The sequence below is a fragment of the Diadema setosum genome, chromosome 7 (assembly GCF_964275005.1).
Source record: "Diadema setosum chromosome 7, eeDiaSeto1, whole genome shotgun sequence".
Taxonomy (NCBI): domain Eukaryota; kingdom Metazoa; phylum Echinodermata; class Echinoidea; order Diadematoida; family Diadematidae; genus Diadema; species Diadema setosum.
This window is the reverse complement of record NC_092691.1, coordinates 32,514,454-32,629,311: the sequence shown is the minus strand read 5'-3', so window position 1 is coordinate 32,629,311 and position 114,858 is coordinate 32,514,454. Positions and strand designations below refer to the sequence as shown.

Genomic DNA, 114,858 nt, shown 5'->3' with positions numbered 1-114,858 from the left:
TAGCTGCAGTAACATCCTACCAGTCCTCAGGAGCTGAGTAAAAAAGATGAACACTAAAGGAATCATTGCGTAATACCAGCGCACATATTTCATTCACTGCAGAGTCTGACTATTCAGAATTGCAAAATACAAATCCATCTACATACAAAGAATCAAGAGTGTGATGTTTTGCAATCAAAGTGAAGACATTGAGGTTAGCATAGTATTCAAAGTAACTGCCTGCAATCAGCCTTCCACGCACTACTACCAGTATTGTATACACTACTCATGACCAATTGCACACTGCAGCCTAAAATTGATAAAGAAAGAAAAGAAAAAAAAATAGAGAAACGAAGAAAGACAAAAGAATAACAGAAAGAGAAACAGATGAAAAGTGATGAAAACATTTTTTTTTTTTTCATGATGCAACTTTTTCTACTTACTAATCAAAGCACACAATGACCTGTACTAAAACAACATTGCTTTGATGTGACTTGCACTCAATCTCTTAATTTGTGTACCAGTCCTTTGCCACAAACAGCAAAGCAAAAGAATCTCTTATAAAAAAACTGGTTTCCTTTGGTTGTGTCTGTACTTTGCTAGAACAAGGAGTTAATCATACTCCTTGGTTAGAAGCAGCAACAAATAGGGAAGTACTGTGTGAGGTAAAGCCACAAATAAATCGGCACACAAGGGTCCTCTCCTTGAAGTGAAATTTCACAGGAGAGCATGATTATTTCAGAGTTACAAGCTCTTGGGGACTTTTACCCCCTAGTGCATACATATCACATCAAAATTACTACCTCGAAATATCACTCACAGGCTACAGGCATCAAAACGGATTCAATTTCTCTGTACAATTAGTAAAAGATAAACAACTATGTAAATTGTGAACCCTTCCGCTCGTGTATAAAACAGAACAGAAAGATTCACATACAAATCTGTTCAAGCCTAATCAAATCACTCCTCTCTCATATGAAATTCATACACTCTATACGGACTCTATTCAATATGTCATGATTTTTCAAAATATGTACTTTACTGTGTTTTTCAAAGTCAACACAGAGAGAAGATTTCTATTGGGGTATTCACGAATGCACATTGTTTGTTTTTTTTCTCTCATCCCCTCCACCCCATATTTGCTTACATACATAAAAACTCTCAACTCCGATTTTGTCATTGCAGAAATCTGGGCCAAGTAACATTATAACCCTTTACCATCTATACCGTACAATGCTATTCAAAACTGACTAATAAAAATGGATTACTGCAGCACTGTGGATTCCTTGATTGGTGACAAAACTGCTGATTGTCATGATAAAAGGAGGTGGAGATTATGTTTGAATTTGGAGATGTAAGTCATAGCGTCATCACATTATCAATAAGAAAATCAATTTGAATTCTTATGAATGCCTTCTTTTCAAATTTAAATGTTTTGACTATGAAAGAATCAACAAACACCATATTTCTCCTATGGCTGACAAACATAGATTTGATTGATGCTGAAGAAAATCTGAGAATTTGGTTCACTTCATAGATGCCTTCTTCTTGGTCATGAACTAAAAAAACATACTTTCTTCTCTCCTGCATATACACAAAGAGTGCAAATCAGCGCAGACACAGCACTGAAGTAAGCTACTACAAATGAAATGTCACCTTCACAAATAGATGGGGTCAAAGAAAAGCCAAAACAAATTGCTTGATGTAATAGATGCTAACTTTAGCCGAACTATATTACACAAAGTAGCCTACACACCTACATTGATGAAGCTACTCTCTGAGATGAAATTTGGAAGTCTCATACACATATCTGGTATGGACATGGGTCGGAATAACACCCTACACACAGGGAATACACCAACATAGTACTTCACACCTTATATGCTAAACGTGCGTACAATGATACGTTTGCAGAACACACAGAAACACACCAAAGCCTTCATGCAATTCATCAGATGTCATAAAGCACGCTCCTGTTGACATACATTTAATGGAATGATACTTGAAAGACACACATGAAACGATAAATATATTTAGATATCTTTTTTTTTTTCAAAAGGAGCTCATCTGTGCAGATTTGGCAAAAAAGAGAGAAAAATAATCACTGCAATAAAAGTACGATGCACAGACGATATAAAATCATGAAGTACTTTTGCAATGAAAATTGAACTATTTACAATGAAGTGTCTTTGACACCGCCATATACTCTTCACTCCACCTCATCAACAATCCTTCATACCTACATCATTGGTCATCATATTCATCTAAATTTCATCACTAATCTCACACTCTGCAGCTTCGAGACAGCATTCAATTCTTTGTGCTTCTTCCTCATCCAAGCGCTTGCTTCATCCTGTCAGACATATTATTCTATACATATTACTGTAAACGTGGATACTTTCACGCGTGTCATTTTTTTCGCTTCGCCGGATAAGAGTGGTTTTTAATTCCGCAAAGTCAAGACATGCACTACTGCAACAGCAAGCAAAAATATTTGTGTGCTTTTATTTTCGCACAAGTTTGTAGTTGCATGAAATGTGCAAAAATTTCAACATCGCAAAAATTTCCACTTTTACAGTATTCTTTTGCTGTTCATTCCCTCTCATCCTTGAAGGTCATGAATGTCAACTCAGGTTATAAAACATATTCTTATCTATCTACCTTTACCTGCTTTAGATAATTTAACCCGTTGAGGACGAGTCCCGAGTATACTCGGGCAAGCGTCTGGGAAATGCGTGTTGTAGCAAAATCAAACCGTCCTCAACGGGTTAATCATGAAATTCCCTCCATTTTATTCATTTTCTTTTAATGTGTGCTTCTGAGACTCTACTGTGATGTGAGCTATCAAAAAACAAACAAAAACAAACATGAAAGCCTTCCTTATCATAACAAACATTTTCATTAGACTTACTCTCATTATCAACATCATTATCATGATTATACTTGGGATTGTCATTACCATCAGTTATTTCTCTTTTACTGAAAAGGGCCTTTGTAATCATATATGGTCAAAAACTGATTGGTCAATGCTATGGCACTTGTAATTACACAAACTAACAACCAGCACTGGTCACTTGAAAAATAGGACCCTTGAGGATGGGCAACTACAGAGAAGCATGTGACCTGGTGTTAAAGAAAAAATAAGAACCTCTCGTTAATGGCAGATTAGCACAAATTTCTTTTTCCTTTTCTTTTGTCATTGGCAGGACTAGTTTAAAACTGGATGTTTTCACAGAGTAGAGGTAAGTGGCCAAAAACCCCAACCTTCAGGAATGTCACTTTTGAGAATAAGGGCCTTTATGTTAAGGGTCTCTTTCATGAATGCACACTGAACCATTTTTTTTTTTTTTTTATTGTGCTCATGCAAGGAAAGAATATTAAACTCTGAGTGATTGCTAGGAAGGGACAATCAAAATGTCCTGAAACTTCTCATGCGAATTCTTTTCATGATCATTTCAATATATAAATGCAGCTGGTGACTCTTCTCTTCAAAAAGTTGTTTGTTTGTTTTTTCGAAGGGTGGTCATGTACACACACTTGAATCGCATGCCTCAAGAATAACACAATGGAAATCACGCGAAAGAATGTAGGCCAACAAACCCTGTAAGAATACTAAATAAACCAAATAATACTTGCCCTCAATTTTATGCTTTTAAACTTAAGACTAAGATAATTGTATAGGGAAAATTGATGACTCCTGAAGATTGCAATTTTTTTTCTCAAAATCATGAGGTTGACACAAAACACATTTCTTCAGGCCTGATGGAAATTTGACCTATGAGACTTCCGTGGGTTCCTCTGTTTCAAGGTCACATACATCTGATGGGTCCTGAAGAAGACATGAGGCAAATTATTTGAGACCGCATCTTGGATGAGAAGCTTTCATCCGCGACAATTAAGGCCCCACCCTGGGGTTCCTCGCACGCAGGAATCCTGCCTTGATCATGCCGATTTGATTGGACCTCCTTTGGAAGGCAATTGAATACCTGCACGTCTGAAGTGTTGGTGTGTCTGTTAAGGCTCCGTGTGGTATGTTAGGCGGCCAAATAACTGTTCGCCACCAGAATTGTTCAATCACTCGTCATAATGCCAGGGATAATGGCATTTCGTCAGCTGCTCCACTAGGGGCTTGTCAAGGCACGCACGCCACGCACGCCCAGTCGTCACCAAAGAGACACCGCTGGCACGATTCTACGGCTTTTGTCGTCGGTAGAGCGAGATGATGCCTCTCTGATCGAGTAGGTCCCAAAGCTTGTTCTCCGCACCATTGTCATGATTTGCATAGTTTACATGCTTTGAGTATGTCTTGTCATAATAGTGTTCGCTGAACTCACTGTAGCTGCCGGCGAAGCCATAGATGTTTACCTGCATTGTAGATGGAAACAATGTGACAATCAAAACTTCAACATCATTTTAATCAAATTTGGAGAATAACAGCAAAATATCTGATTTGGGCCAGGAAATGCCACTTGCCACTCTTGCGACAAAAGTGTGTGTGAGTAGTCTAAAACGTATGCTTACTCAGTCAATTAGGATTCAGTAGTTAATGCATTAGCTGTGACCCTATCACTGGATACAGAAACCCTTGCAAGTCCACCACATTTCATCTGATGGTGGCATTGGTATATGTATTGATAATGTATTGATGAAAATAATAGACAGCGGTGATGATGTTATAATCGCTGAATTATAAAATGGTGATATGGATAATAATCAAATGATTGGTGGAGAGCATGCAATCATGTAAACAGTGTAGTCTTTCATTTTGCCTAACATGCCCAGTGGGCATAAGTGCTTTTCTAATGACCATTACTTATGACTGCTCACAGATATCACTGCTCAAATATGTGATTCTGTTCAAATCAGTTGTCTCGTAATCATACTCACTATTAAACATAACAATTGCATGTAGGCATACTTTAGCACCACACACTCGATCACTTACAAGCGTGTGCTCAATCATCTATATACTGTAAACAATTTCTCTAAAGTTTGTGTTCAGTGTGTTTAAAACACTTCTTTGGCCATCTTGGCCTTTGAGCACGTCCTACAATGTACATGTAGCTGACTGTACCATACAGGTAAATGACAAAAAGTTCATGTAGACCCATTTTATAAAACAAATAATGCACAGGTTTAAGTTCAAGACATTAGTAGAGTTACAGCTCATTATCAAGCATTCACAATGTCTTGCAACATACACTTGGCTGTGCTTTGTGCATGTTACACCATAGTAAATACTCTCTATTGTGCTGCATCTCCACTAACACACTTTCACCTGTGCATTATTAGTATACTATTTCTACAACAAACAGTGACATTAAGACTAATCATGATATAAAATCATCCTAATAACTAACTTTAAATAGTAGCATAATGCCATACTGTTGGCTGAGAACCAAATGGGCATTATCATTTTTTTATTTTTTTATTTATTTATTTATTTTTTTTTGGGGGGGGGACTAAATTATTGGTATCATGATTTATAGAGACTGATCTCATTTACATTACTGTATCAATTTTGAATTATTTTTATTTTCTGTAAAATTTCAAAAATCAAAACCACAAGGGTGCTATTTTACCCGATATTTCTTTCCCCATGTTATACTATTCAATATTTCATACTCAAGCCATCTTAAATTGACATCTAATGTACTCTTATACAAGACCACTAGAAATAAACAGAAGGTGTAAATCATCTCAAACAGTGTGAGACAACGCTGCAGTGAAGAGCAAGATTAGATAGCTAGTGTTGATGACTTGCAACATCTGTGCCCAGTAAAAGGAGGTCAGAGCTAATTGGCAATCAATTTAGCCCACAGCTGGCCAGACCACAACAGAGCTTTGAAACGTAATGGCCATTATCGGTCATCTGATACAGCAGAAAAACTCACAGGATAAACTGAGAAACACAGACAGGTAGACAGACAGAAAGACACACAGATTCACAGACAGACACAGAGGAAGAGACACACAAAGACACATACACAGACAGATACAGGCAGACATACACATATAGACACACAAACAGTACACACACATACAGACAGACAGGCAGACACACACAGATACAGATACACAAGTCGCATACACAGACTCACAGAAAAATACAGATTGACAGACGGACACAGATGCATGTACATAGATAAATGCACAGACATAGAGATACAGACATATGGACAGATTCACACAGGCACACATACACATGCATGCACATGCACAAACACAACTAGAACAGCCATAGCCTTACCTCATCACACGTATGGAGGGCAGCTAACAGCATAATTGCACCTGTTGTCGGCCTGTGGACATCTTTGTGCTGGGCTGACGAATTGACCCAACTGGAAGAGGTAATTGGCACAATGGGGAGATTATTTATCTGACCTAAATGAAAAGACAACATGCACACATACAGAAATGGAGAAAATAACCCCCCCCCCAAAAAAAAAAAAAAAAAAAAAAAATGTTACAGATGTGGCCTATGCACTAATGCTGTAGACAAATTAAGAGATATAAATTCATCAAAATGAATGCAGCTTGGATTCAACATGCATGCCTAAGGTAATCCAAAATATTTGTTTAACACATTGAGACAGGTGTTGTTTTACAAATTGTTTGCAAATTGTTAGAGCTATTTTATTACTCTGTCTTGCAAACACATTTCCAAAATCAAACTAAACCATTATCAACACCTGCAATAGCATGGCTTTCCAGGAATAGAAAGAAAATGGTGAAAAACCAAATAGATGGAGTCAACACATGCATGACTGGATGGTGTGCTGTTTAATCAAAGGTATGGCATGCTGTTTAAACAAGGGTAAAGCATGGCCAGTGACACGACAGTGCCTGAACACTGCCATAATTTTGATTTTATGCTCGTCCAGTTCCAAGAGATATACTTGGTAAGCAACACACACACACAAAAAAAATGACGTTCATATAACAGTAAATTAAGTTTCAGGTTTCAATACTTTACCGCTTCCTGCCTCAACCCCCCCCCCCCCTCTCTCTCTCTCTTTTGCCCTCTTTCACACACACCTAGGCTCATAATACTTACTTTCACAAAGTTCAAAATTTTCCCCAAAAAGAAGTTAGAGTTAATATTTTGATTGTATGAAATATAATATTCCAACAGGAAGAACAGAAACCGTGACTCCTGCCGGAGCTAGAGTGAAAAACAGACAAACAAACACACAATCAAGCAAACAAACAGACAAAATAAGAATTTTCAAATGCTATTCACGAGTGTATACTTGTGTTACTCAACAAGCCTTTCTATTTTGATTCTTCAAGAGTTCTTCTTCAATTACTATTTCGCTAATTTCTGTTTATTTTTGTTTGCTTGCTTTTAAACTACCATGAGGAATAAGTGATTGGTTTCAATTTGCTGTACAGTATGTCCCCCAAAAAAAATTACAATTGGATTTTCGCAATGATAACACCCAAAATGATTAAACTGTCTAAATGCTACTTCAGGGTCTTAAAATATAACATCTTAGCTCTATTTTGCAGAAAACCCCATTCAATTTGGTTGAGCAGTCACAGAGAAATGTGGATTGTTGTAAAGCATGTCATGAGTCTGAATCTGCCTAGTTTAGCACTTGGATGCTCTTGTGTGTAAACACAATAGACAGAACTTGGAGGAAAGAGATTCCTGACATGCTCTACAAAATTCCTCATTTCTCTTTGACCACTAAAGCTAATCGAATATGGGATTTTCTGGAAGACGTGGGCAATTAGTTATAGTTTTGTATCCTGAAATTGTATTTGGATTGATTCACTACTTCACTATCATTGCGGAGGTTCCTGTTGTAGTTTTTTTGGGGGACATACAGCATACGTGTGTGTGTGTGTGTGGGGGGGGGGGGGTAGGGAATAGGATAAGGGGGAGGGGAAAATTCCTAAAATCAAAGAGTCAGATTGGCTTCTCACCTCCATTTCAGGTAACGCTCAAAATCTGGATGCAGTACCTTTACATTCTCGGCTGTCAACTTCCTTGGAAAGTCAGGTGGTTTCCTGTTGTAAAGATAGAGAAAGAAAGAGATAGAGAGGAAAAAAGATAATCCCTGATCTCATTTGACACAGAATATAGTGATGGCCTAGGGGAAATCATTTGAGCAAACATGGTGGGAGTGGAGAAAACACTAAAAAGAAGTGAGAAGAAATCACTCCTTCGAGGATTAACAGTGCAATTTGACCCATTCCATGCTGAATTCTGAAATACCCATAAACTTTATACGCAGGCCATTGCACCAGGTTCCCATGGTATGTAACGGGTTAATTAGTATAGAGCTCAAGTTGCCAAACATTAATGCCAATGAACACCAATTATTCAGTTTTTTAGTAGGAGCCATGACATTAAAAAAAAAAATCAAAAAAATCATTGGCATATATTCTCAGGTTGGACCCGAACCAGCAACCTCCCAGTTGCTATCCACTAGACCACCGACCTTCTGCCTGATAACCAGTGGTGGTTCTTATTCCTTAAAGCAGCAGAGTACTGTGCATTCATTCAAATTAATTGAAAAACAACTGGATGCAAAAATCTTGAATTTGGATAGACCTCAAATTTGATCATTCTGAAGGTATCCTGGCACACACTGAACACAGAAATATGGTTTTGGATGATGCCAGTGCTTTGTTACACAATTTCCCCGAGCCACCTGTTCCACAGACATCACTGAAAGGTGTCACCAGCATTGGCACAGAGATTCTCTCCTACATAGATGGCACTGCCAGTGAGGATGTCAGGTTGACAAAGCAACCCTGGAACGTCTATGTAATTCATGCATGTAGAATGAGGAATGTTCTACCTGTCTCACTTGTCAACTTCTGTACACTTCATGAACTGCTGCCAAAACATCACTGTATGACTCCCGCAGAATGTAACATGTACATAATTGTAGGACAGCAGACATGTAAACTCTTCTGTGGGTTAATTGTCACGCTGTTATTACACCGTGCAAGACTTGATGTGTGGCAACATTCCCTTTCGCTGCTTTCACTTTCAAAATATTTCTCAGATACCAATTTCAAGCACTTATTAAGGAATTCAATGCTTGGCATTTGACCCTTGACTTCAGAAACATCAAATGAGGTTGCCAAGGAGTTACTCCGTTACAAAGTAACTGTAACAACTGACTGAATTTCTACCAAGTTATGTATCAATGATTGCAAAATTAGTAACATTTTCAAACTAAGACTAGAAATGTCGCTTTGGCGACTGGTATGCCTCCGCCATAATGCGTGATTTTCCCAATAGGTCTAGATAGTACATGTGGACAATGTGCGATTACATTTTCACAAAATTGGCAAAATATTGAAATGACAAGTTTGTCACAAATGTGTTGAATGTTCACCTTCCTTGACCTAGGTTTAATTGGATGAATAGGAGAGCATGTATCTAGGGATTTAAGGACTTTAACTTGACATTGAACCATTCATACATTTAGGCATTGAGTAATTTTCAAGGTACAGGTGTGGAGAAAAAGTGCAATTTCTGAATTGAATAGTAAATTGTTACCATTTTCAACTGGCCCTTGACCCTAAAATTCATAAGATAATCACTTTCAAGTAGAACATGCATAATATGTACTAAGTTTCAAGATATCTTGAGCCACTTCCGAGATATGGAGGAAAAAGTTAGTTCAGCACTTTCACTTGATCTTTGACCTTTTGACCTTTGAGGCAAAAAAAGAAGAAAAAAAAACTTTCCAGAGAATTTCTATTAGGTTACACATGTATGCATACACCAAGTGTAAAAAAAATAACCCTGCTGGCATTGCATGATAGGAGGGAAATAGTAAAATTTTGAAGTGTTGCACTTGACCTTTGACCCCTGACCTTTGACCCCATGAACCCTACATTCTCTAGATAATCACTTCCAGTCAGTATATGTATATACTATGTTCCATGAAGATACCTTGAACAATTTTCCAAGGTATGGAGAAAAAAAAAGAAGTTTTAATATTTTTACTTGACCTTTTGACCTTTGACCTTTGACCTCATGACCCAAACTTTCACCAGAGAATCTTAATTGGGTAATACATGTATACACTAAGTTTCAAGAAAATATCTTCAGGCATTCAATAGATATGGTGGAAATAGTGAAATTTTATGTATTTGACCCTGACCTTTTGACCTTTGACCTTTGACCTCATGACCCAAACTTTCACCAGAGATTCTTAATTGGGTAATACATGTATACACTAAGTTTCAAGAAAATATCTTCAGGCATTCAATAGATATGGTGGAAATAGTGAAATTTTATGTATTTGACCTTGACCTTTTGACCTTTGACCTTGAGCATGTGCACCCAAAAGTTGATAGGCACAACTTCACCCCCTAATACACATACATGCCAAGTTTCATTAGGATACCTCAACAGGTTTTGATAGTTACCTTGTCCACAAAATTCATTACGGACGGACGGAAGGACGGACGGACGGACGGACGGACGGAAGGACAGACGGACGGACGGACGGACAACCCGAAAACATAATGCCTCCGGCACCACTTCGTGGCAGAGGCATAAAAACTGAACTACATCCATTTGGTTGAAAAATGAAAACATAAGATATTTGTTTAAAAATTGAACACCTCAACAATGATATATCCCCTGCTTCCAGTCAAAATTACAAAGTCTAGGAATGTCTTGCCAGTCAAAACTTTTCAGTTCTATGCAGCATGTTTAGTATTGACCTTATGCATAAGACTGCCTATCTCCTCCAAACTTAACTACACACAAATATTTTCTTTTTATATTTTTCTTTTCCGATCATCCCTCTTTCTCTCTCTGTCATGCAAACACACACACGCATGCATCCACAAACACACTGATACTTCACATACAAACACACATACAGGGAGAGTATGAATAGTATGTGGGGAAGCCTAAGGCAACTATCCATACTCACAAAGAAGTGCATGTTTGAGTAGAAGCTGACGCCACTGAATATGATTGCCAGCACAATGCCACCCTGCTGTGTAGTCCCACAAACTACGTCTACATCCTACACAGCCCGGCAGTAAAATGTTTAGACTGCACAATTTGCACTATGTATTCAGAATTGGTTAAAATATTATCATGCTAGTATTCAAATGAAATTCCTGTAATTATCTAAATTTTGGTTTTATTAGTTTCAGATATTAAAGAGGGAAATGCAGGTGTTTTATTAGCTAAAACATTTCAGCAGAAAGCAGGTTGTGGTTCCGATTAAGCAGCGAAAATATCACTCAAAGACTTTGTTACCTACTACTTTTTTTTTGTGCTAAAGTGGTGTTCCTGCTCACACAGTTCCTGATTATTGTTTGAGCACCGAACAGTGGGATACACTTTACTATGTATGGTATATTGCTGGTAGTTTGAAGAATATGAAAATATCATGAGTAAAAGAATCAAACATTTGGAAACACTTTCAGGCTCTCACGGCAATGGTTCATCTCTCTATCTCTCTCTGCTACATACCTGTGGTATCTCCCAACACTCGTGGGTGGAGCTCTTCCAGCAAGTACCGCTGAGAGGTATGTGTACGTCCACTCGCTGTCGGCAAAGAACAGATATCGTAGTTTCTGTGGGAGAAAGAGTGGGCAAGGAGACCACGTTTGGATATCATTCAAATGATAAACTTGGAAAAGAAAAGAGAAAAACCCTGCAAATTACTGTCACATGCAATATACATGTAAGAACATTTAAATGTCATTTTCCTTGAATATATTACTGCAAAGTTTTTGTATCATAAAGCTTTGTTTTAATATATCATCAGTTGGAATGGTGGCATATACACATCGGCATGTCAATATGTCTTCTGTATTCCTATCACTATTATTATTTAAAGGGATGGTACAGTATTGGTGGAGATGAGAATTGGGCTTTTAACTTTTTGCGAGATACCAAGAAAACACTTATGATATAGTATAGAGCATACCATTTTAAGAGGAATTCATTCAAAGTTTATCTGATGAAAATCAGGTTTGGAATGACTGAAACATCCAAAAACAAAGTAAAACAAAGCGATCGTAATAAAGTGTGGGTCCTACACTTATTAGAATCGCTCTGTTTTGGATATCTCAGCCATTTCAAAACCAATTTTCATCAAATAAATGCTGAATTCCTCATGGAATTACATGCTCTTTCATATTTTATAAGAGGTTTCTCAGTATCTCACCCATAAATGTTAGAAACCTGAAATTAGGTCTCAACCAAAACTGTACGATCCCTTTAATGAAATCTTATCCAGTGATTTTTGTCTACATAGCATCATGTGACCAAATATAACATTGATATGATCCTGATGCTGTTGAAACAAAATGCAAATGGAGAAAAATGTGCTATACCATGATGGCATTCATGGTATAGTGGACTATACCATGAATGTCATCATAGATAGTTCCTTAATCATTGGTTTTTCATTGATTGTAGTGTATGTGTACAGTACTATTGGTATTAGCCTCATAGACCACTACATGTATGTAAATTGTGTCCACTGCGTAACACTGAGTAATAATATGTGACCAGGATGGAGTTAGGGTGAAAATAATGGTAAGTCAAACTATTTTTACATTCTTTTATCATAGATTTCAACATTCATATTATTGGATGGATAAAAAAAAACAAATATCTACACTGTTTTGAGCCATCCTTGAAATATGGATTCCACAGAAGTAGAAATAACACTACTTTGTAGGGGGCTGCGTCCCTCAGGAAAGTAGTGCTTTTCCTGCCAGTTACAAATCCATAAATTTAAACTATAGCTTCTCAGTATTCTTTTACTGAAGATCCCAGAGAATGGCAAGGTCAGGCTTTGTGCCATCTATGATGTGCTTCCAGTATGTACGCTGCCATGTGCACACATGGCCACAGCCGTGTAAGAACACAAAACAGCATACTTTAAATGGTGTGTACAGTTGAGGTGAGGATTTAGCTTTTAACGTTTTGCGAGATATTCAGAAACCACTCTATGAGATGTCAAAGAGCATGCAGTTCTATGGGGCATCAAAAGTTTATTCGATGAAAATCACTTTTGAAATGGCTGAGATATCCAAACACAAGGTGAAACATAGAGATCCTAATAAAGTTGTGGCATGTTGCCTTTTATTATTAGCACTTTTTTTTGATATCTCAGCCATTTGTAAACCAATTTTCATCAAATAAACGTTGAATCCTTCTTAAAATTACATGTTCTTTCATATTTCATAAGAGGCTTTTCATTATCTCACTTAGGAATGTTCAAAACATGAATCCCCATCTCAACCAGTACTGTACAGTCCCTTTAAGCAGCATACACACTTTTGTACCTATTGCTGACATTGCTTGACATCTCAATACCACTGCCCCTCGTCTATGCATTGGCAAAGGAGGTATCTCGCTGAGCAGCGAATGTTTGCAAACACAGCAAATACTAGTTCTTGTCAGGATTCATAAAAAGTTGCAATCAAGTTCATAAACAGTAAGGTTGCAATCAAAGTCACAAACAGTCTTCATTGTTGCAAAAAGTTTTCCCTGTCAAAACTTGTCACAAAGAAATTTTCAATATGTTCACATTTTCTTTGCAACAAGACAAACTGTTTGCAACAATGAAATCTGTTTGCAAACCTGATTGCAACTGTTCAGGAATTTGAATGCAACTATTCACAAACCCTGATGACACCTAAAACTGGCTAAAATTTGCTACAATTACAAACATTTGCTGTTCAGTGAGATGCCCCCTTAAGGGTGCAGCAGTCATTCAGGTCTGAACACAAAATCACAGCGTCAGAGTGACTGCACATGTACTGTGGGCAATGAGCTGGTTTTTGCACCATACAGGGTGTCAGAAGAGGCCTAGATTTTTGCATGATGTTGAATTAGCAAACCAGCAGAAACTTACTACATCCCTGAGAATATTGACTTTGTTGGTTGAACTACTAAGTACACGTATAGCACGTTGTGTGGCACAGCTCATCCAATGTTAGCGACGGCCTGGGACCACTGAAGATTAATGTTGGCCCACCAAACTTTCAAAACTTTTGGTGGCCTGATTGGGCAACTAAAATTCAAAACAGATTGCTACGCTTCCTTTTGTAGCACCAGGGCAATTCCGTATGGGAAGGGCAAAAACAGCAAAATTCAAAGTTAAGTAAATGCTCAAAAATTTAAGTTTCCCGTACAGACGGATTGTTGTATTTACGGAAACAAAAAACCCTTTTCCAATAACTTTCCTCGTTTTTGTTGTACACACTTTTAAAGTTGGAAGACTATTTATTGTATTTATCTAAAATTTTACAATATCAAATGAAAATTTAAAATGAAACAACTTAAATATCTCTGTACTTTATCCATACTTCCACATTTTTCTTCCTATGCTTCAACAATCACATTTAATGAAGCATTCAGTCACTCTCATTATGATATTTTTTTGAGAAATTTTCAAAATCTACTGACAAATTGACGTAATTCCGTTACCATGAAATTGAAAAAAGTTTTCTCCTGAACAAACTACTCATTGATTTTTTCTCCCCTTATAAATTTTTTCTCTACATGTGACTCCCTGAAAACTCACAAAACATTTTGTGAAATATCTCCTTTAGTTCTTCTGTAATTGTGGTAACGGAATTACATGGTAACGGAATTACACGCACATCTAATATGGAAGAGAATGACATAACCTACTTTCGTGCCAATATGTATGTGAACTGTTCATGAAATAGCTTCAGGGCATTATCCTTGAGCTTAACAGTGTTAGTGATTGGCAGTAAAGGAGTGAAATTTGAATTATATACATGGTATGATACACTGACATGACTCAGCATAGCTGGATGCCTCTGACAGCGAGTCCTGACATCAGGGTACACGCTTAACAAGACTTCTTGTGCTGAAAATCTCCCCCCTTCTTTCACCTTTTCTCATGTACAAGAACTACATGGAGACTGTGCTAACTGATAACTTTAAAGATACTCATTCTCAAATTATAAAAATCATACTGAATTCTGAGATATCAATGTATATTTTCGTGCTAAAAAGTCTCATGGTTTCATACAAAATCTAAGTATAGTGCTGAGGGACTATTGAATGGGTGTGATGCAGCATAAATTGAACAAAGGTTAGAAAGAAGAGGAAGGACGTAAAATTTCTTTAAAAGGAAAAGAGAGCACTGCTACTGTCAGAGAGAAATGAACAGGATCATTTTTGTGAGGAAAGATCAAGAATTTGAGAGAAGGATCATACACAATGTGATAGAAGTCATTATTTGACACGGGATGCCCACTGAATGTGACACCTTTGATCTTTCTGTATGCTAAAGCTTTATTGATATCACCAAGTCGATAGTCTGACCTTTTATTGAACATGTCCTGTTTTCATCCTCAAGTCCTTTATCTTTAATGGTACATTGTAAGGGTATGGCTATGACCTTCTTTCATCTGTTTCTTAGATCTTTCCTCCACAGAGACATGTATTTTCATTTTCATGCCCATTTGATACAGAGCATCTGCTACCCTTTGAAATTTGTTCTTTAATCCTTTCTTTTTAAAAGGAATAAAGACAAAAACACTATTTGTGACGAACATTTACCCAGTCTGTAATTGTGATACAGCTCTAAAATGTAACATTTAGGCCTACACTTTCCCGTCCTAAGAAGATTTTAAATATTAAAGTCAATGGGCTTCTGCTTCTACCTTTACTCTTCATGTTACCATTTGCTGTACAATCCAGTTTCCTTTAATACAAGTGGCATTACAGTGTATTTTATCATTTGCCTTCAGGCAGTCAAAATACCACTTACTGTAAAAGAGAAGATGCACACTTCTTGTGAGTAAATATATGGCAACACTCAGGATGAGAAAATGGACAAAGTCAAAGAAGACAGAGACAGGAAACTTCTAGGAAATTTATAGGCCAAGTCATGGTTACAGTCAATGATCAAATCACTGTATTTCTGAAGACGTCATTAAGAAATTTTGTGTGGTCAGAAGTACATACTAACATTATTCACAAGTTGAATAATCTGACTCCGACACAGTGAGCTGCAGATGGCTAAAAGAGGCCCTCTTACCTTTAAAGATGAATTAAAACAGAATTTGGTGGACTCACTCTATTGGTTCAAAAAGTTGTAGTTTGTTAAAGTTATTTTGCTGTATTCTATTTCATTTTAGTTTAGTTCATTTCATTTTGGTGGGCTTATGTAGGACTTACACTATACAGTAATTATCAAGCTATGCACTACATTATATACCAGGGGGCAACTTCAGCTATTATTAAGTTTTTAGTGATTAATATAATCCACAACATATAAATAATAATAATTGAGCACTGGTGCAGTAATGATCATATAAGAAAACTCTCTTTTCAATTTATGATTGAATTGTAAGTTGTCATTGACCCACAACTGCATCTTTTCACTTAACAAATTAAAAGTTTCAAGCATCCTTTGTGTTCATCCTTAATATAAAACATTGTGTTCAATGATGGGACTGCACACCGTGCTCTTGCACTGTAAATTGGCACTTTATGATTTAGATTTAAATTCAGTGTCAATCCGAACACTTTTTTTATTATTTTCTTGTGCATGTGCACATAATATTCATGTACAATACTTGTAAGTAATTCACACATATTATCAATAATTGGCATATTTAGGAAGAAGAAAACAAGAGAAATCTGTCTTGCATGATATCAACAAAAGAAATACAAGAAAATTTGAGTATTGTTGACTGGATTTATAGAATTGTACTTGTGTAGGGCTATTCTAACGTAATTCCGTTACCATGTGTCTTAGATGTCATTTACCTGCAGAGTGTGACATTCTTAACTTGAAAGCAGACAAATCTTGATGGATGTGGTACTTACAAGTTACCAGATCTTGATTGACATAGTTACAACTTCAAATCACAGTCGTTAGCATGAAAATTCTATGTTTTTTGACAATAGAAATTCATTTGGCACCTATTCACTTGTAGCAGTTCAAGGTCAAAGGCTAGAGAGTACTTTTTTAGTGATTATTTTATAGCTGAAGGCATAAACAATCTTTATCAAGACATTTCAGAATACATGAGTACCAAGAATGTGTATTTTTTCCAGTGTATTTCAGAAGGCGTAATTCCGTTACCATTTGTGTAATTCCGTTACCACTGACTTTACAGGGGAAAAGCCTGCTGCTGAGAAAATGTGATGAAATATTTGAAAAACAATCCAACTAAATTGAGGTTGACACAATCAAAGATGAAATCAGACGACAACCTATAGTGTATGTGTTATAGATTTCAGAGAAACAACTCCCAAAGTCAGAGTTGAAGTTGTGACTCAATTTTCTGGTAATTCCGTTACCATCGCACATAGACCTCCTTTGTAACCAACCAAGTGAGAACATTTAACAAATTTGTATTTGGGGTGATAGTGTGAGTACCTCTGCATCTTTTAAATGTATCAAGAGAATTCAAAGTAATCAATCCAGTGCACAGGGTGAAAGAATATGAGCCAAAATTCTCTGATTTGTAATTCCGTTACCGCGGAATTGCCCATCACTACACTTTATTTTTGGGCCACCAACATTTCAAATTCAATGACTTTAGTGGCCCAGGCGAGCCACTTGGATAAAATTGATATGGAGCCCTGTGTATAGGGCAGAGATTATTCTGCCTTATTACAACACCCTGTAAAAGATGCAAAAAAAAAAAAAAAAAATCCTTTTTTTTTTTCTATCCCCATTTTCTATTAATCAGACTTTCATACAAGAAATCATACGCATTGATCGTACTACACTATGGATTTTAGAAGGGAAAAAGCAGGTTTACCCTAGCTAAAGCAAACTTGACCCTGTCTAGTAAAAGTAAAAGGGCACACATAATATTCCATGCTCCAACCCCTCCTGAATACACACAGGTGGTGCTTTAACATTACAGAGGAAGGGACACAAAAGTAAACAATGATGTTGAAGCATCTGCTGTGTTAAGAGCATGCCAATATTCCTGATTGTAAGATGTCATTGATTTTCAAGACCATATGCTTCTTTCAAACAGAATATTTGCTGAAAAAAATTGGCAACCTATGAAAAAAAAAAATGACGAACACCTTGTACAAATACCCTTCAGCTGAAACAAAACAAAACAAAACAAAAATGCAGCAACTAATGTTAAGGTGTTTGGGCCAGGGCCTGAGAATACCTAGGGCTAGCCTGGGGCTAGTCTACAAAGACAAGACGACCTCTGAAATATCAAACTGCACTGACGTGGATGAATTCCATGGAAACTCGACAACGCTCGCTTCAATAAGGAGAACAATTTCTAGCTGCCTTCTATGGCTTTTTGGTGCACTCAATCACAAATTAAAGTCATGACAAAGGAACGCATCTGCTTCCTCTTTTTGGCATTTTTTGAGTGTTTGTTTTTTGTTTTGTTTTGTTTTTTGTTTTTTTTAATGTAGGAACATGGAGGGAGAGAGGAAGGGGGGACAGCCACGTGTCACTGTGCAAATTGGCAAAATGAACAAGCTCTTGATCACCTACTCAACAAGATCAAACATTCTGCCCCCCAAAAAACAACAACAACATCTATTCCAACATAACAGATCAGACCTAACAGAAGAAGAAGATAAACAAAAAATAAAATCATCAAAACTGAGATCCTCTACAAGTGTGTACATATTTGAGTATGGCACTCATGTGAGATGACGGTGTGTTTGCATACATTTTCACTGAGATTGTGCATGAAAGCTCTCAATGTTGGCTTGGCTAACTTGTCTAAAATCATAACTGACTGGGTGGAGTGCCACGCAGTGTAGATCGGATGGGGATTTATTTAAAAAAAAAAAAAAAAACACACGCACAAAGAAAAAAAAAAGCATCAGCAAAATATCTCCACTGACGGACATAAATCATATATTTGCTTCCTCTTGGCCAGACTACCGGATGTTGCGTGCAGCAAAAGAAGCTGCAGCAAAAAAGGCTGGACAACCCTTCAGGTGTTCTACTGAGGGTTGGATAGGAATAAAACACCTCAAACTACCACGATCCGGGGCCACTGAACTTAATGTCTGCCCACCAAACTTTCAAAAAGGTTATCGTTTGGTGGCCCAATCGGGCAACAAAGATTCTAAATGGATTGTTATGTTTCTTTTTATTTCGCGCCTCCAAACTTTCAAAAAGGTTATCTTTTGGTGGCCCAATCAGGCAACAAAGATTCTAAATGGATTGTTAGGTTTCCTCTCATTTCGGGCCACAATATTTATTTTTGGACGAGTAAAGTGTAAATTTTACAAATTTTGGTGGCCCAAATGGGCCATTGAAGAAAAAAGTTGATGTCAAGCCCTGTGTATAAATAACATACATATAGACACAGATATAGAAATATATAAATAAAGATAAAATAGATAGATAGATAGATAGGATCGAATATAAATTCATATATACATATGCACAATAATATCAACATTTACAGTAATGGATTACTTTTCAAAGAATCATCATTCGTGCAGACACAGACTATATTGACATCCCTCCAATCAGGCTGAAGCCATCATTAAACATTCAGTTGTCATGTGCACACTTAATCATGGCTGACATGATGACATTTAACATAATTTGCATGACTAACAAGCACACCCTAGAGCAACACATGCATGTTCTCCCACGATACAGTCGCTGTATGTGCCTACAGACCTTGGTGGGTGTTAGTGTGTGCACGGTTGATTCCAGTCTCGAGGTGTATTCCCCATCAGCCCAGTTTTATTCTTTATTTAGCTATTCAGATCTGGTATCTCACGCTATGAATAGTCAACCACTAAATGTTTAATTCAAGTCTCCAAAATGAATGTCTGTCTGTGGAAGACTAGCTCCTTGGCATTGCTTAAACTTATGGATGACACATTAACTCATTAATGGCAAAAGGGAATATATCCCTCTTGACTGACAAGCGGACAGACAAGGACTACTGTACATGCTACTTATTTCAAGAGCGAGTCCTAACTTATCAAAAATCGGGACTTCTGACAATTTTGTGAGTTGTTAAATTCGCAATTGTGGAGTAGAGCAATGGACAAAGATATGTCCTTGTGAAACTCGCATTTATGTCGGGATCACAGCTGCTATACTGACACGTTTTAAAATTTGAAAATGGCACCCAATTGCAAAATTTGCAAAAATAAAAACCCTACGAAATATATGGTGTACATAGTTGTATTGAAATCAAACACACTGTTTCTTGCTCTGATAGATGGCAAAGCTGTACAAGAAATGACAGAGACACATATGAGCAGTCACTCACAATTCTGTAAAAGTGGAAATTTTTGCTGCATTGAAATTTTTGCATATTTTGCGTAGCCAGAAACTAGTGTGAAAATAAAAACGCACAAATATTTTTGCTTGCCATGTTCCGGTAGTTGATGTCTTGATTCTATGGAATTAAAACGTGCAAAATTCATCATATCCAGCCAAGCATGAAAAATTAGTCATGCAAAAATATCCACTTTTACAGAAGCACTGCACTGATGTACTGCATGTGCAATCCTCATTCATACCTCGTCCCCTTTGGGTATGTGAAATCCTGTTCTCCGGCTCAGCGCCATCGTATTGCTCAGCGTCACCATGGTGAAGCAGTAGAATGACGTCTTCCTGCCGACATCCTGCTCGTAATTGTCCGTAATCGCTGCGTTGACTCTGTATCAACGTTACAGGAGTGTTGAAGAAAAATAAAAAGAACAGTAAAAATCCAGGCTACTGGAACACACAATACCACTGTCACGTCACACTACTGAACAGCTCTGCAGATACCGCATTGAGTTTGAGTCCCGTATAGAAAAAAGGTCAATTTTCCTGACCGAGAATCACATTTAATTTAGCTATTCTAAACAACACCATAGACTTTTAAAAAAATTAATTATTGGGTCACCTGTGATGCAGTGGGGGGGTGGGCTAGTATGGGAATCTACTTGAAGTCCCTTTATGGTAACTTTGTCTTTCCACTATCAGCTAACTGTAATATATGCAAGTTGAAGTGGATGATATAAAGCGCAAACATGAATTACTAGTAATCTTTATTGTACACATGAAATGGCTGTATTTCTATTTAGATTATTTCTTTCACCTATTGATCATTCCATACAGCCTCTGAAACAATCCTAGAAGTGTGACAATTCTAAGAACACTGTGTAATCAAGAGATGGTTGTACCTTGTAAATTTCAAGTTCATAAAATCAAAATTAAAACTAAAGTTTACAAAATCAAAGTTCAAAATCAAAGTTTATAACATCAATGTTCAAACTAAATTCATAAAATCTAAGTGCACAGAATATACAATATCTATGTGCATATTCAAGTCAATTCATTTTGTTGTTGTTTCTTTAGGGAATGATGAATGCTTGGTGACAAAGCTGAGGGGAAATATGTGTATGGATGATTTGAATAACAATAACGTTGCATTATGATTCTGGTGCATGAACAATCGAACTGAAAGAAAAATAATGCGTTTGCAATCAGCAAATGTGCAGTGTGTCCAGATTGCACACAACATTCACATATACTAAACCAGATTAAATGTGCTCTCATTCAACTATTCTTATATTTCACTTCCTGCAAGTATGCATTGTCATGCACAGTAAAGACCCCTCCCAACAAAACAAACAAACAAACAAACAAACAAACAAACAAACAAACATAATGAAGACAATCTAGCTAGTAGATGATTTAACCTGTCAAGTCCTGGGGTAATCATGCTGCAGAAATAATTATTTTAATAATGTCATTAAATTGGCAACCCTGAATTTTACTGCATATCATATTGAAGAAAGATTTACATGGGAATCAATGGCTAACTTCATTGTATCTATACAAAAAATAGTTACACATGTTTGCCACTTTGAGAGAGAAAAGAAAACTTCCACCTCCTAAACAGGTGTTGCCAATTTATGATCCAGTTATTAACATAGGGATGAAGAGACTTTTAAAATTCTGCAACCTAAGCAGAAGTTATGAAAAAAAAAAAAGGGATCAAATTTCTGAATTTCAGATTTGTGAACCTTATGAACCTTTACTGACAATGAAGAGTAAATCATATTAGGATGAAGATACAGCTTAAAATCACAGGATTTGGGGGACCTGTTGTATTAAAAGGGAAAAGGAAAAATGTACTCTCTGTGACAAAAGAGAGAAAAAAATTTTTTTCTGCTTTTTCAAAGCAAACTTTGAAGGACACCCCTTAAATCTGTGTATAGGCAGGTGTGTGTGTGACCAACAGACAGAGAGAGTATATTGTTTAAACAAGCACTTTGATGTACAAATTTGTGAAAGCGCTTCCCAAACAACCTCATCAATCAACTCAAGGGCCAGCTAAACTATTGCAGAAAAAAAAAAAACTTGAATGTGACTTTGTGGCAGGAAAATTAAATTAACATGACCTGCTATTCACCTTTGTTAACGAATATAAAATACCGGTACTGATGATACTAAAACACTATTTGGACTGCTTTCTTTTTATCTGATTTACATTACATGTATATATGATATTTTCAGTATTCTATAACCAAACTCCACTTTTTTTTTTTAGAGTCAACTTCATAGAGTAGAGTTTCCCTTTAAAGGGAAGTTCACTCCTACATATGTGAAATCTGTACAAAGAGTATGAATTTGTACAATTTTGCTAAAATCCATATTCAGTCACTGCTAAATAAGAAGTTTACAATAGTTTGTGATGTCACAGGAGTGGAGCAATACAAAGAAAATATTGAGAACATTTCACAAACTGTAGTTCTTCATCAAAGTGCTCATTCCCTTCACCTGTTCCTGACACATGTCAAGGATAAAATTATTATTTTTCCCCTGACTTCTATATGACCTATATCAACTGTTCATTTACTATGCTACAAAAATGAAAATATGTGGAATTTTCTATTTTCTTTGTAATGATCCACTTCTATGACATGAACTGTTGTAGACTCCTCATCAAGTGAAATGCAGATATAACCAAAACTTGTCGAATAAAAAGAAAAAAACCCTAAGAAGTGCACGGCATTAAAATAAAATAGAAATGTCGCTACAGCGACTGGTTATACCCCCGCCAAACAACATTTCATAAGCTTTGGTCAAAACAACATTTCATAAGCTTTGGTCAAGAAACTGAGGAAGTAGTTAAATCCGCAAGATCTTTCCTTGATCTTCTGCCATTAATATGCCGTTACCATGGCAACGTACTTTCGGGTACTGTCGAAAAATGCGTCTTGCACATCTACAACCAAAGGCACACATCTGTACCAAGTTTCATGGAAATTGGGCAAAAACTGAGGAAGTAGTTTGCAACACAAAATTTTCCATCATTTTGGCTCATAATATGTGAGCTGTTACCATGGCAACATACTTTTTGTCACTGTCAAGAAATGTGTCATGCTGACCTATATCCTAAGACAAACATTCAATATGAATTCCATGAGAATTGGAAGAACACTGATGAAGCAGTTTTGCCATGAAGCATTTTGCCCTATATTTTACCAATAACATGCCGTTACCATGGCAACGCACTTTTTGCCACTGCGGAAATATGTGTCTTGCACATTTACATATTCAGATGAACATCTGTACCTAATTTCATAAAAATTGATCAAAAACTGTGGGAGGAGTTCGCGGCGCAAGATTTGTACCCATTTTTGCCCATAATATGCCGTTACCATGGCAACGTACTTTTGGGTACTGTCAAAAAATACGTCTTGCACATCTACAACCCAAGGCACACATCTGTGCCAAGTTTTATGGGAATCGGTTGAAAACTGAGGAAGTAGTTCGCGACGCAAGATTTGCAACGGACCGACCGCCCGACCGACCGCCCGACCGTCCGCTGATTCCTATATACCCCCTTCAAACTTCGTTTGGGGGGGTAAAAAAAAAAAAAAAATAGAAATGTCACTATGGCGACTGGTATGCCTCCGCCATAATGCATGATTCTCCTAATAGGTCGAGATAGTACATGTGGACAATGTGTGATTACATTTTCACAAAATTGGCAAAATATCAAAATTACAAGTTTGTCACAAATGTGTTGAATGTTCACCTTCCTTGACCTAGGTTTAATTCGATGAATAGGAGAGCATGTATTTGGAATTTGAGGACTTTAACTTGACTTTGACCCATTCATACGTTTATGCATTGAGTAATTTTCAAGGTATGGAGAAAAAGTTTTGTCATCCATCTGAACATAATTAGACTGGTCAGGCAGCTCAGTTTTAGAATGTTTTAAATCGATCAAACACAATGTTAATCAGTGGCTTTAAACTGAAGTTTATGGGTCTAACATCTGTAATATAAAAATATTTAATTTTTGTTATATCATAAGGACCTTTGACCTTTGACCCCAAAATACCAGTGAATATTTGTCTTGTCATACTCTACCCTCACACCAAGTTAAACGTTCATGTCTCATAGTATTTAAAATACTGTACCAAAAGTTTTTTTTCACAAAATAACCTGTGACCTTTGACCTTTGACCCCATGACCCTAAAATCCAAACAAAGTATTATCCCCCCAGGATATACCCTCATACCAAGTTTGATGTAAAACCACCACACGGTTCTTGAGATATCGACAAAAACAAAACGGGACGTACGTACGGACGAACGGACGGACGACCCGAAAACATAATGCCTCCGGCCACTTCGTTGGCGGAGGTATTAAAAAAAATGGAAAAAAAAAATCAGGGAATAATTTTCCAACTCAGATTTGATTAGCAATTTCAGATGATGAACAATATTTCAAATGGTATCCTGTACACTTCTATGGAAGAAAACTTCTAAACATAAGTTAGCTTGTGTAGCAGTGGTGTAAGAATGGATAGCAAACTGCAATGCAATATCAGGGAAATTATTCCCTGAAAAAGATTACACAAGTTGAGTATAACATTATCTAATAATCACAATACTGTACGACTTTAGACTATAACCTATCCTGACTCCATTTAAACTCTTTGTAACCAAGACCTTATTCCTTTTTTTCTACAGCTGATGCCAGGGGTCCCAACTGGGTACCACATCGATACGTGATGATAACAGAAAAAGGAGTCAAGTATACATGTACGAAGACAGAGACACAAGGCCTACCTGAAGACGTAATCATGTGCATCGATTTCTGCTCCTTTGCGCGAGCCATTTAGGATACCCCCGTTGCCAATGACAGCGCATCTGATGCAATCGCTCTGCGGCGGCTCTCCGTTCTTCAGCCTGTCGTCAAACATGTAGCCATTGTTTGGCGAGTTCAGCTGAGTCAGCAGGTTGCGGATGTCTGAGGTGGAAACAGCCAAGACGGAAATACGTAACGAAAAAACATACAACCAGAAATATTTGTGGCATAAAATTTTCGTAAATTGGACCCAATGGCCTTTACGTGGCATAAAATTTTTACAAATTGCCACTGGCATTTAATGCATACTGTGCAGGCAAGAACTTTTGTTTGCATTGTAATTTCACAAATCTTGGCTCCTCTGGAAATTTGTGAACATTTCAAGCACAAAAAAAAATTCTGGTTTTACAGTACAAACAAACTTTGCACCTGAAGGGCATTCACTTGAAGACGAGTTCCCGACAACTTGGCATCAATTACTTTCTTTCTGGCTTCAGCTAATTAGAATAACGCACTTGGAGACTCGCTCTTGAAATTTTCCACAGCCATGAATGCAATTTGTTGTCAAGAACAGGGAGGACCCTTATCTGGGCTGTTTTAGAGGGGAAAGTAACCTTGGGAATGACTGTCAGATAGTAGCAGCAGGCTCTCTTCTTTACACACTCAAAATGATCCATCACACCCCTTATGCTCATAGGTGCTAGATCAACACCTAAGTCTGTATGCACAGTGATGAATGAGTTTTTCTTTCTTCTACTACATAAACATCAACCTGAGGAGACACCTTCCTTGCATTCAAACCTTGCATAAACAAAAGACACATTTTGGTCCTTATTTGTCTTTTTCAGCAAACCCCTACTGCTGAATCAAATTCTATCTCTAGACCCTGAACAATAGCCACAACGTTGCCCTTCACAACATGCTCAGAGCTCTTCCCATCTAAATGTCAGCAACCCTTTGCTTTAGAATGTAAGTTCTGTTTGTCAACTTTAGCCCACAACTTGTTTGTGTCTTGTTCACACTTTATCCATGCTGACACTTTCCAGCTGTGCTGTGCAGCGCCTTCCTAGAGCAGAGCACACTATTCAGTGCACATATGTAAACCTCCAGTACGCGCAGCTTGAACTCCCAAGCACATTGACCCTATATGCCAACAGATCAAAAATCCTTTAAAAATCCGTAACTAATTTGTGGATCACTAACAAAATTTAATCATCTGTTCCTCGTGTCATTGTCAACTTTTCCTGCAAGTTTTATTTAAACTGCAACAAACCAACATTGATAAAAACATAAGCTCTTTCCTTGGCGGAGGTAATAATCATGGACTTATTAACTAAGGTATACCTCCTTCTCCCTAGAGTTGTCCAATTATCGATCCTAGTTGCCAAGAACTCACTTTTACACCTGGCTTGAATGAAAAACATGGTAGATGAAACATACCCCTGGATTATCTCATGCGAGGATAACGAGACAAGAGCCTACTCTACAAGTCAATGGGTCAGGCAAGCAAAGCGAGACCGCAACACCATCAGAGAGAGGTGTCATTCACGCCCCCCCCGTGTGATCCCCCCCCCCCCACCCCCTCTCACCGGCCAGATGGCAAAGGCTGTGTCAGTGAGGTTCCACCCACCTGTGTGGTTTGTGCCTCTCCAACCGTTGATGCCCTTGAACTGGGTCAGCCGCTGGTATTCGCTGGCATTGAAGTGCTTGTCCCACATCAGGATGGGAATGTCTGGCACCAGCTTCTTCCCCACGACAGGGTCACTCAGAAGTTTCTTCCGCACTGTCGTTGGACACCTCTGCAAGTTGATCATGGAAATATTCCATAATTTCAGAGGCTACACATATTACTACACAAAAAATATCATCCGACATAAATGAACATTCATATGAACACATCATGTACTTATATACATACATACATACATATATGTGTAAACATACATGTACGTTTATAAATTTGCGTGCACACACACACACACACACACCCAAGCACATTCTGAATAAGAATGATTACTGATGGGAATACACATTCACCTGTACACTGAGTTTCTTTTCACTGAAAAAAAAAATTAAGAAGTTTATGTCAGTAAAATTCAAAATTGAAAATTCTCTTTTCAGCAGTGTTACAAGGACATTTCAAAATCTTCCTTCAATAATTTGTCAAACAGACCCTTCCTCATTCTTACGAGGAACAAAACAAAATGTTTCCTAAACAAAAAAATTAATAAACAAACAAACAAACAAACAAACAAGACAGTCAAAATTAAAAAGAAAGGGTCGTCACAATTTCCACAGACTGTTTTGTTTTCATGGCATTCATTGAAATGCTCACCATGTACTTTTCATGCTGATCATCGTGCCTGTACTTCTTCTCTTCAACCACCATTTTCTCCAGTGATAGCTCAGGGGCCACGAGAAAGTTCTCCTCCGTGATTTCTTCGAATGCTGCCCTCAACACCGACGCATTCAGAAGCCAGGCAGGATTGTTGGCGCCCCCAACATGTTTCTCAGTGTCTTCTCCTCTTGCTATAAAGCTTGATATTGGAATGGCATATCTGGAAGATATTTAAAAAAAAAAATCAATGTGAGGTTTGCCAATCTTGTCATCACAAAAGAAGGACTACATAACACTGTAAAGAAAGAAATTTTTGTGGCATGGCATAACCTCTGAAAGATGTGCTGTGTTCACCCCAGATGATGGGGACTCTTAAACGGTCACGGCACAAAGCACATAGCACGGGTCTGGGCTGAGTCTTGGGTAGGTCTGAGGTAAAGATCGTGCTAGCAGCGTTACGTGCTAGACAGCCTAGCGTGAGACTAGAATCCCTTCATCTGGCATGAGTCTAGCACAACTCTTGGAGGTTGTGCTAGACTCACGCTAGATGAAGGGATTCTGAGCGTTCTCCGGGGTGAACACAGTACACACACTTCCGGTGACCCGAACTCTTTGTGGCACAGTGCACATATGTGCGCATGAAAAACTGGTGTCTCTCTCAAGGAGAAACGTTCAACCACTGACTTGTTTTGCTCTCTAAACTTTATGCTATTCATACCTTTCCTATTTCTCTAATATTTTCCCCAAAAATTTAACTGATCTACTTCTCTGAGTACTCTCATCTCGTACAAAGCATATAAAGGCATAAAAATCTTTAAGAGGAAATCTAGTCCAAATATACGTTAGTCAGATAAAAAAGAGTAAAATCTGACAAGCTCAGCTGTAAAAATTTGACTGAAATCAGATGAAAAATAAGGAAGTTATGACATTTTGAAATTTTGCTAATTTCTGTAAAACAGTTCTTGTACAGTGGATATGAATATGCAAATGAGTGAGCTTACCATGTCATCCTCTCACAATTTTCCATTGATCGTGTACAAAAAAATGACAAAAATTCAGTGTTTCTGTCATTGAAGTCTGAAACATAACATTATTTCTGGTTGAATAACTTCAGAACAGTGATCAGTTTATATACCAGGATTTGATCCTCGGGCATAATTGTGTTTGAATGAAAAACTTGAAATTTCAAAATTTTATGTACAAACTATCTGGTAAGTTGTGAGGGAATGACATGCTCACTTTGCCATTTGCATATTCATATTGACTGTTCAAAACAGTTCCCCCCCCCAAAAAAAAAAAAAAAAAAGAAGAAGAAAAAAAAAAAAGAGAAACTTCTGTCATAACTTCCTTATTTTTCATCCGATTTCAATCAAATTTATACCGCTGGACTCGTAATATTTCTCTTTCTTATCAGACTAACTCGTATTTGGACTGGATCTCCCCTTTAATGGAACCTTTAATAGGCTGTAATGGTCACTATGGTTTATATCAAACTAGCACCTTACCTAGTAAAGTCTTTGGAGTGAATGGTTCTCTGGAGTAGGTCCCTTGTGCCGTCACTGATATTGAGGATGAGAAGAACACCAGTCAGACACAGGAGGAGGCAAAAGAGGTATATGTACTTCCCCTGCTGCATGCTGTAACATGTGAAAGGAAGAGGCACAGAAACATAGTACCAGTCACTGGTCAATGTAAACCATAATAAACGGTCAATGACTAACTTCTGGATGAAACTACAGTGAAAGTCTGCAAACCAGTGGCCCGTTTCATAAAATTTGTCATCGGTGACAAGTTGTCATAAATGTGACAAGCTACTGAAATCCTTGCATCTGATTGGCTGAGAGCAAATTTGTCATAGAAATGTGGCAGTTGTCACTGATACCAAGTTTTATGAAACAGGCCCCAGGCGCGGGTATCCTCATTAGCTTGGTGGATTTCGCTTAATCCATTACAAAAACGATGGGATAGATAGTCATTCACAACGTTCCCCACTGTCTGATTAGTATTATCTTTAATAATGACTATACTAGAAATTATTTTTTTTTTAATGTAGAACGAGCTACAGGAGTCATGATAGTAAAGACAGAACTGCTAAAAGCACAAAAAACGTAGCAGAAAAAATGACTTTTAAAATGTTGGCATAAGATAAATTTCATACTCCATACAATTAAGAGGCCCAAACCTGCAAATAACTACTAGTAGAAAAAGCATACAAAGAAATGCCATCACAGTGTATGAGGTAGTTATGAGTGAATAAGCATACATCACAATACTGTTTTTCTATACATCTCATGACTGGTGGTGTGGAGATCATTCACACTCCCCATTCTACAACACAGACCAACATCAGTATGGGTTTCAAGGTTAGAAGAGATCTTGCAGAATATCTGCATGCCATTTGTGCACTAAGAAAAATTGTATTAAGTGCATTACCAATGTAATGTAAATGTGATATAATGTTGGCTTTTATAATTTGGATTAAAAATATATATATCCTCTAGTGATTAATTGAAAGAGCTTCAAGTGATCATCATCATCTCGTGTCATCACACAACCATTTCCCAATGTCTAGCGCATGCAAGAGCCACGTCATTCGCCACTGCCAGGTCCCTCTCGGTGCAAGTGATGATAATTATTTTTAGCTCATCAGAATGTTGGCATGCTTGACACTCAATGGCGTACTATTTGCAAAATGACATCACTTTTATATTGACATTTTCCAAATGACATCACTTTTATAATGACATTTTCCAATTACTGCTTGTGAAATGATGTCACAAATCAATAGTGACGTCACAAAGCAATTCTGGCATCTTGCACTGCTTCCTTCCATCACTCTGCAATATGCAACAATTTCCAATAATGCAATTCTGACATCACAAAACAATTCTGACATCATCATGCGCTGCTTCGTATGGTCAGTGTAGGATCCCTCCATAACATAGTATCTACAACATGACTTCTCTCCTCACGTATTCCCCTTCTTTGTTTAAATTTTTGATCTAAAATATAAAACAAATATACACTGCATATCTTTGAGCTTCTGGTTGAAACTATAGACCTTGGTACCTCCAAAAGTACTATTCACTTATGGGGCTGTGCCCCTCAGTAAATTGTACTATTTTGGAGTCACCTCTGCCCATAGTTAACAAAAAACTCTCAAGGTAAAGTATACCATTTAGCTATCAAAACCAATTTTCCCTCCTTGCTCATGAGATAACTTGAATTTTGTAACCGAGTATGGATATTGTGTGTTAAAAAAAAAGTGGGCTTCTTCATTGGAGAGACTATTTGAGACGTTGAGAAATGCCATAAGCTTTAAACTGCTACATGGTACACAACTGTTTGTACAATGTACCAGGGAGGTGTTATATGTAGATGGAGTAGACAGTAATTGCTCTCTTTTCAAGTCATGCGTGACATCGCCAAGATGGACAAGTGGTACCCAGGTGCTTTGACAAAACAGGGCATCGGTAATCAAGGATTAGCACTCTCACAGCAGATTGAGGTAGAGCAGCGAATCAAATGCTGTTCAAACTAGTAACTGTAAAAAAGTAGGAAAGAATGCTTTTAAATAGCTGACAACTAATTTTTCATTTCATTTCAAGAAGAACAGAAATGTACCTTTGAGCTTTTCCTAAGCTGTTCTTTACAAATTCTAGTACAATTACAAGGGATTTCACTCAAAATTGTATGTTCAAACTCTGCTTCTAATTCATTGAGGCGTAAAACTTTTTCATGATCTCCAAATTTCATCTCGGTGATTGAGCTGCATCACACATGGCTTCAAAGTATAGAGGAGTGTTATCCCTCCCAATGTAATGCCTGATACCCCTTTCAGTAACTCATGCATTTTTGGTCAACTCCTGGCCCGCCCTAAAATAGCCTGGGCCAAGCAGTAGAAATTGCGTTCAGTATTACAGCAGAGCCGCGCTACTTTAACAATGACCCATTCATGAACTCAGTCATGTAAGGGATGAAACTGCCATGGTACAGTAACTGAACATACCAACACAGAGCGAAAGTGCTTGCATCTGTGTGTGCCCACAAAGTTCAGTGGTATCGGAACGCCTGCTCCAGTGGGAGAGGTATGGCAAGGGAAGTGTGACCTTAGACCTTGCAAGAAATTTTGGTCGGTTTTAGTAGGTCAGTAAATTTTCCAAACTTACCACCTTCACAGAGAGGCTCTCTATTTGACTGTTTGGTGAATAAGCATTATGCAACAAAAATAAAACAGGAATCTTGTCATTATATGAACACTGACACTATAAACTCTCATTACAAGTATGACCCCGTTTACAGTGCGGGGCCGGGCAGAGGGTCTGGAAGCCAGACTAAAATTGGCCGCGCATTTGGCCCAGTTTGCGTTTACACCAAGAAGAGGCCGGGCTCGGCCGCGGCCGAGCTGCGGCCGAGACCACCTCCAGAGCGAGGTCAAATGCGAGGCCAAAAATTTTTAATTTGGCCTTTTGCGCGTTTACACTGAAGCGGGGCTGGGCTCCGCGGCCGAGCCTCGCACTGTAAACGGGGTCTAAGACACAAACGTTTCTCTTGCCCAAGAATGCACACATCCTTTAGTATTTCACTGTATCATTTTTGTCATAACACAATTTTGATATCATACAACGACAACAATGCGAGTTCATTGGTCCCAAAGAGTTTGCTATGACAAGAGTCCACTGTCTTTGGCCTTCCACAACACGTGGTCAAGATAAAAACCAGCTAGGAGACAAACTAGCATGTATCTGAAGCACAAATTTGGCAAAAATCCCTCCCAAAATGGGTACCTGAATTTCAAACAGGAGAGGGATGAATCTGCCAACAGGACCAATCATGTCATACTGTACTTTATAAAGGCATGACATACCTCAATCGGTTCACAAAGTTGCGGTCGACTTCAAATCCACACATGATATGTACAATGTATGAGCAGGACAGGTCATTCAAACACAATACAATGGTACTTGAATATACATGTATAGCACTTGACAAAGAGAGTTGCCTACTATATTCCAAGAGCCAGTTGCTGTTCAGAGACAACTCAAAACTGTGAATTGAAGACAATAATGAGCACAGTCTAACTGTGATAATCCTCCCTTCACGACCAATCAATATCCTGGGTTAGTAGTCAATAAAAATTAGAATTTAACTATCTCCCATATGGGCTCAGCTGTGCAAACATATATAGTAAGTTTTGAAATGCCACTGATATGTCAATACAATGAACATCAGGCATATCCATATTTTACCCCCATGTCAGCAGATAGTTGACAATTACTACTTGACAAATCAACAACTTCTCAACAACTGTTCATTTCAGTTTTAGTTGATCTAATGTCGTTTCTCAAACAGTTATTCGAGGCAAAAAGCGTTACTGCACTTTTCTGAATTACGGAACGAACAGCCAAAACTGAACTTCCAATTCTGAACAGCTGAAAGCTTAATGTTCTTCACCACATGAACCAAAATGACCTTCATTTCAGTCTCTCCTGCTCTGTTGCAATCATCTCTGTTGAAAAATCCAAAATCCCCTCCCCCCTCAAAAAAAAAAAAAAAAAAAAAATTGTCCCAATCAAAATGTGTTTGTAGCTCAAGTGTTTGTCTGATGCACATAAGGAAAAAAAAAAAAAAAAACACACACACACACACACCCACTATTTTATTTCCCTAATACACAATGGCAAGTGAACTACAGGTGTAGGTGACATTTTGACCATGGAGCATGGGTCGATATACAAATGTTGTATATTCACTGAACTCTTGACAGTGATGGTTTGTACACATGTTGTACTCTTCGATAATCAACATCTGGAAAGCAAACATGTGCAAATACATTGTACAACACATTTGTACAAGACTATAACTGAGATGCGATAAATAATGTACTGTAGTTGATCAAAGTGCTGTACTTGCAAAGTGTAACAGGTGATATCCTTACTTACTATGTGCTACAATTGTGAACATCAAAGAAGGCCACAGAACATCCATATTCACCATTACATAGATATTATTAAAAATTAATCCACTTCCTTGTTCATTTTATTGGACAGAGTAAAATCAATCAAATAAAATAGCACAACCTTTGATAAAAATCACTTTTAAGCGACTAATCTTTTCTTCATCTACAAACTGTACAATGTAACTTCTGCTTCTCTGCACAAAGAAACTTTTTTGATCCATTATTCCCATTACACCAACTAACATACACGTACATTACAATGTATGTATGCCTTGTGGATGCTATCACCAGAAAGAGGGCATACCCCCCCCCACACACACACACAACACACAAAAAAAAAGAAAATGGTGACCCTTGACCTTGACCTATCATTTCAGGGAAATAATTATTGAGTTCTATTCTTCTTTAATACCAGATAATATTATGTACTGTACCAATGAACATTCAAAGCTGAAGTTACGCAAGTAACACGTTAAGTCTCACACATACGGTGTGAGTCTCAAGCCTCTACCCGTTGTTGTTGTTGTTGTTGTTGTTCATTTTCCATCTGTGAAGATGGCTGGATAGCCCATATTCAGCTACAATAAGCTGGTCTTCCATGGGGTCCAGTTGGATGTGGGGTGGGACCACTTCACCGGGTTAGACACCCTGCTCTTTGCGATGAATGAATGAAGCGGGTTCTTTTACTTGCATGAGCTGTGACTCTCTCATACACGGGACCTCCATTTTATGTCCTATCCGAGGGACAGAGTGTTCTACCTCTTGCTAGAGGGGACGGTATGTTTACACACAACATTGCTCAGTCCAGACTCGGGTTCGAACCCGGGCCGCGTGATCGTGAGGCAGATGCGCTACCGACTGAGCCAACACACACAAAAAATAATAAATACCATAAATGGAAAATATTGCAATGCATGACAAGCAATTGAGGGTATCACCAATACGTAGGTGCTGTGCGCGGAGCAGCGTTTTAGATGCATTATGGGATAGCTCATGGGACAAACTTGCCCCGGTTTTGGCTGCACATGCACTTACATCACGCTCTGTCTTTATAAAGAGGTATTTTTTGTTGAAGATTTCTTCGCTTTCCATCATGTGACCAGCACACTGAAGCCTTGCAGTAGTGAACCATGACTCTAGTGACCGTAAATCAGTAAAGCTTAGACAATTTCAACTCTTTTAAGCTGAATTATAGCCAAGAAAAAAAAGGGCTAACAACGGAAAAGCAGACAAAGAACTCCATTGAATCGTATGGGAACTGCGACTCGCATTAGACAACCGGAAGCGAACAAGGGACCGAGGAATCCCACAGTGCACCTGTGACAGAGCTCTTCAGCATGCGCAGGAGCTTTTTACGTCATTGGCGATAGCGAGAATTGGCCAGCTAGGGAGATACTAAAGTGAACCTTGATGATGACATTTTAAATACTGTGGTATTTAATGTGGTAACTCAAACTTTGCAAGAATTAGGCACCCGAGCTCGAGTGTGACTTGTGTCGCCAAATATCCCCACTGCACTGTGGTGTATTTCTCACGTGTCCTGACATACAATGCACAACGGTTTGTACTTCATATCTTCTCCCTGTAGGAGATATGCTGTACGCGCAGTGATTACCTCAGTGAGATGCACTTTCATGCCAGAAACATGTAACTCGGTATTTTGTGAATGACAATGGTCCCAACTGAAATACTGTTGTATAGATCTATCACTGTGGTGTATAGCAGAAGAGAACAGTGTCAACAAATTGCCATGGTACCATATTTAATACCGCAATAATTTTTAATGTGAATGCACCTACTGTATAGAGGATAAGTGCCTTGCCTGAGGGCAAAACTACAGCTGCCAAGTGATTTGAACCATGGAACTCGGGTACAAGAGTCTAGGGTCTAATCCACTGAGCCACCATGGCTCACTGTGGGTGTCCTATTTTATTCAGTTGTTATTTTCTAAACTTGACACCCTCACTGAACAGAAAAATAGTAGAGCACAAACTTCATATAATTTATGGCACCTTCCAAGGACAGCTTTATACAGGATGTACTTTCACAGACAAGGATATTTCACAATGCCAACGCCACGAGGTCAAAGCCTGTTAGTTTTCTTAAGGCTACCAAACACTATATAACTTTCGGTCGCACAACTGACAGACTTTGGATCTGAAATAAGCAAGCATGTTTATCCCGAGGCTGTTGTTATTTATTTCGAATCAAAAGTCGTCAGGCGTTCGACTGAAAGTCGTAGAGTGTGCAGTGGCCTTTAGTCTCAAATAATGATGGCGCTATATTTGATTTGAATTTTAAGTCTTATCAAAGACATCATTATCCAAACCTCTTTGATACCCAAGCACTATCATGCAGGCGAGGGGAACCCTTTGCCTTCAGGAATCTGCCTGGTCATGCACAACGTTGATGAGAATATCTTAACCTAGCAGGGAAGTGGTTAAACATCCTGCTGCAAAAATCAAAATACTTTAGTGAAAAGCAATGCTTTGCAGTATGACCTGGTTTTGTTTGTGATACCTTTCCCTCAAAGGTCTAAATATCACAGGAGTTGAACCCTCCCAAACTTGATTACTACAGAGATTAAAGCCCAAACAAAGTTCTGGTACGCCTGCAAAAGTTGTCAAATTTTGCTCCAAAATGTGAACGTATGCCTAGGAAATGTGCGGAATAACGCTGTAATAACAAGATATTTGATGGGTAACGACGAAAATGGGAAATATTAACCAAAAACGTTCAGTCTCAGAACTTACCCGAACGGGGTCAGGCTAGACTCGGACTCGGGGATAACTCGGCCTCGCTTTGCTTGACGGCGGGATGAGTTGTATTGATTGTCCCTCTGGATTGTACAGCGTTGTACTATGCATATGGTAGCGGCCTGTATAAACTACATTGTAGCGTTCTGGCTACTCGCAGTAATGGTCCGAGTTGTTACAACGCACGCATCAAAAACCTCTTTGGCGCGCATGCAAAATTAGTGTGCGCCTCTCAAGCACCTCTAAAAACAATCAAAGACACTTGATAAACAACAACAAAAACTTCAAAGACCGCGCGTCTCAGCAACTGAGGTGATGTGCGTATACTATATAGGCTTGAGGACCGCGCGCTGTCCATTTGTTTTGTACAGGATTAGCACACACTTTCCTGTCTGCTCATCAAGGCCTCGTTTGGTACCCGTAGTATAGAGTACTGATGAACATGGCGATCACGAACTGTGTGTAAATTGTCTGAAATAGGGTCGAGTTTTCCCTGAGACCGAGTTAGTCTGGAGCCTTCTGGAATAAAAGTCGGTCTACCGACTTTTATTATTTTTCTCAAAATACTCCAAAACAACTCCTCATTCCGGCAAACCGCGTCAGCCAGGTAAGTTTCTTTGTAGACTCTTTCGATATATTGCAAGCAAATATGAAATGGTGCCAGACGGGTTCTCAGGCCCTTACCAGAACTTTGTTTTCACTTTAATTAGGTCAAGTAAACACTCTAATCAATATATGAACCTGTCCCTCTTTCATGGTGCTGGAATTATTGGAGTACACTACTTTCCATTGTATTGTCTTCCACATCTGCTGAGGAGAACTATTCACTTTCGGTTTCCATGGAGACTTTAATGGATTTGCTGTTGTTTTTTGTACTGCATTCGAATTGATGAAGTAAGTCACCTTGTAAACTACCACAAAAGTAAATAGTCTCCTCCTGATTGCTGGTTCACTTTACCCGAGTACACAAAAATATGATTTACTGGTGAACTTACGGGCATGTTTTGCTAATGTTGTGATAAAGTCAAATATACAAAGGAGGAACGTGCATGAAAAGAATAGCCATCAAATGAATCTTCAGGCCTACAAATGGCCTTGCTAGCATACAAGTAGATATTACAAGGTACAATTTCACCACTCTGTATTGAGATTAAAAGGCTGACAATATTAGCACACTGAGGACAGTCACATTGTCTCAACCTGAAACTTTTGTTTAAAAAACAAACAAAACAAAACAGGGATAATCTGACAACAAAGCATATTTTATATCTGTTATTCTCAATGACCGCAAATTATAACAAATTTGACTTGACATCAGACCTATTGGAGAATGAGCCATATCTGCATCTCACCTCTTAATCTAAATCCCTCGGTTATTATCAGTCAGCGGTTTGATAACTTACCCTTTCTCCCACCATCCAATTAAAATGGCCTACTTGATAGCTGGCCTGATGATGACACATTGTGACAATGGGGAGGCTATCAGGGATGGGGGTATAAGATGAGAGGGATGGTTTTCTTGTCTGCACTAACATTGGACTGCACCTGCGTCTAGCTCCAGACAAAATTCAAACATTTTTAACCCGATTGAAAAGACGGCAGCGTGCTGTGACTTCACCAACGAGACCGCACTTTCGGGGGCCCGATCACACATTGGGAGGAAAGAGGCTGCCTGGCTAAATCATGCTGCCCCTTTCACACTGTCTAATGCGACTGTGGAACATATTGTGTAACATGCAGTGTCAAATAGGTACTGCTTAGCATTTCACACAGGGATACCATGACTGAAACACATACATTTGTAATTACAGTTGTCACTAAATGGTAGAGTATTAAAAAGCTATTCATCTACAATAAGCATACCTGCAATGCTACACTGTATATTAAACTGCAATTTGTATTCAGGTACGAGCTATTAAGGGAAGACTGTTTATTTATATATACAACTGCTGTAATATATATATATATATATTTTTTTTTTTTTTTTTTTTGCTTTAGAAATGACATGCAAGTAACATATCTACAACAATATCAAAATAATTGATGGCATTTACAGAAGGTATTGAGTACCATTATGTAAATTCCCTGCGTGACTTCATTTGTTTGTAGTCTGCTCAAACTTTGTCTTCGTATTATATCTTCAAGTAAGGCTAGTGACTTGTTTCACTCTAAAGGCAACAGTGCCCAAATATTGCAGTGTTGTGTCGGTGTTGTACTGCCGTTGTACTAGGATGCAGGATGATATGATGCATTGTACATATATCTTACAATGACTTGTGTTTCAGTTGTATCAGATCGCAAGCATATTTGCTAAACCCAGGCCACATGTAACAATATGTATACAGAACTAACATAATCTGCAAGTATTTCAGTTTGTTTTGTGGCAACTTTGATCATTTTATGAAACTAAACAGGCATAGCAGCAGAATGCTCTACTTTATTCCACAATTTAACTCTTGTGTATTGTTTATCAATAAAATCATGTAGAAGTAAAACACACAAACATTCCAACAATAATCCCAAGGCAGTTTATGGACTGAAAGTAGAATAGAGTATTTGTTGTACACAACAAATCCATCACAAGTGACTGCAGAACAAATGATTTACACAAGTCTCAAGGACTGATTTTTCTAACGCTTGGTTTGGCATGCCTTCTGCTATATACACCTCTCAAATTACAAAATTGGATGATTACTCAAGGATGATAAACACTCATTCATTTCAATGACGCTTGCTCTTTATTGTGCAGGAAGCAATTTTATCTGGGGACTTACATTGTTATAGAGCAAATCTGAAAAATGCCTTACTCAGTATAATCCAAACTAATGCTTACAAGGTATTACTCAGTATACAATAAGTACCATAGCTACAAATGTATGTGTATTGTGATTCTATACTTATTCCAAGGTGTTTTTATTGTGAAAATTTTGCAGGCCCACCCACCTGTATTAACAAGGCTGTATAAATTTCCACAATCAACAAACCCGCTAAAATACTGCCTCATGTGACAGAAATACACCATGTGACATCTCTAAGACATGATTTTTTTCTTTTTTTTCTTTTTTTTTTTGCTTAAAAAAAGAATAATACTTATTTCTCACTTACAGTAGTCCCTGTGCTTCTTGACTGCACACTCAATTACTCAAAACAATTATAAAAGTATCTAGTAGACTAAAGAAATAATGTATGATTATGTGCATGAAATAGCATATGGCATAAGTAGTGTCATTTGTAAGAAAATGACACACGAATGTTTACAGGGCCTATTGTATTAGTGTTAGAACAATCTTCCTCCAGTAATTCCTCAAGAATGGCTCAGGTCAAATCAAAACTTGCAATCCTAAACACTATGTTGCACCTGCATAGATTGTAGTTTGATTGTTCAAGCTTTTTATTGCAGACAATTTTGCATTCTCCTGGCATGCTGAGCTGCCAATCAAACCTTTGAAGCTAAACTGCATATTGAATGGCTCATTCAATGGCTCATTCAATGGATATCTGACACATTCTGAAGGCTACACGACATCACTCAACCAATTTGTAACATTTATAAATGTTACTTGTCAATTTGGTTTTTTTTTTGTTTTTGTTTTTACCACTGTCACCTTTGAAAACTCTGAACAATAAAACTTTAAACTTATGAGATCATTATCATGTTTCATGATTTTAGTCCTTTGTTTTTTGTGGGGTTTTTTTTCATAGAAAATTTTCTCTCACATCTGCATCATTATATTCACCTTGTGTTGAAGGATATTTCCTGCTCTCAGTACTTGGTATTCATCTCTATGCTTTTGATTCTACCGCTGTAGGCCTACATGCTTACCATGGTCTTTCACAAACAAAAGTTCCACTGTGTTTCTCTTGCTTTCACTTGCTTTGTTACCACATGTTATCCACATACTACAATTGTAAAGCATGGATGATTTATGTTTCTCTGTTTTTCATTCAGTCTAGACCATTGTTGCAAATGTTGGGGTTTTTTTTAAAGTATGAGAAACATTAAGTTAAAGTGAATGAACTGAATGAGTCTGTGACTTGCATTTATCTGTTAAATTTCAGGAACAATTAGTGGCTCTGAGTACAAAGAGTGACTTTATAGCCAGCGGAACAACAGCTACAACCTAAGTATATGTGTACATGTTTGTTAGTCATATAGAATCAATGGCTTTTCCATACTCGCCTTACAGGATAATGTGTCATTAGTGCTACTGGCTTACGCATGAAGTCATCTTGGCATAATTACGAGGGAGACAGCATGGGATTATGTATGATTCAGTTGAACACAGATCAAGAGTGATCATCAACTTTGGGTGAGATGAGTACCCGTACGTGGCACAATTGACTCTCCGACTGTTGGCACTATATCAGGCTATCAGACAGTTGTCTACCATGCAAAGTCCCTTGCCACTGCCTTTGACTGATTAAATTTGACAATCATGATTTGATTTCTGTTTTGGGTATTTGTGTGTTGTTGTTGTTGTTGTTGGTTTGTTTGGTTGTTTGTTTGTTTGTTTGTTTGTTTTTGACAAGCAATATGGGCGGACATGTACTGTATGTATACATAAAGGAGATCAAAAGACAAAAAGACTGTACTGGAAAGGTGGTCATGATTTTGTGTGGCTGCTATAGGCAGTTTCACTCAATTAAGATTGGTTTATATAAATCCTGAAGATATGAGAAAGATACTCATACGATAATTTTTATATCGATCCATATGGAATCTTTCCTTGGCCATATATGGAATGTGTAGGTCAGCTTTGTTTACTAGTGCAAATAGCCAAGCCAAGCCAAGCCAAGCATAGCCACCACAAGCCTCAATACAATGTAAATGCCGGCCATTTGGGTAAGGAGGATTTCGGGTCATGCACTGTCCTGCAGAGGTTGGTAAAATGCATGCACAATTTCGGTCCAAAGGTGATTTCACCCAAGCCGCCTTGATTATCAAGAGCAACTTAAACCCTACATTGAAGTACACAAAAAAGGGGGGGGGGGATTCACAGGGCAGTTTGGGATTTTTTGGATTTGGATTGCAATATGAGGTGATAAATTATCTCCACACATACAGGTATGATTGTGATACAAAAGTGTAGATAGCATTTGTTTCACAAAAGCATGCGCATCCTTAAGATTTTATGATTTCACTTATAGTTTAAAGTCAGCTCATAACAGAAACTGCTATCACTCTGTTTGCTTGATTTTACACCCTTTCTTCAAACTTGAACATAGAGTATTCCCTTTAACAACATAACCTTGCATTGAACCAGTAATTCATGTTTAATCCCTGCCTGTATACTTTTCGTCGTCCCCCCCCCCCCCCTCTTCTTGTTTCTGTTTTTTGTTGTTTTCGACTGATTTCCTGCAAAATTATCTGCCAACTGACACAGATCCTGTTTGGTATGGGAAGCAAAGGAAAAAACTACAAACGCATTCCCTACAGAGCAAGTATTTTCTGATTTCAGCATCCTGTTCCACAGTCCACTCGCACCACACACTCCCTATTAAGTTTCTACATGTACATGTGTACATTGTATGTGTTAGTCACAGGCATACCGTGTAATATGGGGGCCTACAGGCTTCGGTGTACACATCAATGGTGACTGCTTACTAAAAAGGAGTGTTGGGAGGCAATTTTCATGGTCTCTTGGACAAAAATCTTATGGTGTTTATGCTTTTAAATGAAGTGAACACTGTATTATCTGTAACTGTAAATTGTGAAAAAGATGTGATATATTGCACGGAATATTTTTTTTATAGTGGAAAACAGGAAGCAATAAAATATCAATATCAATATCAATATTAATATCAATATCAATATCTATATGACATGATAGGTGACTGATGTTACATTCTGTTGAGTCTGTACTCACTGAACTCAAGTGCACTGGATGATGGACCATTACATCTGTAAAGGTGCATACTCTTTATTTGTTAATTAAAGACACTCAAATTGTCACTTTTTTTCTCTCTCTCTCTCTTGGAGGTTGGGACAAGGAAAGACTAACCTGAATTTTGACAGGCCGTGTGATGCAGATTTTTCTGTGGAAGTTGGACATTAGTGGCATTCCTCAACTAGAAAAGCACTCGAAGAGCACAGACCTCCACCAAGTCAGCAACTCATTTCCATCCTTACATGCATGCAATTTCCCAAAATACATCGAGTGTCAGAAGCCTTTTGTTTTACGTCATTGTACGGCACCTTATTGCCAGAGCAGAGTGCGCGCTTTAGTGCGCATATGTAAACCTCCAGTACGCGCAGCTTGAACCCCAAGTTTGTTGACCTTACATATTATACCAAAAGATTTTTTTTTTTTAAATCCTTCCAAAATCCACAAAAAATCTTGGATCACTACCAAAATTGAATGAGGTGTTCCTTGTGTCAATATCAACTTTTTATGCAAGTTTTATCTTAATCCGTACACAAATTTTGAGTTATTTTGCAAACAGAAAAACCAATGCCGATGATCACTTAAACTCCTCGTTCCTTGGTTGAGGTAATGAAACAGAGAAAGTTGCTTCTCATGCAACGTTACAGCCATCTGACCCAAATAAAGCTGTAAGGCTGATAAACAGCTGACAGCAAAACATGCCAAATTGCTGCCACACTGAAATTTGTTTTCATATCCATGGATATTGAAGTCACACCATCCAATGATACAACCATGTACCTACAGAAATGTGATACATGTACTCATGATATTATGACTTGTTTCAAGACAACTCTGCATTAATCATCTCCACAGAAATGTGTTTTCTGGCTCAAATACATTTGCCATTACACTTTTTTTTTCCAGCTTTCGAGAAACAGGTTTCTAACCCCGTGATCAAAACAGTTTTACTTTTTGCATTTTCAACTGCCTAAATCTCAAAAAAAAAAAGTCGTTGTGAAACTTTAATTCTATGCCAGAAGTGAGTTGATAAATGGTGCATTCCTGGGCTCCTTAAATTAGATTACGATCTTTTCCTGTGTGACACTATGCATGTGGAATGATTAGTTATGTATGTACATGCCATGCACTGGCATTTGCTAGTATCCATCCATCCAAACAGTTTCTTCCGTTTCTATTTCTGGGAAAGTAAAGCACATTTGTACATTGTATCACGTTACAGCACATGTACCAGCATAAAAATATCATGGCAGAACTGCCCTTCTCATTTGTTTATGATGACGCCGACTCTCCATTCTGATTTTAAAGGCATTTACAGAGTTGAGCTCACTGGTATAATGTTCATTCACAATGCTGCAGTATCCACATATTAATAATCTTCATCACTATCACTGAGTAAATCTGTAAACCATGCAAATATTGTTGAGTGTCAAATGATGACCTTGATAATGACTATTTGCTGTCGTTAATGTTTGTAGTTTCTTTTTCTGGTTAAAAATGAATACAAAATAGTTGTTTTTGCTTGCAACACATAGTACAATCAGGTCAGAAATGGATCGGGGGGGGGGGGGGGGGGGGGAATGGGAGCAGATTAGCCATACAGTGACTGTTTCCACAAGCCACTCACAATGTGCATATAAAATATGGTCACTGTTTTTTCACCCTACAGTTTTGTAAGTTATTTCACTATTTAAAAAAAAAAAAAAAAAAAAAAAAATCTCTACTTTGATGTCACACAATACACAGTTTCTGGTAACAAACAGTTCTATGCATAAATAAGTAAAAATCTATGAATACTGATGGTATATGTTTGTACTCACTATTATGCTTTGTTTGGGTTTTTACATGAGCTGTCACCAACTACAAGACTATGTGTACCACACAACTGAAAGCTGCATAGCATTTTCTTGCAGTGCCAGCAAAGGTGCTACTTCAATCCAAAGGCCAACGCCCTGGACCCCAAACTGAAAGTAATGCTCTGCCTCTTCTAATTTCTCTAATGTCCTAATGTAGGCAAGAGTGATGATTACTGACGCTACATCTACCCTGCGAAGACATGCATGATTTATAACGCAGGACCCCAGACACGCTAAATGAGGACGTGGGCATCATTTGTGCGCAACTGTGCAGGTCATGTGGGCGTCGAGGTAGTCCCCTTCTTTCGTGCACTAATGACAATATGGCAAGTCTGAATGAATTGTGGAAAGGTGGACGATCTTGTGTATATACAGTCCGTTTCAGGCACAGCTCTTTTCATCTGGCCTAGCGGTGCGTGACAACATGGTTGAATTTCACTGATGCATTTTAATTGCCTGTGCATGCAAAGCTGACGCTGACCTGCTCAGACACACTTACCAGTTGGTGCAGAATGCCATGGTGTGCGGCTGGGGATGGTAAAGGAGGCTTTTTTCACAATTTTACCCCTCCTTTATGTAGGATGGAGATGACCGGAGGGTGGGATGTGGTGGGTGTTCCAACAAGACAAGAAGAGATGAGAGCCCGAGAAACGGAGGGATTTGCGCTGTCCCCCTTTTCCTAGAGGCGCTCCATACGATTCTCGTCTCCGTGGCGATGGGTTGAATGGCTCCCTGTCTTCGTACTCATGCAAGCACTTTACTCTCACTGCACGTGCGGATGGGGCCCGTTCACAGTGTGGATCCCACAGGGGTTGCTAACGTGTCGGCAGGCTAGCACCTCAAGTCATAATTTTATCCGTCCCCCCTCCACTCTGCTCAGTAGTGTTGTGACTCGATCTACCGTCTCTGCCTACATACAGGGCACTAGAGCTGCAGGAGAGAGAGAGAGGAGGGAGAAAAAAGAAGACATGCATGTTTGACCACAGAATGTGAGGATATTACCAAGCGGAGCAGTCAGGCTAAGGCACTACAAAATGTGGATTGATGAAGGAATATAAACAGACATGATCTCGACAGCTGTATTTGTATTGAAGGGTCTAGTGAAGAATATTTATTACAACGGATGAAGTGCCCTCCGTGTTCAGGTTGACATGTACATTTAGATAACACAGCAGCATTTTTTTTTTTTTTAAATAAAGATTGAACAGAAAATTAAGACACGTTTGGAATATTTATTTTTGCTTCTGTGATGATATTCCCCATCAAGTTGCGTCGAGTTGCATCAAGTAATAGTTCAGCACTGCAATTATTCAGCAATGATTTTTCTGAAGGGGGTAGGGGTAGGACTTTTCATTTCAAGATTAATGTCCGAAAATAAGCTTTATTTTCGTATTATAATATCTTTAATAGCAAACAAACTTTAAACATTATAATTTCTCTTTGACATTTGATACTTCTCACATAAATTTCCCTTACACCAACACCCAGAATTTTGCAGTTTTGATTTCTATGAAACTCCTACCATATTGCTTGAATTTAATTATTCCATTTATGGAAAAAGAGTGGCATTTCACTGTAAGATTACAGTGTACATACTAAATACCAGTGAAGAAGTGTGAGTGCTTGAAAAAGGAGTCATCATCTTTAAATCTAGACAGGAGCTATTCTCAGCAAAGCATCAGGCATAGCAATCTGGCTCATAAAAAAGAAAATGGGAGCTCTTTTTTTAAAAAATTGTACATGTACAGTACAAAGATAACAAAGAGACTACTACTACTTCTTCCTCATATGAAATCAGATGCAAGGAACACACACACCGCTTTCACAGAGTAGTATTTCTGCTTCCAAACTGACAAACAATGTTCATGTTTGATGTTTCTGAACGGCCATTTCTAAATATGTTCAGAGTTGGGAAGTGCGCAGGTGGAAAAGAATTTCCCTGCAGACCACAAATAGCACACTGCATTCCACACAACAGCTGTGTGCCGCAAAGTCAACAGGCTGTCGATCAAATGAGCAGCTCCCAATGAAAATTTATGCAAGATATGAGTGTGCACATGAAAGCATGCATACAGTAACTAACACACAAAAAAGCGTGTTCCAACAGCAGGAGCAAGATTTGGATAGCGATCTGAATCGCGATCCAAGTCGCGATCCAAATCTCACTTTTCCAATCACCTTTAAAATGAGGCAAAATTTCTACTGAATAATCATTTTTTTTTTGGCACGAATTTACACAATGACCCACAATGACCCTCATTAAACTCACTCTTGTGGAACAACTGTAACCTCAGCCTGACCCCCAGTCGATAAAGCTGCCAAGCATGTACCATGATTGCATGAGTCGCGCGAGTTCTTGCAATGCATGGATTCTTGTAAATTGTACTGCACTTAAGTGACACAAGATTCATCATTTACACTTTACAATTTGTGCATACATGTACGTATCTAAAAATTCTGCCATGACAAAATGTCCACATTGGGTTATAATTTCTGGCTTTGAAAACAGACAATTTACACGTAATCCACAAAAAGCAAACAAACAAAAAGTAAATTTGCACCTCGTTGGTTGATTACAAAAGTCCATGTTGCTTGAGTGTCCTCCAACATGGCTTCAACAAGGACTTCACCACTGCTATCATAGGCCTGTCACCATGGAGAAGCTTGCATGGGAACTTTGTTGTGTGAAAATCGAGACCAAAGTGATAACACAATGTTTCTTGAATATATTATGTATTCAGGTATTAACCTCCTCTGCTGTTCATCAGGATGCGCAAGTTAAGCACCACATCCTTGATTGAACTTCACATCTTCACTCCGATGAAAGCATCAGGCCTGATGAGATGGGAATGTGACATCAGCATCGGTGCGCTTGTGCAACATTTGAAATGAGCTCAGAGTACTGTGCCCAGGAAATTCTCAATTTCCAGGCACACAGTGTACACAATGTAATGTAGAAGGACTGCTGCATCCATAATTTGTTAGGAAAATTAGGCTTGGTTTGCTTTAATCTAGAGAAAACACACCATATTTGTCAGTCTGTTTTGAATTAGAGACTTTACAGAAGACAATGCCAAAAACAATACGGATTTAAAGGCATATCAAATATGATCAAACAATTTACACAGCTCATGACTATCAAATTTAATACATGTACTGTATATATTCAAAAGTCACACCAGAACAATGGAAAGAATATAAATTACTGCAGAGGATTGAAATTTGAGTGTGTCACAAATAGACTTGCTCAACATGCATAATTACAGATTTTTTTTTTAAACATTCGTACACATTAATAGCCAATTTGCTGATCCAGCGCTGCCTAGCTACTTCCCGTATTGTTAACTGGCATGCATCACAAATTATATAATGTAGAACTGAAAGGTAATGACAGATTCCTTCAGCATTACACGTGATACTGGTTGAGGTACAGGCATTCTGATCTCATTTCTGTACCAATTTATTTCTACAATAGAAAAAAAAAGGACAAGAAACCACACTGTCAGGTTCTTCTGGCTCAGTGACACTATGTACAATCAAACCGATTTAAACACAATTCTGCATCTTTTAAAGAGATATATTGATGTTTTGATAACATACAAGGATTTTGATACATTTCCATTTAGCGCAGGGCATGGGTCATCTCGACATCACATTTTACTCAGTATAACATTTACTTGGAGTTGCATCAAGCTCAAATTATCATGGGATTATTAAAGAGAGAGATCATGTATTAATGTTTATGCATGCAGTCTGTGTTTGGCCTTTGTTAGAAGATGGGACGTCTGACTGATATGATGGGATCACCAGTTGCAAGTAGGGCCTACTATCTGCGTACCACTGCTTGTCAAGTTGAAACACTTGTTGTACCATTGCAGACTAATTTGACCAGACTGCCCCCTACTAGCCCCTCTTTGATCACCTCCAAGTGCCCAAATTCACCGCAAAAGAGATGAAATATATTACAGAGGTAAGGATCAATTCATATTTTCAGCCCCCTGTTTAGCTGACTGAAAACTTCTTCTACTTGAGCAAACGGAAACTGGGTTGGTGATTATTAAGCAGGGGGCTTCATGTCTGGCTGAGGCACATTCTGTTCTTGTTATTGTCCTTCGAAATTCCCAGAAACAGGATTATTCTATTTATGGCATCACGCAACTTTCGGGTAAAGGGTAACTATATAGATGGGAGCAACTGCTGTACTGAACTGTTGAGGACAGGCTGATTTTGCTCCAACAGTGCATTTCCCATTAGACACCTGCCCGAGTATACTCGGGACTAGTCTTCAACGGGTTAAATCACTCTTCACCACTCTAAGAGGGAAATGAATAATATGGACCAATAAGATCAACTTTCCTCCCATGCTGCCACATGAATAACATCTGAAAATCTAGTCAGGCAGAGAAAAATATGATTTAAAAAAAAAAAATCTTTACGCAGCAACAGACGTAAATCATGAAGGACAGTAATTCTGACTTCCAACATTACCATTTACATGCTCAAAACAAATTACATTGTAAAACATGATGGTTTTACAGAAAACAAAGACACAATTTTCTTTTTGACAAATTTGTCCCCTGCAAAGTAAATGTTCCCAGTACGGTGTTTATCCATAATTACATACACGCACTCGTAATGAATTGATGAGAAGCAAACATGAACAATATTCAATCATAAAACTTTATACATGCACATTGAGAGCAATTACTGTACATTGCAGGAAACTTAAAGCCTGCTTCAAATCGAGTGTTGTATGAAAATTGTTCCATCAAAGTAAATAGTCTAAAATATTTTTTTTTTTGGGTGTTTTTGCAAATTTCATGAGTCAGCTGATATTCAGCATTCTCTTCATATCAATAACATGCCAAAGCACTCACCTTGTGTAACACAAAGCAACATGTGGTCTCCTTTATTCTCACATGGATACTATTTCTCATTCCTTTGCTGCAATTTCTCAAATCTTGAGAATGCATTTAACTCTTAAAATCTTGTGGGGAGGGGGGAAAGATGATGTGTTTTGGGGTTTATTTTTCGTCTCTTAGGTACAAATGTTGCTATCTTCAATTCACCAAGAAGGGAAGCACTTATTCTGATTTAAACCTTTGCCTTTTGAATCTCCAAACAAGTTATATTGTAAAACATGATGGATTCACAGAAAACAAAGACACAATTTTCTTTTTGACAGATTTGTCCCCTGCAAAGTAAATGTTCCCAGTATGGTGTTTATCCATGATTACATACACGCACTTGTAATGAATTGATGAGAAGCAAACATGAACAATATTCAATCATAAAACTGTATACATGCACATTGAGAGTGCCAATTACTGTACATTGCAGGAGACTTAAAGCCTGCTTCAAATCCAGTGTTGTATGAAAATTGTTCTATCAAAGTAAATAGTCTAAGATATTTCTTTTTAGGTGATCCGAGTATCCTCTCGGATCACCTTCTGTATCTGTACTGATTCTTTGTTCTTCTTTTTAATCTTCTTTATTTCTGGACAAAATTTGTGCAGAGGTTAGCTCAGAAAGTGCACTGCCTCTCAACGTCAAACTTATACCATATATGTATCATGTCGCAAAGACGACAGCGCAAGTAAAATAATAGTGATCAGTCGACCGTGACGTCACTATGACGTCATTATATGAAAACACATTTTCATTCATATCTCATTATTGGAATGGAATTTTTCAATGAAATTTACGTCACATATATTTCAAGTCAAGTGCATTCTACTCATATTATCAAAATTCACATTTATTATTAAAAAGTGCGCGTACGCGCGCGTTGAAATATTTGTATGCTCAAATCGAGCTCAAATTTTTTTTTGCACACGTTTCAGACCATTTGGAGCATTTTTTGAAAAATTGAAAAAATTGGACGGACGCGTACGCGCGCGCACATATACACACGCACAGCTCATATGCAATAGAAATTTCCCATTTTTTCACACGGATCGGATGTCTGAAATGTCAAGGAATGTTTCTACCAAGTTTCAAGTCAATCCGACTCAATATGACGTCATACGGGCCCGTCAAAGTTGAAATTCCGCGCGCGCGTCAATTGCGATATACAGTGCAACAATGCCAAAAAACCGCCAATTTTAAATCCGATTTTACTCGTCAGGATGGACGGTGACCCCTCATTTTCTTTACATATTTAGAAAGCTGATGAGTTGTACATATCATTTCATGGGTTGGCGATACTGAAAAAATGATTGAAAGATATCAAATTTCTTAATAAAGTAAAAAAAGTACATTTTCAAAATGACGTCATCAAATTTCAAGTTCACTCGAGCGTATCTCACTTATCCTTTGCCGATTTTCACACAAATTTCAGTATGTTATAGCTTATTAAATGCTTTTTCATTAATATAATAACAGCATTTTGATTGGATGACGGCATCACATCGTAAAAATGGATTCAAAGTAATCTTGTCAAATTTGACCAGTTTACGTGTTATCTCTATGGGAGTGCAGTTTTTCTGGAAATGAAAATTGACATGACTATCTTTATCGAGCACTATCTCACTTATGCTTCGGTGAATTTCTCCCAAATTTTAGTATGTTGTAGCTGAGACTTTGGGCTATTGTAACTGTGCCCTTCGTTTTTTCATACGACGTCGGCATCACGTCAAAAAATTTGGTTGAAATTAAAGCTTATCTTCGATGTATTGAGATATTTCTTCCTTTCTGCAACTTTCTTTGCAATAACTCAAGAAAGACAGCCCCTATCGCCCCCATATTTTGCACATGTTTAGTTCATGTTACGTACATTATTTGATAAAATAACAACTACTTGATCGGACACCATCTTGGGTATGTAAATTAGGGTCAAAGGTCATAAATATTCCATCCTGTATCTTAATAAATACATGTCCTTTCTTTCCCATATTTTGCACACGTGAAGACCATGTTACAAGGATCATTTCACAAAATAACCACTTTTTGCTCAGATGCCATCTTGTCTGTGCAAAGTGGGGTCAAAGGTCATATGTACTTTTTTCTGTATCTTCGTTATGACGTGTTATCTCTATGGGAGGGAATTTTTCTAGACGTGAAAGTTGACATGATTGTCTTTATCGAGCACTAGCTCACTTACCCTTCGGTGAATTTCTCCCAGATCTTAATATGTTGTAGCTGAGACTTTGCGCTATCAGAAATATGCCTTTTGTTTTTCATACGATGTCTGGATCATGCTAAAAAACTTGGTTGAAATTAAAGCTTATCTTCGATGTATTGAGATATTTCTTTCTTTCTGCAACTTTCTTTGCAATAACTCAAGAAAAACAGCCTTTATTACCCCCATATTTTGCACATGTTTAGTTCATATCATGTACATTATTTCATAAAATAACAACTACTTGATCGGACACCATCTTGGGTATGTAAATTAGGGTCAAAGGTCATAAATGTTTCATCCTGTATCTTGGTGAATACTTGTTCTATCTTTCCCATATTTTGCACACGCAAGGACCATTTTACAAGAATCATTTCACAAAATAACTACTTTTTGCTCAGATGCCATCTTTGGTGTGCAAAATGGGGTCAAAGGTCAAATATACTTCATTCTGTATCTTCGTTAGTGCATACGGAATTCGGTACCAAAGATGTCAGGTCTGACTCCCTTTTCTAAATGAGACTCCAAACATCACATGGCCAATGTCCTCTCAACACAGATGAAACCTGTATAGTCATGCCTATTGGGATCAGGACTCAAATCATTGATTTCCCAAGAGATCGGATCACCTAATTTGTCAGTGTTGACAAATTCCGAGTCTAGTCTTTGGTGTTTTTGCAAATTTCATGAGTCAGCTGATATTCAGCATTCTCTTCATATCAATAACATGTCAAAGCACTCACCTTGTGTAACACAAAGCAACATGTAATCTCCTTTATTCTCACATGGATACTATTTAGGTGATCCGAGTATCCTTCGGATCACCTTCTGTATCTGTACGGATTCTTTATTTCTGGACAAAAGTTGTGCAGAGGTTAGCTCAGAAAGTCCTCTGCCTATCAATTTCAAACTTACACCATATATGTATCGTGTCGCAAAGACGACAAATATTGTAAAATCATTGTGATCAGTCAACCGTGACGTCACTATGACGTCATTATATGAAAACACATTTTTGTTCATATCTCATTAATGGCATAGAATTTATCAATGAAAATTACGTCACATATAGTACAAAAAGGGTTGATTCTACTCATGTTCTCAAAATTCATCTAAGACTCTTAAAACGAGCGCGTACGCGCGCGTTGAAATATTTGTATGCTCCAATCGAGCTCAAATTTTTTTTGCACACGTTTCAGACCATTTGAAGCATTTTTTGAAAATTGAAAAAATTGGACGGACGCGTACGCGCGCGCACATATACGCACGCACAGCTCATGTGCAATAGAAATTTACCGTTTTTTTACACTTATCGGATGCCTGAAATGTCAAGGAATATTTCTACCAAGTTTCAAGTCAATCCGACTCAATATGACGTCATACGGGCCCTTCAAAGTTGAAATTCCGCGCGCGCGTCAATGGCGATATACAGTGCAACAATGCCAAAAAACCGCCAATTTTAAATCCGAATTTACTCGTCAGGATGGATGGTGACCCCCCATTTTCTTTACATATTCTGAAAGCTGATGAGTTGTACATGTCATTTCATGGGTTGGCGATGCTGAAAAAATGATTGAAAGATATCAAATTTCTTGATAAAGTAAAAAAAAATAAATTTTCAAAATGACGTTATCAAATTTCAAGTTCACTCAAGCGTATCTCACTTATTCTTTTGTTGATTTTCATCCAAATTTCAATATGTTGTAGCTTATAAAATGGTCTTTAAGTCTTATAATAACAACATTTTGATTGGATGACAGCATCACCTCATAAAAAGGGATTAAAAGTAACATTGTCAAATTTGACCAGTTTACGTGTTATCTCTATGGGAGTGCAGTTTTTCTGGAAATGAAAACTGACATGACTATCTTTATCGAGCACTAGCTCACTTATGCTTCGGTGAATTTCTCCCATATTTTAGTATGTTGTAGCTGAGACTTTGGGCTATCGTAAATGTGCCCTTCATTTTTTCATACGGAGTCGGCATCACGTCTAAAAACTTGGTTGAAATTAAAGCTTATCTTCGATGTATTGAAATATTTCTTTCTTTCTGCAACTTTCTTTGCAATAACTCAAGAAAAACATACCCTATCACCACCATATTTTGCACATGTTTAGTTTATGTCACGTACATCATTTCACAAAATAACAACTACTTGATCAGACACCATCTTGGGTATGTAAATTAGGGTCAAAGGTCATAAATGTTTCATCTTGTATCTTGGTGAATAAATGTCCTATCTTTCCCATATTTTGCACACGTAAAGACCATGTTACAAGGATCATTTCACAAAATAACCATTTTTGGCTCAGAGGCCATTTTGTCTGTGCAAAGTGGGGTCAAAGGTCATATGTACTTCTTCCTGTATCTTCGTTATGACGTGTTATCTCTATGGGAGGGAATTTTTTAAAATGTGAAAATTGACATGATTGTCTTTATCGAGCACTAGCTCACTTACCCTTCAGTGAATTTCTCCCAGATTTTAATATGTTGTAGCTAAGACTTTGCGCTATCGTGAGTGTGCCTTTCGTTTTTTTCCTACGATGACGGGATCACGTTAAAAAACTTGGTTTAAATTAAAGCTTATCTTCTATGTATTGAGATATTTCTTTCCTTCTGCAACTTTCTTTGCAATAACACAAGAAAAACACACGCTATCACCCCCATATTTTGCACATGTTTAGTTCATGTCACGTACATTATTTCATAAAATAACTACTTGATCGGACGACATCTTAGATATGTAAATTAGGGTCAAAGGTCATAAATGTTTCATCTTGTATCTTGGTGAATACCTGTCCTACCTATCTTTCCCATATTTTTCACACGTATAGACGATGTCGCAAGAATCATTTCACAAAATAACCACTATTTCATCAGATTCCATCTTGGGAGTGCAAAGGTGGGTCAAAGGTCATATGTACTTGTTGCTGTTTCTTCGTTAGTGTATACAGAATTTGGTACCAAACATGGCAGATATGACTCCCTTTGCTAAATGAGAATATAAACATCACACGGCCAATGTCTCTAAACACAGATGAAACTTGTATGGTCATGCCTATTGCGATCAGGAGTCGAATCATTGATTTAAAAAAATCGGATCACCTTAAATAAATTTGTCAGGGATGACAAATTACAATCTCTAGTTCTCATTCCTTTGCTGCAATTTCTCAAATCTTGAGAATGCATTTAACTCTTAAAATCTAGTGGGGAGGGGGGGAAAGATGATATGTTTTGGGGTTTATTTTTCGTCTCTTAGGTACAAATGTTGCTATCTTCAATTCACCAAGAAGGGAAGCACTTATTCTGATTTAAACCTTTGCCTTTTGAATCTCCAAACAAGTTATATTGTAAAACATGATGGATTCACAGAAAACAAAGACACAATTTTCTTTTTGACAGATTTGTCCCCTGCAAAGTAAATGTTCCCAGTATGGTGTTTATCCATGATTACATACACGCACTTGTAATGAATTGATGAGAAGCAAACATGAACAATATTCAATCATAAAACTGTATACATGCACATTGAGAGCAATTACTGTACATTGCAGGAGACTTAAAGCCTGCTTCAAATTGAGTGTTGTATGAAAATTGTTCCATCAAAGTAAATAGTCTAAAATATTTTTTTTCTTTGGTGTTTTTGCAAATTTCATGAGTCAGCTGATATTCAGCATTCTCTTCATATCAATAACATGTCAAAGCACTCACCTTGTGTAACACAAAGCAACATGTAGTCTCCTTTATTCTCACATGGATACTATTTCTCATTCCTTTGCTGCAATTTCTCACATCTTGAGAATGCATTTAACTCTTAAAATCTAGTGGGATGGGGGGAAAGATGACGTGTTTTGGGGTTTATTTTTCGTCTCTTAGGTACAAATGTTGCTATAGCTTCAATTCACCAAGAAGGGAAGCACTTATTCTGATTTAAACCTTTGCCTTTTGAATCTCCAAACAAGTTATATTGTAAAACATGATGGATTCACAGAAAACAAAGACACAATTTGTTTTCTGACAAATCTGTCCCTTGCAAAGCAAATGTACCCATTATGGTGTTAATCCACAATAGCATACACGTTGTACTTGTAATAAATTGATCACAGGCAAACATGAATGTATTCAATCATTAACAATATATCATGTACTGAGAGCCATGACACTGCAGGAAATTAGAATTAAAGCCTGCCACAAATTAAGTGTAATACAAATACTGATAATGTTAATACTGCCAAACGAATGTGGTGTTAATACTTTTGCAAATGTCATGAGTCATCATTTACTAGTATTCAGCATATTAACAGCACCACAAAATATTCACCTTGTGTAATACAAAGCAATGTACAATCTGTATGTACAGTGGTCTCCAAAAAGAAAAATTGCTTAGTTTGCTCTTGCTTGAATACTTTTCTTAATAATTTCTCATTCCTTCCCTGAGGTTTCTCCAGTCTTGCTTCGTGTAAGATTAAATGCAGAACACCGTAAAATCTAGCAGGGGAGGGGCAAAAATGATCTGTCTTTCTGTCTCTTACATACCCCATTCAGAGTCCCCCAAAAACATGGCCAACCTCTGAGAGACATTCAGTGTTCACCCTAGAGCATGGGGACTCTGAACGGTCAGGGCACAAGGCGTCAGGGTGAGTCTGGAGTGACTCTGGTGTAAAGATCGCGTAAGACAGCCTGGCACGAGTCTAGCACAATCTCCGAGAGTTGTGCTACATTCTTGCCGGATGGGTGAACTCTTAAAGGGGAAGGCTAGTAACTGATCAGTGGGAATCAGTGGAAATGCTGGGAGATGATTGTTCCAATCCTTATGGGATTCATTCAAGAGTTCATTGTATATCTATTGTTGTGTGAAAATGATTTGCTTCAGAACGGTCTCATATTCAAGTAATGTGCAGATTAATGCTCCGTCACTGACCAGGGACGCTAACCTGGAAGCATTAAACTGCACATTACTTGAATATGAGACCATTCTGAAGCAAATCATTTTCACACAACAATAGATATACAATGAACTCTTGAATGAATCCCATAAGGATTGGAACAATCATCTCCCAGCATTTCCACTTCATTCCCACTGATCAGTTACTAGCCTTCCCCTTTAATGGTCTCCGAGGTGAACACTGCACACACTTCCAGTGACCCACACTGTTTATGGCAGAGCGCACATTCACTGTGATCACGAGAAACTGCTGTCTCTCTCAAGGAGAAACTCCTGCCCACTGGTTTCCATAGAAATGTATGCCAATCTCACATTAGACTACATGTCCATCAGGGGACTCTAAACGAGGGTCTCTCTCCCGTTCACTGAGTTACTGTCAAACCAGAAATGTTTGGGTGCATTTTGATTTAAATGCATGTGAAAGTTTTAGGTCTACTCTGTGCATTGACTGCCAGTGGCAATTCACAACAATTTCATGAAAAAAAAAAAAAATATATATATATATATACTGTATAATGAAACACAAAGCAACATACACTGTACTGTACAGTATGCGATCTCCAAGGTTGAAATTGCTAACTTTGTTCTCTCATGAATACATGTAATTTTCTAATTTTTTTTCTCTGCGGTTTCTCCAATCTTGCTATGAATGCACAACTTCTTAAAATCTATTGGGGGTGGAAAGATGATTTGTTGTTTTTCTCGGTGTCCTTGGTAGCTATTGACAATATAAAGAAAGGAAACACTTATTCTAACTTCCACCTTTGCCATTTGAATCTCCAAACAAGAATGTCATAAAACATGATGGATTCACAAAAGGCATCTAGAAATGACTTGTTTTACAGAGTTGTCTCCCACAAAGCAAACATTCACACATATGATGTTTATCCAGTTATGGTACTCATCATGAATTGATCAGATGCAAACATGACTCATTACAATAAACAAGGAGATTCATATCACTACAGAAAACTTGAAGTAAAGCCAGCAACAAATCAATTGGATTACAAATACATTACTGCATATGTACTCCGTATGTTTTTAGGTGTTTTTTTTTTTTTTTTTTTTTTGGGGGGGGGGGGTACCATACCATGACAATTTTCGTCACACTGTTGCTGCCCTCTGGCAATTGGCATGGCAGTACAATTATGGTGATCTTATGCCATCCACAAAACCAAGTAATTTACTAAGCTGAGGTTCACTACATACAGTAAGCACTACTACATGTTTATGAAACATTCAGGTAAGGGCTGGTCTAGCCTAGACAGAAAAATCTGTCTGTCCGGAAGAGCCTATTTTAAAGCCATAATTTACCATTTGCAGATAAAACAAAAACCTAGCATTAGTGCTTCAAAAAAGTTCTAAAATGCGAGTTAGGGATAGAAATTACCAATTTATGTAAAAATTTGGACCTGTATAATGGATGTTAAGTATTGTGAACTTAAATATACAAAATGTGCACAATAGTTATAATAAAAATGCTTGCAGATTAAACTGTCTACAGTTATGGTTTAATGAGAAAAATTGTGATAGATCTTTATATTTTAGGCTTTATCGCAAAATTTTATATGGTAGGATGTTTTGTGATACAACTTAAGTGTATCTACACATAGGCATCAAAAGTTATATCTTGAACATTTTCTAAATCACTGCTCCCAAAGGTAAACTGGACCTTTAATCATCTTTTTATTTTATTTTTTTAAATCTTTGTGGCTCTCCTCGGTAGAAGAGGATTCCGTGAAGCCAGACGCAGTCTCTGTGGAATATATATCCTCGACGACAAGATACAGACCGATCTTTCAGTCAAGTCTAGCCCAGCCACATACAAGTACATGTAGATTTATTCTCTCCACATGTAGTATACTATAGTGAGGTACCCGCACCTCGTCAGGACTCAGGGGCCCGAATATCGTCACCCTTTGTAAAATTGCTGCAAGCCCACTGAACAAAAATTTACGCCCAGGACTGTGTTCAGAACGCTTGAAACTTTGCAGGGTTACCACAAACAAGCAAACTGAGGTGAAAACCAAACAGTTTTTCTTGAAAATCTTACATTTATGTAAGTAATACGTGTTATCAGTATCATCACGGTAACCCAAACAAGTCTTTTACGCTATTACTTAATTGCGTTGTCTAAGGGAGAGCAAGGTGGCGAGGTGCAGGCCCCTTCCTTTGTGCACATGAATTCCGCATCATTCGCATTTGACGACAATAACTGCAAATTGATATCGATCATTAACTTGTGGTTCTATATTGAATCTTCAGCATATCTCCTTTCTGTGAGTGGGATTTCATAGAATTTTAGTGACGTAGTTGTGATTGAAACATGCATAAACATCAACTATGACGAGGTGCACGTCACGTCATCCTATACCTGAGAAGTAGAACCAGACCGGAGGCAGAGGCAGACCCATGCATGCCCTTAATAATAAACCATGGTGTATAATACAGCCAGGCATAGATATACATTTTGTAGGGGCAAGCATGGTATTACCGGACGCATGGTATTACCGGACACGCACATTTTTGCGTACTAATGACATTCTGTACGCGCGAGACTTCGTAGATTAGCCTCACAGAACTTTGTGTGGACCGAAATCACAAAAAACGCCACATAAAAATGTAAAAACACGAAAAAATTCACATTTTACCTCAAATTTATAGTTGAGTGACCCGCACCTCGAGATACAAATGTAGCTAATGTTTATGCATGTTTGAATCACATTTCGCGACTGAAATTCTATGAAATCCCACTCACATACAGGAAAAATGCTGAAGATTCCAATAGAACCAAAAGTTCACTGATCGATATCGGAAATTTGTAGCTATCGTCCTCAAACGCGAACGATGCGGAATAGTTGTGCGCTAAGGGGTCCGCAACTCATCACCCGCGCGTGCAGCTCCCATAGACAAAGCATGTAAACTAGAAGTAGAGTCCAACCAGTTGTCGATTTTTTCACAAGGTTTTATTCTGTGAACTGTTCGAAATGTTCAAGACAGACATTTTACCGTAAAATACGAAATTTTAGCCTCATTTGCCAATTTTTTCTTTGTCATCCGCTCAATGATAATGTGTACGATGATTTGTGGGATAAATTGTGATTCTTGTGCAAGGATAAGGTGCCAAAGATGTCGATTATTTCATTGCGAAAATCGTGTCCGCTAATAAAATGCGATTTTGCACCGCGCAAAAAGACAACTTTTGTAGAGGGTTATGTTTGAAGCATATTTTCTAAAAACTGGAGTGAACAATTGACATCGGTTGGCTGAATTCGTAATTTCCAGGAGTCTGTGAATAAGTGATGTTATTTTTAGCCCAAATTTCATCCTCTGAGTACGGAATTCAAAGCCACGATTGCACGAAAGAAAGCGTCCGGTAATTGGATGTGCCACCCTACGTGTAAATTTACTTATAATAGTTCAACTTGTATTGAAGGACATGCATGTGATGTAGGCAGCCTACTCAGTATAGGCCGGCCTTTATGAATCAGCTGGCAATAAAATATTGTCTAGGTGCCTACGTTGTCGTTTTAATATTGTAAATTAAAGAAGAAAATCTTGGCCAACCCGTTCATATACGACTACGGAAGTCGGTCTATACTAAACGGAAGACGAAGATAAAATGATGGTTCTAAATTCTGTACACTGACTAGAAATCTACACAATCTAAATAGAGTCGGTCGTCCATCATCCACCTGCACCTCGCGGCCATCATCGAGCATCAAGGCGGAGCGATCAGGTCGGCGGATCCGCCGAGTTCGTCGCATCGCATCGTTGACTCCGTCGCATACTGTAGTCTGTACCACGTAGATTTCTAGACGTGGAACGCTGTGCGAACGTCACCAATGTACAGTGATATTCACAACAAAATTGAATGCGTTCTAATCACCTAATTTTCTACGTGAAGAAGTGTTTGATCACTTGAATATCAGCGGGATTTGGGAGGTAAGAATGCAGTAACTCACCATTGAGCACCATTGAGCTATCATCAGTCTTGTCAGCATGCATCACAGAATGGTAGGGCTTCGTGTGCTGAATCGTGTGTGTGTAATTTTTACAAAGTGGCGTTTGTGGTGGTGGTGTGTTAGGTTCGGTTATGCATGAAGAAACCACGTCCCATCAATTACAATGCATGCAGTGCGCAAAAGGCACGGTCAGTGACATTCATTGAACGTGTTTTTGCGATTGCATGAAGCCGTTTGTGTCCTTCCGTATGCGGTGTTCTGCGTTCGACAGCGCCCAAAGACGGCGGATCCTCCGCCAACAACATCCTTTACAGTATTTTCATCACCCTTGTTGGGCCGAATTAACTCGCCAAACCACTTGACTTCTAGCCGATTTCCAGAAGCATAGTTATCTTGGGGTAAACCATAGAGCTGTATTATACCATGGACCTAGGTCCATGATTATACGTAAATACAGCTCTATGGGGTAAACTCACTGATCGGATGATGAGCTTGGTGTGAATTTTGTTTTTTTGTTAATTCAGTGTAGTTTGTGTTTGATTAAATTCCTTTATTTTTTCCCTTTTTGTGTTAAGAATATGATCTCTTTCGCACATATAAATCAACACCATTATGTGGAGGAAATGCCCCCGGCTCATGAATAAAAAATAATTAAGTTAAAAGCGCAAAGTCGGGCCTATTATAGGGCCTACTTTGAGAATCCGACAAAGAAACATCCATGTGTCAAACTCAAGGAAGAAAAAAAAAATGAATGTCATGATTCAGACTTACTAACTAGGAGAGAAAAAAAAAATAAGGCGAAAGGGCGAAATTATCAGTAAAGCAAAACACACAGACACACGCAAAATGTACTACATCTTGCGTATTTAAGAGTACGATTTTTTTAGATTGTAGGCACCTACGATGTTTAGCATTGTGACTGTTTGGTTTGTTTGTTTTTTGACGGAGTATACTACATTGTAGTAGTGTAATTGGGTCAGTCTTTGGAATCTTGACACATACTACAGTGGAACACCCATTCACAACTAGGCCTAATACATGGCGTATCACTCCCCACGTAGTATAATTATGAGTCGAGTGTGTCTCGAGTTTCTGTACCTGCGGCTTTTTATTTAAAGAAGAAATCCACCTCAAAATAGATAAACTTCAAATGAAAGAGAAAAATATTCCTTACAGAACAATACAAAAATGACAAGAACCGGATAAGAAGTAAGGAAGATATGCCATTTTGAAATTTCAATTTAAAAAAAAAAAAAATCTTGATCAGTCCTAAATACGAATATTCAAATGAGCGAGTTGATGATGTCATACCCTCACAATTTTTCATGTACATGTTTCATATGGAGGGCTTCCCCCCCCCCCCCCACCCCCCCCCCCCACCCCGGTTCCGCCGACACTGATCACACGCATTTGAAATAACTTCTGTGTTTGTTTGTTTTGTTGGTTGCTTGGTTGTTTGTTTGTTTGTTTGTTTGTTTGCATTTTAGTCATATCCCCAATAAGATAATACAGTCTCGATTGTGGATTTTCTTTCTGGTTGTTGTTATTGTTTTTTCTTCAGCATATATTTTCGAATCTTGCTCATAAACGGAAAACCATATAGAGTACGTTATAGCATGCACTCATCGTCGGCACATTACATAATTATAATTTATTTCAGGAAAAAAATATCAATTTTACTGCAATTGCTGTACGCTATATAAACACATATTTTACGAACGAAAATGATTACTGAAACACTAAACTGTGATGAAAATGAAATAAAACCAAATGGAAAAAGAAAGTAGAAAATACCAGTTGTCCTGAATGTAGACTAACATGAACATGGCGCATCGTTAGCCTGCGTGTAGGAGAGTATTACGTGGTCGGATTTGGGTCAACGGATGATGATCACCCATGATTGATGCCTTTCAGTAACCCGATACGCCTCGTCTGGGAATAGGGATAGATTAATATTTGTATAGTCACATTAGGCCTACACGGTCCCTGCATGATGATCGTGCCGACACGAAGTGAGAGCGAATGTTAGCTGGAGGCACACGCTCTCTAACAATACGTGGTGACGCAATTTGCCCCCCCCCCCCAAAAAAAAAAATAATAATAATAATAATAACAATGATTATAATCGAACTATGCGGATGATTATGCTGAGATATTATTATGTCTACAATGACGTTGAAATTGTTGAAGAAACACCAAAGTATATACAAATATATTATAATTAGGTTTGAAAAATCATGTTGTCACTATCAAAATATCTATGAACAAAATATGGTCTGCTCTATGCTAACATTATACACAACCATTTTGAAAATGAACACGTTAATTCAGTCATCCACAAATTTAACTGCGTATTTATTGAAACATTCATCGATGATTTTCAACAGCAATATTTTTTTTTATAGCTTACCATATTCATTGCACAACAGCAGAGATAGATTGTTAACCTATAAACAACCAGAGAGCAGAGAGAGAGAGAGAGAGAGAAAGAAAGAAAGAAAGAAAGAAAACAATGCTTTACTTTGTAACCTGATTTACTTTGTAAATCAGTTTTTTAACTGAAAGGGCTACCCTGTGAAAATAAAACGGAATAAATAAATAAATAAATAAATGCTGTCACTATAGTGCACAGCAGTCTTCGTGCGTTTGGTATCTCTATGGCAACGCCATCAATATAACGATGGGCCACTTTCATAGTTTTCGATTCCATTCCACGTTTAATTGGTCTTTAAGCCATGAATATGTAGTGTAATAACACATGCATGGGAAGACTGCGAAATTTAATTGAAGTTTCATTTATTTACTTATCATAAATGAAATTTTGGCATACGAGGAATTGGTGTGCAAGTCTTCCCAGTGGAGTGATTATTTTGATAAGTCATTAACACAAAACATAACAAGCAATGATAACTGTGCCACATAACCTTCCAATTTTGTTTTTCTTGTATGCGAAATATATCATAAAATATTGTCTTCGTCACTAATTAGCGAATATTGTATCTCCCGGTACTTTACAAACTTATTGCTGATCTATGTACAACCCTCTAGAACGATGTTGATGGGAGGAAAGACTGAATTCTTTATATCAATTAACGGAAATTCAGTGAAGATATAATGTGAAAACAAAATGGGTGAGATGTTAGAGCGATAACATTATCTTATTTAATTTGCATATTGACAGCAACCAATATTACTGATATGCAAAACATGTGAAATCATTGAATTTTATATTTTCCCCTTTTATGTGCGAATTTGATGAAATTTTCACCGTCTTGAATGTTATTATTCAGATTCAAATCAAGTTGAATGTATAAAGTCGTTTAGACTTCTACTTTCTTGCAATCAAGTTGAACAGTTACATTTTAGTGATTACACCACGCAGCACACTGGTCTGTCACTCTGTCGGTATTTGCAATGCTATATATAAACGAAGGCAGCAACATGAACGCATCATTATTATTGTTTGTATATACTATACTTCACTATAGCAACACTGAATCCTCTATAAATGTCGTGATCTTTCTTTTTTTTTCCAATATCGTCTATTGTACGTTATGTTAGTCATACTATATAATCAAGTTCGCCCCTGTTTTATACACATCACTGTGAGACACTGAAACATGGTATTAAACTAAAAGGGAGATGTGGAATTGATGGAAGATGAGCCACTCTGTGTATCACCACTGTTTAACCATGCTATAACTCTATGTCTAAACAAGGGGTAACTTCGCTCTCTATAATGTGCGTGACATTGTATACCAGAGGGTTAAAAGTAACAGGTCACGGATTGAGCGTTGTCACCCTAACGTATTATAAAGCACTATATGCAATGCATATAATCAAACAGAATTATGTATATTGTATTACACGTGACGTCTGTGTATAAGGGCCTACTGCCTTAGAGGGAAAATATGCCTGTGATTTGATTTAGCTGTGAAGATGATAATATCAATGGTTACTAAATCTCCAAGAATTAAACTTCAGCGACATCAAATAGGCTTTAGGTTGAAGTATGGACGTTATCGTATCTCGCCATAGACCGCAAAAAGTATACAGGATCATAAATAAATTCAATCGCATACTTTCAGTTTCGTCATTCTCAAATCGATAGAAATATCTAACACTTTGAATTTTAGCTACCACACTGAACTGTTTACAAATAAGTATTCATGGAGAATCGGAGTTATGTGTAATCTCACTTCGCAACTTTCCCATTTTACGTAATAAAAAAAATGTCATAAATATGATATCATTTTGGTGGATAATCAAGTTATTGTATAATATATCAACGACAAACCCTTTCCCCTTAATAAAAGTCTTCATTTTCACGAATTTTTAAACTACACACAAAATATTACTCCATTTTGATTCCTGTCACGAAAAAAAAAAACCAATCAAATGGGAAATACTTGTGTGCCTAATCATGGGTAAAAGCAATTGGAGGACGTACATGACAGTATTAATAAAAAACACTTTAATTGGCTGGATTCCAACTCTATTCAAGTGTCGAATCCACTAAACGTTATCAATGTAAAACTCCTCTCCCACCGCAAGCCAAGTTGACTGTAAAAACGATGGGAAATATGTATATCAAACAAAATTGCAGTCATTGAAATTGCGACGCTACTGAATTAAATAAAAAAAGTTGAATCTTCCATCGTATCAATTCTATCGTATATTTATGTCCCCTTAATACTTACACAAACACAACACACACACACACACACACACACACACGCACACACACAGCACACAGCACACACACACAGAGTATGTATTCATTTTTAAAGAAATTCCCAAATTCGTTCACACCGAGAAGAAATGAACAGAAATGTGAAGAACATAATAAGAGTCATTTAAGCAAAGCAAAACAAAAGTATATGACAATGTCATGTGCATATAATTGTCATTATAAAAAAAATAGCAAAGTTTCACAATGTCTATGCAAACCAGTGTTATCATCACAAACACAAAGAGAAGAGAAATAGTGATGAGACTGTTTTACACGCATGAACGCATACTGTGATATAATAATAAAGGGAAAGTGAGTCGGCTATTCAGGCTCAATTTGGTGTGAAATTTACTGCAAAAACACACACACACACACATTACTTTTCCCCATCAGGGCAATATCACGCTCCGTCAGTGAAGGAATTTTACAACAACACAACTTTTAAACCCTGGCGCGATATTTTTGTGAGCTCTCTTATAAAAGCTGAAGAAGGATTATGAAGAACTCAGAACAGAGTATAATTCTGCAAGGACTACTAATCACAAATATGAGGCAAACAACATCTTCATTGGACAGAATGCGATCTGCTACTCTGTTATCATGTAAAAGAAGAAGCAAATCTCCCACTCGTAGTGGAATGTGATTAGTGCCATCTCTGAATTCACTCTACAAAGCATGAAATCATGCACCCATGCAGACATTTCACTCAAAAAGGAGTGGTCCCTTATCACATTCCCAAACAAGCGAAACTGTACAAGAGGTAAATTCATTCTACAAAGAGTAAAATCGCCCAGAAATTTCACTCAAAAAAGTTGTCCCTGATAACATGCTAGTACCCAAAGGAGAGAAACTTTAGTTCCTTTATGCATTCTGATAGCGCCTAACCAAGAGAGCGATGAAAAGTTGCTGAAGATATCATTACAAAATTCCAGAGTATTGTACAAAGTCACGACATTTTTCTTGCTGATATATCATAGGGTCGCCTGCTACACACACACACACAAAAAAAAGTGTACGTGTAATTTTATCTGACATGCGGCCAAATATTTGGAGTAGCATTTCCAAATGTCAGTTTAATGGCAAAAATGTAATGACTAAAGGATCCCCTTTGACATGTTTGAAGATTGATAGTAGTCGTACTGAATTATTTTATAAACGAACCAGACTATACAACAGAGACTGTTCACTCAATCCCGAGCTGCAGAGTGGTGCATGAGTCAAAACCACTAAGCGTGAAGTCAATGAGCTGTTGAAACAACCGATGTTCGATGCGTCATTTGGAAAGCTCACTTTGCGTTCAATTCAACTGTGATAAGAAGAATAAGCTTATAGCATTACCGAATAGTTGATGGCTTTATCCAAATCGGATGTAAAGAAACTTAAAAGGTAGCTTTTGTCAAAGTGTCATGTTTTTCTGACAGTACCGAAGGTGACAATGACATATCATGCAAATTAGACGAGGCTATTATGTCATCGTTTCTTGTGTGTGTGTGTGTGTACCGGTGGAAGAAAAAAAAAACACGTAAAACTTCAGAACTTTATTCTGCATATTGCGTTCGTTCCATTTTTCTTGTTAGTGAACTATTTCTTCGATTTCAATCTATTTTGAAGTAATCAGACGTGTTTCCCTTCGAGGTACAGGTTCTGTGAGAAAACGTTGCAAGTTCGTTCTCAACTGGCCTATTCCATTTTCATGGCTGCCCATGGAGAGAAGGTAGACAGCGTAATCACTGCCAGACTGCAGAGAAAATACGAACTGTAAATGTTCAAAACAGGAAGGAGTAAAACGCAAGAAGGCAGACATTATTTTCCACCAGACGTAAACACTTCAATCAACTCGCTCATTGCTTGAACAATGGAAAATCGATTTTCTACATGAATGCGAGCATATTTTGATCGATTAGTGGTTAATCGAGAGGTTACCTCGGCATTCACACTTACCGACTTCGCTTAATTTGAAACAATTTTGTAATTATTCAACTCGGTACGTGTGAAAAGGCCCATCGATTAAAGTCGAGATTGATTGAAGTTGTTTTTCCCGAAGATCTGATTTTCTATCTTTAACGCATTCCCCATTCCAACTACAAAAAGGGGGTTCTCATTTTAGACTCCATTACCAACTTACTATTCATTGAATAATATCCTTGTCATGTTGATCCCATTGCCTTTTTATAAGACTTAAAAATTTATCACATTCGTTTCTATTCATGTCATTTAGCTTGAAATTATCTGCTGTGGTTGACTGGCTCAGGCGGTCTGTTTAAACAAAAACAAAACGAAACAAAACGAAAACAAAAATAAACTTTCCATTCTTTGCCGATGCAATACAAATAGCTTCGGACAAACGACTCGGATTTAAGTGCAATGTCACGCCATGTTTGAGCTGACTCTATAAAGATGTTCAGATTAACGTACCATATGCTCTTTTCAGATTAACGAACATCTAGGCATACGGAGTTTGTGTGTTTCGGAATAACAAACCTTCCACCACGAACCTTATTTCATTTTCGGACGTTACTGTTTTCATAAAAAAAAAAAAAACACCCGCGAAACTTGCAAATTATATCATATCTTTTTTTATCTCCATCTTAATGAAACATTATTATTTAGAGTATACTCTACATTTCAGACAACTTGAACACGGAGTTTATCGCTTTCCCAGAGACTATGTTTGGGGGTTGGTTTTATTTTTTGTGATGTCTCTTGGTGTCTTTACTATTTGTCGTTCACTGTTTCCTCTTAAAAATTAGAGTAACGTATTCACTTTAATTTGAGAATCTTTGTTGTTTATATTGTATGTTTCGGTTGCATAGTTTTCAAAAAGTTCTCGATCGCTAAATTGTTGACTGCTTCTGGAAGTGGTAACATATTCAGGAAGACGAAATTTTTGTTTCTCTCTCATTTTCTCTTTATTCTTGTAAATTTCTCTTTGTAATTCACAACAGATAAAGTGCAAATAACAAGTTGCATCTATATACGTAGGATTATATGTACTATCAGATATGCAACAAAACTCATAGATGACATTTTAATTAAAAGATTATTATTTCTGAAGCAAAATTCCCAAGGCCTGTAGAAAGGCCCATCTCACCCTTACAGCACTGTGACAGTATATTGCTTCACATCCTTTCGCACTACACGTATTGAATAATTTTAATTGATAGGTTTAATGCAATTACAAGTCATGCCGCTCTCATAAGCACAAAAAGACTGGACACATTCATGGCGCTATGGGGGAAATCAAATCAGCACATTCGACAACTTTTGGCGCAGTTTAACCTCATGTAGACTGGTTTCCTAGCACAGAATCCTCGTTCGCTGAGATCAGGGCACAGTCTATGGTAGTCTCGACAACCTGATTCAATTAAACAATAAAAGACAAGAATAGAGAACACAAGAAATGGTTGCAAAGAGATTTAAACAATATATTTGCGTTAATCATAAGTTATTGGCAACTGATGATGTGGTCAGTCCATGGATATGCATGTATGCCAGTTTAGTTACCTATTCAATACCGTTTTTGTTCTTTGTTTTTTGTTTTGCTGGCTTTTTTCCAGTGAGGACTAATGTCATTGTCTGATTAATCAGGTATTTGAAGCTATGTTGGGCAAACCTTGAGCTAGGTTTCTGGTGGTTATCATAATGATTATTATGAGCAATCTTTTTGACACAGATATAGGCCTACACATGGATTAATGTAAACGTGTTGATAGTAAACTGGTCTGTTGATAACGAATTCATGGCATGATTGTCAAAGGTGCAGCACAGGAGGTGAGGCAGGTCCGGCGGGGGGAATAAATAATGAAGACATGTTTTACCTGCACAGGCACGACACGTCTTGAGGCATAAACTTCGCTTGACCGGGTTAATTGTGCACTCGTCTGGTGTGATAAACTCCGGACACGCGTCCCTTAGAGTATCAGCACACTCTGCAAGTATATTAAATGATAAGAAAGAGAAAAATAAAACGAATACTGTAAAATAATTGTGGATATCAAAATAATGTGGTGAAACTTAATTCATATAAAGTTCGATAGTTTCCTGCATGGTTATCATTTTTTTTTTAATGCGTCATGAATTTTGTCTCTGTGTGCCGGTACTGTTGTAAGCTGTTAATCACTTTGAGAGTGTTTTTTAATAAAGTGAATTAATTGAGAAAGAAAGCAAAATTAAATGAAACTGGAAGGGCAATTGAGGGCGAACGACGCTCAGGCGATTAATGAAAAAAAAAGTATTATCCCTTCATAGTTTTTATAACTTAATATAAGCTAGTCAGGGACGAATTCGTTGCGCGATGTGGAAATAATACATAAACAAATGCAACTAAGTTTAAAGTTGCCATAAGGTAAGGAAATGTGTAGACCTGTAATGATGTCGGTAGTGGGACCATGGCTTCTTACACGCGTCGACGTCGAAACGTCACTGACTTCAGCAGATATCGTGGTCATTGACAGGGATGCGAAGTTGGAGCTCATAGTTTCGACAAATATCGACGTCGAACTTTCTTGCGTGTTCGACGCCGGCGATGACAGTAGAGTCGTGACTTCTTCCTGTGCTATCGTCGTACCTGTCGTGGGCGTCGTAGTAGTTGTCGCGAGTACTGTCGTGTACGAGGTCGTCTGCTGAGTAGATGAGGTCGTCTGCTGAGTAGATGACATCGTCTGCTGAGTAGATGACATCGTCTGCTGAGTAGATGACATCGTCGTTGGTGTAGTTACATGCTCCGACGTCATCGCTACTGTTGTCGACGTTTCAGTGGTGTGTGACTCCGTTGTCGCCGAAGAGGTCGTCGATGGCGTTGACGACATTGGTGCCGGTGTTGACGCAAGGACAGGAGTGGTCGCAGCAGAATCGCAATCGGTTCGCAGTGAAGTTGAGTTGATTAGTCCTGTGGCGTGGATATTGCATGGTTGGTTATAAGAGATATTGCAGAGCAGCAAAATGGATCACTAACACGAATGTGCCTTTGAATTTGATTTTCTCGTGTGGGCAGTATTTCTTCTCGGTTAGAAATCTAGATAGTGATGAACAATCGCAAGTACAACGACAAAAAATGATACCAGTATAGCCTTTTGTCGACGGCCCTGGTGCTCTGTTAAGTCGGTACTGTGGACATTCAATGCTGTCTTTATAGCCATCATCATCAAACAAACAGACAACAACAAAGGGACCAGACGACAAAGTATATAAGAAAATAATATAATACAGGCAGTCGATAGTTTAATACATAGTTTATGAACTCTCGTGAGCTCAGCGAGCCAGAAAAATCGAAGCGCTTGCGCAGGGGCGCTTTTTAAACTCCAACGGTGCCACAGCAGTCGACAAGATTCCAAACTGTATATATGAGGCCAAATATTCCCTCCTGCTCATCGTGCACTAAAGTTTAACAATTCATATTCGAAGTTTGGTACATTTTAGATTTTGCGAAGATGACATTTTGCCACATTATTCTAATTCATTTCTAAGGATGCAGAATATTATGTTCTAAAGATTTAAAAAAAAAAAGAAGAAGATACGCCTCTTTTAATGTTTCAAGATATGATGCGAATTGGCTGCAGCGGTTGAGATATCTATAATTAAGTCGAACAATAACTAGTGCGAGCAAGTGCCCCTGCATTCTTGCTGCGTACACGGCCCTGATGTATGGAATTATGACAGCGAAAACATTATTACACAGTGACACAAAGAGGGATCAATATTCGATTTAGTTTCTTGATATCACAGCTTCATCAGCCCTTCCTCAATAACCTTCAAGTAGAGCAAAGCTTTGTGTGTTATAAAAAAAAAAATGATATCACTGTCGTTACTTGTCTTTACGACTTGGTTGTGATCCTTTACAGGGAAAAAGACGCACGAAGAAATAATTTGCTCTAAAATAACTTTTTTGACCGCCAGTGTATCATCACCATATGACATCAATTACAGTTCATTACTCCGAAGGTTCATTAATCCAAAAATGAAAAAAAAAGTTCGTTATATATAGAACTTTCATTATTCTGAAAACGAAATAAGGTTCGTAATTCTGAACGTTTGTTAGTACGAAACTTTTTTTTTTTTCCGGATCAACGAACCTTTCGTTTTTGGATTAATGAACCTTCAGAATATCGAAACTTCGGAATGACACCACAGATTGATGTTCGGCTTCACGAACCCTTTTTCATTTTCGGACTGATGAATCTCTACGTATCGGGACTTTGTGTGTTTCGGAAACCTTATTTAGTTATTTCATTTTCACTAACGAACCTTCATAATAAGGAACATCCCCGTGTCATCTACCTTTAGCGGTTCCCATGGTTTATTCGGAATACACCTTACCTTGGTCGCTGCACCGGTCCACCAGAATGTTCGCACACGGAAAGATGCCTAGCAAGATGTCGTAGAGGGCAGGATCATAGTCCCTGAGCGCTGCTCGCGTGCTGATGTTGTTGTGGATATTGTCGCGAAAGTCTCGGTGTGTATTGACGTTGAAGAAAGACTGAGCCCCTTCGGCCAAGTATTCACGATAGTTGGTTTGTGCATACGTATTAGCCCAAAGATCTATTAAAAATAACGACAAACAAACGGGAGACGGATGAAGCAACAGCCATTAGATAAGACAAATCAGATACATACTCCATCATTTTAAGCAGTCATAACCATTAATTTTCCTGACTGTATAGCCGAGTCTTGTAGTTTCTTTTCATTCCTAAGAAAAGAACAGTATAAGCTGTTCATGGTCAACTTTCCGAAAAGATAATGATAGAATATGAACACCCTGATAAAGTTGCCACAAAATACCGATTTCACATATCATGTTTGTGTATTGTTCTTCTCGAGGAGAGCGCTTCGTTCATGTTTTGAAAATGAACCGACATGAATTATGAAACGTTATGTAATGAAGGTAACGGCGTGAAATAGAATGGAATGAAATGAAATGAAACGAAATAAAATAAAAGACAGATTGATATTACTGAAATCTTGCCTTTATCCCCTGTCGATGTCAAATATGTCTGCCTGAGCATCTCCGAGAACGAGCTGTCCAGCGTGTCGAGGCCGACGAGGTGAATGGTGTGGACGATCTCGTGCACCATGATGTCCTCCTCCCGCCATCGGTCGATGTTGTTGAGACATAGCAGGTTTTCCTCGGCTGGCGACGAAAGAAGATATTTCAAGATGGCTTATGAGAATGTTACCACGCAGTCATCTCACTCTCCTCTGATATAAAGCTTAAAGGGATGATATAGTTTTGGTTGAGGTGGGAATTCAGGTTTTAACTCCTAGAAACTTTTTACATAAAATATCAAAGAGCATACGACAACTCTGAGAGGAATATATATAATTCGACGAAAATCGGTTTTGAATGGCTGAGTTATCCAGAAACAAAGAGGTTTTAATAAAAGGTGGGTCCCACCTTTTATCGGGACTACTTTGTTTTGCTTTGTTTTATTTTTTATATCTCATCCATTTAAAAACCGATTTTCGTCGAATAAACTTTGAATTCCCCTTAAAATTGTATGCTCTTTGATTTTTATCAATTGGTTTCTAAGTATCTTGCAAAAATTTGAAAGCTGAATCCTCACCTCAAGCAATACCATCCCTTTGAACACTTACTGAATAGACTGTTATAGTCATTTAGTGTAATTAGCTGCCCCCGGAACATAATTTGAAGAGTTTCATCACAAAACGAGTAAAACGCAATTTCAAAACATTTTAAGGTTAGCACATCATCAGTTATACAGTTGAATAAAACCTTTTCCAGTGATACCTCACTTCTGACATTATGAGAAATATTCTTAAAGTTGTGATTAAGAATATCCCATTGTTCTAATTATTTTCTTTGATTATTTGTTTTTTTGCAGGTTTAATCGCAAATATCTCAAATTAACGCAAATGGAGTTTATTCGTTTTGAGTCAAACTCTTTGTTTATACTCAAAAATCTCAAAATGCATTTAAAAAATGTAATGTGGTGTACAACTTTGTTAAGGAGTCAGAACTAGTGGCATATTATGGTCAAACATACAAACAGACATTATTTTCTTCACTGGGAACTAGTCAAAAAGATTATTTGAACAGACCAATAACTAACTAGGGGCCTATTTAATCTTGATTGTGATATGACAACGTGCTTGCAGTGCCTAAGAAACATAGAGCTGTATGAACAAGATTGACACATGGATTCCAACAATTAACATTACTTAGCAACTCCACTGGCAATTTCATGGATAAGTTGAGTCAAATTCACCTATCTGTTCATTAATGATAAAGAAAGAGATGTTCATGTACAGAGTGAATGAGTTCCGAGGCGGCATTCCGGCAATATCCAAGCTTCTTTGTAAAAATGTTGTGCCTCTCTGTTTTGTGAAATTGTGCTGAATTTCAAAATGTCAACGTTCTTACACTTTATCTAATATTGTAAAGAAATAGTGAACAATCTTTTGTTTTCACTTCGTTGTTCTTAATGGGATCAGCCTGAAGATGGGGTGAATCATTTTCTCAATGCAACACAGTTTTTACCCGCTAATGTCACGGGATTGGCAAGCGATCCGCCCAATCCGCGCGCTCGGTAGTTCCAGCTGTCGTCAAGGTAACTGAACTCCGGGATTTCATTGGTCAATTCGTTGATGCCGAGAACTGAGACTCGCGCTCCTCCCTGATTAAGCGCGTTTCGGAGGTCTTCTCGATCGGCCATGAGAAACCGAGTGACGTAGCACGCCCTCTTGAGTGCGGCGTCGGCCACTTGGTCCGAGGACACGATGAGAATCCCATATGCATGTGTGTATTTTGAATAGAAGGGATCCAAGCCGTGCTCTTGACGAATTTCGTCCGTGATCATTGAAACGCTGTCGCAGATCGAGTAGGCCAATGCTTTGCTAGTCGTATCTCGTCGACGACGAATATGAAGTTCTGCCAATGACATTGAAAATTTTGATGATGATGATGATGATAACAATATTCATGATAATGATAATTTCATTTCATTCATTTATTTTTATTTTCAACAAAGATTATAAGTGTATAAAACATATCACACCCTGGCATTCCACGTAATTTATCACTGCTAAAAAAGAAATGAATAAATTCAAAAAAATGAAAGAGACGGATAAAGCATGCATCTACTCCAAAGCACAGCTATGACTTTACAGACACAGCTTGAAAGATTTGATAGGTGGTGCTTCCAAGTTGTTAAGAAAAAAAAAAGATAGAAAGCGTCTTATTCTATGTCATTCATGCTTTGACTCAGGGTTGTCTTCATTCAAACTGTAAAAAAGAACCCTCAATGAATTACTAAAGGTTGAATAGACTTGGAAACTGAGGCTTGAATACACATTGTCATAAACGTGGTTTGTGGTGTGAACTGTGACCCATCTCAGACAGGCAGATAGAAACGCCGAATATCTAATGACAAACAGACTAGGGACAAGGAAAATGAAAGAAAAAGTTCACTTCTTCTTGGATGTCACGCCGAGAATCGCTCATTCCACGCAACGTTGACCTTAACCCTATAAGCGAATCTGTTTGATCACAACGAAGCCCTATTTCTCATTGTCCTACACTGTCTCAAATCGAATGGAAAACAATATATTTGCCGCCCACCCACCCCCACACACAAACTTTTTATTTTCTTAGGTTTGAGATTTCATTACTGGAGCAACTGTGAGAGAAGTTTTATCACTGTAGAATACTCGTGATTCGACTTAAACGAAACTTTGAAATTGCCACGCAATCCATAGAACATTTTAAACACAGTTATTCGTTCTGCGCCCCCTTCGGAAGGCTGAAATCATATGATTACTTACAAAATATAATCATGATTACAGGAGAGATTTATCGGACCGTTATTGTTTGTTGACAGTATTTCCCATTCTCTATTATCTTCTGTCAATGCGACACTCTTTTTCGTCATTTTAGTGGACAAAATGCTATAGAAACAATGAAATCAGTATAAATAGGAAACGGAAGTTTGCAGGGTTTGTCGTGATTGATGAGGCATGCGTTTTAGGGAAATCTTCGCCTTCACTTTGTGATTAATTGCCTACAGACAAGAGCTCTCCTTGACCTTACATCAGGCAACCAACAGCTGTGTCAAATTTGACAAGATGGGAAGAAAAGAGATTCGACTAATGTCCGCAAATTACTACTAGTGTGTTCCAATCACCGTGGGGGCACAATAAGGCCTACACGCCTTACAGACCATTAAACCTGATTATCTTTTGCTTGTTTGTATATTTTATTCCGTTTGAGTCATTATGTGCATACTAAAGAAAGACGTAAACAATGAAGTATATGACATACCGACAATACATTTAAGGACATAATACTGACTAAAGAGAAGGGGTGTATCGGGCTCTGCGTCAGTTGTGACTAATAGCTTATCTTTCGAATGCACGTCACGAGATCGACACCCACGAGTCATACAGTCCACGAATAAGACATCCCATGAGTCATACAGCCCACGAGTTATACAGCCCACGAGTCATATAGCCCACCAGTCATACAGCCAATGAGTCATAGAGAGCACGAGTTATACAACCCATGAGTTCGACACAAAGCACAAACAAGGCTCACGAGATCGACACATTAAACCCCGTGTTGTAACGTCGAACACGTGGACTGTTTTACCTGTGGTATCGAACTCGTGGGCTGTATGACTGGTTCAGGTTGGCTGTATGATTCATGAACTGTTTGACTAATGGACCTTTTAACAACGTCGAACTCGTGGGCTGTATGACTCGTGGGTAGCGGTCTCGTGGGTTGACCCCAATCTTTCTAGGAATCCAGAGAAAGAATGAAAGAGACAAAAAGAGTTAGAAGAAGGAGGACTTAAAACTATATCCTACGCTATACGAAAAGAGGTAAGCACATAATCAATTGTGAAGCTTTATGTTAAACGACCTAGAATGATCGCTTGTTCAAGATGCAATCTTTATCAATCATTTACAACTGAAAGTCTGACTATGAGACACCGGTAATTTGAGACGTGAATGACAACAACGATGAGAACGATGTTACGAACTGAAAAGGAGGCTGAAGAAGAGGTGGAAACAATCAGAATCATTTTTCAGTGATTTGTTTGTTTTTGTTTTAAAAACGAAAATCCATCTTGTGAGACGCAATGTATAGAAATTTCGATGAAAGTTAATCCTTAGAGTTTATCATACTAAATAAATCTTTACTCAGCCATGTGAATAGAAACTTTTAAATGCTTAAGGAGTTGAAATGAAATAAATTGAACGCACAACTGAGCGATGTGAGAAAGATTTGTCTTGTGATAATGTACTAAAGAAACAAAAGAAAAAATGTGAAACTGTGACGCATATATCGTGCAAGTACCAATCGGTTTAAGATGAGAACAAAGTATAAAGCATTGCCAGTTGTGTAAAATGTGATTCGACACAGAAAGTAAATAGACACCGTGCCAGGTGACAGTTATAACACAATATGGTTATGAACTATCATTGACTTTGATGCACCCCCTGATGTACGAGCTACATTTGCACCTTTTGTGTAATAATGTCTAATGTTGGTGACGTCACCCTCATCCAATATGATGACTCTTGGAGGATCCGGTGGGATGACAGCCTCGATGAGGGCTACTCCTCCAAGTAGGAGCAGGACGGAGATGGAAGAAATGAGGTCCATTGTGTTACTGAAAGAGAAAGAGAGGGGAAATATACATATATATATATATATATATATATAAACATACATACATACATACATACATACATATATACATACATACATACATACATACATATATACATACATACATACATACATATAGATACATAATAACGTTTTTGGTTTTGCTTTCAGTGGGTACTGTAAGTTTCCTTAGTTATATAGGACCAAAAACTTTGGAATCAACTACCTATTCGATTACGTCAACTGTAACATAACTTCAACAATGACATTCAAATCAAAACTAAAAACGTACTTGTTCCTCTTACATTAAGGATCACATAACTGGGATCTATAATTTTTTTTTTCCTTATCAGGTATTTGAGCTTGCTAGTTAGTTTGTTTATCTTTTTTTTTATGTTCTTCCGTGTTCTATTGAACATTCTTTTGCCACAGTAACAAGAATCGTATTTATTCATTCTGCATTAGTCTTGCTCTGTGATCACCATTTTTTCCTGTACCGCATTTACGGGATAACAACACTATGATTTTAAATTTCACGCAAAGATATTCATAATGATCTATTAAAATTAAATTGAAACATATAATATCATGTATCATATCATATCATATTACACTTTACATTTCCAAACATTTAGAAAGGAACTGAAAGATTTATACTATCATATTCCATAATGATACCGGTGATACATATAAAGGCTTCGCAATCAACTTTGTTTTCCCATTTCGTGATTTTATTTACAGAGTATACAGACAAAACCCAATGAACGGCTATACGCCTATAATCTTGTGACTCTGTATAAGATATTGTCATGATTTTTGTATTGTGGTCAATATTATGTCTTGGTATGTGAATTTAACGGAAGTAAATGAAAACAAAACTTCACATCGTGGCACCTCACCTTATCATAACGTGTGATGTCATATCATATCACACAATTTATGATTTCATGCATATTAAGTATCACATGCGGAATCGCATAATCTGACATGATATTCTACATGGTATATCATATCACATTCATATAATTACATCATAATATCACATCATTTCATAGCATATGATATGATAATTGAAAAATGATTTACCATTACAAAGGTTCAGTAGCTACGTATCCGATCGTATATAATATGCAATTCATGCACGGAGTCCAATCCATTTTATGAATAACGCAAAGCGGGGTATACCATATGTCTATGTTGTTCACAACTATGTATTTTTCTATAAATGATCTGTCTTTCTACGTCATGCTCCAAAATTCTAGTCACTGGTATAATTTCTTTAATGAAGACGTATAACAAAATCCGATAGCGTGATAATTATGAATTGAATGACATACAGGATGTATAACGTTCTTGCTATACATAATGCCTTATCAGGACCACAGGATTCCAATATACTTGACTGCAGCAAGATAATTTGATGCTTCTTGTTTCATACATAATACATTTCGTTAAGAATATAAAACTTGTCTTTAAATATCTTACAAGAAAAATGTATAAAAGTTCACTTCGTATTTCTTTTTCAGCCAAAATATTTGAGGAATTACGATATACCTCCTACAACAATGTACCAGACGTTATGTCCATTGTGCATTAAGGAACTCTACTGAATAAGAAAATTAGGCAATATTGTAACTGCCTATGAGGACAAACTTTAAATCAGACTAGGTGGGATTTATAAACTTACCTCTCAGTGTATTCAGCTGTGGATTTGTTCTCCTCTCCTCAAATGAAAGTGGAGACACATATATCTCTCTAACTTGTGGCCCACGATCACGTCAAATTATTGCGTTCGTATGATCGGGTCGCCTTGACCTCCAAAAAACGAAATGTTATTCATGAAATTAACTTTGAAGTCAATGATTACGAGATCACAACATGGGACGAAACGAATCCACATATAATTTTGAGCCGCCAAGCCTAAAACCGCAGGCACTGAACACGGAACATGTCTAGCGTGTATAATAGAAGTTTTTTAATATGAATGAACACTTATTATGTCAGACACAAAAGCCGAGGCTTGGCTAGGTCCAAAGTCGACCAGTGCTTAAATTTTGTGTTGCCCGCCTGGCGAAATAATGAAAGCTAGACAGGAAGAGAACAAAAGCTCATCTTGAAGAAATCGTTGTCATATGTAACTGCGTCATATTTGTTTAGTGTCCAGTCATTCATTTTGAGGTCATACATACATCACGGTGGTCTCTCACTGGGAGAACTCTGTGTGGGTGATACAGAGTATCTGAAGTTGATTTCTTTCGGAAAATTGAATATCGTTTGATTCAAACTGATAATCCAAAAGAATATAATTAAAAACAACCGCCATGTCTGAAATGATTAAGGTTGTTAATGATAACAGTATTTCGCGAAACATCTTACAACCAAAACAACCTTCTCATCTCTTTCCAATCTTATCAAAACTTTGATTATTCTGAATTTTTACAGTTCTTATATTGGAAATGTAATTCAATTTGAAGTAGACTTTTTGTTTTCAATTCACATTCCCTTCAGCATAATTATGATAGATGGCTCAGTTTTCTTACCCCTTCCGGTTCTCACGGAATTCGGATGGTGTTTGGAACTATCAAAACACACGGGACAAATTTCTATACTTACTATAGTAATGAACGTTTCAAAGCCATAAACTCATCGACCTACAACACTCCTAACTTTGTTTTTACCTTAAAAAAAAGTTAAACACCAAAGATCTTATATTGTTCGATAAGTCTAGCGAGATTGGTCTTCACAAAAGAAAATAATTCTAAAAAATACTAAATATGTATAGTAATTGAGAGGGGTCCTCACTCTCGATATATATAACCGCATTCTTTTTTTTATATTACATCCGTTTCTTACGTTTTACGGACTTTTAGAATCATATTGCGAATTGTTTTTGTATCACTTTAAAGTAATTTCTCATCCGTTTTCATTAAATATTAGTGAGTGTGTTCCTATGCGAAGTGGATTTAAATTTAGGCCTCCTTTGTTCACTGTAAGGTTCAATTCATATTCATAAAGCAAATCATTATTCATGTTTCTGATCTTTATGATCGACGTTTGTAAAATGACTGCATTCGAGAAACTGCGAGAAAGGTCGAGGAGCTTCAAAAGGGGCTATCCCACGAGACCGACACCCACGAGTCATACAGCCCACGAGTTCAACATTGAATAAAGGTCCATGAGTCATACAACCAACGTGTCATGCAGCCCATGAGTTCGATACTAAGCAAAAAAGTCCCACGAGTTCGATACTAAAGGTAAAAAACGACTCACGAGTTCGACATTACATCACGGGGCTTAATGTGTCGGTCTACTCGTGGGCCTTGTTTACTTAGTGTTTAACTCGATCGTGGGTCTTGCTTGCCTGGTGTCGAACTTCTGGGCCTTGTTTGCCTAGTGTCGAAATGATGGGCATAGTTGCTTAGTGTCGAACTTATGGGCTGTATGACTCGTGGGCTGTATGATCCGTGGGTGTCGAACTCGTGACTTGCACCCCTTCAAATTCTTAGAATGACTAAGGAGGCATAGGGCCTACTAGCGCCTCCATGGAAAGACACAGTTCAGTCAATACACATGCAGGAACAAAGTCAGAATAGGCAACAATGACCAGAGTAATGAAAAATGAAAATATTGCTTGAAAATAGTTGCTTTCATCAGGGATCAAGTCACCCCCTGCTTGCATCTCTCGGCGAAGAAATGCAGGTACATTATCCTGCGTCTCTGGGTATTATTATTATTATTATCATTATTATTATTATTATTATCATTATTATTATCATTATTATTATTATTATTATTATTATTATTATTATCATTATTATTATTATTATTATTATTATTATTATTATTATTATTATTATTATTATTATTATTATTATTATTATTATTATTATTGTGGCATACATAATTATGTATAAACTGAGAAGGCCAACTGAGTGTCATAGCGCTGTGAGTCCTAGTGCGTCCCTGGCTTTCTCGTCGAGGTCGCTCGAGGATGAGAGTGGTGCACGCCACTCGTCCCCACAACCCAACAGATTTTGGTAGGCCTACACTTCGTGCTCCCCAAGGAGATCCAACGACTATACCTCCTTGACTTCTTTGTCACCCCAGCAAGACACCCCGCCGCCGCTCGCTTCTCCCCGTACTTATAGCTGACTAGTAGGCCTACTTCAGGGAACTGGCTGCTCATGGATCAACGGAGCTGCAGGCAAGGGGAGAGAGAGGGAGCCAGCTAAGGAAAGAGGGAAAGACTTTTGATCTGGTGTTTGTTTTGATATAACCCCATAAGACAGGATTCGGGTTACTAAGGTCAAGTCCATGGGAGGTTGGCTGGAGAGAGAGAGGGAGAGTCTACCGTAATTTCGCCACCTGTATGTGTGGGGCTCTGAGTCAACAGCTGTTTTCGTTGCCCGCTTGACAGAGCAGAGGACCCTTCACTCACCCACCGCACACCGTCTGCTCTTGGTCCTGCCGCGTTTAACAACGTGCAGGCATGTGTGTGACTAAGTCTGTATCCGGTATTGACTTATGAACCATGCGTCTTTGTATTGTTTACTTGATTCTTTGCACGGAGGCCTATACGACAGTCGTGTTAGACTAGGGAACTGTTGATGAGTGTGGTTGCTACCTTAGAAGCTGGAGATCGACCACAAATTCGACGACAAGACGTGATGACGATGATGACAACGATGAATGCCTGCTCAGCATTGCATTTGTGAGGATGTGATCTATCGGGTTCATTTCAGAAAATCTTTGTTTGTGTGTCAGTATGCACGTGTCCTGAAAAAAAGTTAATGAGAAAGTGTTTTGCAAATGTACTCTGAAAACGTGTCCGGAATTGATTAAACTTGCATCACGACGACATATAACCATGATAACGTCGACAGCGTAACACTTTCCTTTGCGGATTTGTGGATACTGTGCGAAAACATTGTGATACATTCAATTTTCATTCAGTCTGGCATGCTTGTGGAATACCGTCGTAGAGTTATATGGTGAATACACAGGGGGAATAACTGCTGAATTTTGATTACTTTTGATGCAAAGCAACCAAAGTGTCTGGAAATAGGCCTATATTGTGCTGCACTGGCTGATGATGGCGGAAACGCAAAGAGTGCTCTGTCAGTAAAGAATAGAAAGTGGGCGTGAAATTATCGTCCTCCTCTTTATACTCTCTTTGCTGTCTTTAATAATAGGCGTCGCATTGTTTGACGGAAACTTTTGCAGCGGAGACACCGTGATCACTTGCATGACATAATGAAGCTCTGCATTATTTACCGCTGGTTATTCGTGGTGCTGTGTGTTATCGCGGCTGGGCCCGGGTCACTGGCGAGGAGGAAGCAGAAGACAAGGGTAAGAGGATGTCCGACCGACCTGCTGAGAGGTAGCTTATCGGGTGAATGATACTGAGGTGATAGATACAGTGGACAAAGTTAACTATATAGGCCTAGAATTCATCCTAGAATTCATCCTTCTACTGTATAATATACTTACTCATCTGTCGTGTATATTGAAGTACACGTTACCAGGGGCTGATCCAAGAATTCCGTAAAGGGTGGGGGGGGGGGGAACGCACGCGCCCCTCCATGTTTTCTTCTCATTTCTTTTGTTTTAACAAAAATATTGGGGGATCCGCCACTATACTCTTCCCCTCGCGCCTCACCCGAGTTTTCCCATGACATGTAGGATTGATTGTTACAATACAAGTACATGTATCTGTGCAATAAAAATACCGACCAAGAATGTGGAGTACTATGACGAATGTTATTGAACCTGGAAGGTAGATTTTCCCTCCAACCCAACCATCACAGTGTCGTATAAACATCGCTTATTTCTTTTTCTTTTTTTAATGATTTTATCGTAACCCAATCTGGATTGAAAATGAACGTAGAGATCGAGCAGACGTCCCCTTTAAAGGGAACATCCCCTTTTAAGGTTAAAGAGACCGATAACATTAAAACCAAAAGAAAAAGAACACTTTGTTTGGTTTCCTGAATATCAAGGATACGGAGGAGACACAATGCAATATTGACACCAAAAATGTTTCCTATGCGAGCGTTCTGTTGTCCTTGAAAACGGAATACACATACTTATGCCAACTTTAGTATGTGGAATATCAATTACATCAAACTAATGGCCCGCCTGGAGATTATCATTGATAAAATTATACGGTGAGGTTTCATACAGGCATATATATAAAAGCTGATGTGGTCCATCCCACAATCACCTGCTTCATTATTCATGTCGTTTAGCGGACAGCAAACTAATACTACTCAAATGTTTTTGTCGGAGTCTGCTTGTAGAGGACCTTTAAATGGCAAGAAGAACTGAGCAGGCAACCATTCTTTTCGAGGTTGTGAACTGCAATCTTCCTGTAACAATACTTCCGCTATTCTTCTAGATCACGGCGTAGCCTATGATTCTTAAAGGGGAAGTTTCCATACCTATTACAGTATGTAGATTCGAACTATTCAGAAGTAGCAGTGAAAAACTACATACATGCAAGGTATGTCCTCATGACTGATCACTATGCAACTCGGCTAAAATATAAGCAGATACTTTATACTAAATTTACACAGTTGTTCTCAACTAATAAAAGAGTTCCTGTGCTCTTGATTCGGTTGAGCGCTAGATCATAAACTGAGAATGAGCAACTGCGCCTTGGAATAAAAGGGAAATTTCCCCAAATGGTATATGTTGAGTCAGCAATTGCCGAAATACATATTTGTTTTTAAGTGAAACACTCAGTGAATATTTGAGGGATACCGAAAAATCTTTAACGAGATATGTATAATTGATGATAATAATGATGATAATAAGGTCTTGTCTTCCCAGAGTACCCCCTTCAGTGCAAGCACCTTTCTCCTCTTCTGGAGTGCCCTACAAGATAAAGCATTGCCAGGTTTACCTATTACACCTGGGTCTAGTGGGTAAGATATCTTGTCTAAGGACGTAGGCACTTGACGGGATTCGGACTCGGGACCTCCGAATGAATGTCAAGGGTCTTATCCACTTTACCACAGTGCTCACACGGTTTTGTTATTCTTCAATTCAAGAACCAGAATAACTGGATTCTAAATCAGTGGTGCAACTTTCTCCGTCTTTCAGGATGCCTGACAACATAATCTCTTGATTGTTTTCGCCTTTATCCTGACTGGAGTATCAAATAACAAAAACAACGCACTCACCTGTTAGCTGATCTAAGTGTTTATTAAATGAATGAATGATTTGATTTTAAACCGGTAAATCATTTTCAATTCAATTCAATTCAATTCAATTCATTTATTTTCAATTCAATTCATTTATTATTAGTGGGGGCGCTGTGGCATAGTGGATAAGACTCCCGACTCCCGATCGGAGGACCCGAGTTCGAATCCCGCCCAGTGCTTACGTCCTTGGACATGATGATTTAACCCACTGTGTCCCTCTCGACCCAGGTGTATAAATGGGTACCTGGCAACGCTAGGGTAATAATAATAGCAGGGCCCTCTGGTAGAGCAGTGGCAACACTGAAGAGGCTACCCTGGGTAAATAAGACCTTATTATTACATTATTTTCATACTTCTCATTTATAAATATATCACAACAGAAATAACAATACCAGTTCTTTTACCTTGTCAACAATGTGCAAAAAACAAGCGATATACATGGTAATAACACAGAAATTGTAATTTAACTCAGATCGCCTTTATTTGAAATCAGTAAAATACTTTCTATCATGTCGATTTGTTCAATTTCGTTCACATTTGCATTATAATGTTTGAAGACTGTTTCGATGCAGTCTCGCCATCAAGAGTGGTCATCCATGATAAGAAGCGAATCATTCAAACTGAGAAACTTTTTGTTATTACTTGCTATGCCTTTGGGGGTGGGGGGAGGGGACTCTCACACCCACACGTCAACCTCGTCCCCAGACAGAGGAGCTGTCGTCAGTCCGTCACCTTCGGGTCACACTGTAAAGTGCAAATAGTGGCAAGTAGATCAGCGTGACAGTTTAGGCTGACTGGTGCGTGAGAGGACAATCCGAGGTTGCCCCACGCATCGCATGCGAACTCGACAAACTGCTGTGCTGGCGAAATGAGTACGCCTAGTCACCACCACTTCTGGAGTCCAGAGCATAGTGTTTACCTGCACCGTTTTTTCTCCTGCCCCTTCTTTATCATCTTTCGTTTTCGAGATGTTGACAGAAGGCATTAGCGGAAATCACTATTTCCGCTCTTTCTAATCTTCCTGATGCATCATTAGGTAGTGTATATAATATGCACGTACATAATTTTTTTTTTTTATCGATTAGGACAGTAGCATTTCTCCGTGGTTTGTATTTCATCCTTTCTCTCTCTCTCGCCTCCACTTCTTTTTGTATGGTATGATGTCTTCTATGTTCGTCGAACGTCTAGGTCAGGGGCCGCGGAACGTTTTTCAGTGTTGGGGGCTGCGGGACCGGGGGGGGGGGGGAGGGGGTGGCAAGGTGAAACCCCCCGCTTAGACGGGAAGAATCTAAGGGCGGAATCTTTGGGAATTGAAATTCATGAGTGTTGTGATTTTTTTCGATTTTTTTTTCGATTTTTTTTTTTGACGAACCAAAAGTGTGTGTGTGTGTGTGTGTGTGGGGGGGGGGGGGGGGGCTGCAGCCTCCCGCCCCCCCCCCCCCCCCGCTTCCGCGGCCCCTGTAGGTAGTCCTCGGGTAAACTTTCATGATTACTGTGTGATTTCTAGTATACCATGGAGCTACCCATACTAAGAGGGTGGAACCCATTTCCCTGATTTATCAACTACAAAGGATATGTTGAACATGGTCCGAGCTGTATGCAGGTAAAAAGCAGGGTGGTGGAACCTGGTGTGAGAAAACTACGTTTTCATTTCGTCTCATTCTAGTCCTTCAATTCAGATGATTGATCGCCCAAGCACGTTGATTGCCAGAAATCTATTGCGCACCTAATTCAGGGGAAAAATGACGGTGGATAAAAGACGTTCGTATGTCATGATCGCAATCGCGGAAATAGAATCCATAGTGCCGTTCGTCCTTCCTAGGGATGAACTTTCACAGCAATATGTGATATATGAAAATCTTACCACAGCAGAAGCCAATCCCGTCTGATCCCATTAAATCCTGCTAAGGGGAAATAATATGACCCGTACCAAATGTACGTGAGGGGTTACCAAGAACACTTTTGATCGTTGGGGATATATACAGAATGGGAAATATGGAGTGTCCAAGCACATGGAGCTACAGCTCAATGATCCAAGTTTTATCCGTAGAATTGCATGTAGATTATGTATGAAATGAAGCAGAGTCAGATACGTTTCGAGTATGATACATTGTAGTTCGAAAGGAAATGACGTAAACTTCATACAGTGAACATCCCGCCTCAGAACCCACAGTCGCCTTTTGACGGCTATACCAGGGATTCGAACTCCACGAGTCAGCAGAAAACGGGAGACCCTTCGAACAGGAACAGAAAAAAAAAAAAAAATCTTGTATGACTCACATTATAGGTTCACCGGAACAAGGAAAAGCAACTAAACAAAAACAAAAAGAGAGAGAGAGAGGGAGAGAGGGAGAGAGAGAGAGAGAGAGAGAAACCCAGCATCGCATAATCATTGAAAGAGTCGTGCATATATTCAGATGTGATTAGAAACTCGTGTTTTCCTTCTACCACCTGTCCTGTGGAATGTCAGAAACATCAAGAAATTCTGGGGATACAACATATTGTACCAGAGATTGTTCGTAGCAACCATGACTGTCAAATATCAGTTCAGAAAGTTTGAAATCCCGTATATGTTTTCTCGAAAAAAGTGATATTAACTATAAACATAATATAGAAGACAGAAAAAGTAGTGATGTCACCATCGCCCATTCGCTTGCTATGTACATTGTTCATAGTCATTATTTTTTTTCTGGGGTTTTGTTTTGACGAAAATTTACGGATAAGTAGAAAATTTGCGTTCGTTTTTTTTTTAAGACTTGTACTGATTTACAAGAGCTGCTCTTTAAAGGCAAGGGGATATAGCCTAATAGGGCTTAATCATATATGGACAAAATGCATTTATGATATTCAAGGTCGAGCCGATGGGAGTAGCATAGGGTGATGTCGTCATGATTTCATATAGGCCTACTATGCACTTGGCGATATGCCCGGTTTCAGTATTTCAAAAACACCTGTAAAAAGTTGATATTTTGTAATTTTCATGGGTTTGTGTCGCACGTAAATGCGATTTTCGGCTAATGACTATACTCCTCCCATTCAATATTCAATCCTAACATGGATTGGAATTTCCCTTTAAACCCCTCGATTGAAGTAAACTTTCGCAAATGAGTAACTGCGGTTGTACCCATATTCTTGCCATATGTTGTTCCGATAACCCGTGACCCTATTACACACGCTATACCCTGCTGACATCCTTTACCGACTTACTGTATACATCAAGGTTTAAAATTTGCCTTTTCTCAATGTTGTTGTTGTTGTTGTTTTTTGTTTTGTTTCAGTGATATGAAATTATATATCATAATTATATGGCATCTGTGGGTGCACGGGGATGTCTCCTTTGTCAGCTCATCCTTTTGAAAATTGAATTAATCCTTTATCTTATTACTGCCATATTCTTTTCTGTAAGCTATCCGCACTTAGTTTTAGCATAATTAGGATCTTGATCAACCGTCACATTGTGAATTCCCTTTTTCCCCTCGCCAGGGAGAGTAATATACAGTATATATATAATATATATATATATATATATATATATATACATATACATACATATTACTATATATATATACATACACATATAATATACACACACATATATATATATATATATATATATATATATACATACATATATATATATATATATATATATATATATACATACACATATATATATATATATATATATATATATATATATATATATATATATACATATATATATATATATATATACATACACACATATATATATATATATATATATATATATATATATATATATATATATATATATATATAAGTACATTTTAATATATATTTAGAGAGAGAGAGATAGAGAAAGAGATAATAGAAGAAATGAAAATTCACATTACTCGTGCATAGGAGAGACAAGACGGTAGAAGAGAATCTTAATTTGTGTCGCACGGGTTGAAATTCATTTCACACCAAGCCTACAGAGAACTTTGCACGTGACTGTGTTGACGTGACGTAACGTAGGGTGGATATACAAATTGTATGATTATTTTGATGCTGTGCATAATGTGCTAATAGAAGTATCATTCCCGTTATTTTTTATCTCCTTTTCAAAGACTAGATCAAGCGCAGCCCGAAGTGAGGATCCATCATGTAAGTGAAGTTTTATTTAAAAATGATCGCATTTTGTATTGATTGTGAAAGATGATAATTATCAACTATGAAGCATTTTGCTCCAGATGTTTTTTGTTGTTAATGAAAATTTAAAAAAAAAAAGGAAAATACAGTAGTTGTGGAAGTAAATCGATATAACGCGGGATAATAAGAGCATAGTGACTAAAGGACACAGAAATAAAAACAGTTACTAACGATGATGACGTTCAGTCGATTACGTCACAGCTTATATTTCAGATGTAAGTACTAGATGTGAGCTGATCTCTATATGACGGCATACATTTATGATGATTTTGCTCTGTGATCTCTTACAACTAATTCAAGCCTCCTGCCAGGTTACGTGCGGTGCGAACCAGCATCTTGATACGGCCACCTGCCGATGTGAATGTGACAAGGGGTATAGAACTTCAACCACGTATGCAGACAGGTGTGACGGTAAGTGCTTCACAAGATTGTTAAAAAATTGAAAAAAAAAAAGGTTATTGTAGATTTGAATGCCAGTTCATAATGGTGTGTTATATAAACAACATTTTGGTAATGAAATGTGTACCTGATCGATATCACCAAAAACTTCAAGTACATTATCACTGACAAGTTACATCTTGTTAAAGTTGGCTTGAACAATTAAAATATCAAGATCACTGGTAAAAATTTCAACAACAGCGGACATAAATTAGGAAAGTAATGGATTTTGATGAGGTTACATAGCTTTTTAACGAACAGTTTGATTATATTATATGTTAGAAAGAACCACATTATGCAAATTGGAGGTGATGATGTTATCACCTCACAAGTCGTTAACTGAATTGAAACAACAACAATAACAACAACACAAATCTTCACTGATTGTTTTTCTTTGTCATTAAAACTAAGTGCATCCTTAAAACATGTGCCCCTTGCACCAGTTAAGCCAGCAATAATGACTTAAATGGGAAAATGAGTTATAGGCTGTAGTTGCTGAAGTATGGACCAAAGGTATTCTTTAATGTTTTGTTATGTTTTTGTTTTGTTTGTTTGTTTTTTGCCTGTGCATTTAGCGAATTCTCTCTTAATTTGCGTATCTTTTTGCGACCAATGCTAAACGGGAAAACCTTTAAGATCACAACTTTTTTGATTTCATGTCCGATTTCCGGATTAAACGTCTTCCATCCTGTTTGTATGGTAGATTAGGAATATTTTGTTTTCGTGCTTCACTAGTAATTATGCTCGTGACGTTGTTAGCTGTCATTTGGAGTGTATTTTATGAGCTTTGAAGAAGATGGCTTCGACATTCCCTTTTCATCTCCCTTAATTATGGAAACCTTATGTAAATGGGGTGAAGTTCTCTTACCCCCAGAGGAAATCTTCATTCATTAACCATAGAGAGTTTATCCAACAGGAAATGTATACAACAGATACAATTAGAGATATAGAATCACAGTTGGAGCTTTTTCCTGGTAGCCATTATGACGGATTCTTTTTAAAGGAATGATGCCATCCATATCGAACGTTATCATGGTCACTTAAAGTTGTTGAGCGCATCTTAGAAAAAGCAGTGAGATTCATTATTCTAACGGATAATTCAAGTTTCACTTTTTCCAGTATGAATGAGTACCTTTCATTTTAGTATCGTATGTGTCAGCGTGAATTCGAGATTTTGCCATTTTTTCATGACGTCACGTACAAGTATTATTCTAACGAAAAAATTGGTGGCATAAATATGATAAACTTTACTGTTCTATTATGCTCCTCCTCCCGTCTTTACAATTTGTTTGTCTATAAAATTGAATAAGTCCAACAATTATCATGCGTGGGCTGTGGTCTATACCAGTTCAGCCGATACCAAGTAGGAAGTGTATGTCGTGATTACTCATTCTGAATGTCCCGCTGTTTCCCTATGTCTGCTTATTATCTTCCCAGCGATGGCATTCTCATGGAAATGATTAACATTGCCATGTTAACCATGCCGGTGGTGGCGTCTTTCCGAGTGCGTTATAGATTAACAATAATTTGATGTGAGTGTTTGCGTCGTATTTGGAAAGAATCCAAAATGCTTTTAGCAAAATCTGCAATTGTTTCCCTCTAAACCACAACAATAGGAAATGATTGCGATTTGTCTCCCAAATGAGTAATTGTTATTATGACCATTTTTTTTTTACATGCTTATCAGTTTTGGTATCCACTGACACTTGGCAAATGAAGCTGTTATACAGGTTGTGTAGTAGAGATACTATCTTTTTCCATGCAGGTCGTACCACTTTCTGCAAAATGTGACCCTTCAGACGACAGTACTCATTAGAAAAATATGTGTTGAAAACAACAAATAAACATAAGAAATACAGGACTCCCTTCGTATTCACCTATAGGTCCCTGAACTAATGGAAAGCTGTACCACCGCTCTCAAGATTTTAAGTTTGACAAGTTTATATCATGAGGTCTTACGTCACTTCCTTGCTGTAGACATCAATGAATGTCGTGAATATCCCACCCGCTGCAAAGGGACGTGCACCAACCAACCTGGTACGTTCGAATGTCGGTGTCGCTATGGCTTTGTCCTCCACACCAACGGATGGGACTGCTACAAGGCACCGAAAATTTTACGTAAGGTGTCGTACGTTTAGAGGTTGTTTCGTATTGACCGATTTAAGCGTTAGGGTGTGCTTAATTTTTTTCAACCTGCTGTACATACTATTATATGAAGAGATTCATTGCAAAATGAACTAAATCCTCGCTTACTGTGTTAAGTTGAGATATTAGTGTTTAAAGCTGCTAAAAACAAAGAAAATTGAAAGTAAATACAGGATATTTTTAATCATAACTTCTAGAATATTCCTTCCATGTCACAAGTGAGGTATTACTGGAAAGGTTAAATTTTGCTCTATCTGATGATGGACTTACTTTGAAATGTTTAAAAATGGCGATTTGCTCATTTTGCAATAAAACTCTTCATATCTAGCATGTAAAGATTTTTCAAAGCATCCCATGAATGGTAATAATGAGAAGAAGCTTGTCAATTCTGAAAATGCAAAGCTTTCGAAGTTTAATCGTATTTTAAAACACGATTTGAAAAGCACATGGATTTCACGGTATGTTGGTATTTGGTATGATTTTCTGCCAAAATGATAGGAAAGGAGTTTCCAGCTCTCACTCATGCGGAGAGTTATGGGTATAGTCGAGTTGCGAGATGTAGGTCTCCAAGAGAAATCTCACTAATTCATCGTTCAGACGATGTGATGGATGAAGGGTATGTATTATCTCTCTCCTGCCGTCATACTCCCACAAAAGTTTATCAGAAAGAAAGAAATCAGTCACTATATTATGTTGTGCATGATCATTACATTTAAAAATTAGATACAAGCAATACCATTTAGTTTTAATAATACTAATTTTCTTACGTCTATAGGCGTAGGTATGTTTTGTTTCCCACCAATTAATCGTCGTACGAAGAAGCTACAAGTTTAGTATTAAAGTTTAATGCCATCGGCTATTTCTGCTGGGTATATAGAATAGCGCAGAGCACATTTTAAGTCTTGTCACTCGAAAGAATGCCCGATAATGAATGCAAGGATACACATGTAATGACCAAATTACGATAAGACGTAAAAGATCGTTTCTTGGAAAAGACCCACCAGCAAAATGTTCTCAGAGTAATGAGAGTATGTTGTCGAGTCAGTAAAATTGTGTCCTTTTTATGTGCGCAGCATGCTTCGGATTGGTGTGTTATGGGGGCGCTAGACTAGATATCAACAGGTGTCGCTGCGACTGTGGGCGAGGGATGAGGTACAACTTTATCACGGAGGAATGCGAAGGTGAGAATAGTGACACGGGGTCATTGCCGATTGTAATATCCCATATTACTCTCTTAAAGCATACACGGACGTACAGAGACGCAGACGTCCCCAGATATACCCAACTCTGTCTCCCTCCGTCATTCTCTTTTAAACTCCTTCTTTTGCTATCTCTTTTATCTGTTTTTCCTTTTTGTCTTTCACATACAAACATGCATTATTACATCTCTACATCATTAATTTTTTAAAACCGTGCTTTTGCGAAAAAACACTTACACAACGAAATAACTTTAAAACCTCACACGTATCGAGATATTGTATTTTCAGAGTGAAGGATTACAGTGGAAGGAAGCGAAGAAACATGCGAAGGTGTAAAATTAGAATAAAGTGGCTGTGATTCGATTTTGTTTTCTACAGTTGTATAGTATGATTGTTTGTTTGTTTTATGTATGTGTGTGTACCTTACATTCTGACAATGGGGTCTTCATGGAGTGACGTCTCTCAATATTGCATTCACATCTCTCTTCGTTCAGAAAGTAGAAAAAGAAAATTGCTGAAAGTTCCTTATTTCATCCAATAGTATCATCACTCTCATCATTAAGTCTCCACTTTGGAAGTTCTGCCTATGCTTCCCGCTTAAACATTACTTTCTGATTCTCTTGTAGATATTGACGAGTGCGAGGAGATGTCTCACAATTGCGAACATGGCTGCATCAACACCAACCGGGGATACATCTGCTATTGCGATGTCGGGTTTTCCATCAACGCTGATAACAGGACATGTCGCCCTCTTCCGGCCAAATCCAATTCACTCCGTAAGCCCACGTGACTACGGTCATTGTCCTTCGACCTGTGGCGTTTTCCGAGGGATCCCAAGGCATGGAATGCCTGAATAATTTAAAACTATTGAAGAAGTTGGCAGTAAACAACATTACCAAATGTACCTACGAGTATGTGCCACATATAGACCTGCAAATTCGAAGTACAGAAGAATAAGATATGATTGTTATCTGCATGGCATTACAGCCTTACATTTTTGACTGCCATGTAATTTCGACATCACCCTTTTGCGAAAGTGAAAGGCTTAACCACGACGTGGTTGAGTCGACCATTAGGCATAAATTCCCCATCGGCTCTAACAGTTACGGATGTTGCAGTTGGATTTAACGTGCAAGCTGTCGTCAAGATTATTCTTTCGTATGGTGCTTCCATTGAAAAGAAGCAGAAGAAATGTACTGAGGAGAGTAGAGTAGGGTTTTTTTAAAGTTTGTATTTGCTTGATAAGTTTGGTTTCACAAAAAAAAAAAGACACAGAGCGGCCTACGGAAAGACCGATACAAAGAAGTATACATAATGATCGTGATGATATTAACAAATTAAAGAGCTTCGGCCGTGTAATAGCTATTGACTGCTTGCACTGTTTGTTTCGTTGTTAGCTTGCGGAGGAATCCGATGCAATCCTGGCACGGCGCTGGATGCCTACCACTGCGAGTGTGTCTGCGAGGAAGGATATTTTTACAAACATAGAACCGGCCAGTGCACAGGTAGACATGAAAATGTAGGCCTACTTACAGCAATTTAATGGTGCTCCACGCTGTCCCTCGCCCACTGATTAGTTTAACGATTTTATTCAGTCTGTATTATTCTACCTAGTAATCTAATTATTCTTGATCCATCTAACAAAATATGAAGTAGGCCTATATCATTCTGTGGGAACCCACAAGCATTGAATTTGATAGGTTTTTCACTCTCATCATTGCAGCCCTCTTTTACATGATCATTTCTCGTCCTGTTTCTTGCAAGTAGCTTTCATCATTCTATGGATTGAACGTGTTGATCATCAAGTACATGAACGACTGAAGCAATATAATTCTCCTTTCAGACATATCTGCCCTATTGTGCGAAATACTTTTCATTTTAGAAATAACCATTCTCAAGAAATGAAACTTGAATTTGAAATGGTAAAAAAAACAATCATCCAAACAATCAAAATTGTGTTACCGATGTTTGGTTGATATCAACGGCCAAGATATGAGAGTTGATAATAACATAAAAAAGCCTACAAGCCGGCATTTGACATTCGCTGCCATTTTATTGCCATTTTTGTAGAGTTGTTGGAAGTATCTTTCCCTTCTAATAATTTTGTAATTACTTACCTCTTGACTCGCAAATGATCCTACAAATTCTCCCATATGAACGGGACTACCACCCAGACGTAAACGAGTGTCGGGAATTTGAAGATTGGTGCGACGGGACTTGTCGAAACGAGCCCATTGGCTCCTACACCTGCACCTGTCCCGCGGGAAAAGAGCTCGACAAAGACGGCTGGACCTGCAACACGATTCAGCCTCCCCCGAGTGGTAAGTAGCGCACAACTATCGATGTGCCACTGGCGGCCTCTCCATCTACAGATGTTCAAGGAACATGCACTTTAAAGATAATAAAAAGTTTTGGTACCTCAAAAGTTTCCCTGAATTTCCGTGTTTCAGGTGAAAGTACCTTTCAAATAACTAACACTGTGAGACTTACTCGCCCCAAAGTGCTCTCATTTCTTAGTAATAGATGAGTCAGGTTATTCAATTTTGTGGTAGATGATGGAACTAGAAAGCAATGGTAATATTCTCTTTATTTGGCATAGAGTTTGTAGCTTTGAAATCGTGCTTGATTTCGAGAATTGAAACTTTCGCGAAATGTTTCGATGAAATAGAACATACGTTGCTTTTGGGTAATATCCATTTGGTTATTATGTAGAAAAAAAGAAATACTCTCATTCGCGAAATTATGAGGAGGTTTCCATCACTGAAATTGCAGCGATGGGTAAACAACTGAATAGCTCGAGATCTTCCGACCTATATGTGACATTTAGTAGGATACCGAAGAATGAATATTATACCATCTCAATTAGTCATCGGGTCATTTATTCTGACAATCGGTTGACAGGGGCGAATTGGGATAATTGCTCACCGGACCATTTCATGTGCGAGAATCGCATGAGATGCATCCGAGACGAGCTGGTGTGCGATGGCTACGGGGACTGTCCCGACAGGTCGGACGAGGCCAATTGTGAGTATCATCTAAATATCAGTGATGCAGGCATACCGCTCTCTACTGATTTTTTTTATTTAATTTGATTCGACTTGAATGTATATTTGTTTCCGTGTAATGTCACTTTCCATAAATTTCATTTCTTGATATCATTAAATGATATGTGGAGGCGCTGTGGCATAGTGGATAAGACCCCCCGTCTCCTGACTCTCAGTCGGAAGACCCAAGTGCGATTCCCGCCCAGTGCTTACGTCCTTGGACAAGAAGTTTTTACCCACTATGTCCCTCTCGATCCAGGTGTATAAACGGGTACCTGGCAACGCTATAGGAAAGTAATAATGGCAGGGTCCTCTGGTAGAGCAGTAGCAGAACTAAAGAGGCTACCCTGGATAAAGAAGACATTTTTATTGTTATCATTGTTATTATTATTATTATTATTATTATTATTATTATTATTATTATTATTATTATTATTATTATTATTATTATTATTGTTATTATTATTATTATTATTATTATTATTATTATTATTATTATTATTATTATTATTATTATTATTATGTCAAGTCCATGTTCACTTTGATATCGTGATAAAATCAAAGACGCTCGATGATATATGATAACAGCTGTATGTGTCTGTTTTAATCTTTTTTGTTTGTTGGGTGGTTCAGGCAAAGAGAGTTGTAATTCTCAGGATTTCTCCTGTGCCAATGGGGAGACGTGTCTCCACCGTGACAGCGTGTGTGACTCCAATAACGACTGTGAGGATTGGTCCGACGAACTGGATTGTGGTAAGCTACAGTCGTACAGATACTAAGATATACAACAGGAGGGCATTTCATGAAGCATTTTGTCCGACAAAGTTGTCGGACAAATTTGCTCTCTGCCAAGCAGATGCAAGGATTTCAGAAGCTTGTATAAAAGTTTGTCGGAAAAATATCCGACCAAACTGCTTCATGAAATGCCTCCTGATCTTCCTGCCTCCATGAGATTCCGTAAAAATCAGTCTTTTCATTCAATCAATCATTCTTTCTGTCCAGACAAAAGAGCTAGGAAGACTCCGTGATTTAGAAATTATTGTTTCCTGCTGAGCTTGGTATCGCAATAGGAATCTCCGTGATTTTACTAATACAAGCAGTCAGTCCTGCTATACTCATTCATGGATTCATCATTCTCTCATTTAATTTTCATTTCCAAACCAATATACATGAATATTGCAAACAACAAATAATAGTATATTCCAGGTATCATAACATGATTCCAAAAAAAACCGTCTAACTTTTCCTCCTTCGGTAACCGCTATAGACAGGTTTGACTGTATTACAATAGTATAGGTCTGTTCTTATCTTATTTTTTCTTGACTCTGTATGCTTTACCTACAGTATTGTTCAATTAATTCAACAAAATATTTTAGTTGTTTATTCATTTTATTTGCGTGCTTGTTTGATTTCTCCTCAGGCTGCCGAGACGAGAGGGATGAATGTGGGGCGTGGGAGCTACGGGGAGAGTGCGAGAGTAACCCGGGCTGGATGAACTGGCACTGCCGGCTCAGCTGCGGCCAGTGCGTGGAAGGGGACGGTACCGGTAAGCAACTTCGGCTATGACCGCATTATGAAAAGAAAAAGAAAATGACGATATTAATAAATGACCAATCATTAGGAGGTACAAGCATAATATTTCACGTCAATCTATCTATCTGTCTAGCTGCATATCTATCCAATGTACACACATATTATGATTATATAAATAGATATATAATTACATATGTATGTAACTTACATATTCATGAATAGAATGGAAGTGATGCATAGAAATAGAAAAAGAAAAGCACTGACAGAGTTAGGTCAAATTTGATCATCATATTTCTTTGTTTTTTTTTGTGTTTTTTTTTGCATCATTTCATTCTTTATTTCGTTACAGTTATACCATCACATATATTTCTCTAATTTATAGCCAATGGAACCCTTTCGGAAACGACTGAACCATCCGCGTACTTTATTCGTCACTCTATGCAATATGGTAAGCCACTTGGTGTTTCTACTGCGATCATTATTTATTATGGGTGAGATTTGAGAAGAAGACGGCGTGTAAAGGCACGTGTATCTACCTAAGTATTATATACGCTTGTGATTCGGCTGCGTGTGCCATCGTAACTGCATTTTTCAGTACGAATGCAATCTCAATCATCATTATCAGATTAATTATTCTCAAGAGCCGTAGTCCCCGGATAACGTGCGTTCATGTATCATTACAAGAACGAAAACGATATCACGAAAATTACTCTTTCCACGTAATTGTGTATGTGTTATCATTTCCTTTTATTTTCTCTTCTTGCGGGTAATTACCTTTTTTTTTTTTCTTACAGTTTGTACATATACAGTTGTAATCTATGTTTTTGTCTAGTTTGGAGAAAATCCAATATTATGGTGAGAATAGAAATATTACGAAATATCAAACCGTCTGATACCTACAGAAGAATTTTTTCGTTTTGTGAAAAATAGAGCGCTTTCAAAATGAAATTCTTAGATGCGTCACTGTCTATAGTAGTGTTGATGACAACAGCAATAATGATAATGAAGACAATGATGATAGACATAATAAGACATGTTTTTATCATAATCATTGTTTGTAGTAGTAGTATAGTAGTAGTGTCAGGTGCCGTAGCAGTAGAAGTTATTACATGTATAATGATAGCCAATATACAATAAGTAGTATTAGTGATAGTGGTCCGTGTAATAGTTGAAAGTCTTGTAATATGGTTATTTTCATTTGTGTTAGTGCTGATGTTGTATTATTAGTGTTATTGTTGTTATCATCGTTGCTTGAGTTTTCGAAGAGCTAAATTTGAACGTGAACATACATGAATAAAAAAAAAGATTAACAAGAAAAATAGAATAGGCCCGACAAATCCATGAGATCTTTAAAACACATAGTAAGCGCATTGCACACCGTATATAGGCCTATACATGCGTAACAAGACATTTGACGTTGATACTCTGTTTTAATCCCTTCGTCGATCACCCGTATTTTGTTAAAGAAAAAAGAACCCTCCATATCACAATTATTAATGAATAGATTAAATCAACCTGCAATTTTTTTATCTTTCCCAATCCACAGCAACGTATCTCCAGTACACTCGTCGTAACCGAGGCGAACGCCCAGGCGCGTCGCTCAACACATGGCAGTGCAAAGACGTCACTGAGGTTCCACGGCACGTTCGAGTCAATCTCGGCTTGAGGTATGCTTTTTTTTTTCTGTATCACAGAATTTCAAAACCAAACTTGATGTTATGAACAGGTGAAGTCAACTTTCACTCATGAATTGATAAATGTATGTAAAATCAGCGTCCTGTCTTTTTGAATTATTATTGTTGTCTATACATATATATTGCCTTTATATTGTTATCATGGCTGTTTGCTGGTTTGTAATGTCCTCTGATTTTTTCTTCTTCCTCATCTATTTCGGATTACGCTGTGTTTTATGTGTCCGATTTTCCTCTGTTTGTATGGTTTTTCCTTATGACCTAATGCACTTTTAAAATCTTTATATGCCTCTAAATCCATGTAATACTCGTAATCAACGTATCGTCTTTTCTGCAGCCCCTACTACCAGAAGTACACCAACGCCTACTCGATCCCAATTGTTGCTTCCAGTCGCGTGTCTGATGAGGCTGTAATGCGCGCGTGCTACGTGGTGCGCGTCATGCTGGCAGACCGGAGGGAACTCCGTCAGAAGATGTACGACAAGTTCGCGCGCGTCGCTGTTTTGGCGGAGAACGAGCTGACCCTTCACCTCCCGGAGCACTCTCACCTACCGGAACGCTACAACGACCTAGTACGGTCGCTTGGAGGTTAGTCAAGGGAATTACATTTCGCCTTTGGCCTTTTCCTTCCTCCCCCTGGTCACCCATATTGCTGGCTATGTCTGGGTGTTTGTTTTGTTGTTGTTGTTTTTTTTTAATTAGTACAATATTAATGTTGATTGATGATCATTGCCCCCCCCCCCCCCCCGACCCCGCCCCACCGATTTATTCAGGGGTAAGCTTGGTCCTGTTTCTGTTTTGGCTTTCATTAGGGAAAGTGGGCGAAACCCATCGGTAGTTCTGAGCAATGAAACTCCAGACAATGAAGTGGGATTTGTAACGCCGAAATGTCGATGCTAGACCGTAAAAAAAAAAAAAAAAAAAAAAAAAAAAAAAAATGAAAATGAAAAAAATTGCGACCCCCCCCCCCCAAAAAAAAAAAAAAAAAAAAAACCAGAAGCCATACTGCCGTACTGGGCTTATTAGCAAAATTTGCCTCAAGATGGATATTTAGAGGATGGGGAAAAAATACGAAGCCATATAATTATTGTGAGAACATGTCTCATTCGTCGAAATCTCATGGTAACGGCACCGTTCGTCAAAGCTTATCAAAAACCATGTAAAATGTGTGCATGTGCTGATTGCTTCTGTTATTTTCTAGGGATTGTAGTAGCTTGTGAAATGATCAAATATAATGTCAGGACATTGACTCTAGTTACAAAGAACACTGATTTTATAAACTCTCTGTTGAAAAGAAAACAGTTTTTCAATGCCCTTCAGACTGTCTGTCGTCAAAATTACCTATGTTTCAAAACAGTTTCAAATTGTCTATGTATTTTGTTGATTGTCAAACCGTGCTGTAAGAAAATTTCGATGTAACCATACTAGATTCACTAGTCCCAAAGAGTTTGCCCAGCAGGTGCTAGTGTTGTGGTCTATGACCTGAACATATTATGATCATAGCTTCACCAAGTCCACTGGTATACAATCCACAAAACCACTGCTGGCAGTTCCACTTTTATTTTTACCTCACCTCCGGACAGGTACTCTCTATATCCCACTGGCCTCAGCGGCTGAGGAGAATCTGTTGTGTCGGCCAGATGACCGCTGGGCCAACGAGGATACCTTTGTCCACTCTTTCGCGCTCAGTCTCCTCAGGATCGCGCTCAGCTCGGAGCGCCAGTACCAGAAGGACCTCAACGAGGCTTACTTTAACGCCCGGCGCTCTGGTCTGTGGACCAACACGCGCACGGACGATTCCATGGACGTGTACTTCGCCGACGGCGTGCAGAGCTATTTCAGCGTGCAGGCGCCAACGTTGCGCGGGGTGCACTCCGGGGTGGACACTCGAGAGAAGTTGGAACGCTACGACCCAGCTCTCTATAAACTCATACACGAGGTCTTCCCTTGTCGAAATCGATTGGTCGACCGATGCGGTTGGGATAGTAAGATCAAGTAGACATTGATGAAAATACACTGTACATGATAATTATGCTATCACAGAACAAGCCATTTTCGTATTCTATCTTTACCCTTTTCCCCTTGTAGCCAATGTTAAAGTGAAGTAGATGTGATACAAATTTTGATTGGATAAAACAGCGAATGTTACACTAGATATTGCCTATATTCCAATGTCCATCAAGTGTCATTAAATTCCACCTCCCTATCTGTCTCGACATGCAGGTACGGCAGAAAGCCCACAGATTTACGTGAACTGCGGTGAATCAATGTATTCAGGTAAGAGCGCTCATGTCAAGCGTGCTATCGTGTATAGAACATCTATCGTCCCTCTCATATTCTTCCTCCAGACCCAACCCCTCTCCTTCCTTCCTTCTTCCCCCTTCTGTCTTTCACACACTTGCTATCTATCTTCCTCCTCTAATTTCTGTCTTTTGTTTTTCCACTTCGGTTTTCCCATGCCATGAATATTCATGATTTAGGACATCAGTCTGCCGTGAATTATTAATTGAAAGACATACCTTTTGCAAACATAGTCACATAGCGACTGCCCGGGTTCATTGTTTTAATGCTTAATGCTTTCTTTTACATGAATCATTAAGGCTATTGTACGTTGCACTTATTTCGTCCTGCCATTACCACATTGTCACGGAATACCAGACGACAGCCCGAGTTCAGTGTTTTCATGTTGAATGCTTCTTTTTGTATGCATTATTAAGGTAATTGTACAGGACACTTATTTCGTCCAGTCATGAATGGGACCAAATTAGTCTATTATGAACGGCAACTGGGTTTACATTGTAAGTATGGGAAATTATTGTTAGTTGAATGCAAGGTTTATGCTTAACAACTTTGTTTTGTTTTGTTTCTTGGTGTTGTTTTGTTTTTCTTTAATAAAGGCTGACATGATTTCATTTATAAGGAAGTAATGCTCCTGAAACAATGAATGACAGTAATCTTGAAAACAAAAACAATCTTGCAATAATATTATAATCATTTTCTGAAATAGATATTTCAATCTGGTTTGTTGTTTCCGCAATGATGTGTTTTTATATGTTACATTTAGTCTGATCGATGGAAATGTCCGTAGCTATCAGCGCTTTTTAAGTGCTGCTGGCATAACAGTCATAACACTATCATGGGAAATATTGATTACCATCATTGTCATCATCATCACCATAATCATCATCTTTTTCATCATCGTCATCATTATCATCTTCATCATTATCATCATCATCATCATCATCATCATCATCATCATCATCATCATCATCATTGTAATCAGGCAATGACACATCTCCTCTCTTTCTCTTTTTCCTTGTGATTTCAGCTCCAACAACTGAATCGCCAACTTTGGTCTCCGAGTCTCCAGAGAGTGGTAAAGATCCTAATTACTGAGAGATAGAATTTGACCTCCAATCTATATCTCCCTGCTCTAACTCCAACCTCACTCTTTCAGTTTTATATCTTCTCTCTCTTCCCATCTTTGTTTTATTTCATGAATGTAGGGAATAGAAGTACTCTATACTGGTAGTATCCAACTTTCAGTGAACCACCAACCTCTCACTCTTTTATTTTTGTCTCTCTCCTCTCTCTCTCCATCTTTGCTTTGTTTCATGGGTTTGGGTACTGGAAGTACCCTATAGTCTCTAACTTACAGTGAACCATTGGGTGCACGTCACAAGTTCGACACCCACGAATCATACAGTTCACAAGTCATACAGCCCATGAGTCATACAGCCCATGAGTCATACAGCCCACGAGTCATACAGCCCAAGAGTTCGACACTCAGCAAATAAGGCCCATGTATTGAGTCTGACGCTATAGGCAAACGAGGCCCACAAGTTCGACACTACTAAAGCAAACAAGGCCCACGAGACCGGCACATTAAGCCCCGTAATGTAATGTCGAACTCGTGGGCCTTTTTGCATAGTGTCGAACTCGTGACGCGTGTATGTTTAGTGTTGAACTCGTGGGCCTTGTTTGCCTAGTGTCAGACTCATGGGCCTTATTTGCCAAGTGTCAAACTCATGGGCTGTATGACCCTAGGGCTTTATGACTCATGGACCTTTTATCAATGTCGAACTCTTGGACCGTATCACTCGTGGTTGTCGGTCGCGTTGGATGACCCCGAACCATCAACACGGTATGAATGCCACAGAGACTCACTTTGAACTTATCCTCAGATGAAAAGTCACGCTTTTTCTGCTATAGCAAACAGTATCTTGATAGTATGTAATAATAGATTTTATGACCTATTATTGGATAAGACCATGCGCTGAATATCAAGCATGAGGTGCCTGGTTTGAGTTCCATGGCAGCCTACTCGGGGAATCGGACATCAAAACGACGACGACGACGACGACGACAACAACAACAACAACAACAGCAACAACAACAACTCTGCAAGTTTTCTGATAGGGTGTCTTAGATAAGCTATTCAGGAGGGTCCTTTTTATATTATGCAGTTTGACATGATTATTGTGATGAAAGTTCGCACTCGATATCTTTTAGTGTGCCGTTTTAAACCATTTGCCATTTGCAGAATGCGTCGATAAACACAGAGATTGTGACGCATGGGCAGAGAACGGCGAATGTTCCGGAAACACGGAGTACATGACTAAGAATTGCGCCCTGAGTTGCGGAGTATGCACACCACCGGAGGAGCCCGAGCCGCAGCAGCCGGATCCCGATCCGCAGGTCGGAGAACCCGAACCCAACACACCAGCAGATCCCTACGCAGGTAAAGACAGACAGGAGGGTTTTTCTGTTTTGTCTCTGTATTCGTTTTCTCTCTCTTCCTTTCTTTTGTCTTTTCTGTCCGTTTGCCTCGTTATTCATGTCCCTCACCCTCTCATGGCCTGCCTCTCTCCTCTCTTTCGATTTCAGACTATGTCAAATTATTTTCATTTATTTCAAATCTGGAGTTAAAGGGGGCCTAAACTTTTGAACCACACAGAATGTTCGTCGGATTCGACATGACAAACATTCAGAAAGGGTAATTTTGCCTCTGACAAGGATTCTGCTGGAATCGAAAGCTCAGGCCCCTATGGATTCCATTTTATTTCACTGGCTCGCCACTATATTGGATAAGCAGTTTTCAGCAGCTTTTGATTTCCTTTGGGCTGCGTGCATTCTAAATCTATTCACGAAAGCACAGCTCAGTTTTCTATGCCAAAAGTCCGAGGGATACCCAAGGTATAATATGGTTAGGTTGTGAAGTGACATGTGACGCAAGACCTGCATTGGTCGGGCTCTCAAAATGCCCTCCCGTGAAAGGTCGTTTTTAACCGCGTTTCATAACCACAGGCGGGCGCAATGATGATATCTTGTGAATTAATTGATACTCATTACTAAATGTAGATGAGCTGATCTGAGAGGAGCTGATTGCACAATGCAATGATTACCTTTAATTACGTATGTCTCGATTTACGTGGAGATATATCTAGTCTTGAAATTGATTAAAAACCGCAATCTCGTCTCAACGTGATTACAATTAAGAAGATATTACGATAGGAAAGAAAATAGAGCAATTTATTATCACAATCAAGATCTTATCAAGTTCTTACGTATGCTATCTCCTATGCATTATAATATTATTATCTTATCTTATTTGTCATGACATACGATATTTCATACTATTATATGACATTTCTTATTATTATGAGAAATTCCAGAGATTTATGCAAGCCAGCAAGATAATGTCTGTTTGGAGCAGTTCTGTTGGATTTTAGGTGTTGGTCAGTTACATAAGTTTAATTTAGTGTAGGCGGCACGTATACTGGTAGCATAGGCCAAACGATGGAGATTTCCGGTCATGACGTGCATGATAGTTACGGACACGCCTTATCAATATTCGTAAGCTATGACAGAGTACACCGGTATAAGGAACACTTCAATGTCTTCCATCTTAGGATTCTACTGGTGTACCTTTATTCCTACCGAGAGGCCTCTATCAGTTAATGACTTTTTCCACAGGAGCGATTGATAAGGCACTAATAAAAAAAGCAACTCTTAGTATACTATACACTTTAGATTTGTGGGGGGTTTTGGCCACTAAAAAAAATAGTAATTTGATTACTATGTTGTGATTCACTATTAATGACTATTGCTCCGTGCCATCTTTCACCTCTTTTTGATCGTTCATGCCTATGTTGAATGTCCATTATAAATACTGTCTCCTTCTCTGGCAATATGGCGGCGAATTGTCTGTCACTCTGTCAAAACGCCTCAGAGCTGGTGGACATGGACAATTTGTGCCACAAACTTTTGTCCGCCGTTGGCCTACTTAGCAGATATAGGACGTATGGCATTTAGATAGAATGTTTTAATAGCTGGCCCATTTTGCAAGTTGGCAAAAAAGTGTTACAGGTCAAAGAACAAGAAGTAATGTATATTTTTCAACGTATGTATGTACTCTAACACCAGGACTATGGGAAGTTATGTGTTTTGTTTTGTTTTATTCCGTTCTGTTTTATTATGGAGCACATGCATGCTTTGCAATGATCGAGATGTGTATAACGTGAGGCGATGAGTTGTTCTTGTGAAAATTATGAAGACAGTCGAATCTCTCTAGATTGCATTTTCTGCCCCTTTTCCTGCTCAGATGATGACATTAGGAAGTGGCATTACGTTTTGCTGTGATGTAGTAATTAGAAATCATGCCATGCTGTGACCATTATACTGTGACTATAATATCGTGTTATCTCTCTCACTATATATCTCACGAATGTGGACACTTCGAGTGCTTATTATGATATAACTGCGCCCCCTATATTATTTCCTCTGAAAACAAAGTACCCCCAACGGCTGATAGAGAAAGCTTCACCCGCCCTCTATCGGCATCGTAATTCAGTCAATCATAAAGAGCTGATTGTTTGCTACCATTTTCATCGCCTTGAGTGGTAACATATTCACGCCCGTAATTACTTGCTGAGAGGTCTATCGCAGTGGGTGATGTAAGAACGAGGAAAACGTATAGAAAGGTCTGAAGAAAGGACGTAGTGATGGAGACAAATCAATGGTTACGTAACTATTTTGTGATCAAATGACCTCGTACCACACGATCGGCAATTACACTAAATTATACGTCACAAGAGCGAGCAAATTATTTCATCCTTATACCACCGACTACGCGACAGCCCTGCCAATCATGTGTCAATCAAGCGGCCTTGTCGAATGGGTCGAACGTAGGCGGGATTTGATTATTGTCCGCTTACCATGACGAGGTGGTGGAGTGAATGAAAAAAAAAAATCAGCCTGGATCCGCCTCTGTTCTTCACCCTTCAGCTCTTGCCTCGAAGAATCCAGGGAGGTGACCTCACCTCCCTGAAGAATCATATTATAGTCTACAATAATTACTTGCTGTAAATATTTCAACCATCTGCGCCCTGCGTACTCCTCTGTCCCGTTACATCACGACCTGCTGATTTTTGCACAAATCTTTCTAAATGATATAACATCCATATGCAATTCGACAGCAGCATGATTTGTTGTTGTTGTTTTTTTTTTTTCTTTAAACCTTTCCAAAGTCATAGGGCATGTCGTGATAAGGAGTTTTGATTGCGATGATTTAAATGACAACTCACTTTGTATCATAGCGAGGAAAGCATTTGTCCGGTAGATGAAATACAGTACAACCTGTGCCTTATACCGAAAAGTGTGATTAAGTTGCACTTGCGATGTGTGTTCCAAACGAGAGTGTAAGTTCATGCTGTCTCGTCCCCACACATTGATAATCATTGAAGACAAACAAATACATGTATATATGAACACAGTGAAAACAGCTAGGCTTGTAAATCGATGTTGTTTTCCTTTCAGAGTGCATTGACACGGAGACCCACTGCCAGGACTGGGCCAGACGAGGGGAATGTGAAATCAACCCAGCGTGGATGAGACCCAATTGTAGGCGGGCTTGTCACGCCTGCGACGGTGAGCTCTAAATTCATACATCGATTTCCAACGCCCAGTTGATTAATTAATTTTGTTTGCTTACTATATTATCTGATTCTAATATGTGTTCATGTCTGTCTTCTGCACAACGATCATCACTATAAAGAGAGGTATGTTTTGTGCTTAAAACAAGAAATAAACTTTATTTCAGTGTGTGTTATTCTACTGTATGGGAGCATGCTATATTCTATGTACATGTGTTTGTTTGTTTGTGTGTGTGTGTGTGTGTGTGTGTGTGTTTTAAGTATGTTTGCGTAGTTGTGCACTCTGATGCGCTCATGTTTACACGTCAATAGTTGCGTCAGTCTGGATGTCTCGAGTTGTACAGTCTTTACTTTTGTACACTCATATCATAAGAATGTGTGTTTGTGTGTAGACGTATTGGCGAATTACTCTTTGAATCTATTGTCTGTGTGAATAGATATGGTAATGTAGAAAGTTATGAGTTTCATCTGAGGTTTTCAATGAGACAAAAAGAGAAAGAAATATAGAATCGAATTTCAAGTATAAAGGAGACAAAAAAGAATCCGTACTATTATAAGGAAAATCATCTACCTTCTACGTGAGCTTCTCGAACTTTTCTCAGTAAAACTTGACAGATCTTGGTGAAGCCTTCGGCATTTTATGGCCTTATAATCTTCAGATTATATTCCGATTCAATGCACAATGTATTCCGAGCTTTCCTTCACCTTGAGGTGTATATAGATTAACCACAATAAAATGCTTCAGCGTTTTATTTCTATACTTATACTGGAGTACTATATTTCTATTTATATTTCATTTATTTCTATACCTTTATACTGCTGTTTCATTGCGTCTTTCAAATGACTTTTTCTTTATAGAGTGCATCTTACTTTCCTCTCATTTAATTCCCTCTTGTTCGATTCACATTTTTGCAGACGACCCAAACTGCTACGACAGCAGCAACAATTGTGCGGAGTGGGCCCAGGATGGCGAATGCGAGAAGAATCAAAGTTACATGGAATCCCACTGTATGCTAAGTTGTGGCGTATGTTGACCGTCCTCTGCAGTACTTGCCCCCTGTATTACTGGATCGTACAATATAACTTTTCTTTCGTCGTTTTTTCCCCCAGAGCTTCAAAATAGTAGTCACTGTTTGAGGGTATCCGTGTAGAAGCAAGAAACCGTGAGCTTTTGTTCATATATTATGGATGACAAATAAGGCCCATGAATAATGTCACCACGGATTGAACAACCCAGTTGGAAACTATAGGCGAATTTTATTACACCGTACCGAGAAGACTTCCCTTGGTATTGGTGATGAATGTTGAAAATTATGCTTGTGTTTGTGTTTGGGGTCGTCCTAAATATAGATATATATCAAAACCATCCTTGACTCGTATTGATCCTCAGTGGATGAAGAATATTGTAACATATTTTGTCTGGTAGAAACTCATCATCATCAGGACCTTGATGTAAAAAAGCATGCTAATCGAGCTATCCTGAATAAACACATTTAAATGAACTGAATAAATGAAATAAATCGCAAGTCGCATTTAGTCTAATGTCAGAAACTACCAATGAATTGAATATAAGCTATAACCTGCTACGCTGGGCTAAAATCACAGGCAATAATTGCAGTGTATTTCACATCAAGAGGGCATTAAAAGAGCCGGTTTCTTGCCACACTTCGATCTCATTTTGCATTTTCTGGTACATGACTGTGTATAGCCATCATTTCTCACATTGTTGATTTAGCCGGTAAAGTGTCCGACACTACTGTATTATATTATTTGCAAGGCTCTTGTCAGCAGTAATGTTTCTCTTACTCTCCTTCGAACTGTTTTTGATGAGATGTGTTTTTCAGAAAAAAAAAAAGGCAAACGCCCCGTTTAATCCGTAAAGGACGAGGGGCGGCTCCCAGTCACCTCACCTCAAGAATTTTTTCCTGCCGACACATAACAGAACAACGTCACATTCGTATTCCATGATATGCCATCTTTTGCACATTCTTATTTTGTTTCTTTGTTTGTTTGCTGTTTCTTTTTTTTAATAAATCAATACCATATCCATTGGTTGATGGCACTTGTACTAGTACACTATTATGTTGAAATTCGAACTGTCTTCGTTTGGTAAGAAACTAAATGGCTAAACAAAATAGACTAAAACGAGATCCAATAAGAAGAATTGGATTAAGCACAAATTGGAATTGGATTAAGCTAAAAAAATGGATTTGATTATAGAAAGTATTGTGTTCAGAATACCCAACGTGATTTTCATTTGTGAAGGATTGCCATTAATTCGGTGACAGCCCAATTTTGAGCTGCTCTCTTCTTGCATATTACGAAACAAAGACACATTTTTTTTTATATTGCAGAAAAATCACAATTCCTCAACTTTCATGCGCGCAAAGACAACCGTTCGCAAAGTCAACCGTTCGCGGGATATATCCCACCCCCCCCCACCCCCCAGGGCGCTATAAAAATGTGCTCCAAGTGGCAGGTTTTGAGTTTTATAGCGGAGAGTTTTGTGTTGTTTCGTTTGCTTATGAATTGAACTTCTCGCACGGCAAGTATCTCCCACTTCTTTCCCGTTTGGTCAAAACGGACAACTTAAAAGCTTTATTGATACCGGCAGTGGACTTAAGTATATGAATTCCATTCTGGTGTTATATTTGTTTTATTTTTGTGTACGAAAACAGAAATATCAGTGAAAAAAAAAAATCGATGAAAATTTGGAGGTGAAATATTACAGACAAAGAAAATTATGAATTGCAAAAGATAAGAGCGTGATAAATTGGCAACTTTGTGTAATGTACTGTATAGGTGTTGAGCAGCTGCTGCGGCGCTCTTCTCACTTTGTACATAAATTTTTCACGTACAGTGTATTTTCATTTTTCTTCCGAGCAAAAATTTCTTTCTCAGCGGATAAGTTCTGACTTTATGCCCAAATTTTGAGGAAAATGAAAATTAAAGAAAGTTTGTGTACCAGACAAACGGGGAACTGCTCAACACCTATAGATCCCACAAAATTTCAAATTTGTCGTGCTCTCTAAACCTTTACAATTCATAACTTTCATTTGTCTGATTTTTCCAAAATTGTCACTGGCTGACTTCTTTAACTTTACTGTTACCGTACGAAGCAAGATGATATCCGGATGGTATTTTCCTGTAATGCGAAATATATACAGCAATGTCGTTTCCAAAATACTGAGAGCTTCAACAGACGTCAATTTCTTTCTGGTACACCCTGTACATGAATTTGCCAATCAAAATTATGTGAATTCTCTTGATATTAAGAAGTTACATACATGTGCTTGATTTTTATATCATATAATACATTCCATTTCTTTCCAAAGTGTTGTCAGTGATTCGTTATTTCTTGTGTAATCGTAGACATCCAACTTTTTCCATTCCAAAATAAGAGTAATCTAACTAAGCGGTACAATGCTATCCATCTCTTTTTATCTATCTATCTATCTCTCTATCTATCTATCTATCTATCTATCTATCTGTCTATTTCTTATGATCGCTAACTTTATAACTGTCTCTTCAGTTCGCAACACATTTTACAAGATTACATGTTTTTTTCTCGTTTTCTCTCGAATGATCGAATATTTGCCTCCAATATCTTAAATGTGTCGGACTGGATTGGGTTGATAGTATCGCAACAAGTGACTATTTTCCATCTAAATCGCTTGTGGATGGTCGCGAGAAGGTGAAGCAAGTGAGGGCGTGTTGATCGGGGTCAACTCACGAGACTGCCATCAATGAGTCATACAGCCCACGAGTTCGACACTAGGCAAATAAGGCCCATGAATTCGACACTAGGCAAATAAGGCCCATGAATTCGACACTAGGTAAAAACAGCCCACGAATTCGACATCACAACACGGGGCTTAATGCGTCATTCTCATTGGCCCTGTTTGCTTATGGTGTCGAACTCATGGGCAGTGTGACTCGTGGGCTGTATAACTCGTGGGCTGTATAATTCCGTGGGTGTCGAACTCATGACGTGCACCGTGTTGATCGCTCTCCGGTAAGCCAAGCCCAGTGGAATGAAGGATCGCATTGTACATGATAGGTAACACCATGATGTGATAATTAGTACCAGTACACACAGAGGTTAGATTCAACTTGTGGATAAAAACACAGCGGTTTTTTTTTTTTTTTTTTTTTCATTGAAAGAAAACAAAATAGAGCGCTGAGATAGAAAGAATCTTGGCTTCATATGCATCACGTCAGGTTCTAAGACAACGCTGTACGAACATCCATCTATTGCAGGATGACATGACATAACATGGATTTAGTAAAGCGCTATACTGCTACCCAAACTTATACAGTATTATGTTCTTCAAGGCTGGCAAATAATCCTGACGTATCGTACGCTTTTTTTTTTTTTTTTTTTTTTTGAGGAGAGTGTGTCCCCGGTCACGTAAACCTGTCGCCGACCATTCTACATCCTCTGAAATCACTCAGATGATTGTCGCAGGTCCTAAAATGTGTGTTTCTTTTGTCTGTTTGTTTGTTTTCAGATATCAATATTTCAACAATTATATTAATCAGCTGTCGGCGACCGGTTTCAGCTAGAGGTGTTCGATGCTGCAGCAACAATATTTTGCTTACAAAGCTGGTCGGCAAAAGGTTTTTCTGGTCATCATGGTCGTGAAAATATTTGGCAATCGGTCGCCGACTGATGGTTGCGAACCTCTTTATAGGACTGGTCTTCAGTGACTTTGGCTTAAAGATTTTTGGTCGATAATTTGTCGTCCCTATTTCAGAAAGCGGGGAACATAATTGCTTGTAGTACCCCTTAGCATAATGATGTCATTACCAAGCAGTAAGCTCGTGACATTTTCATTTAAACATTTTCATTTTAAAAATTTGTGACAAACTGTAGTTGTCTTCTCATCCATCGATGGCGGCACCGAAACTTTGAAAAGTCGCAACTTTTAAACGGATTGTCCGATTTTCGTCAGACTTTGCTGATGTGTTCTATATGAATATATCTGATTCACTCAATACACATGTATATGCTTGGGTTTCATTTCCCTTTGAGTCGTGCAGAAACTCTCCGTACTAAAGGCGTACAGTTTGAAAACTCGACTTAACATGCTTATGCAGCACGCGTCTTATACCTAAGGACATCTATATAGGTCACTCAGAGGATCGATTATCGTCGCAAAGTCATGCGTCAAAGAATCGCTATATTTGGCTGGATTTATCCAGAGAATTCAATGTTTTCTTTTGAAACCACATACATGTATCATAAAGCCGGCGATGTGAGTATACATGACCTTAGTATATGGCTTTGGCACATGAACATAATGTTGAAGTTAGAAGACCGTCACGGGTGCGCAAGACATTGTGTGGAGTTGAAACGATATGGCTTCATTAAAGCTTAGAATCAAAGTATCTGCTTTGGAAGAAACTTCGTGAAATTCGCAAATTCTATGCATTTTGGGAAGCCTGCATTACCCTTCAATTTACAGATACCTCGATTTCGAATCATGAGAATACACTGTATTCTTAAATATAAAGCATTTCTAAAAGAAACACTGAAGTGAAGCCCCCTCACGGTCTCTCGTATATCGATGCCACGCATATCGTTGTTAGTTACTTTCCTTCGGACAAAAACTTGCAATGGGGTCATAATGGCCACTGTCACAACCCGCCATGATATACTAGTAGGCATAAATAATGTAGGCAAGGAATTACATTTAGGAATGGCATATGCCCTTCAACAGTTTTATCCCGCACCAAAGTCATGTCGCTGCAGCTTCAAGAAACTCAAACCCTTTTCAGACTGCTTTGTGACATCGCAGACATATTATAATTATGATGTCTAGAGAACATGTATGTATTTGCACACGTTTTCTCTTTTCATATTCTTTAACCTCATGAGTCATGAAATAAAGAGAGAGGAAGAAAGAGCTTTCAATGTGTTATAGTTACCGCAGTCAAATTAAACTGTAAGCCTAATGTTCACCTGTCAATACTAATGTGTTCAACAGAAGACATTACAGGGAAATAATATGCAAGTTATACAAACCGGGCATTCACACGTACCGAGATTGCTTAATTTTTAATTGAAACAATTTTGTGATCAAGCAAACTCCAATCAAGTTTGTAATTAAGCAAATTTGCCGTGTGAATGGAAACTGGAATCGCCGAGGATGATTTGAAACTTAATTACAATTATGTTTCAAATCACGGTCCGGAGGTGTTTTTCAATCACGTTTCGCCGGTATTAGTAATCAATACATGCCAACATGCACTTTGCATTATTATGTTGCACATGGATGGATATGAGGAACACCTTTTCTTTTATTTAGACCAATTGTTTTATATTCGTTGGATGGTTCATATCAGTTGGACAGAATCACAGCGAAAGAGTTAGTTTTTTTTTTTGTTTTGTTCATCCTCATTGATGCCTATAATACCCATGAAAACTTTAAAGGGAAGATAAACCCCAAGAGCAATGTGGATTGAGTGAAAACAGCAACATTAGTAGAACACATCAGTGAAAGTTTGAAGAAAATCGGACAATCGATGCAAAAGTTATGAATTTTTAAAGTTTTGATGTTGGAACCGCTGGGTGAGGAGACTACTAGAGGTTATGACGTATGAGTGGACAACAATACCAAGAAAATATAAAGAAAATTCTGCAAAAATCCATTTTTCATGAAAATTACAAATTCCATCAACTTGATATTGACATATGTTAAGGGTAGCAATTATTCCCCCTGCTTTCTGAAAGCGGTTGGTCCATTGCTCTTTCATGATTGTAGAAAAGTGAATATTTGTTGAATTTCCTTTATATTTTCTTTGTATTGTTGTCCACTCTTACGTCATATCCTCTAGTAGTCTCCTCACCCAGCGGTTCTAACACCAAAACTTTAAAAATTCATAACTTTTGCATCGATTGTCCGATTTTCCTCAAACTTTCACTGATGTGTTCTACTAATGTTGCTGCTTTCACTCAATCCACATTGTTCTATGGGTTTACCTTCCCTTTAACCGTTCAAAGACCACACGATGAGATCCCCTGAACATCCTCGGATACGCATCATCTTCATCGTCTATCAAGCTAATGCCTTCACACAAAATGTACCTAGAAATCAACCAATGAAATTAACTTTTAACTTTAACTTTTATTGAATCAGCACAATATTCTTTTCGACGCTGCGCTGCTGAACTGAAGTGAACCTCACTTACTTGCTTGCTGATAAATACTGACAAAACGGGTGAAAAAAATACACACACACACACACACACAAATCCACTACTGTATTAGACCCAACTAACTCTATAAAATGTTTCAAGGTTAGAGACTCTGGCAGATCACCACGTGCCAAGTTCTAGGACCTATAATAAGGGGAAGTTTCTATAAGAGGTTTCCGATTTCTCGTCAGTGTAATCCTACATTCTTGATAAACGGTCTCTTCCACGTCGTTATTGAGTTTTTTTTTTTTGTTTTGTTTTTTTTTGTTCTTATGATCACAGATGAGACACTTACAATTTCACACCGTGCAGTATCCTGGCCGTCACTTGAATGCGACTCACAGTACATGTACACATGTACTTATACTACATGTCGTAATAAACTGTACAGGTAATCCCAAGTGCCTGTCACTGTTTGAGTGTGTACGTGTGTGATGAAAAAATGATTTCGCAGCGCAAGAAAGAAGAATACAGGTGTTTGTTGTTGTTGTTGTTGTTGTTCATATTAATTTCATTGTCAACATGGACCTGATATTGAATGAAAATCAAAGAATATCATTAAACAAGTGTGTGTGTGTATGTGTGTGTGTGTGTGTGTGTGTGTGTGTGTGTGTGTGTGTGTGCGTCATTGATGACACCAGGCTACAGATATTCTATTCAAAACACTATCGAGGTTTTCAATGATTTAAACACTGACAAGGATTCCAAACGTAAAATTAACAGGAAGGCAGGTTGTCTCCTTCTGTTACGATGAACCGATTTTTTTACACTTGCTTTGTTTTTGTTTTTGTTTTATTTTGAGACAGAATTGTGGATTACCAGTGAATAAAAATTGTGCGATACGAAACTGATACAATTCGATGACATGTACTAAACGCTTCATACTGTTACTTGGACTTGGATAACGGTCAATTCGTATGTCTGTCATTTCAGGCCAAAGAGATTTCAGGCACACCATGTTTATTCAGCGAGCACAAACCAATGCACCATGTTTTTGTTTTTGTTTTCATTTCTTTTAAATTCGACTGCTCACGTGTTGGCAACAACTATAGGAATCCGTGTAGGAGGACATAACGCTGAGATTAAAGTAATGATGCTAGAGAGTAGTCAACACCGAGCATACATACGATCACGTTTCCTTGTCAAACTTTATGAAATCGATGACGAGTTCATCGACCTGACAGCGTACGCTGAAATGCGCATGGTAGGCCTACATGTACAGTGTAGTTGGATATACGACAGCATAATTAAACCTTTCTTTGGCGTATTCCGTGTATGAAATACAATTCACACACACACGCACCCCCCCCCCCCCACACACACACACTTACGCAGAAACAAATTGATTGAATCGAAGATATGAATCTTAATTAAAATCCATTTACATGTATATGTGGAGATTGTATAATATCGTCACACTCGCATAGCAGCCAATCTTCCCGACAAAGCTTACACGACAAGTAAATACTGTGCACTATGCAAAACAGTTACAAATTTATTCGGAATATAAGTGGTTAGGGGTTTCCCATAGTTGTGGCGCACATTCGGCACATTTTAAGTTCATTTCGCTCATACAGGCGGCTTCACATTATTTTTCTGTGATCAAAGAGTATACACTTTACACACTTAATTTGCCTAAGTCGGGGAGAAGTATACCATTATGTATAGAGAGTTTCACAGCATTCAGCTACAGCCTACGTGAATTGTCTCGCAAACACACAAAGAGCAGGCGGTTTCAATGTGACGAACAAGTTCCGTGTATTTCTTTGAGATCGTTTCCCCTTTCAGTCTGAAATTAATTGGCCATTATTATCAATGGGTTATCGTTGTGCCTGCTATGTTATTTATGTGACAGGTACATTTCATACTATTGCATAGGCTCTTAAAGTGGAAATCCGCTCCCTTTTTAAGTTGGCTTACATTATTTTGATGCAGGGAAACCTCGATATAACGAGGAACTTAAAACCATGACAAGTACCTTGTTATATTCTCACTATATCAGTGAACAATAACAAAGGAAATACAGTACATGTATATAAAGAGCTGGGACATGTAAGAATTACCTTG

The 114,858-nt window shown here is 38.1% G+C and overlaps 3 protein-coding genes across 3 annotated transcripts; 1 reads left to right on the top strand and 2 right to left on the bottom strand.

Annotated features, from left to right (window-relative positions):
* Positions 1-4,057: 4,057 nt before the first annotated feature.
* LOC140230682 (alpha-N-acetylgalactosaminide alpha-2,6-sialyltransferase 2-like) lies at positions 4,058-44,717 on the bottom strand. Its single transcript, XM_072310821.1, has 10 exons — positions 44,340-44,717; positions 28,890-29,021; positions 27,382-27,604; positions 26,677-26,845; positions 25,028-25,208; positions 20,468-20,606; positions 11,447-11,550; positions 7,912-7,995; positions 6,230-6,320; positions 4,058-4,344 (listed from the first exon to the last, which is right to left on the bottom strand). Exons 1-10 carry the CDS (start codon positions 44,357-44,359, stop codon positions 4,171-4,173), a joined length of 1,317 nt encoding a protein of 438 aa, XP_072166922.1. The 5' UTR covers positions 44,360-44,717; the 3' UTR covers positions 4,058-4,170.
* Positions 44,718-67,848: 23,131 nt separating this feature from the next.
* On the bottom strand, positions 67,849-76,223 carry LOC140230325 (uncharacterized). Its single transcript, XM_072310478.1, has 7 exons — positions 76,082-76,223; positions 73,098-73,487; positions 71,565-71,729; positions 70,919-71,140; positions 68,967-69,491; positions 68,422-68,532; positions 67,849-67,958 (listed from the first exon to the last, which is right to left on the bottom strand). The coding sequence occupies exons 1-7, from the start codon at positions 76,221-76,223 to the stop codon at positions 67,849-67,851; spliced, it is 1,665 nt and encodes a 554-aa protein (XP_072166579.1).
* A 5,024-nt stretch (positions 76,224-81,247) lies between these two features.
* On the top strand, positions 81,248-107,924 carry LOC140231187 (uncharacterized). The gene is made up of 20 exons (XM_072311335.1): positions 81,248-81,578; positions 87,526-87,562; positions 87,908-88,018; positions 90,023-90,163; positions 91,264-91,371; positions 92,016-92,165; positions 92,787-92,894; positions 93,564-93,710; positions 94,291-94,413; positions 95,067-95,186; positions 95,854-95,979; positions 96,349-96,414; positions 97,513-97,633; positions 97,995-98,245; positions 99,241-99,642; positions 99,881-99,934; positions 100,986-101,033; positions 102,201-102,398; positions 105,476-105,586; positions 106,507-107,924. Exons 1-20 carry the CDS (start codon positions 81,483-81,485, stop codon positions 106,623-106,625), a joined length of 2,637 nt encoding a protein of 878 aa, XP_072167436.1. The 5' UTR covers positions 81,248-81,482; the 3' UTR covers positions 106,626-107,924.
* Positions 107,925-114,858: the final 6,934 nt, after the last annotated feature.

Coding starts and splice junctions, on each gene's coding strand:
- LOC140230682 (XM_072310821.1), bottom strand. CDS start 44,359: ATGGCATTCTGCACCAACTG. Junction 11,551..20,467: donor ACATACCCAAAGGGGACGAG/GTATGAATGAGG, acceptor TTTCTCCCACAG/AAACTACGATATCTGTTCTT. Junction 7,996..11,446: donor AGTGTTGGGAGATACCACAG/GTATGTAGCAGA, acceptor TCTTTACAACAG/GAAACCACCTGACTTTCCAA.
- LOC140230325 (XM_072310478.1), bottom strand. CDS start 76,223: ATGGACCTCATTTCTTCCATCTCCGTCCTGCTCCTACTTGGAGGAGTA. Junction 71,730..73,097: donor CAATCCCGTGACATTAGCGG/GTAAAAACTGTG, acceptor TTTCGTCGCCAG/CCGAGGAAAACCTGCTATGT. Junction 67,959..68,421: donor GACGTGTCGTGCCTGTGCAG/GTAAAACATGTC, acceptor TAATTGAATCAG/GTTGTCGAGACTACCATAGA.
- LOC140231187 (XM_072311335.1), top strand. CDS start 81,483: ATGAAGCTCTGCATTATTTACCGCTGGTTATTCGTGGTGCTGTGTGTT. Junction 93,711..94,290: donor GATTCAGCCTCCCCCGAGTG/GTAAGTAGCGCA, acceptor ATCGGTTGACAG/GGGCGAATTGGGATAATTGC. Junction 96,415..97,512: donor TCGTCACTCTATGCAATATG/GTAAGCCACTTG, acceptor CCCAATCCACAG/CAACGTATCTCCAGTACACT.